This window comes from Lepus europaeus, chromosome 11 (genome assembly GCF_033115175.1).
Source record: "Lepus europaeus isolate LE1 chromosome 11, mLepTim1.pri, whole genome shotgun sequence".
Lineage (NCBI taxonomy): Eukaryota > Metazoa > Chordata > Mammalia > Lagomorpha > Leporidae > Lepus > Lepus europaeus.
This window is the reverse complement of record NC_084837.1, coordinates 110621296-110737936: the sequence shown is the minus strand read 5'-3', so window position 1 is coordinate 110737936 and position 116641 is coordinate 110621296. Positions and strand designations below refer to the sequence as shown.

At 52.1% G+C, this 116641-nt stretch overlaps 2 protein-coding genes and 1 long non-coding RNA gene across 3 annotated transcripts in view; all 3 read right to left on the bottom strand.

Moving 5' to 3' along the window:
* Positions 1 to 2203: 2203 nt before the first annotated feature.
* Positions 2204 to 62466, bottom strand: IREB2 (iron responsive element binding protein 2). Its single transcript, XM_062206371.1, has 22 exons — positions 62372 to 62466; positions 60827 to 60916; positions 41223 to 41388; positions 40036 to 40173; positions 38601 to 38819; positions 35523 to 35592; positions 34541 to 34724; positions 33597 to 33736; positions 29623 to 29794; positions 27330 to 27427; positions 24137 to 24253; positions 23398 to 23557; positions 21273 to 21408; positions 19461 to 19545; positions 18976 to 19132; positions 18555 to 18679; positions 14016 to 14120; positions 13754 to 13896; positions 10071 to 10218; positions 9873 to 9995; positions 6574 to 6759; positions 2204 to 5073 (listed from the first exon to the last, which is right to left on the bottom strand). Exons 1-22 carry the CDS (start codon positions 62388 to 62390, stop codon positions 4963 to 4965), a joined length of 2892 nt encoding a protein of 963 aa, XP_062062355.1. The 5' UTR covers positions 62391 to 62466; the 3' UTR covers positions 2204 to 4962.
* Positions 62467 to 76646: 14180 nt separating this feature from the next.
* On the bottom strand, positions 76647 to 101568 carry LOC133769664 (uncharacterized). Its single transcript, XR_009867220.1, has 3 exons — positions 101405 to 101568; positions 78875 to 79052; positions 76647 to 77372 (listed from the first exon to the last, which is right to left on the bottom strand). It is a non-coding gene; the product is annotated as an uncharacterized LOC133769664 (long non-coding RNA).
* A 10335-nt stretch (positions 101569 to 111903) lies between these two features.
* The window catches only part of CRABP1 (cellular retinoic acid binding protein 1), a 6439-nt gene continuing 1701 nt past the window's right edge, over positions 111904 to 116641 (bottom strand). The window contains exons 3-4 of the mRNA XM_062204857.1: positions 115429 to 115542; positions 111904 to 112199 (exon numbers count right to left, since the gene is read on the bottom strand). Of these exons, the coding sequence (XP_062060841.1) occupies positions 112149 to 112199; positions 115429 to 115542 (165 nt within the window). The 3' untranslated portion in view covers positions 111904 to 112148. The remainder of the gene's footprint in view (positions 112200 to 115428; positions 115543 to 116641) is intronic.

Here is a 116641-nt window from a genome sequence, read left to right as displayed (position 1 = left end):
AGGTCCTACAAGATGAACAATTTGCAGAACAAGGTTGTAGACAAGACTTTGTATCATGAAACAATGGCCTATACAACTTACTAGCCCCGGGCCAGAGCTGTGGTGTAGCGGATAAAGCTCTGCCCGCAATGCTGGCATCCCACATGGTCACTGGTTGGAAATCCTGGCTGCTCAGCTTCCAGTCCAGCTCCTTGCTAGTGGCCTGGGAAAAGCAGTGGAAGATGGTCCAGGTGCCTGGGCTCCTGCCACCCATGTGGGAGACCTTAAGGAAGCTCCTGGCTCCTGGCTTCCACAGTTGTGGCCATCTTGGGGGTGAACCTCTCTCTCTCTCTCTCTGAGACTCTGCCATTTAAACAAATACATCTTAAAGAAAAACCTAGCAGCCCACTAGTTATACCTTTTATATTGTGCAGGTTGTTTAAAATGCTCAAAAATTCAGCATCAACACCAGGCAAACAAAAATCCGGTGATAACACAATTGTCCTTACACAGCAAATCTTGTGTAAGGGACTACAGGCACATCTGCTTTTGCGGTAGATACTCCTTTTTTAAGTATACCAAACGCAGGTCTTAGTCACACATCCATCTACTCGGGAAAACTAATCATCAAAACGATTCACATCTAAGTACCACGACACAGTTGAAGGGAAACTAACAATTAAAAGGCAAAACATGCACCAAGTGAAAACCGTAAGCAGACTACATGCAAGTCAGAGGTGCCCTCCGGTTTCCTCCAAGCCTGGGTGTTCCCATCAGCACATCCTGTGTTATTGCCTTTGCAACGAACCGCTCAGAATACTGCACCAACATCCTTAGGAAGCCCTAATAAAATGCCAGTTTTGATTACGAACACGTTTTTGATAAACCGTACTCACTCACTTAATTTGCTATTAAAAGTGGGAGAAATGGCCCTTAGATCCGTGGACAAAAACATCGCGTAGGGGTACAGAGCCACAGTCTCAACTCCCAGCTGCAGGTGCTGCTTCCTGGGATCACTGACAGACAGGCAGCAAATGAGGTGGTGTCCAGCACTGGGGCCCAGAACACACAGCACTGCGCAGGGACTGCTCTGCGACGGAGCAGAGAACCTATGCCTGCGGCGCCGGCATCTCCTGGTGGAGTCCAAGTCCTGGCTGCTCTGCTTGCGAACCCAGCTCCCTGCTAATGCGCCTGGGAAGCAGATGGTCCACGTGTTGCCCCTGCCACCATGTGGAAGCCAAAGTGGTTTCCTGGCTCCAGGCTTCAATATGGCTGTGATGGCTTCTGCAGCTACGCGGGGAGTGACCCCGTGAAGATCTCTGCCTTTCAAGTCAATCTTAAAAAGAGATGCATAGTGCCCGGCGAGGGCTTTCAGCCTGGTGGTGAAGATGCCCCTGAGGATGCCCGAACTGAAGGGCTTGGTTTAATCCCCTGCTCCAGCTTCCTGCGAATGCAGACCCCGGGAGGCGGCAGATGGCTCGGGCAGTCAAGTCCCCGCCACCCACACAGGAGACCTGGCTTGCAATAACCTGACTCCCGGCTGTTTCAGGCATTTGGAGAGAACCAACAGGTAGGAGCTGTGTGCTTAAGTAAAACTTTTAGTCTTTAAAAAGAGCAGGCCAGCACTGTGGCATGGTGGGCTAAGGTGCTGGCATCTCATATGGGTGCTGGTTTGGTCCTGGCTGCTCCTCTTCTGATCCAGCTCTCTGCTGTGGCCTGGGAAAGCAGTGGAAGATGGCCCGAGTCCTTGGGCCCCTGTACACACGTGGAGACCTGGAAGAAGCTCCTGGCTGTAGATTGGCGAAGCTTCAGCTACTGCAGCCACTTGGGAGAGTGAACCAGCAGATGGAAGAGCTCTCTGTCTCTCCCTCTCTCTGTCTGCAACTCTACTTCTAAAATAATCTTTAAAACCGAAAAAATTTAAAAAGAATACATAGAACCTCCACTCTACTTTGCATGAGAGGTTTTCCCAACTCCAAAATGTGAATACTCATTGCCACCACCGTTGAATCATGTTCAGCTTTAGCCCAATTTCATTCTCATCAGCCCTGGAGCGGGAAGAGTGTGAGGATGAGACCTACAGTCACCACGTGGAATGACTGGTGTCGGAACACCCAGACGGCATGTCTGAAGACAGCAATTTCTGGATGGCGGCCCACTGCTTTGTAAGTCATGGTTTTTGATTTTCAATTGCCACAAAATATTTTATAACAAGAGTCAAGTGTAATACAATTCTCTTTATTAAAAATAATTTACAGCATCAGTAACATATACACAATTGTCATCAACTGGACTTTGCCTCCAATATATTTCTATACAATACTTAACATTATTGAACTTACAACTGTTACACTGTTTTGTTGGCTTTAAATAATAGACAATGATTTATAGTTACTTCAGTGAGATACATGGTCTCATCACCACATATTATGTGTAAAACTGATAGAAACATCGGCACTACTGTCCATCGGGGGAAAACCCATGGAAAATGCTGTCACGTCCATCCCCTTGCCCTTTCGTTACTCCAAATCAAACTGAGGGTCAACAGCCAGGATTTTAGTATCCTCTAAATCTAAAGGCAGAAGAGTCTTTTAATTCAACCCTAGAAAAATGTCAGTCAAGGAACTGTTCTCGTGTCACTCATCACAGAGAAAGTGGACACAACCACCTCGTTACGGTACGTGCCAACAGCCGCAACTCTGAGGTTTCAGCCGCACCTGCTTTGTTTTGGTACACCTGCTGTCCGATTACCAATGGGAAACACTGAGCGATCTGACAGGTTTCTGACAGCTCTCATTCAAATGTCAGCAGATGACAGAGCTGGACAGGGCCACTGCCATCGTGGGAACCTCTGAGGGATAACGGCAACTCAGGGGCAGGATGACACTGTCACTGATTTCATCTTTCAGGAGCAGCAAAACCAAACCCAAAGGTAAAAAAAAAAAAAAAAAGTGTGTAGCACAGTGCTGTTTACAAGGTAGAAACTGCTGCTGAAACTGAACTTCCAAGTTCACAACACGGACTTGCTTTTCCTTGCGCTTCTACACTCCCTTTTGTAACACAGAATTACCCAGATGCAGTCATAGAGGAGGTAAATAAAACAATAAAAACCAGCAGATGCCACATCTCTGTAAACACAGCATTTGGCTAGAGGCAGAATTACCAGGTACACACACTGGGACACACAGCTACGACTCTCCCCAACTTATAACCCTGCTATTTAAGCACTTGCTCCAACGTATACAAGCAGCTGATTAAGGGAACTTTGGTTTTGTTCCTGAAATACACAATTTGCTTGTATCACCACTGCACCAGCAGGCCTGGAGACGCCGACGTCTCCTTCACAGGCGGCCAGTGTCACCTGTGTCCCACGTCTCTCACCCCAGGCTCAGCCATGATGACCAGCCCGTGCCTCTGCCTACAGACTGTATGTCGAGTGTGCCTTCCACAGACCCCACCCACCCACCTAATGTGGAATGACCAGTTTTTCAAAGCATGTAACAGGTGTCCAACATTTAACTTGTAAATTCTCCACCCCAACTCATGTTTTCACGTGAGTCAAACATACATGCACTGAGAGACACACAGTATATATGAAGAACAAAGCATGGCTTCAAGTACCAAAGAAAACACAAACATTTACAGAAGGGAAATTGTCTGGATAAACTCATCCATCTTCCTGTTTAAGTACATATTTGCAAAATACTCTCAGATACCATGATTGACTTTGTGCGTGGCTCTCAGTGGTCGCTGCCCACTGGCTGTCGTCCCAGCATCTTTAGCTTGCAAGTCTTCACTCTGAGCAGCGTGAGCTGGCTGGGAACTGCACGGATGTAACTGCTTTATATGTAAATCTTCACGTGCAGGAAAAATCACCACGGCCCTGCACCTGCTAAGCATGACATCTTCTGGAGCTAACGCGGCCCGTCTGACGTGGGCAGACTCGTGTGTCGGGAATACACAGCACTCAGCCACAACTGAAGTATCTCGCCCTTACGGTCAGCTTGGATCACACAGTAACGTAACAGAATGAACAGAAACCATGTGACCCAGGCAAAACAATGATTTCAAACCAACTTAAATAATTAAGAAACAGCAATACTTAAAAATGCCTAGAGCTGAGCATCCATGTCCTTTAGGGTGGGTCATTTAAGAGTCTAGAGGGGGCCGGCACAGAGCTTAATGGTTCAAGTTCTCTTTAGCAACTAGAAAACAAGTATGGAATTTCAGTTAGCAGTACCTAACTAGGTCACAGGGAGTTATAGCATCACAGAAAGTGAGCAAGAGAATCAAATCAAGTGGCGCGGCTCGCCAGAGGGCTTGCCCTGGGGGAGGCTCACCCTCGTGGTCGCTGCCCAGGGCCGAGCGGTCAGCTGTGCTCCGCTGCAGTGCCTCTCCACGGAGGATCTGGCTGGGGTGGACAGAATGATTGCAACCTGGGGCAAGTTCATCCTTGAGTCTACGATAAACCTGGCTCGTTCACAAACTAAGAATGCCAACTGTGTCCAGCGCACTGCTAAAAGGGAATTAACAGACTTAAAAGTCCTTTATAGATCAGATTCCAACTTCCACAGTTTCAGAGTCTACCTCCTTCTAGTCCAATGTGCTGATCTTAAACCAACAAACAGTAGCAGAGTACAGGAGCAAAGCTGAGCAGACAACTCCAGGTTACCCATACAGGAATCTTCAACAAGTTCAAACTCTGCCTTTATTTACAAATGGTCTGATAAAATACACCCCTCCCCATACTTACAGGTCTCTTCAACAACACACTTCACACGCTGATTTTAGCAATGTTAATAGCACCATTCGGATATGATTTAAAATCAAGAAGACTTCATTTCAGTCCCTGCGATGATTCGTAATCACTACATCCGTGGACGATAACTGAGTGCACTGGGGCCGCCGGCACCTCCGCGGTGGCGCCAGCTCAGCGCAGGGCTCTGCGGCGCCACGCAGCAGTCTCTCCCCGATGGGCAGATACTAGGAGAATTTTCGTGCCACGAAGTTCAATAAGCCTCCATGCTTGTACAATGTTACCTCGACATCGTTTTCAAATGCAGCAATCACGTTGAATACTTTTCCAGAACTTGTCTTAAAAAAAAAAAAATGCGACGTGAGTGGTAAACCCTCAGTGCTACCTGTGCTCGGGGCTGTCTGTTCTCACGGTGACTACACCTGCCGCCTGTGCTGTCTACCTGTGCTCGGGGCCGTCTGTTCTCACGGGCAGTGACTACACCTGCCGCCTGTGCTGTCTACCTGTGCTCGGGGCCGACTGTTCTCACGGGCAGTGACTACACCTGCCGCCTGTGCTGTCTACCTGTGCTCAGGGCCGTCTGTTCTCACGGTCAGTGACTACACAGGCCGCCTGTGCTGTCTACCTGTGCTCAGGCCGTCTGTTCTCACGGGCAGTGACTACACCTGCCGCCTATGCTGTCTATTTTTCCTGGTTCTAATTTCAGACATTCTGACTCTAGAAACCCTTCTGCTATTTGGAAAACACTGAGATATACCTGACTCTGGGCTTTGTAGCTAAGTAGAAAAACAGAATCTTCATTTCTGATTCTAAATCACAAATGGTACACTGCGAGAACCATAAGTCAAGGGGTTTGGGCTGACTACTATTTGGGGACATTACTCTATGTCCCTGGTCTCACACCAACGCTGCCACTCTCCCTGAGTGGTAAAGCCACCCTGTCACCCCAAGCTCTCAGCTAGCTCTGCTTTCTACGGGAGTAGCGCACACTCCTGCGTTAAAGTTAGATCAGCACAGAGAGCCGAAAATCACAAAGTGGACGCTGACACAGGAGGTTAGGGTATTCCCCTCCACGTCTCCTTGCTGCAGTAAGCATTCCGTGTCCTCTGCTCCCACAGAACACGACCTGTATGAACACGGGTGCAGGGCACGGTGCTGCCTCACACCACGTGACATGAACACGGGTGCAGGGCACGGCACCGCCTCACACCGCGTGACATGAACACGGGTGCAGGGCACGGCGCCGCCTCACACCACGCGACATGAACATGGGTGCAGAGCACAGAGTCGCCTCACACCGCGTGACGTGAACACGGGAGCAGGGCACAGCGCCACCTCACACTGCGTGACACGAACATGGGTGCAGGACACAGCGCCGCCTCACACCGCATGACAGGAACACGGGTGCAGGGCACGGCGCCGCCTCACACCGCGTGACACGAACACGGGTGCAGAGCACAGCGCCGCCTCACACCGTGCGACATGAACACGGGTGCAGGACACAGCGCCGCCTCACACCACGTGACATGAACACGGGTGCAGGGCACAGTGCCGCCTTACACCACGTGACATGAACACGGGTGCACGGTGCAGGGACCGGTGCTGCCTTACACCGCGTGACATGAACACGGGTGCAGGGCACGGTGCCGCCTCACACCACGTGACATGAACACGGGTGCACGGTGCTGCCTTACAGCGTGTGACATGAACACGGGTGCAGGGCACGGTGCCGCCTCACACCGCGTGACTTATGCTGGTGTTGGCAGGCGACTCGCTGCGACGCTGCTTCCCGCTCCAGCTAGCGGAGTGCAATCCCAGATCTGAGAGTTGGGAGATACCTTTATAGTTAATGTAATCCCAGGAGAGAGTTCTTCAGGGAAGGTTAAAGAAAACGTTTCTCTGCCGGACAGGCCCAAGGACTCTGCATTTTCTCCTGGAAGAAACTGAAGTGGAACTATGCCAATTCCAATCAGATGATCTTTGTGTATTTTTTCATAACTTTCAGCCAAAACAGCTTTCACACCCTGTAATAAATGAGTATTTCATTTCCTTTACTCACGCTTGAAAGTTGACTTATTGAGCATTTACAAGGGGGAAAGATTTACTATGATCTTTCCTGAACACTTTACCCTCACACCCCACACTGGGACCGGTGTTCACAAAGGCTCTTGACAGATGACCCCTGCACCTGAAGGAGCTCCCGACGTTGTTCTAACGCCCTGTCAGCCACCTCTAGTGCCCACCTTGCCGTCAGGGCTCTGCAGATGGGGCGGCCTTCACAGCACAGCTGAGACAGGTCAACTCTCTCTTATCTAAAAGGCAGAGGAAGAGTCCCCATCTGCTGGTTCCTGACCCAAACGCTGGCCCAGAGCAGACGCTGGGAGCCGGGAACTCAATCTGTGTTTCCCTCTTGGGTGGCAGGGACCCAACCGCTTGCGCCTCGCTGCTGTCTCCCAGGAGGCTGCAGGAAGCAGAGCAAGCATCCAACCCAGGCCCTCGGAAATGGAACGTGGGTGCCTCACCTGCTGGGATGAATGAGTGCCCAACACGCTCTCTTGAAATGGAATACCAAAATAAGGCGTAACGAAGGTAGAAACCCGTGACAGGGAGGCAGCCGAGGAAATTCCCCAAACATTTACAAACCAAGGATAACTGATACAGCAGGCAAGGCTGAAATAACGGGATGAGGAGGCTGAAGCTAGGTCCGAGTCACTTTACAGTAGGAACCCAGGCTAACCTGAGAATCCAGAGTTCTTGGAAGACTGGCAGTACTGCAGAGTCTCAGAGCAGGGGTGGGGAACAAGAGGGCTGTGAAATCACTTGGTCTGGCCCTGCCAAGACAGCCACAGGCAGGACTCGAAATTCAATAAATCTGCCCACAGATGATGTCAGAAATATCTAGCCGGCGCCGTGGCTTAACAGGCTAATCCTCCACCTTGTGGCGCCGGCACACCGGGTTCTAGTCCCGGTTGGGGCGCCAGATTCTATCCCGGTTGCCCCTCTTCCAGGCCAGCTCTCTGCTATGGCCCGGGAAGGCAGTGGAGGATGGCCCAAGTGCTTGGGCCCTGCACCCGCATGGGAGACCAGGAGAAGCACCTGGCTCTTGGCTTCGGATCAGCGAGATGCGCTGGCCGCAGCAGCCATTGGAAGGTGAAACAATGGAAAAGGAAGACCTTTCTCTCTGTCTCTGTCTCTCACCGTCCACTCTGCCTGTTTAAAAAAAAAGAAATATCTAAAGCCCTCGGCAGAAAAACGGTTCCCCAGCCTGCCCATAGTAAGGTGGGTCCCATGCTGGGAGGGGAACTGTCTGTTCTCCACAGAGAACAAGCCAAAGAGGCTCTAATTTGGGTCTCGCTCAAGGGCCTTTTAGGCCAGTTTACCTTAGTCCTGTCTTCCTGCTCACCTCTTCTCTCCCTCCAAAAATGTAGCACCACAGACACACTGAGTGCGTGCTCACTGTACCTTACACATACGATGAATAAAGTCGTTGTTAACACCAAAGACCCAGCGTTCATGCCAATGGCTCTGCTGGGATCACCTCAGGACCGAGGCTCACTGGGTACAGGGACAGGCTGGCCTGAGAACGCCAGGCTGGAAAGAGGGGCGGCACAGGTGACTGTACCCTGAGTCTCTTTCCTTGAGGAAATTCAGCTGTCTTAGAAGACATCACAGGCACCCACAGCCAGGGCTTGGTCCCCAGCTTCCCGGGTGGACAAAAGCCAGCCACGGCTGGAGCTTGGGATCAGATTTTCATGTGTAACTGTGGGGCTGGCCAAAGACCACTCATGGTATGAGGAAAGCTTCCCACGGAAAAACATAAATGAGGGGTTGGTGCTGTGGCGCAGTGGGTTAAGGCGCCGCCTGCAACACTGGCATCCCATATGCTCATGGGTTCAAGTCCTGGCTGCTCCACTTTCAATCCAGCTCCCTGCTAATGTGCCTAGGAAAGTAGTGGATGATGGTCCAAGTGCTGGGCCCCTGCACGTGGGAGACGGATTGAGTTCTTGGCTCCTGGTTTCCACCTGGCTCAGCCCAGGCTACCGCAGCCATTTAGGGAGTAAAGCAGTGGATGGAACATCTCTCTCTGTAACTCTGCCTTTCAAATAAATAAATCTTTTTTTAAATAAGTTGAGAAATGTTTAGAATAAAAGGAATCTGTAACTATCATTAATATTTGTAATACTTCTAAATAGTATCTCAGAAATATTAGAGAATCTGGTTTACTGCTACAACTCCTTAGGGTGTTTATATCTGGAGGAAGAAACTAAATTAAGGAAGTTCAAGAAAGCAGGGGGTGGGTGAGATGGGCGCTGAGGGTGCGCTTGGCAGCCTTCCTCCAGCCCCCCTGTGAGAACAGCTGGAGAACAGGAAGGGGCAGGCGCACAGCCATGTGACTGCCCTCCCCACAGACCAGGGATACCGCACCAGAGGAACAGTCCTGAGAGAAAGGCTTCCCAGGCTCACAGGCACCACCACATCCTATTATTATACCGTAAGGTAGATACTTCTGCCACACTGATTTTGTCACCTAAGAAAATGCGTAATTAAGTTCAGATATTAAAATGCAGCCCAGCCAGATCAGCACAAAATATTCTCCAAAACGGCTAGCAGAAAAAAAAATACATAAATACAAGGGGCCTTCAAAAAATTCACAGAAAATGTGCATTATGAGAAAATTATGCATGGATTTCAAACATTCTGCACCAAAAATAAACACCTTTTAGTTCATTTACCACAAACATTTCAAAATACCCTAGCAATGAGGACTGAATAACCACTAAAAAAACCCAAGTAAGCAAAATGGGTTTCAACAGGCTGTTTCTGACAACAGGGAATATGAAAAATTCTTTCGGGGCTGGTGTTGCGGCACAGCAGATAAAGCCACCACTGTGAAGCTGGCTCCCCATGTGGCCACCAATTCGATCCCAGCTGCTCCACTTCTGATCCAGCTCCCTGCTAATGGCCTGGGAAAAGCAACGCAAGATGGCCTGCACCCATGTGAGAGAACAGAAGAAGCTCCTGGCTCTGGCCTGGCCCGTGCTGGCTCTGGCAGCCGAGTGGGGAGTAACCAGCAGGTGAAGTTCTTTTCTCTCTGTAACTCTGACTTTAGATGCTAAGAAGTTTGAAGAACCAATACCAGTAAGTAGGGTCCTTTGGCAGCCCAGTCTCTTGAATTTCCAGAGCCGTATTTCTTCCCTGCCAAGATTATCAGCGGGATACCTTCCTTCTGGTACAGCTCTGCAGCTTCAAACACATCCAGCTGTGGACCAAACACAAAGACTTAGTACACACTCCGCCCCAGGTCCGCAGCCTCACGCGCGGTGTGCGCCCTTACCGTCTGTCCTGATGGGAAATGGATGGTTTTGGGAGCTGGTTTTCCAATAAATTTATTGAAAAGCTTGATATTTGCAAATGTGCCTCTTGTCATCACAGCATCATTGCCTCTTCGGGCTCCATATGAGTTGAATTCACGGGGGGTAAGGCTACAATAAAATTCTCAGAGTCAGTTTTCACTCCAGATAGAAAATAATTACACAATAGTGAATTGTAAAATGTATCCAAAATTTATAAACTCCACTAGACTGTGTTAAAGCAAAACTCAGGTGTCTATCTTAACTGTTTCATTATGTTTCTCCAAAAGATATGGACTCTTAAAATACATATACCATTGGCCAGCGCCGTGGCTCACTAGGCTAATCCTCCACCTGTGACGCTGGTACCCTGGGTTCTAGTCCCGGTCGGGGCGCCGGATTCTGTCCTGGTTGCTCCTCTTCTAGTCCAGCTCTATGCTGTGGCTCAGGAAGGCAGTGGTGGATGGCCCAAGTGCTTGGGCCCTACACCCGCATGGGAGACCAGGAGGAAGCACCTGGCTCCTGCCTTCGGATCAGCACAGCACGCCAGCTGTAGCAGCCATTTGGGGGGTGAACCAACGGAAGGAAGACCTTTCTGTCTCTCTCTACCTCTGCCTGTCAAAAATAAAATAAAATAAAATACATATACCATCCTTATACACTTCCCACAACAGGAAAATCTAGTCATCTGTTACTACCAGATAGTCATTCAATATTCACATGGCCCTGGCTTTTCCCATACTACTTTTTGAAAGTTGGTCAGTTCAAATCAGCCTTCAAACTACAGTTCCTAAATGTATTCAGCTGGTCTCAAGTCCCTTTTATCTGTGCGTCCCCTGTACTTCATCTGAAGAGACCGGGTCACTTGTAGGATAGCTCTCTGTATCTGGACTACGTTTACTGTATTCCCATGAACATGCTTTCTGGTCCCCTGAATTTTTTGTAAATCAGATGTCAGATCCAATGACCTGGACTTCAAGCGTTTGGCAACCAAGCTTCACAGGTCCTGCGTGCCCCTCAGGAGGCACCTGACGCTGTCTCGGTCCCCACTGTCACAGCCATGAATCATAACTGTCTATGCTGGCTGTTTCATCAGACCCTAAGATGGCGCTACCATAATTCACACATTCATCGTCCTCCCCACTCCCACCCCCTTAAAAAACAAAAAGATTTATGAACTTTGAAAGTCAGAGTTATAGAGAGGGAGGGACAGAGAAAGATATAGTCCACCTGCTGGTTCACTTCCCAGATGGTCTCAACAGCCAACGCTGGGCCAGGCAGGAGCCAGGAGCTTCCTCCAGCTCTCCCACATGAGTGGCAGGGGCCCAAGGACTTGGGCCATCTTTTGCTGCATTTCCCAGGCCATAGCAGGGAGCTGGATCAGAAGTGGAGCAGCTGCGACAATAATCAGCAACCATATGGGATGCTGGTACAGCTTTATCAGATATACCACAATGCTGGGCCCTCCCCTTTTTCTTAAGGCTCCAAATCTTCAGGAAAGGTAAAATTTCCTTCAGTAATGATTTGGTTGTATTCATACATTTCATGCAAGAAACACTAAAGGCTTGACAGCCTATCAGTTTTCAAAATTATGAGCTGATTCCCTAACATCTTTCAAACATAAGAAATTTAACTTTTTTTCATTTAGAATCATCACCAACTGATAGATGAAAACATATTCCTCGCATTTCAAGTCGTTTCTAGTTACTGCTTTGTTGGTGCTCAGTGTGTCCCATCTTTGAACAGTGACAAATCCAAGCTGGTTCTAAAATCCCTGACAGAAGCCTGATGGTCTCTGACAGCTCCCTTGCTTCTGGTCGAAGACGTGCAAAATCATCTTGGACATTTTCCAGTCCCAGATATGGAATCAATCAATCTCCAAGAACAGTTCCTATTATTGGGAACGGTATTTAGAAATCATAATACAGGGGCTGGGGGTGCAGCGTGTGGTGCAATGGGTCACACTGGAGTGTCAGTTTGAGTCCCAGCTGCTCCCCTTCTGATCCAGCTCCCTGCTAATGCGCCTGGGAAAGCGGTGCAAGACAGCCCAAGTGCTTGGGCCCCTGCCCCCACGTCACAGACCTGGATGGCTGCAGAGGTCATCTGGAGAGCGAATCAGCAGAAGCAAGATCGCCCTCTCTCTCTCCCTTTCCTTGCCTTTCAAATAAGTAAATCAGTTAATTTAAAAAAAAAAAAAAAAAAAGGAAGAAGGGAGGGAGGGAGAGGGGGAGGAAAGGAGGAAGGGACTGACCAACTGACCCCAGTATGGGTGAGTACCCTTAGTGGGGTGTTCACAGCTACTGAATTAGTAACTACAGAAATGACTTTAGGAACAATCAACAACCAACTTTTAGAAAAAAAAATTTAAAGTCAGAGTGAGAGAGAGAGGAAGAGACAGAGATCTTCCATCTGTTGCCTCACTCCCCAAATGATGCAGCAGCCGAGGCTGGGCCAGGCTGAAGTCAGGAGACTGGGCCTCTGTCCAGGTCCCACATAGGTAGCCAGGACCCAAACACTCAGGTCATCTTCCACTACTTTCCCAGGTACATTAGCAGGGAGCACTTGGGACTCAAACCGGTGTTCATAGGGATGCCAGTGGCACAGGTGGCAGCTGAAACCATTGTGCTACATGCCAGACCCAACAACCCAACTTTATTTAGCCTCTAATTTGGTCTTTCACACAGAGGCAACAATACTCTAAATGTGTACATTTAAATTTCTTACTTCAGGTCCAGAGTGGTAGGGATTGGGTGTTTTATGTTTAGGAAATGCAAACCAACCAGAATTACTGGATTAAATGAGCTAAGAAATTTATATCAAACATATACTATATATGAAAAGTGTGTATCCGAGAGAAATGGTGACTAGTTTTCTTTTATGGAAACTGTCACAATTATCATCAAGATGGAAATCATAACCAAAAAGTGTGAGAAAGCAGACTTCCTTTAGTTCTTACTACTCTGTGATAAAAGCTCTCCAGTTTTATCACCAGTCAAACCAAGCTACACAGCACTGATAAGACTTCTCTGTGGAAAAATCTCACCATCTGAACGGCTCAAGCTTCGAATAAGCACTCAGCAGTTAATCAGGTCCAACGCTGCAGTTTCTGCTTTAGCAAAACTTTCGTCTCTGGTGTCAACACAACTCTTCAATAGCAGAGCGACTCTACATTATTAATCGTGTGGAAACAAAATCTTCCCAGTGTTGGGTTTCTAATCCCCTACATCAAAGTCCTTTACACATTCATGCTGATTGTTAAATGTATAATTTTAAGCACTAATTCATTGTCTTTTGATTGGTACACATCAATCCTAGCCTCCCAACACACACTTTTGGGCTACGTACCCCTTTACTGCACTCCAATAAAAGGAAGCTAACTAGAACCAAGTGACTGGGCCACATGGTAAGGAACAAAGCAGCTCTGAGAGAGTATCTCGTATCCAGTCAGGTGCTCGTTTATACTATAAGGGCTCCATTTAAACAAGCACTTTTGTCCAATTTTAGTATATGTGCTGCCAAAGCGAGCACTAAACCAATATGTTCAACTTCTAAAGTTACAAGCAAAGACCTTGCTTCAAACACAACAATCAGGATAGCATCAGAGGCCCGACCATGAGAAGCCTCTTCCCCAGAGAGAAAGAAAACAAAACAGAAACCCTCGACCCACCCTCTGTTTGTCAAGTACTTGGCAGCAGCACTGCTCCGGGCGATGCTCCCCGCGGGAGATATGTGATCCGTGGTGACAGAGTCCCCCAGGTGCAGTAAGACGTGGGCATTCTCAATAGCTTGCAGTGCAACTGGTTCTTTGGTCTACAAGATAAAGGTCCAAGGCGTTGAACTCCTCACAGGCACTTTCAGTTTATTACATTCTTTAAGGATCAAAGGGTAAAGCTTATCAAGGGTAAAGCTTATCAAAGGGTAAAGCTTACAAGCTTATCAAAGAAGGAAGGACATCGGATGTAAGTAGACTTTACGTCCCACGGAAACAAAACTGAATCAGGTGCTTCTAAGGAATGCCATCGCTTATTTCCAGTCTGTGGGGATGAACAAGGAGAAAGATAAACGCAGTCAGAAAGTTTCTGAAAATGTCAAAGGCAACAAAGCAGCACCCAGGTCACAAGGAAAACAAAAAAGGGTCAAAGAAAGCTGAGGGCGTCTTCCATTAAACCCTGATGTACTGGACAAAAACGAACAGATCTGCTCTTCAAACTCTAATACCTGAATCTTCGGGAACATTTAAAGTTACATTTTAACATAACTGAACATAAAGATTCTACAGAGTCCAAAAAAGGCAATGAACTTAGATCTATCTTCACACAAGAGAAGCTGGGTATGTGAGGCTTATGTGTTGTTAATCTTGAAGAACCTTAACGCTGAGAAAAACTGCCATCTTCCAATGTATCTGTCTTATGTCACTGCCTATTCCTTTTATTAAGATTTGTTTATCTGAAAGGTAGAGTAACAGGGGAAGAGACAGAGAGAGTAACAGGGGAAGAGACAGAGAAAACTTGCATCCACTGATTCACTCCCCAAATGCCTGCAGAAGTCAGCACTAGTCAGGCCAAAGCCTAGAGCCAGGAACGCCATCCAGGTCTCCCACGTGGATCCTCTGCTCCTTCCCAGGTGCATTCACAAGAAGCTAGATAAGAAGTGGAGCAGCTGGGACTTGAACCAGTGCTCTGATATAGGATGCCAGTGTCACAAGCAGTGGCTTAAGTCCCTGCACCACAACACCAGCCCCTATCACTGCTTGTTCTGTTTTAAACTCTATCTAAAACATCACAATTTCTCTCCACTCCATCAACACTGTTTAACCAGGACAAGAGTAATTTCTCTTCTTGATTCTACCCTCCTTACTCAATTTCACCCCAATACATTTTTTTTTTTAAGAATTTATTTATTTTGAAAGAGTTACAGAGGAGACACAGAGAAAGAGAGATCTTCAATTCAATGGTCCCTCCCCAGATGGTCACAATGGACAGCACTGGGTCAGTCCAAGACAGGAGCCAGGAGCTTCATCCGGGTCGCCCATGTGGATGGCAGGGGCCCAAACCCTTAGGCTAGCTTCCAGTTTTTTCCCAGGCCATTAGCAGGGAGCTGGATGGGAAGCAGAGCAGCCGGGACTCAAACAGGCACCCGCACGGGATGCCAGCATTGCAGCAGGTGGCTTAACCTGCCGCACCACAACACCGAGCCACCAGCACGCTTTCAGAGCAGAGCGATCCTTCTAAGCAGATTATGACACTCTTCTGTCCAGCCCTTCCAAAGGCCCTCCCCTCACTCACTCAGGGTAAAATGTATCTGACAGGTGCAGAGACAGGGAGGAAGGAAACAGGAGTGCGGGAGACAGAGCCAGAGAAGCTCTCACTCCCTGGTTCACTGCCCACGTCGGCAGGAGCCAGAAGCCAGGAACTCAGTCCAGGTCCCACATGTGGGCAGGAACCCCAACTACCTGAGACATCACAGCTGCCCGAGCCTCCACGCCAGCATCTGCACCAGCAGGAAGCGGCGTCAACAGTCAGCTGGGTATCTGATGTGGGACCTGGTGTCTTCACCAGCAGTTCACACAGCTGCCCGTTCCACAAACTTCAGGCTGCTACAACGGCTTAGGTTCCCAGGGTGATTCTGCTTCCACCAGGCTCTGTGACATTTCCTACCATGGTCCGCAGTCACTGTCTCCATACTGCTCTCATTAAAGTTCCCTCCTTAATGTCTCTTACACAAAACTTCCTTCAAATCTACTTCCTAACTTGCTTCAAAACTTTGCAAAGATATCCTTTCACTCTATATAAAACTGCAACACTGACAACACAGCTTGTATTAGTTATTTTTTGATTACATAAGATATGTAGAAGTTGTCTTTGTGTTTTGTAAACTGATGATTTCAAACACCTAAAAAGAGTACCACACACACACAAGGGGTTCAATAAGTACCTTTCTGTCTTCATATTTATATTCTATTCTTAAAAAAGGTCTGGGGGTGAACACTTGGCCAAGAGGTTAGGATGCCTGCCCACATCCCACATTGGAGCCCTGGCTCTAACCTAAATTTCAGTGTCATGCTGATGAGCACCCTGGGAGTCAGCAGGCTGGCACAGGTACTTGGGTCTCAGTCACCCATGTAGGACAATCAGATTGAGTTCCTGGCTCCTGGCTTCAGCCTGGCCCAGCCATGGCTGTTATGGGCACTTGGCGAGAGAACTAGCAGATTAAAACTCTGTGTGACTCTCAAGACCAAAAAAAATCTGTATATATGTGTGTGCGTTTGTATATACATAAAAACATTTCTGGGAGTCACCACTGCCTGTGACTCCAACATCCCATGCATTGTCAGTTTGTCCCAGCTGACTACTTCTGATCCAGCTCTCTGCTAATGGCCTGAGAAAAGCAGTAGAAGATGGGCAAGTGCTTGGGCCCTGCTACCCACACAGGAGACCTGGATGAAGCTCCTGGTTTCAGCTTGGCTCAGCCCTAGCTATTGTGGCCACTTGGGGAGTGAACCAACAGATGGGAGATCTTTCTCTCTCTCCCTCTCTCTGTGTAACTCTTTCAAATAACTAAACCAATCCTTAAAAAAATAAACAAAAAGGAGCTGGTGCTGTGGTACAGTAGGTTAACGCCCTGAAGCACCAGCATCCCATATGGACGCCGGTTCTAGTCCCGGCTGCTCCTCTTCCGATCCAGCTCTCTGCTACGGCCTGGGAAAGCAGTAGAAGTCCTTGGGTCCCTGCACCCGTGTGGGAGATCTGGAAGAAGCTCCCGGCTCCGGGCTTTGGATCAGTGCAGCTCTGTCCGTTGCAGCCAACTGGGGAGTGAACCATCAGATAGAAGACCTCTCTCTGCCTCTCCTCTCTATGTGTAACGCTTTCAAATAAATAAATCTTAAAAACAAACAAACAAAAACAAAACCATTTCTGGGGCCGGCGCCGCGGCTCACTAGGCTAATCCTCCGCCTGCGGCACCGGCACTCCAGGTTCTAGTCCCGGTTGCCCCTCTTCCAGGCCAGCTCTCTGCTGTGGCCCGGGAAGGCAGTGGAGGATGGCCCAAGTGCTTGGGCCCTGCACCCCATGGGAGACCAGGAGAAGCACCTGGCTCCTGCTATCGGATCAGTGCGGTGCGCTGGCCGCAGCAGCCATTGGAGGGTGAACCAACGGCAAAAAGGAAGACCTTTCTCTCTGTCTCTCTCTCTCACTGTCCACTCTGCCTGTCCAAAAAAAAAAAAAAAAAAAAAAAAAAAATTCTGGAGGGGCAGATGCTTAGCACAGTGGTTGAGAGGCCACTCGGGATGCCTGTATCCCATATGGAAGCTCCTGGGTTCTGGTCCAGGCTCCAATCCTCATTCCAATTCCTGCCAATGAGCATGCAGGGAGGCAGCAACTGACAGCTCAAGCAGCTGGATCCCTGCCACCAACATGGCAGACCTGGATCGAGTTCCAAGACCCAGATGCAGCCTGGCCCAGCCCCAGCTGCTGCAGGATTTGAGGAGTGAATCAATGGAAGGGAGAGCTCTGTTTCTGTCTTTCAAATAAATAAATAAAAATTTTGGGGCTGGCGCTGTGGCATAGTGGGTAAAGCTGCCGCCTGCAATGCTGGCATTCCATATAGGTGCCGGTTCAAGACCGGCTGCTCCAGTTCCAATCCAGCTCTCTGCTGTGGCCTGGGAAAGCAGTGGAAGATGGCCCAAGTCCTTGGGCCCCTGTACCCATGTGGGAGACCCAGAAGAAGCTCCTGGCTCCTGGCTCCGGATCGGCTCAGCTCTGGCCGTTGCAGCCATTTGGGGAGTGAACCAGCTGATGGAAGATTCTCTCTCCCTCTCTGTAACTCTTTCAAATAAATAATCTTTAATAAATAAATAAATAAATAAAAACTTTAAAAATCCTCCACATCACTGGTAAGGCAGGTAAAGTAAAAGGCTAGAGAACTGTAGAGAGAGATTTCACTGTTTGCTGTTACCAATTTTTACATTAAAAAAAGGTTCTTTGAGAGGCAGAGAGAGAGAGAGACAGAGCGCTCCCCTCTGCTGGAACACTCTCCAAATGCCCATGACAGCTGGGGTTAGGCCGGGGCTGGGGCCATCGCCACACTGACTCCAGGGTCTGCACTGGTGGGATGCTGGCGTCAGGAACCCAGGGACTCCCACAAGGGCCCAGGCATCTTTCTGAAGCCCCAGAGCGGGAAGGACCAGCAAGGGCAGTCTCTGTGAAGCGCGCCCACATTCAGGGAGCCAAGGACAAGGACTGAGCTTACACAGTACTAAGTATTAGATAAGCGCTACGCATTTTTAGTAAGTAAATAAATTCTAAAACTCTGTTCTTTTTAAAATTAGTGATTCCAGATATAAAATGAGTATCACTCACTAAAAACCAAGGATTAAAAACAGTGTAATTTTTATTCTATCCAGAAAGCAGGATGCATAAAAGAACACGTAACTCAGACTATTTCTGCAAACAAGTGAGTCCTTCTCTTACCTCTACCTTTTCCTTTAACGCTTTAAACATGGAGAATATAACATGTTCTTCCTCGACCCGGTGAACTTCTTCTCTATCAGGCCAAATATTGTGCAGGTAAATATTCTTGCCAGTAGGGTCGGTCCCTGATAAAAAGATTTTAGCATGGTATTTATGGCGAAAAAACAACCCCTCAAAATGTTCAAACCTTTTCAAAAACATATCACAGAAATCAAGTAAATCACTCAACAACAGGCTGCTCACTTAAGCAGCTGGAAGAATCACACACTTGGATTCTCACGAGCACAGGAATTACTGTGCATCATCAATTTTCCTGAAACACATCATAAAGTAGATGGTCCAAGAAGCATCTCAAAGATGGTACAATTTTTATGGAAAAAAGGTGTGTGCAGACATACATACATAATAATAGGAACGATACCTAAAGGCTCCGTCAGGAAATCTATATCCACTGTGCCGGCTATGGCATAAGCCACCACTAGGGGTGGAGAGGCAAGGTAATTGGCACGAACACAATCACAAAGACGACCTTCAAAATTTTTGTTTCCAGAAAAAACTCCACAGGTAACCAAATCACCCTGAAAAAAAACACACACATACAAATATATTCAAGAGATGCAACACACCTGGATCATCATATATAAGCAGTCTCCAACATTACAGTTCTGAGGGCAAGACAACCAAAAGCCCAGCAGTAACGTTTAGGCCCAGAATTATGAATCCGGCAAACAGAGTGAGCAACCCCTTACGTTATCAGGACGTTACGTCTAAGCCAGAAATGATCTGCTGACCCATCTTCACCTGGGATACAGAATTCTCAATGCAACAACTGTACTTCCTACAATCTAGTAAGAGAACGCAGTTAGCACAACCCACTGGGACATCTTGCAAATGCACACCTCTTACCTGCTTTACTGCATTTAAAACTGCTTCTGACAAGGGTGCTGTGTTCCCCACACAGGTTGAACATCCATAGCCAACTATTTCAAACCTGCATTTCAGAAAGTAAATGTGATTGGACAGCATCTCATGTTTGTAAAGAAAGGACGAGCCTTCTCTCATTTCCATCCCTACAATGAGAACGCTCAGCACACACAACCCACAGTTCACCTCCGTCGCTATGTTATCCCACATCTGACCCTTTGGCACGCGCGTGTTACCTGAACCCTACACAACCCTCAGGAGCCCCGGTACACACAACAATCCCTGCCAGGTCAACAGCACCGACCACACCACACAAAGGAATCCCTTAGATACTACTTGCTAGGAATAAAACATGACCTCTTAAAAAACTCATACTGTATCTCCATCCTCGGGGTTTCCTTAAGCTGTTAAGTGCCAAGAGGACCTTGCCCCATAACAATTGGAATGAAGACCTTAAAAAGGTGCTCTGGGCCGGCGCTGCCGTAGCTCAATAGGCTAATTCTCCGCCTGCGGCACCGGCACACCAAGTTCTAGTCCCGGTCAGGGCGCTGGATTCTGTTCTGGTTGCCCCTCTTCCAGGCCAGCTCTCTGCTATGGCCCGGGAAGGCAGTGGAGGATGGCCCAAGTGCTTGGGCCCTGCACCCGCATGGGAGACCAAGAGAAGCACCTGGCTCCTGGCTTCAGATCAGTGCGGTGCACTGCCCACAGCGGCCATTGGGGGGTGAACCAATGGAAAAGGAAGACCTTTCTCTCTGTCTCTCTCTCACTGTCCACTCTGCCTGTTAGGAAAAAAAAAAAGGTGCTCTGACCCAGCACTCACTATATACAAATCCATTCTCAGCCAATTAAAACTCTCTTGGAGCCTCTGAAAACAGTTCCAAGACAACATGGCTAGAAGATTAGAAATATAATCCTCTAAACCAGCTTCAACTACTGTTGGAAAAGCAGGAAACCTACACTTTATCACACTCACAAAGGAACTGATAATTTAGGTGAGAAGATACGTTCCAAAAGATACATCAAAAACACAATCAGCATGTAATAAAAAATGCAAAATTAATTTTCTCCAACGTTCAGGGACAACTTTATGGATTAGAGATCCAGTAACCTCACAAAACCTCAATTATGGCAATTTATTGAGTTAATAAACGCAATCTGTAAGATCCCAGTCTCAACAGATCTACACAACTCACAAAAATTGAGTACTGGGCCCGGCGTTGTGTATGGCACAGAGGATAAGCTGCCACCTGCAATGTAGGCATTCCATATACCTGTTCAAGTTCTGGCTGAGAAAGCAGCAGAAGATGGCCCAAGAGCTTGGGCCCCTGCACCCACGTGGGAGACCCTGAGGAAGCTCCTGGTGGCTGGCTTTGGCCTGATCCAGCCCTGGCCATTGCAGCCATTTGAGGAGTGAATTAGCAGATGGAAGCTCTCTCTCCTTCTCTCACTCTAACTCTGCCTTTTAAATAAATCTTAACTATCTTAAATTAAAAAATAAAGTAAAATTAAGTATGACTTGGTAGCATCACTTAGACCGTCCGTCACTGCCACCTGGTTTGGCTTGTGCTGTCTCGTCTTCCCTGCTCCGTATCCTGAAGGGAGAGGCCAGGTCTCCCTCCTCTCAGCAGCCAGCACAGTGTCTTGCTCACTGCACATGTCCAGTCAATGCTGGCTGAGCAACAACTAAAGCATGCGTGTCCCATCTTCTCTTCACAGGAAAGGCTGTAACAGGCGGCAGCTTCCGCACCTGCTGCCTGACATGCATCAGTGTCAACAGTGGCGACTGTCACTCACCCGAGCTTACTGAGATACGGTAACACTCCGCTTGAACTGAGGTAATGTGTAACCATGCCACTGCCTGGGGACAAGCTGGTTCTGATGTAAGGTTTAACTCGCAGTCCAGCTTCCACAGCCTTTTTAGCCAAAAGACCTGCAGGCAACAAACAAGGCTGGTTAGCACAGGCATCTTCCCCATCATTCACACCGCAGCAGGAAGCAAGATTCCGTGACCGACCAGTCTCCGATTCAGATTACAGTGAAAGTCCATACTCATCAACTTACTGCCATCATCGTGACCGCTTTATTCTACTGATTTGCATTACTAACAACAAATTAAAAACTGCAGTAGACATGTAAGCCCTTAGGTTGTAAATTATTAAGGTACACGTTGATACTGTGGCCTCAAGGAAACAATTAGAAAACTGTGCACACAGAAGGGACCGCAGAAGTTCGTGGAAAATGGAACTGAAAGGTGGTTACTCTGGTACAGAGAACATGCAAGTGTTACTTTTCCATAATACATGATTTCCAAAAACTTTCTGAAGATCTCTGGTATAACAGATATCATTAACTGAACCATTTTTAAAGCCACAATCATAATAAACTAAGAACAATCTAACACTTACCACGCACAGTCTTCTACTATTAACAAATTGCTCCATAGTTTATACAATCTGATTTCATTTACAACCCTTGTTAAAAATCTCTGCAATTAGTAATCATAACCTCTACTCTACCTCCAATGGCTCTACTCCCAACCTGTGTGTACTGATGGTCCTCTTCCCCACTTAATGCTGGTTAATGCCACTCTTAGGATCATTGGTTACTATCCTCACCCTGTCTTTTATGACCTTGTCTAAATATGATCAGAGTCGGCGAACTTGGAAGGTTTCCATAGCCTTGGCAACTCATGACAAGAGCCTAGGGTGGTTAGTGGTGCCATGAACTAGAGTGTCAATTTGTTGGGTCAACAACAGGAGTCACTGTGCACTTGCTCCTCATGTGGGATCTCTGTCCTTAATGTGCTGTACATTGTGATTTAATGCTATAACTAGTACTCAAACAGTATGTTTCACTTTGTGTTTCTATATGGGTGCAAACTGTTGAAATCTTTACTTTATACTAAATTGATCTTCTGTATATAAAGAGAATTGAAAATGGAAAAAAAAAAAAAAAAAAAAACACCTCTGCAATTGTCCAGCACCGCGGCTCACTAGGTTAATCTGCCTGTGGAGCTGGCACCCCAGGTTCTAGTCCTAGTCGGGGCGCCGGATTCTGTCCCGGTTGCTCCTCTTCCAGTCCAGCTCTCTGTTGTGGCCCGGGAAGGCAGTGGAAGATAGCCCAAGTCCTTGGGCCCTGCACCCGAGTGGGAGACCAGGAGGAAGCACCTGGCTCCTGGCTTCGATCAGCGCAGCACGCCGGCCGCAACACGCTGCCCGTAGCGGCCACTTGGGGGGGTGAACCAATGAAAAAAGGAAGACCTTTCTCTCTCTCTCTCTCTAACTCTGCCTGTCAAAAAATAAATAAGTAAATAATAAAAAATAAAAATTTCTGCAATTTGGGACCGGCGCTGTGGTGTACCGGGTAAAGACGCCGCCTGCAGTGCTGACATCCCATATGGGCGCCGGTTTGAGACCCAGCTTCTCCACTTCTAATCCAGCTCTCTGCTGTGGCCTGGGAAGGCAACAGAAGATGGCCCAAGTCCTTGGGCTCCTGCACCCACGTGGGAGACCTGGAAGAAGCTCCTGGCTTCGGACTGGCTCAGCTCCGGCCATTGCGGCCATCTGGGGAGTGAAGCAGTGGTTGGAAGACCTTTCTCCCTCTCTCTCTCTCTCTGCGTAACTGTGACTTTCAAGTAAAATAAATAAATCTTTAAAAAAAAAAATCTTTGCAATTTGGGTAATGAACTGTACTTCTAAATTAACACAAAAAAACCTGGCTATGACCTGAAACTAATAGGTAAGTCACAACACAAAAAAATTTTTTTACGTTTTAAAAAAGCAAAATTACTAAAAAAAAAAAAAAAAAAAAAAAAAAAAAAAAAGACAGAGAGAGAAAGAAAGAGAGAGAGAGAGAGAGAGAGAGAGAGAGAAGCAAAAAAATAAGGAAAAGAAAACCTACGGCAGTGAAGGACACCTACCTGCAGCGAGCATGACGGAAGGGTTGCAATTATTGGTGCAGCTGATAACGGCAGCGATGACCACGGACCCGTGAGACAGCTTATATTCACTTCCTTCATACTGAAGAGACACGATATCCTTTTGCTTTTCAGCTGCGATTTGGAAGCCTTTAAATCCAACCTACGCAAATTTGTACATAAAAAAAAAAAAAACAAGCATTATGGATATGTAGAGGAAAAAAAGACTGGTAGAAAACATAGCAGATCCTCACTGGCTGATGATTGAACATTCAAAGTTCTGACCGTGTGGGGCCAGTGCCGGCATCCCATATGGGTGCTGGATCGTGTCTCAGGTCTTCCAGTTCCGATTCAGCTCTCTGCTAATGGCCTGGGAAAGCAGTGTAGGATGGCCCAAGTACTTGGGCCCCTGTACCCATGTGGGAGACCCGGAGGAAGCTCCTGGCTTCAGATCGGCGCAGTTTCGGCCGTTGCAGCCATCTAGGGAGTGAACCAGTGGATGGAAGACCTTTCTCTCAGTCTCTCCCTCTCACTGTCTGTAACTCTACCTCTCAAATAAACAAAATCTTAAAAACAAAACAAAACAAAACTGACTTGCATGCTGGTCAGAAGCAATAAATGTGTGAATGCTGGTGTGACCGTATAGAAATATGGATGGGGACTGAGTGAACACGTCACTTTCTTGGATCTTGACTATTTAGCACAAAGGCATTTGACGAAGACAACAATAAAAGCAACCAACCTTTTCATTCAAGCAAGACTGGAAATCACTTTTCATGTCTGTCACAGCAACTCTATCCTGAGGTCTCTTTGGACCACTGACAGACGCAACTATTGAATTCAGGTGGATCTGGATGACCTGGGAGACGGGGAGAAGGGCAGAGACAGAATCAGAATTCCTAACAGAGATTCCCATTCAAGCATTACTTTCTAAAGGAGAATCATTACACTCCCATGTCTTTGAACACTGGTTTGTTTAAACGGTAAAATACACCCCCAAAAATCAAAATGTAAAATCAGCCCATTTAAATTTGTGAAGCATATGAACATTTGCTAAAGACAAGCTAGCAAATTAGTAGGCAAACTACCACACCACCAACTGAATTAGCTGTATAAAAAGCAGAGCTCCTCAAATGTTTTCTCCTGATAATGATAAACCTGTTGTAACAAGATGCCTCTGCCAGTCATCAATGTATTGTCTCTGAGGGCTGGCACTGCAGTATAGTGGGTAATGCCACCACCTGCCGTGCTGGCATCCCATATGGGCACCGGTTCTAGTCCAACACTCAGCTATGGCCAGGGAAAGCAGTGGAAGATGACCCAAGTCCTTGGGCCCTGCACCCACATGGGAGACCCAGAAGAAGCTCCTGGCTCCTGGCTCCGGATTGGCGCAGCTCCAGTGATTGTGGCCATTTGGGAAATGAACCAGTGGATGGAAGACCTCTCTCTCTGCCTCTCCTTCTCTATCTGTGTAACTCTTTCAAATAAATACACCTTTTTAAAAAAAATCAGTATCCTGACATTTTAGTTTCTTTATGTGATCAGGATTTTTTCCAGATAAATGTATTGTATTTTATTCTACCACACAAGTTTTTCCATTTTTTCCATTCAATATTTTTTATTATTTTTATTTGTTTCTGTTTCCCTTTTTTTTTTTTTTTTTAAGCATTAGCAGCAATAGTTGGCTCACTGATAATTCTGGTGTTTTTATTTTTCTTATTTATTTATTTATTTATTTGTAAGGTAGAGAAAGAACTCTTCCATCCACTGGTTCAGTTCCCAAATGCCCACAATGGCTGTAGCTGGGCCAATCCAAAGCCAGGAGCTTCTTCTGGGTCTCCCACACAGGCTTAGGGGCCCAAGGACTTGAGCCACCTTCCACTGCTTTCCCAGGCCACAGCAGAGAGCTGGATTGGAAGTGGAGCAGCTGGGACTTGAACCAGTGCCCATATGGGATACGGGCACTGCAGGCAGCGGATTTACCCACTCTGCCACAGTGCTGGCCTCTCTGTTTTCTTTTAATGTAGACAAAACACTAAGTCCAAGGGAAGCAAAAGGAATTAGAAAACTATCAGAGAAGGTGAAATATTTGCCCAAAGTGCCACACAAATTCAATCCCTGTGGTTCTATGCTGGTCTTCAGTATGTCTGCATTTATTCACTTACTAGCCTAACGTGCTTCCTGAACGTCTGCCAGGGACCCGAGACCCAGCCAAACCACGCTCCTGGCCCCAAAGCACACACTGGAATCCCAGTGGGGAAAAGACAAACAAGTGTACAGGTTGGCACATGCCATGAAGAAAAAGCAGGCTGGGGAAAAAAGAGATTTTCTTGTAAAAATTAGCTTAACAACTTACACCAAGTTGTTACAGGCCTGACACACTCCTAGAAAATGAATTTTATTTAAGTTAAGACTTCCCTGAATGTGAATTCAACTTATTTCAATATAATTTTATAACAGATAAACTATTTACTTAGATTATAAAATATCTTTAAAACAAACATTTAGGCCGGCACCGTGGCTCAACAGGCTAATCCTCCACCTAGCGGCACCGGTACACTGGGTTCTAGTCCCAGTCGGGGCGCCGGATTCTGTCCCGGTTGCCCCAGTTGAGGGTTAAGCGGCCACCCTCAATGACACCAGCATCCCAGATGCTACACTTCGAACGCAGCTCCTACTAATGTGCCGGGGAAAGCACCAGCAGATGGCCCAGGTGCTTGGGCCCCTGCACAGACATGGGAGACACCTAGATGGAGTTCAGACTGGCCCAGCTCCGCCCACTGCAGCCATCTGGGCAGTGAACCAGCAGGTGGAAGACTTTTCTCTGTCTCTTCATCTCTCTAAGTCTGCCTTTCAAATAAATAAACAAATCTCAAAAACAACAATAAAAACAAGGCACAATCATAAAGCAGAAGTAGAGACACCAAAATCGTTGCTTCGGAGGAACCGAATAGTAGTTGTCAAAAAAAAGTTACAGAATTGAGTCAATTTTAAATACTAAAAAAGGAGGCCAGCATTGTGAACAGCGGGTGGAGCTATTCTGCGATGCCAGAATCCCATGTGGGCACCAGTCCCAGCTGCTCCCTGCTCAGCTCTCTGCTGTGGTCTGGGAGAGCAGCAGAGGATGGCCCACGTGCTTGGGCCCCTGCACCCACAGGCGAGACAAGGAGGAGGCTCCTGGCTCCTGGCTCCGACTTGATCGAGACCCGGCCATTTGGGAGTGGACTGGCAGATGAGAGGTCTTGCTCTCTGTCTCTTCCTCTAACTCTTTCAAATAAATAAATCTTTATCAGTACTAATAACAGGACCAGAAAATGCTACAAAATTTACTATATAGGAATTAGATAAAATTAATAAAATCAGGTGCCAGTGCTATGGTGCAGCAGGTTAACATCCTGGCCTGAAGTGCCGGCATCCCATATGGTCGCTGGTTCTAGTCCCGGCTGTTCCTCTTCCAATCTAGTTCTCTGCTATGGCCTAGGAAAGCAGTGGAAGATGACCAAGTGCTTGGGCCCCTGCACCCACGTGGGAGACTTGGAAGAAGCTCCTGGTTCCTGGCTTCAGATTGGCGCAGCTCCAGCCGTTGCGGCCAATTGGGGAGTGAACAAGCAGATGGGAGACCTCTCTGCCTCTTCTCTCTCTGTGTTAACTCTGACTTTTATATAAATAAATAAAAGTTTTTTAAAAATTAATAAAATCAAAGGATTGGGTTACAAATAAAAGTTCTTAAAAAAAGCCACTATTGAGCACTTACTGTATGCATTTGTATTTAATCTAAGAATCTTATGTTGCGTTTGACCATATTTTAGAGAAGAGGTAACTGAGGCATAAAGATTGAACAATTACAGCAGGTTAGACAGCTATAAGGCTTAGAGCTGGGATTCAAACCAGAATGTACGCCCTTAACTACTAGTCTGTGGCTTATCTGTATGTACCTGGGAATACTCAGGTTCTCCAGGATTCTGGTCATTTCTAAACAATTTCACAGCTTTAAGGTATGTTTCCATGGACTTGAGTCTGGCTTTGTCAAAACCTGAAAAGATGAACAGGGACAAAATCTGTTAAGGAGTTCTGAAACCCAGAGCTGGGCGAAAAACCGCTGTCCACACCTATTCAGGCCCCTCTCCCGCCTTCCCCACGAGGCCATGCCGTGAGAAGGCCAGAGCTCCTGGGGAAAGCACACGTGGGAGTGTGGTCTGCTGTGGATCTCACTGAGCCCCAGCTGTCAGCCAGCATGGGAGTCTTCAGGATTCCAGGCTGTGTCAGACTCTGACGGCTCAGACCCGCGATGTCGTGAAGCAGGGCACCATGTCCCCACTGCGCCCTGTCTGAGCCACTGGCCCGCTGCACCCACAAGCCATGAAGGATTACTGCTGTTCAACGCCACTGAGTTTAGGATAATTTGTTACATAGCAGACCACAAATATCTTAACTCAGATTAGTGTGAAGTAGTAAGATTAATGTGAAATAATAGGGCACCTCTAATCATTTCTCTGGAATGCTCTGGCAACCCAAAACCAGATACAGGGAAGTTTCCCATTTTATAAGGAACATTCCACCCAGGTTCAACAGAGCCAGCCATCCATTTTGCATTTCAGTCACTGACTTATCTGTCTGCCCCAAGCTGAAGAATACAGAATACATCCCCCAAACTTTCTATGATTGGAGATGAGTAGCTTAGCAATGATCTCTTTACAAAGGGAAATGGATGGAATAAAAAAAAAAAAAAAAAAGAAACTGAAGAACAGTAGCCTTACCAAATACCAACACCTTCTGGTTTTACAGATACATTTTTTTTTCCTTAAGATTTATTTACTTATTTGAAAGGCAGAGTTACAGAGAGGCAGAGGCAGAGAGAGAAAGAGAGAGGTCGTCCATCTGCTAGTTCACTCCCTAAATGGCCACAATGGCCAGAGTTGGGCCAATCCAAAACCAGGAACTTCTTCCAAGTCTCCCACGCAGCTGCAGGAGCCCAAGCACTTGGGCCATCTTGCACTGCTTTCCCAGGCCATAGCAGGGAGCTGGATTGGAAATGGAGCAGCAGGGCCTCGAACCAGCATCCCTATGGGATGCCCACAATGCAGAAGGCAGCTTTACCCGCTATGCCACAGCGCTGGCCCCACAAATATTTTCTCTCATAAATGAAACAATCAACAGGGGTCAGCATTGTGGCACAGCAGGTTAAACCACGGCCTGTGACACTGATCCCATGTGGGCACTGGTTTGAGTCCCAGCTGTTCCACTTCCCATCCAGCTCCCTGCAAATGCATCTGGGAGAGAGGCAGAAAATGGCCCATACACTTGGGCCCCTGCTACCCATGTGGGAGACACAGATGTAATTCCGGGATCCTGGCTTTGGCCTGGCCCAGCCCTTACCATTGCAGCCATTCGGGGAGTGAACTAGTGTACAGAAGATCAATCAGTCAATCTCTCTCTCTCTCTCCCTAACTCTGTCTTTCAAATAAATAAAACGGCCGGCACTGTGGCTGCGGCCTGAGGTGCCGGATCCCATATCAGAGTGCCAGTTTCAGTCCCAGCTGCTCTGTTTCCAATCTAGCTCCCTGTTGATATGCCTGGGAAGGCAGCAGAAGATGGCCCAAGTCTTGGACCCCTGCACCCACGTGGGAGACACAGATGGAGCTCCTGGCTCCTGGCTTCAGCCAGTCCCAGTCCCAACTGCTGCAGCCAATTGGGAAGTGAACCAATGGAAAGATCTCTTTCTCTCTGTCTCTTCCTCTCCTACCACTCTGCCTTTCAAAAAAAAAAAAAAAAAAAACAATACAACAGTGGTCCATGTCCCTAATAAGATGATAAAACAAACAAACAAACAAACAGATGCTAAAAACACTCGGAACCTAGACTGGATTTCACAACATGACGCACTTGCTATTCTTCCACAAGAACCCTGATTCCCAACCTCTCCTGCCGGCTGCTCCTTTACTCCTGCGTGGAGACGGACAGGTGTGAATGTGCACAAGCCTGACTGCATCACATGCAGCCTCTGTGCCCCGAGTACGGGTGGGAAGGGAGGGACATGAGGGCCAGTGGTGTGAGTGACCCCTTTAAATTGCCATCAGGGGTGGAGGTCTCTGTAAAGTCACCACACGCAGTCTGAGAGTCGTTGGTTCAAAGTAAGAGAATGTGATGAACGTTCACTGACACAAGCGAGGCAGTAATGTGTCGCACAATACCGTCGGCAGACGTTCCATCTCAGGGTCACGATCTTACCTGTGTGTTCTAAGTGTTTCAGCGTCACATTGTCAACAGGGAAAAAGCTGAGGACAGCACCGTATTCTGGACACATGTTTGCTATTGTAGTCCGATCAACGACCGACAGCTGAGAAACGCCACTGCCAAAAAACTCGACAAACTTTCCAGCAACTCCTACTTGCCTAAGGTGCTGAACAAAAACACAGAAACACACAGAAAATCGCAAAGACAAGATTAGCATGGATTCCCTGAACACTATAAAACCCAATTTTTAAGCCAATTCTGGCAGTACTGAAGGAATGAGATCTTTCATTGTTAGGACATATCAACTCATTTTAGTTCCGCAAGTATCTTCACAGTCCACACAAGGCAGCCCAACGTCGCTGACAACCAGGGCAGAAAGGGGCTGACAGGTCAGGCTGCACAGCTCACACTCAGCGTCTCCGGGAACAGGCGCACTGGGGACAACCAGGGTAGAAAGGGGCTGACAGGTCAGGCTGCACAGCTCACACTCAGCGTCTCCGTGAACAGGTGCACTGGGGACAACCAGGGCAGAAAGGGGCTGACAGGTCAGGCTGCACAGCTCACACTCAGCGTCTCTGGGAACAGGCGCACTGGGGACAACCAGGGCAGAAAGGGGCTGACAGGTCAGGCTGCACAGCTCACACTCAGCGTCTCCGTGAACAGGCGCACTGGGACGCATGTTTTTTTAGCTGGCAGCCCCCCTCTTTTCCTAGCAGCACATAAGACAACGCGCTCCAACCACTGACGGCATCTCAGATTTAACAAACACTAAGTGGTGATGAGCTGTGCATTGAAACAAAACTCTCCAAATTATAGCTACCAGCCCAAATACTGGCAATATTACTAATTATAAATAAATTCAATTTTGGTAGGATTTAACATGTAGCTTCAAACTTCATTTCTTCTAAAATAGCTTTTTCTTGTTCAACTATCTTTTTTTAAAGATTTATTTATTTGAAAGAGTTAGAGAGAGAGAGAGAGAGAAAGAGAGAGAGAGAGAGGTCTTCCACTCAGTAGTTCACTCCCCAACTGGCCACAATGGCCAGAGCTGCGCCGGTCCAAAGCCAGGAGCCAGGAGATTTTTCCAGGTCTCCCACATGGGTGCAGGGGCCCAAGGACTTGGGCCATCTTCTGCTTTCCCAGGCCATGGCAGAGAGCTAGATCGGAAGTGGAGCAGCCGGTCTCGAACCGGTGCCCATATGGGACACCGGCACTTCAGGCCAGGCTGTTAACCTGCTGTGCCACAGCACCAGCCCCCTTTTTCAACTATTTTCAAAAGCTTGTACTTGTTTTACTTGAAAGGCAGAGATGGATGGCGGGGGTGGGGGGAGCGGGTGTTGTGGCAGGTACGTTGCTGCTTTGAACAACTGCATCCCATATCAGAGTGCTGGGGTTCAAGTCCCACCTCTGCTTCCAGTCTACCCTCCTGCTAATGAGCACCCTGGGAGGCAGATAACTGCTCAAGTTCTTGGGTCCCTGCTACCCTTATGGGAGACCTGGATAAATTCTGAGTTCCTGGCTCTGGCTTGACCTAGATCCAGTTGTTGCAGGCATTTGGAGAGTGGATGGATGTTCTCTCTCTGGCTTTCAAATAAACAAAAATAAACAAGTAAATTTTACAGGCGGGGAGGGTGCCCATCTGCTGGCTCACATCACAAATGCCACAAAGAGGCCGGCGCCGTGGCTTAACAGGCCAATCCTCCGCCTTGCGGCGCCGGCACACCGGGTTCTAGTCCCGGTCGGGGCGCCGGATTCTATCCCGGTTGCCCCTCTTCCAGGCCAGCTCTCTGGAAGGCAGTGGAGGATGGCCCAAGTGCTTGGGTCCTGCACCTGCATGGGAGACCAGGAGAAGCACCTGGCTCCTGGCTTCGGATCAGCAAGATGCGCCGGCCGCAGTGGCCATTGGAGGGTGAACCAACGGCAAAAAGGAAGACCTTTCTCTCTGTCTCTCTCTCTCTCACTATCCAGTCTGTCAAAAAAACAAAAAACAAAAAACAAAAAAAAAAAACAAATGCCACAACAGCTAGGGCTAAGACAGGCCAAAGTCAGGAGCCTGGAACTCAACCTGGGTCTCCCAGGTCCAGGTGAATGGCAGGGACCCGAGTACTTAAGCCATCACCAGCTGCCTCTCAGAGCACGCGTTAGCAGGACGCTACAATTGAGAACAGAGTCCGGCCTTGAACCCAGGCACTCTGATGGAAGAGATGGGTAGACGAAAAATAAATAAAAATTAAAAATTAAATAAAAAGAAGAGATGGGTGTCCCAAGCAGCACCGTAACTGCCAGGTCAAACTCCCACCCCGGAACGTTCTTCATGACTATGAAGGGTAGCCACACATCTTTCCTAGGCTGTAAAACTGTCTCTGATTGGCACAGGGAGAGCTGAAGTGATTAAGTACAAAGGAACCCTAGCATTTCAGAGGTGCTAGGGATCACTCAACCCGAATTCCTGCTTACAGGAACACGTCTTACACAAGGACATTTCCTTACATTTACGATTCTATTTCCGAGGGTGACAGAAAACACGTATTAGATACACTACACCAAATGCTACCTTCCTCAAATTAATGAGGCATCGCAGTGTATGTTTTAGACAATACAGGACTAACCTCTTAAAGATAACGAACAGAACAACAACAGGACCTCAAAACAATATATTCAACAAATGTGAACATACATACCACATCAGCATGCTAACATGTCAAGAACACAGCGTAACACTGTGCAGGGAAAAGCAGAGCCCGAGGGATCTGAAAAGCAGCGTGACTCAGGATGTCTGAAGAACGGACTTTTCTACATGAGCTGTTCCTTTTCCTCTGGGAACAAGCCTGCTTCCTCAATGTAACTTCTGATCTGGTGCATCCACTAATCAACCTTTTCCCTAAGATGGCACATTTCCTCCAAACAGGAAGAAGAACCAAAGGCTGCCAGGGAGGCATGAGTGTTTTCTCACCCTGTGGGGAACCTGGAAGCCTTCAGACTAAACCATCCTCCAAAATGCGGAGACACTGGGATCCACAATAGAACTACATAAGGGACACTTTTAAGTGCTTCTTAAAATGACACCTCAAAGATTAATTATTTTTGTTTTATTAAAAAGGCAGAGAGACAGAGGGAGACTGTCCATCTGCTGGTTCACTCCTCCAACACCCTCAAACTAGCAAGAAGCAAGACTGGAAGCAGGGCCAGGACTCAACCCTTGGCATTTTACACGGGGTGCAGGCATCCCAGCAGGATCTTAACCACTGAGCCAAATGCCTGCCCCAGGACTTAATCATTAAGACAAAGTGAGTGAAAACCAGAAATTTAGAATGGAGAATTAGCACTTCTTGTGGACAGCTGTTAAAGGTATGCAGTCAATATTTTCAAATCCATACAAAAAGTTTCTGCATCTTACTTCAAAAAAAAAAAAAAAATGTTAAAATAGCCCACAGAAACATTTGATACCATCATGTCTACTGTCTGTATTTTTTAAAGTATTATGTAGTAATGCTTCATTTAATGTAATGATTAAATAGTAAAGGAGAGGCAATCAAATTCTTGTTTAGTATGGCATTTCTAAATGTCATGTAGTCAGAAGAAAATGAGGCAATGATATAATGGTACCCTCATGGACTCAAGACCCTGACTGCTGGATTAGAATCCCTGTTTGATCACTTCCTGTTCAGCCCCATGCCCCTTTGTTCAATCCTTAAACATTCAGATTTCTCAGAATTAAAATGCTGATTGTAACAGTACCTATCTCACAGGCTTTTAATGAGGAGCAAATAAATTAACATGTTCAGTGAACAGTGACAACAATCATACAACGCAAACATTACATATCTCTATTACTGCTGTGATAATTATGATGATGTCATTAACGTGAGAGTCCAAAGGATAGAGGAATGACCCAAAAGTCCTGATCCCCAATACAGTCACCGTCCACTAAGTCAGAGAGCCACCACACCTTATCACCTTATGCTTACCTTCGTAATGCCAAGGACGACATCTATGGATGTAACAAAGGGGTTTGATGACCCCATCAACTCACATCCAACCACCTCTGGCAAAGTAAGAGAAACTGGCAGACCAAGCATCACAGCCTCTGTTTCAATGCCTCCAACCCCTAAGGAAAGAACAGGTGGATCAGGGAGCACATCTGAAGACACTTTATCTCTGGGTGTTTCACAACCTCGTCTTACACAGTACCTTACACAGATCTGCTAACTGCTCGTCCTGCAGAGACTGCAAACAACCCTTCTGGGAGGAATCACCCCACCCACATAAACAACCCAACAAGCATTCACTGAACGTTATGTTTGGCACTGCACGGTGCTAAGACACGAGTGTGAAAGACACAAGTGTGAATAAACCCAGCCTTATGCCCTCAAGAAGCTCAATCTAAAGAAAAAGGAAACACCCTAGCAATCTTGTGCCACCCTGTGAAGAGTTAAGTACAGAGCGAGGCACCCTTCATTCAGTGTGGCAAGTTCAGGCTTTCAGGAGGCCACAAGCTCGGCCTCGAAGCAGGTGGACTGTGACCATATTTCAACAATGAAAGCTGCAGTTGGCACAATTTCTTCTGCCAGGGGCAACGGTCTGTGCGAAGCCTGACAGAGAGCATGGCCCACTCAGGAAATGGGGGTCAGGTTTCTGAGGCCTGTGTGGCCAAGGGCCTCAGAGCACCAGCTTGGGAAGGGCTCTGCATACAACGCTAAGGAATCTGGATTCATAACCAAGGTCAGGAAAAGGTGCTGAAGGACTTGACCCTCACCCTCACCCTCACTTCACCGGCAGCAGAGCTGTGCTGGGCATGGACAAACCTCTTTTCATAAAACCTCTCTTACTATTCAGTTCACAAAGTCTTGAGCCTCAGAGAGGGTATGCACCCACCATCTACGTTCTGTTACAACGTTCTTGGCGCACTTACCCCAGCCTAGAATCCCCAAGCCATTCACCATGGTTATGTGAGAATCCGTGCCGACCACGCTGTCTGGGAAGAGGAGGTTCTCTTCCTCAGACACTACTCTTGACAAATACTCTAGGTTTACTTGATGAGCCGTTCCAGTTCCAGGAGGGATCACAGCCACATTCCGAAACACTCGGGAACTCCACTAGATTTTGTTCAAAGAAATACAAGTGTTAGTACTGGACTGTGATTGTATTCATAATCAAAATATATTGACACATAAAAATAATCAATGTCCAATATGGTCAGTTCAAAGTTTATAGTACATCCTTAAAAACAAATGTGCAGATATTCAACCTAACATATCTGCTTTACAGATATTTAAAACAAAACTAAGTTAGGTCAAAGAAATATGTTCAAATAGTTCCAGTAAATGATCTATTCGTGTTTCAAAGATTCTCAGAGATGAGCAGACAGGAAGACCCCAGACACAAACTCGCCAAATTCCCTTGAACCAGACACTTCTGCCACTGGGGTTTCCAGTAAGATTTTATTTGAACAAAGCTTTCAACTACCATAACAGCTTTAAAAAGCACCAAAGAGGGGCTGGCTTTGTGACACGGTAGGTAAAGCCACCACCTGCGACACTGGCATCCCATGGGGCGCTGGCTCGAGTCCCAGCCGCTCCACACTTCTGAGCCAGCCCCTTACTCATGCACCTGGGGAAGCTGTGGAAGATGGCCCAAGTGCCTGGGGACCCTGCACCCATGTGGGAGACCCGGAAGAAGGTCCTGGCTTCCATCTGGCCCCGCCCTGGTCACTGTGGCCAGCTGGAGAGTGAACCAGCGGCTGGAAGATCTCTCTTTCTCTGTCATTTCCTTTCTCTGTAACTCTGCCTTTCAAATAAATAAATTTTAAAAACACACTAAAGATACAAATAAAAAATTGCACCTATCAATATTTCACAAATTTCAGTACAAAAGCTTCCCCAAATCTTTTATACCTTGAAAAACTGAAGCCTCTCGCGATTTCTGCCAAATTCTACTTCTTGATTTTTTAACACTGTTTCAGGTCTGCAAAGAAGAGCTGTTGTTAAATTCACATCTTACAGAAAAGCCTTGCTTCTAAGTATTTCTCCTTCTGTGTATTATGCACTTTCTTAAAGCCTTTGAACAATTTACTAGACTTCTCAGAATAGTTCTGTTTTTTTTTTCCAACAAGGAAGTTGTGCTTTAAATAACTTCCCTGACAGGCATAGAAAGGAGTTACTATTTTACTAGGTACAACAAAGCAATGCCCACACCAGTGTCCAAAGCTATACTTAAAATGCACTATTATGAAAGACTTGGCTACAAGCTCAATACATGGTGTTTTGTTTTCCACTGCAATTAAAAAAAAGGAGGGGCCTGTACCTGCTTATTTAACAGTTAGCTCCTACACGGTTACACTGGGAAATGGGTGTTGATTATTGACATGTGGCAGTAACACCTGACCACACTTATGGTTTAAACAGCTTTTGGTGAAAATCTTTTATTCATTTCACCCAAAATGGAGGGCTCTTTTTTATCAATAGTGTTCTTTAAATGGATCATAAATGCATTTTATGTTAATTATTTCAACTAAGGACAACAATAACTCACCTCTAAGCAGTAAATATCATACCACTGTGGGGAAACTAATTTTACCTAATAGATATTTTTAAAAATTATTGCAAACAGCATCTATTTATTCCACCCGCCAGCTGGAGATTAGACACTGACTAAACGTCAATCTAACCTAGATTACACAGGTCCTCCAGGATCTGCAGTCATCTGATTGTCAGTATTTTTAAAGAACAGGGACAGGGGCTGGCACTGTGGCACAGCAGGTAAAGCTGCCGCCTGCAGTGCCAGCATCCCATACGGGCGCCAGTTCAAGACCTGGCTGCTCCACTTCTGATCCAGCTCTCTGCTATGGCCTGGAAAAGCAGCAGAAGATGGCTCAAAGCCTTGGGCCCCTGAACTTGTGTGGGAGACCCTGAAGAAGCTCCTGGCTCCTGGCTTCAGATCGGCACAGCTCCGGCCATTGTGGCCAGTTGGGAAGTGAAATCAGCAGATGAAAGATCTTTCTCTCTCTCTCTCTCTCTGCCTCTCCTTCTCTCTCTGTGTAACTCTTTCAGATAAATAAATAAATCTTTAAAAATAAATAAATAAATATGGCCGGCGCCGTGGCTCAACAGGCTAATCCTCCGCCTTGTGGCGCCAGCACACCGGGTTCTAGTCCCGGTCGGGGCACCGATCCTATCCCGGTTGCCCCTCTTCCAGGCCAGCTCTCTGCTGTGGCCAGCGAGTGCAGTGGAGGATGGCCCAAGTGCTTGGGCCCTGCACCCCATGGGAGACCAGGAGAAGCACCTGGCTCCTGCCACCGAATCAGCGCAGTGCGCCGGCCGCGGCGGCCATTGGAGGGCGAACCAACGGCAAAGGAAGACCTTTCTCTCTCTCTCTCTCTCTCACTGTCCACTCTGCCTGTCAAAAAAATAAATAAATAAATAAATAATTCATTGCGGGACCAGTGCTGTGGCATAGCGGGAAAAGCCACCGCCTACGGTGCTGGCATCCCATAAGGGTGTGGGTTCAAGTCCCAGCAGTTTCACTTCCGATCCAGCTCTCTGCTATGGCATGGGAAAGCTTTAGAAGATGGCCCAAGTCTTTGGGTCCCTGCACCTGCTAGGGAGACCTGGAAGAAGCTCCTGGCTGCTGGCTCCTGGCTTTGGGTCGGTGCAGCTCTGGCTGCTGCGGCCAGTTAGGGAGTGAACTCGAGAATGGAAGACTTCTCCCTCTCTCTCCTTCTCTCTGTGTAACTCTTTCAAATAAATAATAAAAATAAAACTTAAAAAAAATAATTCATTGCACATTGATGACTTGAAGCCACAGCACAGCGAGGTTCTTCTCAGGACCTCAGGGACACAGCTTTCTGGAGCCACTGGAGTGACTTCACCTTTCCACTGCACGACGCGACACAGGGCCACACAACACGCAGTGCTCAGAACCGGCCTGCAAATCAGGCACTGAGTTCAAGTGTCAGATATCATGCTCACAACGTTCTAGCCCTCAACTTCTTGCTTGAACCTACAATTAACATTTCACAGAACTAAGAAACACAAAAGAATTCTTTACTACATCACACAGCCAAGAATTATAATACAATACTTCTTAATTTAGAGGCAAAACTGAGGGGAAATTTGATTGAATTTTTAGAAATGAAAATATACAGTAACTCACTCATTCTCTGCAAGTTACAAAAAGGCAACTAAAGAATCAATTATTTTTAAATCAATAAATATTCCTTTCCAGGAATTATTTTCCATACAAAAGCCATTAACCTCAAAAGCAACAGGCTGCTAACTACCAGTACTAACAGGTAGCAGGGATAAGGAGTGACCACACGAGCCTGTCACGATTTGAGAGCCAAGCACACGGATTATATCGAATTGCTAGAAAGAGCAAGCATAGGAGCTCACTGTAGCCCGTGGCTTTATAAAATACTGGAGGAGAGGGCACTCGGAGCAGCAATGGAGACGCCGCTCAAGACGCCAGCATCCCACACGGAGTACCTGGGTTTCAGTCCAGTTCTGCTCCCTATTCACACCCTGGAAGGCACCAAAAAATAGCTCAAATACTTGGGTACCTGATACCCATGGGAAATCAAGATTGAGAACCAGCGTATGAATACACAAATTCACAAAAATATAAAACCCAATTGAAAATGGGATCCTGTTTTCTGCCTGCATCAGTCATAGATACAAAATCTATTCAGATACATCTGAAGAGAGGTTTGCTTCCTAAGGAGCAGAAATCGAGAATGATAGACTATCATTTTATTTAAGTTTGCTTCTTTCAGAAAAATAGGAAATACAATGAGAGTGCAATCTAGCACCTGAGTGTCAGGGCAACGCACCAGGCATCAGGCAGGAAGGGGCCGATCTCGTCAAGAGAAAACCACCTGGCACTAACACGTCAAAAGAGCAAGTCTCCCACTCAGGCACCCCTCCCGAAGTGCAAAGCCACCTGCACCAATGCTCATTAACAGAGCGCTCTCATACTCAGGCACTGGCTGCAGATGGAAAGGACACAGGATGGGCGTGTTCTCAATCTGCGAAGCGAAGGCTCCCGGGTGTCGGCCCAGGTCTGCAGAGTCGCAGGGCCCTCGGCAGGCAGTCTGGCCTCTGCAGGGTAGCTTCTTGGGCTGCGCTCTGAGTGGAGACAGCTTGCCTGCCTTCTGCAGCTCACCACCTCCAGGATTCGGCGCGTTCTGTATTGCACTGGCATGCCGAAAAGGAAACAAAATAAAACCATCTCAAATGACGGAAAAGTTAGGTCTTCAAATAACATACACAAGAGCAACACTCCCCGGAGGTAACTGGATGATGTTTGAAGGCTAATGTATCATTTAACAAAATCAAATCTCAGATTTAAAGAAAAAAAAAAAAAAAACAAGAACAGAAACAGGTTAGTTTAATTTATGAAGATAAAAACATAATGCTACACACTCAATTAAATCATTCTCATGTTCTTTCTATCAGCCTGAATAACTTTTATCAAGAATTCGGAAATAGGCCGGCGCCGCGGCTCAGTAGGCTAATCCTCCGCCTTGCAGCGCCGACACCCCAGGTTCTAGTCCCGGTCGGGGCACCGATCCTGTCCCGGTTGCCCCTCTTCCAGGCCAGCTCTCTGCTGTGGCCAGGGAGTACAGTGGAGGATGGCCCAAGTGCTTGGGCCCTGCACTGCATGGGAGACCAGAAGCACCTGGCTCCTGCCATCGGAACAGCGCAGTGCGCCGGCCGCAGCGCGCCTACCGCAGCAGCCATTGGAGGGTGAACCAACGGCAAAAAGGAAGACCTTTCTCTCTGTCTCCCTCTACTGTCCACTCTGCCTGTCAAAAAAAAAAAAAAAAAAAAGAATTCGGAAATAAATTTTTTTTCTTTCATCTAACAAACTAGGAGATGCTCAGAGCTATAGTCTAAAAATACAAGGCAAAGTCTCCCACAGGCTGCAACAAATTGGAGTCTAACTCAGTCACTCCAGGAAGTGTAAGAGAATGGTGATGCCCGGCAACAGAAATGCGTGTTCTCTAGTTTGGCCTTGGTCAAGGGGCTTCAGAAATAGAACAAACCTATCTCAGCGGAAGGAAAACAGAGCTGTATGTAGTGAGCTCAGTGTTTCCAATCGTCAATTAATTAAAGACATGCATGGCTCAAATCCTTATACTCTCTGAAAGGTAAGTAGGTCAAAAAACAAAAAGGAAACAAAGACTGAACTCAGATAATCACTCCAAAAAGCTTATACATTTCCATCCAATATGGCAACAAAAACACACAAGGTGAAAACAGCTGTAAACTCAGATTGTGTACAAGAAACCTGGCCAGTGCACTGACTTTTGTCCTCTTGTATGCTAGCACACTTTCCTCTGGCACAAACCACCTCTACCTTCCGTCCACACCACACACTCTGGTTAACTTGCATGGCGTCTTTAGGTACCATTTACTGAAGTCGATCTGTAAAGAATGGTCGACTGTGAGATCTGTCGGGCAGGCAGGATGCACTTTCTTAGGATCACCTCCAAGAGCCTTCACCGCCTCTCGCATAGCAGCAAAGTCCACCATAGCTGGGATTCCACTACAAAACAAAAAATGGTCAAATCATAATATGGTTTTAACTGCTTTTTATATTGTCTAATAAACAACTGACATGCACGTATTTTTGTAACAAGTATTTACCAAATGCCTTCAATGTGCTAGACACCAATGAAACAAGGACAAGTAACACATAGTTCTGGCTCTCACGGAATTTGTAGCGAAGGCATAGAAATGCTTACAGAGTAAGTACTGAGATAGTACTACACACCAGGTACCCAGAGCAGCGGCACACAAATCAGATTTGGTGGACACGAGAAGGGAATGTTCTAGCTAACTCTAAGGACCCTTTAAAACTTAGGCCAAGGCTAACTCCTCCGGTGATTAATTCCAGGCAGTCTTTCAGGCTATTGTAAAGACTTGGGATTTTCTTTTAAGTCTGATGGAAGCCAACTGGTGCATGGAGGAATGATGGGGCCTGATTAATATTTTTAACGAAGCCGCTCCATCTACTATGTAAAAGACAGACTGCAGATTGCAAGTGTGGAGGCAAGACTACCAGAGACTACAGCAGCCGTCGTCCATAGAAGGAAGGGGCTAGGACCAGGGTGACAGTGGTACAGATGGCAAGAAATATTTGAACACAGACACATTTCACAGGTAGCGCTGACGGAACTTGCTGACAGAATATGCAGTACTAAGCAAAGAAGAACCAAGGCTAACTCCTAGATTTTTGGCCTAAACCAATGGGAGGCAATGGTACCGGTCACTAGGACAGAGGACTTAGAAAGGAACAGGTGACGCGGGCCGGGCAGTCAAGAAATCAAGTACTGGGCGGGTTGTCTGAGAAACCTATCAGCTATGTGGAGATAACAGGCAGGCAATTAAGCAAAAATAAATAATAAATGGTTTAAGAATAAATGCTTTAAGAAATACATGTCTAGTTTCTATTGAATTGCTTCACTTTAGAAAGGGAAATTTTTAAAATCATTAACCAACCTTCAAAATTTAAAAAAAAGCCATCCACCAAGGAGACTGATTTTTAATAAGGGAACAATGAAAATTCGCTATGCAAAAAAACCTATCACTTACGTAAAATCTTGAAGGAGAACACGGGCTGGGAAAAAGGGCACTTCAACATTGCTTTGTTTGGTTTTCCAGTCTAAAATGTTCATAACATCTTCCTTTTTCATTAAAAAGCCATCACAATTTCGTACAGCAGCTTCCAACAGGACCCGTATTGAGTAAGGCAGAACATCTGATCCAAAAGAAAAGATCACTATTAGTAAGAGAACAGTCATACCTACAGAATCTAAAACTCACAATAACAAAAAGATGCATTTTTCTCTCAAAAACATTCACTGCTCAGGTGGAATACGACACCACCCACTGCTAACAGCAGGCTTTCTGTAACTGACTTCACTACTCTAAGCCCAAAGCCACACAAAAGGCAGAAGGAAACCTCCAAGGAAGAGACGCTCTGATCTGGGCCTATCAGCCTGTGATCGTGAAAAATGAACACCTGATGTTCAGGGAAGACACAAAAAAACTGAAAAGCACACAATGTCAACTCAACACAATAATGAAAAAACCTCTTATTGTGGCAAAAAAAAAAAAAAAAAATGGTTAGACTGCCTAACCTCCATTAGGACGCTTGGGTGATTAAAATTCATTTCAGGGAAACTCATTCACTCTTGATTACTAGTTTAAGGGTATCAAGGAGACAGATTTTGCTATTTTTAAACTTTTAGTCATATTTAATTCTCGCATCAGATTCTGTCACAGTGCTTCCTCAGTATTTACAGGGAAGACTGAGGGAATAAATCATGCTAATTCACATGATGGACTACCCTGCAGTTAAAGGAATGAAGGGTTCTACACACTGATCAGGAGGGATCGCCAGAATTCTGTCCTCAAGGGAAAAGCAGCATGATGGGGCCAGCGCTGTGGCATAGCAGGTAAAGCTGCCACCTGCAGTGCCGGCATCCCACATGGGCACTGGTTCGAGTCCTGGCTGCTCCACTTCCGATCCAGCCCTGCACCCATGTGGGAGACTCAGAGGAAGCTCCTGGCTCCTGGCTTCAGATCGGCTCAGCTTCGGCCACTGCAGCCATTTGGGGAGTGAACCAACGGATGGAAGACCTCTCTCTCCCTCCGTCTCTGTCTCTGCCTCTCTGTAACTCTGCCTTTCAAATAAATAAATAAATCTTTTTAAAAAATCCTGTAAAGGACTTCCTGTATACTTAAAAAAAATAAATTAAGCAGCATGAGCATGTTCACAGGAGACCACCTTTCCTCAAGAAAGGAGGTTAAACACACACATGCAAAATAATTAATGGGGCCAGCGCTGTGGCACAGCGGCTACACAAAGCCACCGCCAGCAGTGCCGGCATCCCATATGGGCGCCAGTTCAGGTTCTGGCTGCTCTACTTCTGATCCAGCTCCCTGCTATGACTCAAGTGCTTGGGCCTCTCCACCCACAAAGAAGACCCAGATGGAGGCTCCAGGCTCCTGGCTCCTAGCTCCGGATCGGCCCAGCTCCAGCCATTGCGGCAATCTGGGAAGTGAACCAGCAATCTGGGAAGTAACTCCGCCTTTCAAATAAATAAATAAATCTTTAAAAATAATAATAATAAAACATAATTTTAAAGTATACATTTACAGCATTTTTTCCCAAGAGAACAATGCAAGGCTGATCTGAAGAACCCAGCATGTATCGCACACAGCACTTCCGACTGGGCTCCTCAGTGAGATATACACTAAGGAAAAGAAGAATGACTGAGAAAACAAACCACATTAAGTCGTTAGCACTGTCATTGTCCTATGGTTGGAAACCAAGGGTTTCTTGAGGAATGATACACATGTACAAAATCAGAGTAGCTACATTTAAAAAATTTACAATTTCAGTTTTTTCAACTGAAAAAAAGGGTATGAACTCATGCTTTATTCTTCTCTTTCTAAAAACACACATATTTCCTAGTTCTATCCACTGAACACACCCAAAACAATGACAACCTAACAGTAACAAACTCCTAGGCGAATCAGTTTATTGTTTGTACATACTATTTCTCATCTAAAAAAATGAAAAAGCTCTCAGGAGAAATGGCCAATTTCTATGTCTGGAGAAGAATGATACACAAAATGAGCCCATGACATCCTCTATCAGTTACCAAAGACTAATGGGGACACCACTGGATTGAGGTGAGCATCCGCGATTGCTGACTGCAATTCACTGACACCTGTCAGACATATTAACAGCCCTGAGTTCACACTGACTCTTAAAAACCCCTGCAACCATCACCAGTGAAGTTGCTAGGGCAACTTCTGAAAGGTGACAAAGGGAAAAATCAATCATTACTGTCCTTTCCTGCTTTCAAATCACCAAGTAGTTAACTCAAAGTTCTTTATTAAAATTTTTATTAACTCATTTGTAACAAAGTTAGAATGATGTAATTAGAAAAACCACCAATGAGCAGCACCATGTGAATGGATCTAGACAATGATCATACAGAGCACTACCATCAGAAGGTTCTGTGTGTGTGGGGAACAGGTAGGGGTCATCAGGCTGCTAACAACTAGACTCACTGCCATCAGAGTGAGACATTATAGATACCATTCGTCTCCTCATACAACAGAAACAAGCAGCGACAAGGCCAGGGCCAGGGCCCCTTTGTTCCACCAAGGGCCCCTGGCTATTTTGGCTATTTGTGACATCATTCACAGGCCAGCCATCCAGCCTGCTATAGAGTTAGTGAATTCCAGGTCCCAGCTGCAGCTGCCTTGGGAGAACAGGCCTTCGCCATCCTGAATTAGGACATGTTCTTGCAAAAGTAAACAAACAGTGCACTTAAATACCCCGAGTCTCATCAAGACAGCAGCTTCAACTTTCAGTTAACAGGAGGTCTGAGGGAGCGTGGAAGGCAGTGAAACCAGAAAGCAGCAACCTGCGAGACGCAGAGGGCGGTGCGCTCCACAGGACAGAGCACTAGAGCAGCAGGGAGAGGAGGAGGACTGCTGGAGACTGAGAGACTTCAGACACAGCCAGACACTGGGTGTGCACCCCGTATCTGGATATCAGCTGAACCAACCAAATTAATAATTACTTTTGAGGCAGAGAAATTTAAACTGGACCAGGTTTTAGACTTTAGTAAGGAATGACTATTTTCTGAGTGTAAGAAGGACACTATGATTCTGTCAGTCCTTCTAGACACCAGCTATGCATATAGGACAATATTTTCAGTTAAGAAAATGCAGGAATATTTGAAAAACACTAATGAAATGATGATACCTGGCTGATAAAGACATAATGCATTATACTATTCTCTCCCTATATATATATATATTTTTTTTTTCATTAAGAAAGTATTTACTGGGGCAGACACTATGGTGTTGCAGGTAAAGCCACTGCCTGCAGTGGCGGCATCCCATATGGGTGCTGGTTTGAGTCCCAGCTGCTCCACTTCCAATCCAGCTCTCTGCTGTGGCCTGGAAAAGCAGTAGAGGATGGCCCAAGTCCTTGGGCCCCTGCACCTGCTAGGGAGACCTGGAAGAAGCTCCTGGCTCCTGGCTTCGGATCAGCGCAGCTCCAGCTGTTGCAGCCATTTGGTGAGTGAACCAGTGGATAGAAGACCTCTCTCTCTCTCTCTCTCTCTCTCTCTCTCTGCCTCTGCCTCTGTAACTCTCCCTTTCAAATAAATAAATCTTTAAAAAAAAAAAAAAAAAGTATTTGCTGACCCTTCGAGACTGTTCCAGCGCTGAGAGAACTAAGCAGACGTGGCATCTGTCCAGACGTCAGAGCCCACTGAGGTCCAGACCACAAAACACAGACAGAAGTGCACAGACAGCAGCAGGCACCGCAAGCAACGTGAGGAGGACTCAGCAGCAACGACGACGCGGACCTCCTTGGCTGCAGTAAGAGTGAGGCCATCTCAGAAAGTGGGATGGCCTTTTTTAAAACAAAACAAACCCCCCCCCTTTTTTTTTAAAGATTCAGAGCCCTTATGGGATACCTACACTGCAGGCAGTTGGCTTTACCCACTATGCTACAGCGTAGGCCCCAAGAAAACCAATCTTTTTAAATTAATTAATTTATTTATTTGGAAGTCAGAGTTATACAGAGAGAGAAGAATCTGGTCACTCCTCAACTGGCCACGATGGCCGGAGCTGCGCCAATCCGAAGCCATGAGCCAGGAGCTTCCTCCAGGTCTCCCACATGGGTGCAGGGGCCCAAGGACTTGGGCCATCTTCCACCACTTTTCCAGGCCACAGCAGAGAGCTGGATCACAAGTAGAGCAGCCGGGACTCGAACCAGTGCCCATATGGGATGCCGGCACTGCAGGCAGCAGCTTTACCCACTATGCCACAGTGCTGGCCCCAAGAATACCAATTTTCTATCTGCTGGTTCACTCACTCTTCAAATGTCCCCAATGGCTGGGATGGGCCAGACCAAAGTCAGGAGTCAGGAACTCCATCTGAGTCTCCCATTAGGAGGAAGGGGTCCAAGTACTCAGGCCATCTTCTACTGCTTTCCCAGGCACATTAGCAGGGAGCTGGGACTTGAACCAGAGTTTATATGGGATGACAATGTCACAGGCTGAGGCTCAACCTGTTGCACCATGATGTCAGCCCAGGGAAAAATATATACATATTTTTTAAAGATTTATTTAATTACTTGAAAGTCAGAGATACACAGAGAGAGAAGGAGAGGCAGAGAGAGAGAGAGAGAGATTGAGGTCTTCCATCTGCTGGTTCACTCCCCAGATTGCTGCAATGGCTGGAGCTGCAGCAATCCGAAGCCAGGAGCTTCTTCCAGATCTCCCTCGTGGATGCAGGGGCCCAAGGACTTGGGCTATCTTCTACTGCTTTCCCAGCCCATAGCAAAGAGCTGGATCGGAAGTGGAGCAGCCCGGTCGCTGGCACTGCTGGCTGCGGCTTTACCCACTACACTACAAGCGCTGGCCCCAAAAAAATTTTTAATAGACCATTTGGAAATAACAAGAAGGAAAATAGATCATCAAAGGTAATACACAAGATTAACCTTTTAATTTGGTTAATCAGTCTACAAAAACAATCTCAGAAATATTTTTTAAGAATTCCATTAGATAATTAAACATGGTAAACACAGCACTTACTTCTACTCCCTCCTGAATCCCACTAAGACAACAGATGAGAAATATCAACACTATAAACCCACAAGGAGAAACAAAACCAACAAAATCCAGGAAAACAAAAGTGCGCAGGTGAGTGCTAACCCGTAGCACTCTGAAGCTGAAGTGTCCAACACCAAGAGGAGGACCTGGGATCTCCTGGATTTCTCAGGAGCATCAGAAACTAGAGGACAGAGGCCAGCACTGTGGCACAGTGAGCTAAGCTGCTGCCTGCAGTGCAGGCATCCCATACTAGAGCGCCACTTCAAGTCTCAGCTGCTCTGCTTCCAATCCGGCTCCCTGCTAATGCACCTGGGAAGGCAGTGGAAGTTGGCCCAGGTGTTTGGGAGACTCAGATGGAGTGCTGGGTTCCTGGCTCTGGCCTGGAATAGCCTTGGTTGTGGCAGCCATTTGGGGAGTAAACCAGTGGACAGAAGATAGACAGATAATCTCTCTCTCTCTCTCTCTCTCTCTCACAAAAAGTAAAGGGAAACTAAAGGACAATGGAACAATGTGTTCCAAGTTCCAAGTGAAAATAATTTCCAGCCTAGAAATTTACACTTAGGCAAACTTTCACTTAATTATGCAAGGTATCAAAAATCTATTTCCCAAGCACCCTTTCTTAGGAAGCTACTGGAAGATATGCCATATAAAACAAGAGCAGAAAAATTAGAAAACCATGAAATCTAGAACAGAGTGTTCAGCACAGGAGCGAGAGCCAGGAGGCCTTCAAGGACAAAAGACTCAGAGCAATCGGCCTCAAATGGAGCAGCAGATGAAGTCCAGATGGGACACTGTCAGAGAGGGGAGAAGTTAGCTGGTAATTACCTGACTACACGGGGCAGAGGTCAGCTGTTGTGAAGAGTGTGGGGATGACTAAGGACACAGAAAACCACGCAAGACACAACAGGGTGGGCACAGTGCTGAAGTCATCGCTTTGGCCACCCACATCCCATATCAAATGCCTGGCTGCAAGTCCCAGCTACTCTGCTTCTGATGCAAACCCCTGACCATGTGTGCCCTGGGAGGCAGGTTGACGCTCAAGTGCTTTGGTCTCTGACACCGACATGGGAAATCCAGGCGGAGTGCAGGCTCCTGGCTTCAGCCTGGCCCGGCCCTGGCTGTTGTGGGCACATGAGGAGTGAACCAGCAGGTGGAAGAGCTCTGTCTTTCACATAAAATGGGAAAAATAAAAACAAACTTCATTTACATTTAAAAATAAAATCTAGTAAAAATACAAAATTTTAAGAGAAATGAGATGTCATCACCATTTGCTACCTGGACTGGTTGAGAACTATTAGTAGTCAGAACAACATTCAATATTTATCTTACCAAAAATCATGATGAGTCACATGGATAGGATACTGCAAAAAATCCATGGAAAATGGAATTAAAAGGTCAAGTTTATTTTGGTGCAAGAAATTTTGAAATCTGCATTTCTGGGGTCATCAAAAAGTTCATAGAAAAGATGTACTATGAAAAAAAACTGCATGGATTTCAAATTTTTTTGCACCAAAAGCAACTTACCTTTTCATCCCATTTTTCTACAAACTTTTTGATATACTCTCATATGTAGAAGTGTCAAATTGTCATTTTCTATCATGGAAAGTCTAAAACTGAAAGGCCTAAAATTGAAAAAAATCAAAAAACAAAGCTGTACATAAACAAAGTTATTTAGTACAGAAAAAGCCATCAATTGAATTGAAAATATTCTGTGGGGAGTAGAAACCGGGGGATTAAGGGACTACTACTTTGTGTGTTTATTACCTGGGTGGGGGCTTTAAAATCTATCATTTGAGGGGCCAGTGCTGTGGCACAGTGGGTTAAAACCCTGGCCTGAAGTGCAGGCATCCCATGTGGGCGCCAGTTTGAGTCCCGGCTGCTCCACTTCCAATTCCAGCTCTCTGCTGTGGCCTGGGAAAGCAGTAGACGATGGCCCAAGTCCTTGGGCCCCTGCACCCGTGTGGGAGACCCGGAAGAAGCTCCTGGCTCCTGGCTTCAGATCGGCGCAGCTCCAGCCATTGCAGCCATCTGGGGAGTGAACCAGCGGATGGAAGACCTCTCTCTCTCTCTCTCTCTGCCTCGCCTTCTCTTTGTGTAACTTTCAAATAAATAAATAAATCTTTAAAAATAAATAAAATCTATCATTTGAAAATTTAACAAGCAATTTTCAAAGAGTGTTAGGAGGGAAAGCTAATCACAGATGTTAACTGGGCATTTTGTTATTGAAATAACTGTCATTAAGAAGCACTATTACAATTCTGTCTAATTGCAAAGCTTTAATTAACTTGCCTACTGCAAGAAAAGATGGAAACGAACATCCCCTTCTCCCCCGCCGTGGTAGCTGTCTCCAGACAACTCCAAACCCTCCCCTCCCTGGTGTACTTCAGACTGCACTGAACCAGTTCTGCCTATGTGGCCAGCCAACACGGCTGTGTGGCTTCCAGGGCGCGCCGAGGGAAGCACGGCGGCCTCAGGCTTCCTCTCTGAATCACCTGGCCAGAAGCCGGAAGCCTGTACCGGGCCAAGCACGCAGCCCTGAGGGCAGGCGCCGGCCTCTGCGCCCGGGACACCTGCCCATTACCTCACGCTACCCAGCTAAGGCATCCACAACCCGACATACGGGAACTGTAAGAGATCAATGTGTACTGCCGCTCCACAGCCACAGTTTTTGGCTTAACTTGTTATGCACTAACAAATATAATTTTCCTCAACTTTTTAAACAATAACATAAGCAGTTATTTAGGACCCACTGAGGGGCAAATTCTGAGGTGCTTCACATACATTACCTCATTTAGACCTTAAAGGAGGCCCACAGGCATATTCCAGAAGCGCTATCGAAGTAGACAGCAAGCCAGCAACTGTGGAAAAACGGGCACAGATGCTCTGCCTGTCTCGCCCATTTGGGAACAGAACAGCGTTCAGGAAGGTCCTTTCTCCCAGCCCTGTCGCCGCATAGTCTCACGCTCCAACGCTGCCATCATAAAAACTCCCTGCACTTCCAAACTCGCTGACGACCCCCTCAGCACGCGTGTCCTCCTCCCTCACCTGGCGGCACCTGGCCCCCACACCTTCCCTCCTTATGCACTCGGGGTCTACTCGGTTTCATCTCTTCCCCCTTTTTTTTTTTTCAACTTGATCTGCCCAAGAAAACAATGACCCTATTTTGAAACTGGTGCACCCCATATCATTTCCTTGCTCATAAAAAAACAGTCCTTTTTCAGGGCCAGTGCTGTGGCACAGCAGATTAAAGCCTTGGCCTGCAGCGCCAGCATTCCACATGGGTGCCCGTTCGAGTCCTGGCTGCCCCATTTCAGCTCCCTGTAATGAGTCTCGGAAAGCAGCAGAGGACGAACCAAGTGTGGGCCCTGCACCTGCATGGGAGACGCTGAAGAAGCTCCTGGCTCCTGGCTCTGGATCAGCTCAGCTCCGGCCACTGCGGCCATTTGTGGAGTGAACCAGCGGATGAAGACCTCTCTCTCTGTGTCCTTACCTCTCTCTGTAAATCTTTCAAATAAATATTAAAAAAAAAAAAAAGTCCTTTCATTTTTAAAAAATAACTGTGAATTATATTTTGCCTATACTGTAAGTTGTTCTTTCCAAGTGTATAATTTAATGAATCTTTAGTAACTGCACCGAGTCATGCAAACAGCACCATCCATCAGTTTGAGAGCATTTCCATCATCCAAAAAGATCCCACATCCCGGGAAACCACACATCTACTCGTGCCATTTCTGGCGATTGGGTGACACCACACAAGGTCTCGCTGGCTAGCTTTTCTCACCGAGCACGCTCCTGTAGCATCTGCAGTCAGCATCTCTGCTGCGCAGTACGCCGTCACGTGCCACGTGTGGCCCATCCAATCACCCACTGAAGGGCGTCCGGGCTTCTTCCAGTTTCCAGCTATCACGAATGCTGCTGCGAAGATCTGTCTGCAAACCTCTGTGTGGACGAGTGTTTCCACGTGCTGGGCCATGTGGTAAATCTATGTTTAACAGGTTTTAAGAAACTGCCTGTCTTCCAAATTGGCAGCATTTTACATTCCTACCAGCAATGTTCAGGTTACGTTTCTCCATGCACACCCCAGCACTTGTTATTTCCCACCACACCCATTCTTGTGCTGTTCAGTGGGGTGAGGAGGAGGAAGAGAAACAAACTAGTCATCAGCCCATGGCAACCGGGGTCAGCACAGACAGACACACGCTGAAAACGTCTGCTGGGTCTCCACTGCTCACCAGATCTGTCCTTTGCTCCTCTTACCTGCTTATTTCTCCACACTCCCCAACAATTCATTCATGCCTTCCTCCACTCTCCCTAAAAGCTAACAGTTCCTGCCTACCTGGCCTTGCCCTCGACCCACAAGCCCCGGGACCCACCCTTCCCGGGCGGAGAAGGGAAGAACAGGACGCCTCCTACTGCTGCAGCCCACTCCCAGGCAGTCAGCACCCAGTCCCGTCCTCTCTCCTTTCTTATTTACTTTTTAAAACAACCCTTCAACTGGAAGCTTCCCAACAACATTTAAACAGCTTCTAGTCTTGGTTTAACAAAATTAAAGTTTCCAACAACTGCTTTCTTCGAATTCTCCACCAAGTTTTTCTTTAAAGAATTATCTTTGTTGCTGGTGCCTACTTTTCCACCTTCCATTCACTCCCTCAGCCCACACCCATCTCATGTCCAGCTGCAGCAGGGGTGGGAACCTTCTGCCTGCCAAGGGCCATGTGGATATTTATAGCATCATTCATGGGCCATAAAAAATTGTCAACTTAAAATTAGCCTGCTGTAGATTGACTGAATTCTGAGCCCTGCCTGCGGCAGCCTTGACCAGACACAATGATTTTGTGGGCTCTACATGGCCCGACGTTCTCCACCTGACAGTCCTGATCTCCCCTCAGCAACGCTGCACAGGATGAACAATGGCCTCCTGGGAACATTATCTACTGGCTTCCACAATGCCTGGAAGACAATGTCCCATGTCTCCCATCCCCCATTTCTGCATGACGCAAGAACAGACGTAACGCCTGCCTCTGTTCTAGCCTTTTCCTTAAAGGACGTCTAGGCACAGCCTTGGAGGGAAGACGTCTCCCTCTGGAGCAAAGGGCAGACATGCTCACTGCCCGTGACGGAATGTGTGTACCGGAGTTCCCCGGCCCTCTTCCATACCGCCCTGCAGAACCCGGAGCCTGGGAGAGCAACACAACTACTGATACTGAGGGCACTGCTGAGCTTTGGATAAACACTGTCCGTCATCTGACACGCGAGTGGCCAGACCCCCTGCCCACATCTGTGGAACTGTCAGGGTAACGTGCAGACCTGCGAGGACGGTGAGGGTTAAGACCCTTTACAGCTCTCACACCCGCTAGCCTCCACTCCTCCCCTGATCTTACATGCAGGAGTTGCTTAGGATTCCTACCCAGGCTCCCGCTTTTCTCATTCTATACTGTCTCCCATAGGGGCTTAGCTGCTCCCACATCTATCTCAATACCACAGTCCCCCTAGCCCCCGATGGAAAAAAAAAAAAAGCCTCTTGAACATATACTGACATGTCCCCAAATTCCTGAGTACCCTAAGGTGAATTCTGGATGTCCTCGCTGCCCTGTTCCTATCTCCACCTGCGCAGATGCTCACGCCAGCCGCTGGACACCACCCTCATCACCTCTCACAGCCCTGCCTGCCTACGTGTATCACCACCATCACACCTCCTCTCGTCCAGGTTCTCCAGGTCATCCTCCCACTCCCATGACTCGTCCTGAACCTGTGGTTTTCCAAGTGTGGCCCCAGGACTCCTGGAGGACCCTAAAACCCTTTCAGCGACCCTTCTGCGGTCAACTGAGATCATTTGTTCATTCCCACCATTCTGGTTCAGAACCAATGGTGTAAAACTGCTGGTGTCATAGCATCACTTACAGGATCACACTTCTGAAATGAGCTGGTACAGTAACTCGTGGAAGGGCCAGCAGACGGTTCAGGCTCTGCGACAGTCGCTGAGCTCTGCGTCTCGGGTGGAGGCAGCCAGGGAAAGGCCCCCCCGGTTTCCCGCTACTCCAGGCTGAACGGCTCCCTCTGCACCAGGCAGTACAGTGCACCTCTCAGTACACAGGTCACAAGCTGCAGGCCTACGCACGTTTTGTTTCTTCTGCAGACTTTTAACATTTTCAAGTTTGACTGCCAACATTTAAAACCCAGAAATTTTTCACATGAAAATACCAATCTCTGCAGGGCTGGTGCTGTGGCATAGTGGGTAAAGCTACCACCTGCAATGTGTCCCAGCTGCCTCACTCTCAATCCTGCCAGTGGCCTGGAAAAAGCAGCGAAAGATAAACCAAGTGTTCGCAGGTGGGAGACCCAGATGAAGCTCCTGGTTCCTGGTTTCAGTCTAGCCCAGCCCTGATCATTGTGGCCTTCTGGGGTAGTGAACCAGTGGGTGGAAGATCGATTTCTCTTTCTGTCTCCCCCACAGTCTCTATAACTTTTTCAAAATAAATAAATAAATTTAAAAGAAACCACAAAGCTCTGGCTTCAAGATAAAAACCTGGTGGGTAATTTTACCAGCACCTCACCCTTTATAAAGGGCACATGTTCCCTACCCAGGCCATCCACTTGTTCCAACTGCCTCTCTGGCTCTGGAAGCACCAGCTTGCAACCTGTGTTGTGACAAGCAGGAGATGTGGAATCAGATTTCTGCGATCTTGGTCAAGTGGATATTCTAAGTATTTAGAACTGGATACAGTAAACAATACATACAAGCAGTTTATTACTGCCATTATTAAGGTGGGAAACAGAGGAGTACATGCGGGTGCCGGTTTCTATTTTAAATCATAAGATAAGGATCTAAAACTGTTTCCTCCCATAAAAGATATGTCTTAACCCTAGGGAAATCACTTAAGACTCGTACCCTCACTGTGTCTGCATATAGTAAACTTAAAACTACCCTGCCTGTTCACCAAGAAGCAAGGAAAAAGAGTTCTGTCTTTGCAAAAATGGAAAATTCCAGGTTGAAACAGTAGATGAAGGAACCACCCCCGGGGAGTATCAACATTAACAGCTGGTAAGCTTTAGACAACACTGAGAGAGACCACCAGACCACAGGGAGGAACATTCAGGACTGGAGTCACAGTGTGCTGGGCCTGTGAAGTCCCACAGAGACGGTGGTCTTGGGAGTCCATTCTGGAAAGAGAGGGCTAGGACCAACAGTGAGCAGCAGTACCTGTAGGGGAAACATGAAAATCCTGCTCAAGACCAGGGCCCCAGGGAAAAGATTAGGAATCTGTTCTAGAAAGCCTTCTTGGAGCTGGCACTGTGGCGTAGCGGGTTAAGCTGCCAGCAGTATCCCATATGAGCCCTGGTTCAAGTCCCAGCTGCTCCACTTTCCATTCAGCTAATGGCCTGGAAAAAGCAGTGAGATAGCCCAACTACTTGGACCCCTGCCACCCATGGGGATGAAGCTCCTGGTTCCTGGTTTCAGCCTGGTTCAGCCCTGGCTGTTGCAGCCATCTGGGGAATGAAGCAGCAGATGGAAGATCACTCTCCCTGTCTGTAACTCTTACTTTCAAATAAATAAATAAATCTGGGGGAAAAAAAAAAAAAGAGGGAAGTGGGCGTCAGGCAGGTGGAATACAGCATGTAACTTTATTACAGGGCTAAGGAAACCCTTAAAAATAAAACTTTTTAAAAAGCCTGCAACCCCACCTGACTCGGCAACAGGATGAACTCATGCCCACACCTCACCATAGTCAGGTTACTATCTGGGGCCAGCGCTGCACTGGAGTTGGCTGATCCTCCACCTGCAGTGGCGGCATCCCATATGGGCGCCAGCTGGTGTCCCGGCTGTTCCTCTCCCCATCCAGCTCTCTGCTACGGCCTGGGAGAGCAGCAGAAGATGGCCCAAGTGCTTGGGCCTCTGTACCCACGTGGGAGACCCAGAAGAAGCTCCTGGCTTCCGACTGGCCCAGCTCCGGCCATTTGGGGAGTGAACCACGGATGGAAGATCCTTCCTTCTGACTCTCCCCCTCTCTGTCTGTAACTCTGCCTCTCAAATAATTAAATAAAATCTTAAAAAAAAAAAAAAATAAGATACTATCTCTTTCTTACCAGAACCAGGCTAGGAAGGGCTGATTTCCAACATGGAAACTGACCTTGTTTTTTTTTTTTTGCCTTTTAAAAAAACATTGCCATTCAGAGAGTCTAAATCAGAAAACGTAACAGAGATTTCTCTCTAAGGTTTTTTTTTTTTTCACTAAGTTTGAAAAAAAGAAAAACAATGTCTATTACTGAAGAAAGTGCAGAAGCACACACGCATGAACTCCAAAAAGTTCATGGAAAACGGCGCTAAGATGCCCATATCCCATGTCCGCGTGCCTGCTTCACGTCACTGCCGCTTTGCTTCCAATCCAGCTTCCTGCTAGTCTGCACCCAGAGGGACAGCAGTATGTGGGTCCCTGCCACTCACGTGAAACACCCAGACTGAATTCTGGGCTCCTGGCTTCAGCCCGGACCGACTGGCTGTCGTGCTGTCTCTAGCTCTCTGCCTTTCAAATAAGATGAAAATAAATAAAAATAAAAGGTGAAAAAAATCTTTACGCACAAAAAGCTAAGCTGATTTCAATACAAAATAGTTTTGAAGACCATGAACAATTTTTTCATAACATGCATTTTCAAGAGCTTTTTATTTTTTAAAGATTTTAGTTCTTTATCTGAGAAGTAGAGCCACAGACAGTGAGAGGGAAAGACGAGAGAAGTCTTCCATCTGCTGGCTCACTCCCCAAATGGCCATATGGCCACAATGGCCGGAGCTGGGCCGATCCAAAGCCAGGATTCTAGGTCTCCCACAGGGGTTCGGGGGCGCAAAGCCATCTTCCACTGCTTTCCCAGGCCATAGCAGAGAGCTGGATCGGAAGAGGAGCAGCCAGGACTAGAACCAGTGCCCATATGGGATGCCGGCATCGCAGGCGGAGGATTCACCTACTGCGTCCCCTTTCATGAACTTTTTAAGGACTCCTCATTACGTGTGTATTTCAAAATCCTTCTCACCAAAATTTTTAGTTCAGTTCTCAGGTCCAAGTCCTGACTCTCATCAGTCAATTCAGACCCAGGGAGGCAGGGGTGATGGCTCCAGTAACTGGGGTCCCTTGGACTGAGTTCCTGACTCCTGGTCCCAGCCCTAGCCATCACAAGCATTTGGAGAGGAAATCAGAGGTAAGTGAGCTTGCTGTGTTTCCCTAATAATAAATTAAAAAAAAAAAAAAAAAGTGTATGATGGAGGTGTAGGAAACAGCACATCTTCAACCCAACAATTCTGTACAAGATGAGCTTCCACAGAAAAATCAGCAAAGGGGCTGGTGCTATGGCGTAGCAGGTAAAGCCACCGCCTGCAGTGCCAGCATCCCATATGGGTGCCAGTCCCGCTGTTCCACCTCTGATCCAGCTCTGCTGTGGCCTGGGAAAGCAGTGGAAGATGGCCCAAGTCCTTGGGCCCCTGCACCCGCGTGGGAGACCTGGAAGAAGCTCCTGGCTCCTGGCTTTGGTTTGGCGCAGCTCTAGCTGTTGCAGTCATCTGGGGAGTGAACCACTGGATGGAAGACTTTTCTTTCTCTCTGCCTCTCCTTTTCTCTCCCTCTCTCTTTGCCTCTCTGTAATTCTACCTTTCAAATAAATAAATAAATAAATATTTTTTTTTAAGAATCAGCACTTATAGCTGCTTTATTTATAAATAAAATAAACACTCAAAGGTCTGTTAACTAAACCATGATGCATTCATACAACAGCACTGTGCAGCCGTGAGAAGGCCGCAGAGGCGCAGGTACCCCTTTCCACCTGAACTCACGCCCCTCACTCAGAAACCAAACAGATACCGATGGCAAGGGACACCTGTATTCAATGACACGGAAAGATGTGCATGATACAGCAGGTGGGAAGAAGAGGCTACGGAACAATGTACACTGTGTTTTTGCTGAAAGCAGCACATTTATATTTTTTGCATATACACATACAAATGGGGCTTCCTGTGGTGTCTGGTGTTCTTGACTTTTCATGATTGTCACAAACAAGAAGAACTCTAAAGAATGCACACACAGATCGCCTTTCAAAGACACGAAGCCCTGGCTCTACTGAAGACTGAGGGGCACTGCGGCTGCACAAGCCAGCAGGCAGGAACAAGGAAAGGGTGCGTGAGATGACCAAGAGCCCCAATGAAAGTCCCACTGCCAACAGCTACTCCCAGCCTGAAATAAATGCCCCCTCCAGCCAGGCCCCGCCTGCACCATCCTCCTCCTCACTCTCACCTTCACTCCCACTCCCCACACGGACTGGCTGCCTCATGCCCGCTGTCTGACACAATTCAAGGCTCCACTCCTCAGAAAGCAGCCTAACTACTCCAGCCAACAGGGATGTCTCCCCCTCCCTGCACACAGGCGTGCTTTCCCATTCAGAGACCTGCAACTGAGTCACTCCAAGTCTCTGTTGCTGGTCAACACCAGAGTGCCTGACCTCCCCGGAGTGAGACCACCGAAGATGGAAGCGTCACCAGTGTCTGCGTGCCCACGTGTATAAAGGCAACCGGGCCCAAACCTGGGACGCACAGAGAAAGCGGCAGTAAGCAGCAGCGCTCCCGTGCCCGTGCTGTACTCATGAGATAAGGGAAGTAGGGAAGCACATCAGTCAGCAAGGCAGATGGCCCAGGCCAGCTCACTCACCACCGTGCCGGCTCACTCACCACCGTGCCCCGCCTCCTCTCTTTCCCTCTCTCCTGTAAAAGCTGTAATGCTAAAACCCTTCCTATTCTAGGCTTCCTTAAGGTAAGAGTGGCCCCTGACATTTTGGCCCAAGAGCCAAAAGCCTGTGTGTAGGGATTTTCTTCTTTTGCTTTCCAGCTTCTTGGAACAAGAATACAACGCCTGGAGGTGCAACCAAAAGAATCAAAGCGGGGTCAGTGTTGTGCAGGGGGCAAAGCCTCCACCTGCAACGCCAGCATCCCACGCGGGGGCCAGTTCAAGTCCCAGCTGCTCCCCTTCGGATCCAGCTCCCTGCTCATGTGCCTAGGAGAGCAGCAGCAGATGGCTCGAGTGCTTGGGCCTCTGTCACCCACATGGGAGACACAGATGGAGTTCCAGGCTCCTGGCTTTGGCCTGGTCGAGCCCCAGCTATTGCGGTTATTTGGGGAGTGAACCAGCAGATGGAAGACCTGAATCCCCTCTCTCTGTAACTGTGCCTTTCCAGTGCTTTTAAGTCCTGGCACTGCAAGCGCTCTTGTTCTACAGTTAGCCCGGAGCTCACACAGTGGTTCTTAACTGTCTGTCCTCCCCGACATAAACAAGGGACGGCACGCACTCTTCATTCATCACTCCCTAATAAAGTGATGAGTAATTACTTGTCATGACTCTCGACCTGGCAGGCGTCAGGATGCGGCGGCCCTGAGTCCTGGTGACTGCCGAAGCAAGGGCCCCTCTGTGCACACTCCATCGGGTCTCCATGACCAACAAGGTTCTGTTCTGACACTGAACAAACAAAATACTCTGTACCCAAGGTGCTCCTTTCTTTTAAAAGTCCATTCTTCTTTGGAAATTTTTTTCCCTTTTAAGAAATGACTAAGGCAATTTTTCATAAACTCTCACAATACACACTCTATGAAGAAAACCATGGTATTGATCCCAATACAAATTTATTTTAAAGGCATTTATGCTTACAAGCATCCCACGATTCCATTCAGCATGGCTGTAAAGACTCGGGCAACTCTCGATTTTGGTTATCTACGCATGTACTCTCAAAGTCATATACAGGGCAGCTGTAGCACAGCAAGCCAGGCCTCTGCTCGGGACACACGATTCCACACGGGATGCCTGGTTCCAGTCCTGGCTCCTCCATGTCTCAGACACAGCCTGCTAATGTACCTCAGAGCCAGATGAGTCCTGCCACCCATGTGAGATACCCCAGACAGAGCTCCTGGCTCTGGCCTAGCCCAACTCCGGGTGTTGCAGACACCTTGGGGGGATGAACTAGTGGATGGAAATTATCTCTGTCACTCTCCCTTTCAAATAAGTAAATTTATCTTTAAAGGGGGAGGGGGGAGGCAGCGCTGTGGTGTAGCAGGTACAGCTGCCGCCTGCAGTGCTGGCATCCCATATGGGTGCCAGTTCAAGTCCTGGCTGTTCCACTTCAGATCCAGCTCTCTGGTATGGCCTGGGAAAGCAGTAGAAGATGGCCCAAGTCCTTGGGCCCCTGCACCCGCATGGGAGACCCAGAAGAAGCTCCTGGTTCCTGGCTTCAGATAGGCGCAGCTCTGACCTTTGCAGCCATCCGGGAAGTGAACCAGCAGACAGAAGACCTCTCTCTCTCTCTCTCTCTGCCTCTCTGTAACTCTGCCTTTTAAATAAATTAATTAATTTAAAAAAAAAAAAAAAAAAAGCAAAAAAGCCAGCACTGTGGTACAGCACAGTAAGCTGCCACTCACGATGCCTGCAGGCCATAGTGCAGTGCTGGTTCGAGTCCTGGCTACTCTGCTTCCAATCCAGCAGAAGATAGTGAGGTACCCCTGCCACCCACGTGGGAGACCAGAAGGGAGTTCCTGGCTGCTGGCTTCAGCTTGGCCCAGATGCTGGGTGCTGCAATCATTTGGGGAGTGAACCAGCAGATCAAAGATCTCCTTCTCCCTCTCACACTTTCAAATAAATAAACCTTAAAAAATGTTAAGTACAGATGCCCATGCCAGCTTATTTTCTTTAGAGATACTTAACTTTCACAGAATTAGTCCCTACCTTCCTATGCACCTCATAGTTGTTCTTCATCCCCTGCACTTGGCACATACAGGCCACTCATCAAGTAGGTGCACCGCCACAAGAGCTCCATAGAAATTATCTACTTACCCCCTCACACACTCTTCTCATATGGCGAAAGGAAATAAAAGGTCTTTCTTGTTTGCCATCAGTTTCATTGTTCCCTTTTCAGAATTAATGTAAACTCCTCACCACTGAAGGAATAAAATAAATGTAGAACTCACAAGGCGCCGAAGACCAAGCTCTCTTAACCGGCATGGCTGGCAAACCACCGCAACTACCATGCAAGGTACAGCAGACCGCTCGTGTTTTAAATGGCACCCTGACTCTACGACAGACGTCAGGTACGCCACGATACCGAAACCTCGCAAAACACCTGCACACGGCAGCTATTTATCCAAAATCTACAGGAAAATTACAAGAACGATCCTCTTATTTAATGCAAGAAGGAGAACAACCAAAACCTCGAGACTACAGGGAAGCTCCCTCCAGGGCCCTGCAGGAGATCTGGTGCCTGTCTTTCATGCAGTTCTCACAGGGAAGCTCGCAGAGAGTAACCTTCACTCTGACACAGTCTTCCCCTCACTGCCCCGAGTGAGACAGTTTCTCAACTATCACTAAACTCAACTCGCATCCAGCAGCCCGGAGGGCGGCCAAGTTCAGCTTCCTGAGGCCACGGAGCCAGGTGCATGTAGGTGTCTGCTGCACGAGGGGGGCGGGTCCTGGAGAGCCACACAGATCACCGGGCGCTGCTGTCGATTCCAAGCCAAAGAACAGCACGAGGAATACTTGGGGCACCGACCATGTGACAAAGCAAGACACATGAACTGCTGTGGAGTAACATCAGTCAGGCTTTCTAAGAACAAAACAAGGGCCAGCGCTGTGGCAGGGCGGGTAAAAATAAGCCAGCATCCCATATGGGCACCAGTTCGTGTCCCAGCTGCTCCACTTCCCATCCAGCTCTCTGCTATGGCCTGGGAAAGCAGAAGATGGCCCAGGTCCTTGGGCCCCTGCACCCACATGGGAGACCCAGAAGAAGCTCCTGGCTTCGGATTGGCCCAGTTCCGGCCATTGTGGCCAATTGGGGAGTGAACCAGTGGACGGAAGACCTTTCTCTCTCTCTCTGCCTCTCAAATAAATAAATAAATCATTAAAAAAAAAAAAAAAAAAAAAAGATCCAGAAGATCCAGCTACCATGCAAAGATAAACTGTAAATATTAAAAAACAAAGCCAAACAACACCAAACATACAGGACAGGTGACTGGCGCAGCAGGTGCGATTTTGCCTGGGTTTGAGTCCTGCTCTGCTCCTGACTCCAGCTCCCTGCCAATGCGCACCCCAGGAGGCAGCAGGTGCAGCTCAAGTAGCTGGGTCCCTGCCACCCACGTGGAAGGGCTGGACTGAGTTCCTAGCTCCTGGCCCAGCCCTGGCCGTTGCAGACCTGGGGAATGAACCAGCAGATGGGAGACCTCGCTGTCTCTCTTTTCATCTCTCTGCCTTTCGAATGAACAAAACTTTAAAAAGCAAAACAAAACCAAAAACTGCAACAGTAGTTTCTTCAGGGGAAAATACTTACTGCTTAATCAATGTAGATTTTTGAATAAGTCACAGGCTTTCTTCTTTCTCCAACAAAAACCACCCCAAGAGGAGCTTTTTAGCGATAAATGTGGGTGTACCTCTTACAACAGGGTGGACGGAAATTTAAAACCTTTTCAGCTCGGCTAGACAAATGCATTTTAGTTATCAAAAACTAAACAAATTTAAAAAAAATGTAAAGCGACATTACCATACTTGGTGCCTCCAAGCTTGGGTACATTGAAGAACTTCTTATGTGAACTACCACTTAACGTTTCAATAAGGTACTCAAAGGCAGATCCTGCAGGGGAGAAAAATCACGTGTTCATTAAACAGCTTCGCACTGAACACAGCTACGACTAGTTTATTCAAAGTAAAAACGGCGTGATCCGAGAGAATTCTCTGCAATGTCTCTGCTGGGTTTGCGCTGTCCAGTGAGGCAGCCACTGGCCACACGTGGCTACTGAGCGCTGGCCGTGTGGCGGCAGTGACTTAATCGTAATTAAGCCGACAGGTCGCCCCGGCCCACCCTATCGGACAGTCCCAGATCACTCACTTCTGCAATGTACTGCAAAGCCCTGGAAAAGGACACGGCTTACAAGACGCCTGAGCGAGCTGGGGAGAGGCGGGTCTAGCAAGTTCCCTAAGTACAGGCAGAATAACGAGAAAACTTCGCGATGACATTAGAAATTTAAAAAAAAAAAAATCCGAAAGTCAAAAGACAGTTACAGAGCATTCAAACACAGTAAAAACCGAAAACCCAGGCACAACAAAAACTAAGACCGCACTAGGTCCGAAGACAAAGGGCAACACAACACCCAGGCAAACGGCGCGGTCTCCGTGGGGCCGGGGGCCGGGCTGGGGGTGGGGGTGGGAGGCGGCCTCCCGCGCCCCAGCTTCTACACGCTCGTGGGGGGCCGTGGCCGGGAGCCCGAGGCTGCAAAGCGCCCCCAGGTCTCTTGTGCACGCTCCCGGCGGTGGGCGGGCGCGACCCCCGGGACGGCCGGGGCCGCCGTCCAAAACGAGAAGCGGCCGGCCCAGGCCACTTTCAGAATGAGCAGCGTCTTCTCGGTTTTTTTCGGCCTTTTTTTTTTTGCGGGGGGAGGGGGGTTGAGAGGGTGGGCGGGGGACGAGACCTCGGCCTTGACCGCCCCTCGCCGGGCTCCCAAGGCACACGGGGGAGGGAGCGGCTCAAGAGCGACCGCGGAACGAACGGGCGAGCCGCGGGAGACCCGGCCCCCGGCTCCGGCCCCGGTCCCCGCCCCGGACCCCGACCCCGGCCCCCGGCCCTCGAACCAGGCCCCCGGGACTCGAACCCGGCCCCCGGGGCCCCCGGCCCCGGCCCCCGCGGTTCTCCCGACCCCCGCCCCCGGCCCCCGCCCCCCCGGTTCTCCCGACCCCCGGCCCCGGCCCCCCGGTTCTCCCGATCCCCCGGTTCTCCCGATCCCCGGCCCCGGCCCCCGCCTCCCCGAAGCCCATGGCGGGAAGACGGCGGCTGCTCCCCGCTCCAGGGGTCACTGCCCAGCGCCGGGAGCTGCGAGTCCAGGCCGGCGGCCTCAAGGGCGGCCCTGCTTGGGAGCGGCAGGGCGTGAGGGGCGAGCAGGCCCGGGGCCGCGGCCTCGACACCCGAGGCCTCGAGGGGAGCCCAAGCCGAGCGCCAGCGCCTCGGACGCCGGCCGACAGCAGCCAGGGGGCCCGGCGGCCGGGCAGCGCGCGCCTGCAGCAGCCAGACCGCGTCCGGCGGCCCGCAACTGACCTGCGCGTGGGGCGTCCATCGCCGGAGACCATATTCTCCCCGCGGGGAGGGGGCCGGCGGGGGAAGGCTGGGGGGGGAAGGCCGGGCGGGGAAGAGGGGGAGGAAGACAGGCGGACTCGGTAAGGGAGGAAGGAAGGAAGCTGTGTCGCGCGCAAACACCGCGAGAGCCGCGGAGACAGCCCCGGGTCTGCGCTCGCGGGATTTGGCGCCGAACTCCCGCGAGATCTTCCGACGGGGAAACAAAGAAAGAGCAGGGGGCGGGGCTACGCGGAAGGCGATTCGGGGCGCAGCCGCGGCTGTTCTCGCGAGCGTGGGCGGGGCGCGGGGGAGAGGCTGTGGCGTTGGCGTCACTAGCGTGGCCCTCGTAGCGACCCGTTGCTGGGCCGTAGCTTGCAGTGTCCATGTTGGGGGGTTCCCGGGTGGGGCTGTGGGGGCGGGTTCCTGCTGGGGGTCTTCGGGAACGGGGCGGGAAGCAGAATTCGGGGAGCGGTCGCGGGAAACCGCTCAGGAAGCGGATCGTGCAGACGTTAGCCGCGGGCAGCCCCACGCGCGGCCTGGAGAGCGCGGGGCCGGGCCGCGGGCGGGTGGGTGCTTTGGCGGGAGATGTTCCGTGCGCAGCGTGCTGACGCGTCCTCTCCGCCGCGGGCCCCGCCGCGGGGCGCCTTATCTCCCACGCGGCTTCCGGGGCCCGCTGACGTCGTCGCGTTCACCGGGGAGAAAAGCCTGCCCCGGCGCCTGGGGTCCCAGAGCCTGCATTTGCCGTCCCTTCCTACCCCTGAGGTTGCGCTCCTCCCCCCGGGCAGCAAGTGCACCCCAAGTCTCCCCGAGTTCTCCCCGGCCCTCTCGGCCTCTCTCTTGGCTGGGATCCAGGCGCTGCTCCTAAGCCCGGAGGTGTGACCCTGGTACCTGCTGGACCAGCACCCCGAAACCCAACTCCTGGTCTCCCCCCCCCCTTTTTTTTTTTTGACAGGCAGAGTGGATAGTGAGAGAGACAGAGAGAAAGGTCTTCCTTTTTGCCGTTGGTGCACCCTCCAATGGCCGCTGCGGCCGGCGCATCACGCTGATCCGAAGGCAGGAGCCAGGTGCTTCTTCTGGTCTCCCATGGGGTGAAGGACCCAAGCACTTGGGCCATCCTCCACTGCCTTCCCGGGCCACAGCAGAGAGCTGGCCTGGAAGAGGGGCAACCGGGACAGAATCTGGCGCCCCCACCGGGACTAGAACCCGGGGTGCCGGTGCCGGTGCCGCAGGCGGAGGATTAGCCTAGTGAGCCGCCGCGCCGGCGGTTTTCCCCTTAAAGCCACGGCTGCGTCTGCACCTGGGCCATCAGTAGCGCGTGCACTTGCCCAAGCGGCAAACCGGCACATTCTGTCCATGGCGCCTTCAGCCGCTGACCCAAACCCTGTCCACGCAGGCCCCGATGTCCCGCCGTATCCGCCTTCCTAGCGATAGATTCCCTTCAAGGCTTGCAGGTCTAGATGGCTGTTTCTCAGGAAGACCCGAGCGCTGCGTAAGCTCCCTTTTCACAGTAAGGGATTAAGTAACTTACCCAGCGTTCCCCAGCTCCCACGGGCTGACTCGGGATTTGAACTCCCTGCAGGCGGATGCACACGCGCACGTGTCCGACTTGGGCCCTCACGCGTGCTGTTCTACCCTTTTGCTCAGACCTTTTAGGCGGAATCCCCTGTCCGTCACCGCTGGAGGATCGCGGTCGCTCTTCTTGGAGCGCTCTGTGTTTCCCCGTGGGGCTAGCACCTGCTCCTCCTTCTGTCCTCTGTCCATCTGTTGTCACTTCCTACAGGGAGTCTTCTCTGATTGCCTCCCTGTCTGGGTTGGGAGCATGAAGAAATGGCCTCCCTCACGTCCTGCATTTCAGTTAAAACACTTCTACACTTGAGTGTGATTGTCCACATGCTGTGTTTCTCGTGCTTTTAAATGCATGCAAGAGAACACCCAGCTAACCGCGGCTTAAACACCCCAGACCTGTAATTATCTCACCATGTCCGCAGTAGGCGGTCCCAGAGTTCGCACAACGAAGCCCCGGCGTCATCAAAGACCCAGGCCCGCTACTTTGGCGCTGCACCCCTCAGCACCGGGCTTTGCTCCAGGGGACGGCAGCATGACCTCATCGCAGCTACACCATAAGAGCGGGAGGGAAAGGGACCCAGAGCGCTTCTCCCTTTTTATCAGAAAAGAGAATATTTTCCCGAAGACCCTCAGTAGGCCTCTCATGGACCAGAAATTAAACCAGGAGTTCTACACCCTATCCAACCAACACCACTTTGTGTTTTTGTTTTTTTAAGATTTATGTATTTTACTTGAAAGGCAGAGTTGGAGAGAGATCTTCCACCTGCTGGCTCAGCCCCACCACCACCACCACCACCAATGGCCGCAGGACCAAAGCTAGGCCAGGCTGAACCCAGGAGCCTGGAACTCCATCCGGGTGTCCCACGCGGGTGCAGGGCCCAGGCACTTGGCCCATCCTCCAAGGCTCTCTCAGGCCGCAGGCAGAGAGCTGAATTGAAGAGGGCAGCCTGGGATCCAGGCAACACAGCGTGATATCAAAGTAAGGGAATTGGCCGGCACAGTGGATCACTAGGCTAATCCTCCGCCTGCGGCGCCGGCACCCTGGGTTCTAGCCCCGGTCAGGGTGCCAGTTCTGTCCCGGTTGCTCCTCTTCCAGGCCAGCTCTCTGCTGTGGCCCAGGAAGGCAATGGAAGATGGCCCAGGTCCTTGGGTCCTGCACTTGTATGGGAGATCAGGAGGAAGCACCTGGCTCCTGGCTTCGGATCAGCGCGGTGCACTGGCCGCAGCGGCCATTGTTGGGTGAACCAACAGGAAAAGGAAGACCTTTCTCTCTGTCTCTCTCTCTTACTCTCTGTCTCTCTCTCTCTCTCACTGTCTAACTCTGCCTGTCAAAAAAAAAAAAAAGACAAAGTAAGGGAACTGACGCTGATGCGGTCCTTCCGCCCCCCCCCCTCCCCCCGATTTCCGATTCGGGCGGTTTCACACACTTTCCTTTCTAGGGTGTGTGCTTACACGTAGATCTGTGTGACCACCCCCTCTACAGTCAGAATGCACATCCAGCGGTCCTCAGACTGCCCTCCTACAACCGCATGAGCTCTCCTGCTAAGGTGCCCCTTCCTCACCCCTGTCCCCGGAGCGACTAATCCATTCTCCGTTTACGGTACACATGAACCAAACCCCTGTTTCCACAGTACATTTTCAAGTAACATCTCCAGTGGTAATTTTAGTACCTATTTAGATCAGCATCCTGGACAGTGTCCAAGCTGGTTCATCTCTATTCTTTCTTCTAATTAAATTTTTTATTTTGGAAAAAAATATAGAAAAAGTACCAGATAATTACAATAATTTTCTTATGCACTATACCCAGATTTATTTACCATTAATATTTTGCTGTAATTGCTTTATCTTCTATATTACATATGGCACAATAAGATCCTAATTATTTCTTTTCCTAATTCCACTTCTGATCCAGCTCCCAGCTAATGCACCTGGGAAAGCAGTAGAAGATGGCCCAAGACCTTGGGCCCCTGCACCCACGTGGGAGACCTAGAAGAAGCTCCTGGCTTCTGGCTTCGGATTGGTGCAGCTCCGGCCGTTGCAGCCATCTGGGGAGTGAACCAGAGAATGGAAGACCTCTCTCTCTGTCTCTACCTCTCTCCTCTCTCCCTCTCTCTGTCTGTAGCTCTGCCTCTCCAAAAAATAAATAAATCTTTTTAGATTAAAAAAAAATCCATCTGATGGAAGCTTGGCTCTGGCTGGGTAATGACTTGAACAATTTGGTTCAGTGCTGCGTGAGCATTCGCTACTGGTGAGGAGGGTGGGGCCTGCCCTCGGGGAGCCCGTAAATAGAGAATGTGGTAATGAAAATGATGAGGCTAACACCTATTGGACCTTGTTGAGTGCTTCTTGTATTGTCTCCTTTCAATCTGCGAACGCTCCTGGAAGGCCTGGTTTCCGTGAGGATGCTTCAGCTACCAGCCAAGAAGCGTCCAACCCAAACCAGCTTGAATCTAAGCCACTGCTTGTTCCCACGGACACACTCACCTTATCCCAGGACCAGGCAGCCCGGTGCAGGGGCGTCCGCACCGCTCCCTTCCAGCGTCACAGACAGGTGCACTGAGCAAGCCCCGAGGGCACACCTGCCAGGAAAGGCAGCCCTGCCGACCAAGCTGAGAGCTGATCACAGCCAGGCCTTGCGACACACGCTGGGGACACAGCAGCCATCGGGATGGCTGTGGGCTCGCCCCTAAGTCCGGGGCAGGAACGCTGAGAAGTAAACAGACCACGATGATGTGTCTGAAGTGGGAGATGATGGGGGGCGGGGGCACAGGGTTTGAACTCGGAGCCTTTGTGCTCAGGATCTTTGTGGACGTTTGATATCCATTTCTTGCTCCTCCTGCAACTCTGAATATCCTTTGAAGTTCCCTCCTGCCATCCTGTCACTGGTCCACTGTTGGACCCACTTCTGAGCTCAGGAATTGGGGATATAATTATAGCAGAAGCAACAAATCACAAGACTTCCTGGGGCTTCTGAGAGAAGGAGGCTTTCTTTAAAAAAAAGATTATTTATTTACTTGAAAGTCAGAGTTAACTCAGAGAGAGGAGAGGCAGAGAGAGAAAGAGAGGTCTTCCATCTGCTGGTTCACTCCTCAGATGGCTGCAGTGGCTGGAGCTGCACTAATCCAAAGCCAGGAGTCAGGAGCTTCTTCCAGGTCTCTTATGCAGGTGCAGGGGCCCAAGGACTTGGCCCATCTTCTTCTGCTTTCCCAGGCCATAGAGGAGAGCTGGTTCCAATGTGGAGCAACTGGGACTCGAACTGGCGCCCATATAGGATGCCGGCACTGCAGGCAGCGGCTTGTTCCCGCTATACCACAGCGCCAACCCCTACGAGAACTTCTTCTAGAGTTCCTTTCAGTGTTGTGAGCCAACAATCCTGCCTTTTTGTGTCAAATAAAATTTATAGGTCAGTGGCTTGGAGCAGGCTCCTGCAACAGGCCCAACAGACCAAACCAAAATGCAGTTACTTATGCTGAAGTTCTAAGTGGTTTATCTGGCCTTCAAAACAAACAAACAAAAAGAGACAGCGAGGGATAACAGCCAGCTCTCCGGTCAGGCGTGTCTTAGCAGGCACGGCAAGGAAATCCTCTGTCCTTTATCTGAACAAGGAGAGCCGCTGGGAAAGGACCGAGCTCCTCTCTGCTCAGAATCTGCGTTCTCCCACCCTGCGTGTCTCTGAAGCCCACGCCCTCCGCTCAGCTCCTTCTGGGTTCAAGCGCAAGGTGCCACCCAACTCCAGAGTCGCAGATGAGAGTCGGGTGGGTCTCTGAACTGCCTCTGATAACCAGTTCGCCTTTGGCAGTAGTTTAAGTCGATTTGCGTTTTTTGATTTGGGGGACTTACATCGAACAACCTAACTGGCAGAGCCGTCTCGCAGCTGTGCGGTGCTGGGCACGATCCTTAGATTCTGTGTGCGGCAGCTTCTTCAACTGTAAAGCGAGCGTGAGAACACCGACTACTTGGATTGTTGTGCCACTCGAATGTCCGCGAGGGGTTGTGTTCATTGCCAGCTGTGGCTGTTAGCAAGTGATCACTTAAAACCACACGCGTTTCTTGTCTGTCCCAGGTCTGGGTCTGGGTCTGAAACGGGTCTCCATGGACTGAAGTCGAGGAGGCCATTGGGCCGCGCTCCTCTCCGGAAGACCCCTGGGAAACTCAGTGCCCCCAGCTCCTCCAGCTCCTGACCGCATCTCATTCCCCGGCGCCCTTCCATCTTGGAAGCCAGCAGGGCTCTCGCTCAGATCCTGGCCTCTGCCATTGTACCTTCCTCTCACTCTCCTCCTCCCTCTGCCACTGCCAAGGAGACACACGGGATGGCCCGAGCCTCCCTGCATGGATGCATGAGATGGCCCGAGCCCCCCTGCACAGTCTGGAGGAATCTCCAGTCAGAAGAATAGCAAACTGAACCCCACTGCAGCCTTGCTAGGGAACATGACAGTCACAGCTTCCGGGGGTCGGGCTGTGGGTGTCTTTGGAGGGCTGGGGGTGGGGGGGGGTGAGTCTGCCTACCCTGGGGTTCTATCCCAGTCTGGATACATATCCAGCCCTCGGTAAATCATTGCCCTAGCCTTTGAAGCACAGGTGAACAGCATGTAACCCCACTGGGTGGGAATCAAAGCAAAAATTCTTAGGAAAAAAAAAAAAAACAATGTCTGGGCTGAATCTATTTTAAAAGAATGTCTTCCATTTATGGATGTCTCCGACATTGTCCAGATGGCGTGCATAAGCTATGTGCTGTCTTCATCATAACCTTGAAGGTAAATATTCTTACTAGCCTCATTGGACAGAAGAAGAAAAAAAAAAAAAAGCTGAAGCTCGGGGACATTGAAAAATATAATCCTTCATGAGCGCACATCGGTCGGTCGATGGGACTGGGAGAGGGCAGTCCATGCTGATGGGAACACAGCAAGAGAAAAGGGCCGGCTCTGGGAGTACCTGCCTTGCCCTGCGGTTTCCTGGGTGGCCAGAGGACAGTGCTGGGTGCCAGGAGGGACACCTCGGGGGAGAGGAACCTGAGAAGAATTTGAGGTGAGGCGGACCCCGTGTCCAGTTTAATTTATGGATTTCATAAACACTGGAAATGTCGGAGCACCCAGAGAACACGAGAGCCCGCTGATGTAACAGCTCTGTACACAGCCTGGGTCCTGCTTGCAATGGGAAACCGGATTCCAGGCCAGGCGTGCGCACCCCTTCTGGGGCTCTGACCCTCTTAGATCCCGGTCCCTGCTCACTGCTCCCAGGGCTCTTTGGTGCAGAGTGGTTTGTGCCGGGAAAAGAACCAGGCAAGTGCCAGAGCTACTGCTCGGGCTGCTGTTAGGCAGAGTAGCCTCTGGGGGGCAGCAGCGGGAGGCTCTGTACAGGCAGAGCGTTAAACAGACCCTAAAGGAAATCCCTTAATGAAACGCAGAGGGAACAATAAGCGAATGATGCTCCCAGCTGCATCTTCCAGCCCAGCCACAACGATGAATTTTTAACACGACATTTGAGACCCCCCAAATGGCCCTTTCCAAGGAGCCAGCCCCCTAGGCTCGATTGCACGAGAAGGCTGCATGTACCGGAAGCACTGTGGGACTCTCAGAGCCTCCTGAGCTGGGCTGCCCTGGAAGAGAGACAGGCTGGCGGTGAGCACCTGCTTTCGAGAAGGCTCACCCCCTGCCCAGAAGGTTAAAGCCCTGGTGCCCTGGGCGTGTGCCCTGCAAACTCCCACTCTTCCCCACTGATAAAATACCTAATCCTGGTCTGAGCCCACATCCCCTAACTAGCCTCCTGGCTAGAGTCAACCCAGCCAGCACAGGGATTGCACTGCGATGGGAGCCAGCTTGGGTCAGTCTCTGCTGGACCTCTGCCGTGTCCTTGCCAGGGTCTGGGAGACCCCCGCCCAGCCTTGAGCACCATGCACAGTACCTTCTCTGGGTCTGGGGGCTGGCAGGTCTCAGCCTGGGACACTGCTCCCTGCGTCCACACGCCTGTCCCTTCCCAATCTTGGGCGCCCTGCTCTGCTTTTCCTTGTTTGGTGAGGGCATTCCTGAATGTCTACCTTCAAGGCAAGCCTCAGCGCTGGCTAGGTACACATTTATTATTCTTATTTCACGGCACATCCCAGCTTCTACCATGCAATACCTTTTTCTTTGGTTGGTTTTATTTCAGAGGGAGAGAGAGAGAGAGAGAGAGAGAGAGAGAGAGAGAGAGAGAGACACGGACAGAGCTCTTATCTACGGTTCACTCCCCAAATGCCCACAATGGACAACTAGGGCTAGAAGCCAGGAACTCCATCCAGGTCTCCCATGTGGGTGGCAGGGACCCAACTACTTGAGCCACCTCTGCTGCCTCCCAGGGTCTACACTGGCAGGAAGCTGGAACTGGGGACCGGAACCTGGAATGAAACCCCGGGCGCTCTGCAGTGGGATGTGGGTGTCTAAACTGACATCTAACTTCCAGGCCAAACAGCTGCCAAGAGCATGCTGGGCCTTCCGCTGCTTTGCTGTCTGTCTCCCGCCAGGCTCCCCGGGGCAAGGACTTAGCTGCTGTATCCCATGCAGAACTGGCCCATGGCAGCTGTGCAGGGTTCAGTACGTATTGGTTGAATAGATGCATAAATCAACTCACCCTGCAGCCCGTCCAAAGGGAGACTTGACACTGAACCCAGCGTGGAGACTCTCAGAAGCAAGATTTTTAAAGATTTATTTATTTATTTGAAAGGCAGAGTTACAGAGGGGCAGAGGCAGAGAAAGAGAGAGAGAGAAAGAGAGGTCTTCCATCCACTGGTTTACTCCCTGGATGGCTGCAATGACCAGAGCTGTGCTGATCCAAAGCCAGGAGCCAGGAGCTTCTTCAGGGTCCCCCACATGGGTGCAGGGGGCCCAAGGACTTGGGCCATCGTCCACTGCTTTCCCAGGCCACAGCAGAGAGCTGGATTGGAAGTGGAGCAGCCAGGACTCGAACCGGCGCCCATATGGGATGCAGGCACCACAGGTGGCAGCTTCACCAGCTATACCATAGCGCCGGCCCCCAGAAGTAAGGTATTTTTATTGATTCTGGTCACAGTGGCTTCTGTGACTTTAAGTTCTTGTTTTTGTTTTTGAATGACAAAGAGAGGGAAAAACACAAAGAGCTCTTTTTTTTCAATTACTGTTTCACTGCCCAAATGACTACAACAACCAGGGCTGGGTCAGACTGAAGCAGGAGCCTGGAGCTCCATCCGGGTCTCCCACATGGATGGCAGGGGCACAGGCACTTGGGCCATCTTCTGCTGCTTTCCCAGGCACATCAGTAGGCAGCTGGATCAGAAGTGGTACAGCCAAGACTCGAACCAGTGATCTGATAGAGGATGCCAACGTCACAAGTGGAGGCTTAACATGCTGTGCCACAACACCAGCCCCACCACTCAAGTGTTCAAGCTGGAAAGGTTTTTGCTGGGTGAGGCTGTGCCGACAGTGCTGGAAGCAGTCATGGTGGAAAACTGGTCAAACAGAAGCCAGCCAGGTTGACACTCCTCAGATACCTGCAGCCAGGAGCCCACAGCCCTAGAGGAGATACCCCATTCCTGGGTCCGATGTCCAGGGCGTGCTCCTACAATGGACCCCGCTGGGCCTTGTGAATGAATGTTCCCACTACACCTGCCCATTGCCAATGCAAGAGAGGGCCTGAGGCATTTGCAAGCTTCTGCAGCAACTCAAGGGTTAATGGAGCACCTGAAATCCTTACACTCTCTTACTCTTCCTGGAAACATTGCCTTTATGTTGTGCGGAAATATAACTGCCAGAGTTGGGGCGTAGCACGTTAAGCCACCACCTGCCATGCTGGCATCCCATATGGGCACCACTTTGTGTCCCAGCTGCTCCATTTCTGATCCAGCCTCCTGCCAATGCACCTGGGAAAAGCAGTGGAAGGCGGCACAGGTCTTGCACCTGCGTGGGAGACCTGGATGAAATTCATGGCTCCTGGCTTCGGCCTGGGCCAGCCCCAGCCATTGTGGCCGCGTGGGGAGTGAACCAGAGGACGGAGCAGTCTTCTTGCAGGATCTGCCCTGTTCTGTGCTAGCTGCAGTAAATAGCAGCTCCCTTGGTGACTGTTTTTCAAACTATTCCCGAAAGCTCAGCTCGACCGTGTCCCTGTGGTCCTTGGAACTATTTGTGTCAGCTCTCTTGATTGGCCAGGGACCTTTGACAGGGGAGAGGACCCGTTCCAGCTCATGTAAGCAAGAAAATGACCCACGACAGGAGTGCGCAAGGCCTTGCAGGGCGGATAGGAGACCTGCAAACCTGCAGGTTACACGAGCGAATCCTAGATGAACTCGCTACCTCGCTGTGATCGGACACCGCCGGCTCCAGAGCCACACTGGTGCTGCCACAAACCGGAAGTCCCTCTGGTCAACAGGACTCTGCCACCATCGCTGTTAGCTGCAGAGCTGCTGTGCACCTGCTCCAGTGACATCAGTGAATGCCTCGTGTCCACTTATTCAGACGCATAAAGGTAGAGAGAGGACGCTGACAGCGGACTTGTAGAGGGTGACCCTAGCGGGGGAGGGCGCGATTCTCTCTTGCGGTTGCTTGCACGCACATCTGAGGGTGTGCTCTCTGACTTTCAGTAAATCCTGCTCTGTGTTCACCTCCACCTGCTCCTCCTGGTTGTAGAACCACACCCAGGAAGACGAGAGGACCTGGACCAAATCCAGCTGGGGGTCTCTCCGCGCCAGGCCTGGGCTCTCAATCCCCCACAAGGTACGGGATCTCGCCTGTCTCAGCTTAGCTTCCTGGGCCCGAACAGAGCAAGCTGGCACCTGTTTCCATTTAACCGTGCTGCTGAGGTCTGAGGGTGATGCAGGTAAAGACGTCCCCCCAAACTGTGCGCTCCCCAAACCGTGCACCAGAGCCCTTGGCTTTCATACGCAAAGCTGGAGGAGAGCAGAGCGCGGTCATCTAGTGCGAGGGGCCTGGGATGTCAGAGGCAGCAGGAGCACTCCTCTCAGTCTCCCTCTGCGAGATACACTGTGTCTCAGGTCAATCTGCAACGCCCAGCTCCTGAGAGACCGCAGAAGCCAATTAATTGCAAACGTATTTGATACAGAGTGCTAAACTGGTCACCAGAGGGAGTCTGGCTATGACGGGGTCTTAGGTTGCAGGCATCATTATAACAGTTCGGATTTGGAGAGCTTTATACGGCCCCCGTCTGCTCCGCGGGCCTCCCAGCACCTTGTCACCACCTGTCTCATTAAGGAGCACGGGACCTCGGTGCGCTAGGCAGGTGGCCGGTCTCATTATCCCACTTTTTAAAGAAGGGCATGTGAAGGTCAAGTGACTTTTTTCCCAACATCATGTTAATTAAAACCTTCTGTAGCTGTTATTTGCAAGTTCATGGGCTCCTTAAAAGCTTTGTTAATGATTTCAAAAGCCCAATTCACTTACTGATTGCTCTGCCACTCCCATTAAGAGTCCGAGACAAAGAGGGGGAGGGGGAGGGGGTTAAGAAGGGCAGTGTTGCCCTCGTTTCGGTTCTGTTTGAACATCAAAGAATTTGGTAAAAATAAAAATGAGCCGCTCCAGAGGCAGGGTTGATGCAGTCACAATGCTTCTTGGTTTCCTAAATTTGAGTCAACGTCTTGGACCGCGCCAAGACCGGGAAGTGGACAGGAAATTTATAGTGCAGCCGGGGAGGGCCGGGCCAGGGGAATGACCTGGAAACACTAAGCACTAAGACGCCAAAAAGCAGAAAAAGGCAAACGCAGCCAGGCCGGGGGGTGGGGTGTGTGTGTGTGTGGGGGGGGGATAGAGGGGTGGGAGGTAGGGGTGGGGGGTGGGGGGGCGCTCGTGCTCTGCTGGGGCTTCTGGGGAGCACTGCGCGCCTTCGCCCTCCCCGCCCCCCCCCCCCCCCAACGTCCCTGCCTAGTATCTTCCCAGCCAGCCCTGTTTTGGCAGAAGCCGGCCTTGTCTCTGGGTGATCCCAAGTGCCATCTGTGCAGGAGCAACAAGAGAGCACGGGCCTGGGGGACGAAGGACTTGGGTGCAAGGGACCAGATGGAGTAGATCCGCGAGGGCAAGGGCTGAACATCCCAATCTTTTTATGGGAGATCCTTAGGCAGCGACAAGTTCCAAGCACTCATATAAAACACGTCTAGCCTCGGGGTGGGAATTTGATCTAGTGGTGCTCTCTGCACCCCACAGAGAGTACCTGGGTTCAAGTTCGGGCTCTGCTCCCGCTAATGCAGACTCTGGGAGGCAAAAGTGATGGCGCAGGAGACTGAGTGTCCCCCACGTGGGAAATCTGGATGAGATTCTCAGCTCCTAGCTTTGACCTGGCCCGGGTATTTGGGGAGAGAAGCAGTGGATGGGAGATCTTGCTGTCTGTCGCTCTGTCTCTTAAAAACCGTCAGAGGGCGCCGGCGCTGTGGAGTAGTAGGCTTGGCCTCCCATGTGGGTGCCGGTTCGAGTCCTGGCTGCTCCACTTCCGATCCAGCTCTCTGCTGTGGCCTGGGAAAGCAGTAGAAGATGGCCCAAGTCCTTGGGTCCCTGCACCCGCATGGGAGACCTGGAAGAAGCTCCTGGCTCCTAGCTTTGAATTGACTCAGCTCTGGTTGTTACAGCCATCTGGGGACTGAACCAGTGGTTGGAAGACCTCTGTCTCTCCCTCTCACTCTCTGTAGCTCTGCCTCTCAAACAAATAAATAAATGTTTTTTTTTTTTTATAAATCTTTTTTTATTTTTATTTTTATTTTTTTTATTTTTGACAGGCAGAGTGGACAGTGAGAGAGAGAGAGAGACAGAGAGAAAGGTCTTCCTTTTGCCGTTGGTTCACCCTCCAATGGCCGCCGCGGTTGGTGTGCTGCGGCCGGCGCACCGCGCTGATCCGATGGCAGGAGCCAGGTGCCTATCCTGGTCTCCCATGGGGTGCAGGGCCCAAGCACTTGGGCCATCCTCCACTGCACTCCCGGGCCACAGCAGAGAGCTGGCCTGGAAGAGGGGCAGCCGGGACAGAACCGGCGCCCTGACCGGGACTAGAACCCGGTGTGCTGGCGCCGCAAGGCGGAGGATTAGCCCAGTGAGCTAAATGTTTTTTAAAATTAGTCTATGTACTGCTCGTAGACTCCAAATATAAATAAGTGATAAGGAAATGGAAATGCTAACGATCCAAATTTGATCAAAACCTGCTGCATATCCTATATATGTGCTGCCCCCCATAAATGTGTTCAATTATTCTGTGTTGCTGCTGTCTCTCATGGTCTACATTGGAAGAGTTGGAGTCAGGAGCTGGAACCTGCCATGAACTCAGGTGCTCTGATATGGAACGGGGGCATTTTAATCAGTGTCTTAACATTTTATTTTTTAAAAGATTTACTTATTTGAATGGCAGAGTTACAGAGAGAGAGGGAGAGAGACAGAGATCTTCCATCCGCTGGGTCACTCCTCAAATGGGCTGGTCCAAAGCCAGGAGCCAGGAGCTTCTCCTGGGTCTCCCATGCAGATACAGGGGCCCAGGCACTTGGGCCATCTTCTACTGCTTTCCCAGGCCACAGCAGAGAGCTGGATCAGAAGTGGAGCAGCCAGGACTTGAACCGGTGCCCATATGGGATGCCGTTACTGCAGGCGGAGGCTTTATCCACTGTGCCACAGGACCACTCCCTCCACCTCCCCCCATGACTTTTGGATCTTTCCCAAGATCAGGGTAAAGTTTGAAAAAAATCAGCTTTGGCCGGCGCTGTAGCTTAACAGGCTAATCCTCCGCCTAGAGGCACCGGCACCCCGGGTTCTAGTCCCGATCGGGGCACCGATTCTGTCCCGGTTGCCCGCCTTCCAGTCCAGCTCTCTGCTGTGGCCCGGGAAGGCAGTGGAGGATGGCCCAAGTGCTTGGGCCCTGCACCCCATGGGAGACCAGGAGAAGCACCTGGCTCCTGGCTTCGGATCAGCACGATGTGCCGACCGCAGCGGCCATTGGAGGGTGAACCAATGGCAAAAAGGAAGACCTTTCTCTCTCTCTCTCTCTCTCTCTCTCTCTCTCTCTCTCTCTCACTGTCCACTCTGCCTGTCAAAAAGAAAAGAAAAAAAGAAAAGAAAAAAACCAGCTTTATTGAGGAACAGTTCACGGTGATGCCCAGGGCAGCTTTGATTCCTGTCTCTTCCTTTAACAAGTGAGGTTCCACTGTGGAGGAAACACAGCAGCAACCAGAGACAAAGAAGAGGAGGACTCCCCCCACCTCCACAAATCTCGAAAAGTGGCTGCTCGCAGTTGGGGGGGTTGTCTAGGGAGGGAAGAGGTCCTAAGCTCTGCTTCTGTAACTCCAGTCATAAATCTGCCCTAATAAACCTGCCCTTGGTATCTCTTTTACAAACACACCGGGCCCACCGGCCATTGGAAGTGTGGTCCTAGGTCACGTAGGCTGTAATGTAAACCCACCAATGCCGTGACGGCTAAGGTGTGACGCTGATGAACCTGTACATGTTGTAAGAAACTCGGGATGGTGGCTCGGGTCTCAGGAGCCGACTCCAGCCGAGCCCCTGGCGGTCCTAAACTGCTTGGCTCCTCCGCTGTCTCTGGTGCCTGTTTGAATGGAGTTTTCCCACCCCAGGTTTCTGTAACATCACATCTTTTCTTTCATTTTTTAAAAAGATTTATTTATTTACTTGAAAGGCAGAGTTACACAGAGAGAGGAGAGGCAGAAAGAGACAGAGAGAGAGGTCTTCCATCTACTGGTCCACTCCCCAGATGGCCACAACAGCTCAAGCTGCGCCAATCCAAAGCCAGGAGCCAGGAGATTCTTCCTGTTTTCCCACTTGGGTGCAGGGGCCCAAGCACTTGGGCCATCTTCCACTGCTTTCTCAGGCCATAGCAGAGAGCTGGATCACAAGTAGAGCAGCCAGGACTCGAACCAGTGCCCATAGGGGATGCTGGCACTGTAGGCGGTGGCTTTACCCACTACGCCACAGCGCGGGCCCCCCAAAAACATTATTTATTTGGAAGGCAGAGGTCCACAGAGAGAGAGAGAGAGAGATTTTCCATTTGTTGATTCACACCCCAGATGGCCACAACGGCCGTGGCTGAGCCAGGACATACCCAGGAGCAAAGAACTCTATCTGGGTCTTCCACGTACATAGCAGAAACCCAAATCCTCCGGCCATCTTCTGTTGCTTTCCCCTGCGCATTAGCAGGAACTGGGATTGGATAGGGGCCCCGAGTGGTGGCTTAACCCGGTGCGCCACAATGCCTGCCCCCTCCATGTCTTTTCACGTGCTCAAACGATGGGAGATTTTCCGTGTCCTGCTTGGTGTCTCAGCATAGAGTCCCCGTGTGTGCAGGTTGGCAGTATTCTCTCAGCATCGTCAATAAAGCCCTGGCCACTTGGCTCTTCTCTGGCTTTAAGCCGTAGACGGCACGGGCTTGATTCATCGCCCCGTGGGTGCTCACCCCCTTCCTCTTAGATGTTTCCATTCTAAGGAGGAGGAAGCAGAGGAGGCCCCGCTGAGCCAGAGGCAGGGCTGGGTTTCCATCCTAGCCGTACTCCCCAGGGCTGCCTCATTCCCAGGGCTGGGTGGGAGTCAGACCGGCGTGCTGGCTCTGCCCCCACGGGTTGCTGCACAACACTGAGCAAACCCTTCCCCTCTCTGAGTCTGTGCAGTGAACCGCTGGACTTGCCAACTCCATGGCTCCGGTCCCGCACAGGCAGGGAGTAATCCAAGACTCTGCAGCCCACCCTCTTCCGTGCTCAGAGAACAGCAAAGCTCCTGCTCCCGGAACACAGGCGCTGGGGCTTCTGGATGCGTCCATCTCGGCCTCGGTGCTCTGGCAGGGCAGGGGAGGGGGAGAGGTGGCTGCAGTGCTGGGGCAGGGCGGGGGAGGGGGAGAGGCGGTCCAAGCTTCTCCCACATATGCAGGGCAGGCCTGCCTCCTCAAGGGCTTTCCTTGTCCCGGGCAGGAATTACCACGGCAGGTGGAAGTAGTTATCCCCGCGCAGGGGAACGGGGCACCGGAACTTGCTCGGAGGCCCTGAAAGATGATGAGAATGGAAACCAGACCTCACGGGGCTTCTGGGGGAGAGGGAACGTGAGCCCCCGTTTAGTTTCAGAAACTGGCATGTCCATGTGAAGGGAGCGGGGACATGGGGCCTGCGCAGCCTGGGGACTTGCCCAAGGTCACACACGTTTTCAGAGTCCGACACAGGTCTTTGATTCCTACTGTGATGCCCCCCCACCTCCCTGCACCCCCGACCCCACCCTCACCCCATGTGGCAGGGAGGCCCCCCTCTGCTGCAGGGGAGGAAGTCTTGATGATGCTAATAGGATACATGTGCTAGGTTTCTATTATTTGCACATTAATGAAGGCCCTGCATGCATTCCCCCTGGCATTGGGCTGCAAGGACTCCATGCCGTTCCACAGTGTGGTGGAATCTACACGGCCAGGACCCTCCTAATAAAGGAAAATTGCAGAGGTGTGGGTTTGGCCTGGGACTACCTTTTTCACCCGGAGCCTAGCCAGCATCTCCGTCCTGTGAAGCCCCTCTCAGCTGCCACGGCACATGGATTTTATTTCCCATGGCAAGCTCGGAGGCCAGCAGTGGCTCCCATGTGACAATGTGCAGTGAGCCTGGTTCTGGCTGGGGTGCTGGGAACTGGGAGAGGCAGTGGGGTGAGGGGAAAACCGGCCCACAGGCAGCTGGACGTGGTCTCATTGTCTCTGCCACTCTGGCCATTGCTAGCCACGCCCTGGGGGACCACCTCTGGGGACAGGGTAGAGAAGCTGAGCACACCCAGGCAGTGGAGTCCAACTGGGATGGGTCCCAGCTCTGCGCGTCAGCTGCTGGCCTTGAACAAGTGACTTCCTGCTCTTGTTCCTTAGCAAAGCCCAGGGCCATGGAGTGGATTCGAGGAGATCATCCGTGTAGACTGGGTACTGTGCGTTTAAAGGCACTCTGTAAGGGCTAGTGGGGATGCTTACGAAGCGCGTTCCGTGGGATGCGGGGTCGCCGGCTCTAAGAGGCGCCACTGGAAACAGAGAAGGTGCATTGCCCGTGAAACCACGGCTCGGGCTTTCCTGTCCTGTAGAATTGTCCCATGTCCTCTGATGGAGCTGTCACATGTCTGCAGGCGTCAGAGTGTAGTAGGGTATCCCTTTTCTAGAAAAATGTAAGCAAGAATGAATTTGCTTCCGAAGGGCACAATCACCTTTGACTCAGAATCATGAAGAACCATGCTCTCCAGGTAACAACGCCCTCAGGCTGACGACAAGGCAGGCCGTAGGCCGCTTCTTCCTTTAATTAATGTTCACTTTACTTCACCAGCAGAGAGAGAGAGAGAGAGAGAGAGAGAACCTTCCACCTGCTGGCTCATTCCCCAGATGCCTGCAACTGTCCTGGGGCTAGGCCAGGCCAAAGCCAGGAACCTGGAACTCAGTCCAGGTCTCCCACGTGGGTGATACGGACCCAACTACCTGAGCCAACTCCTGTTGCCTCCCAGGTGCACATAGTGGGAAGCTGGGTTGGCAGCAGAGCCAAGACTCAAACATAACCACTCTGACATGTGATGCGGGTGTCCCAAGTGTGTCTCCTCCTCCTTTTCCTTTTCCTTCTCCTTCTCCTTCTCCTTCTCCTCCTCTTTCTTCTCCTCCTCCTCCTCCTTTTTTTTTTTTTTTTTTTTAAGATTTGAAAGGTAGGAGCCAGAGCTGTTGCACAGTAGGCTAAGCCTCCATGTGTGACGCCGGCATCCCATATGGGCACCAGTTCATGTCCTGGCCACTCCTGTTTCAATCCAGCTCTCTGCCGTGGCCTGGGAAAGCAGTGGAAGATGACCCAAGTCCTTGGGCCCCGGCACCCGCATGGGAAACCCGGAAGAAGCTCCTGGATCCTGGCTTCGGACTGGTCCAGCTCTGGCTGTTGGAGCCACTTGGGGAGTAAACCAGCAGATGGAGGATATTTCTCTCTGTATCTACTGCTCAAATAAATAAAATAAAATCTTTAAAAAAAAAAAAGATTTGAAAGGTAGAATTACAGAGAGAGGGAGAGGGAGGGAGACACATACACACACACACATACACAGAGCTTCTGTCTGCTGGTTCACTCCCCAAACGACCACAATGGCCGCCCACCCCCCAGCCCTGTTGGGCAGCCATCAGGCAAGCCAGATCCCACACCCACCGTTTCATTCTAGTCCCAGAGCCATGGAAGGACCCAGCTTCTGGTCACAGGGCTGGTCAGCCTCAGGTGGCACCGCAGAAACCCACAGAGCTCACGGCTGCAGTAGTGGCCAGGTCAGAGCAAGTGGCCAAGGGATCAGAAGACCTGCGAGTTGCGTCAGCTGGGTCTGATGGGAGGGAGGGACATGGACCTCGTCCTGCAGCCTCGCTCCTCTTTGGCGGCTTCTTGGGCACAGTCTCCACTGTGAGTATGGGATGTGGGCCCTCAGTCTCCCTGTACTTCCACCTGGATAGGTTCAATATGCCCTTGACAGAGACAGAGCCGATTCTTCCATTTGCACACTTACACGAGGAGTGTGTGGAAAATGGAATTAAAAGATGTGGGTTAGACTCTTTCAGGTCCTTGCATCTAAGCTAACACAGAAAAGAAGGAACAGTGGCTGTGTCTACGAGGGCAGCAGCCACGTGCAGCCCATACACTCCATGCGCACCAAGGACAAAGCTGTTAAATTGGTTTTTCTGTTTTAATGATTTATTTATTTATTTGACAGAGTTTAAAAAAGAGAGAGAGGAAGAGAGATAGAGACAGAAGAGAGATTTTCTATCTATTGGTTCACTCCCCAAATGGACACAACAGCTAGGGTTGGGCCGATCCAAAGCCAGGAGCCAGGAGCTTCATCTGAGTCTCCCACATGGGTGCAGGAACCCAAGGACTTAGACCATCCTCTACTGCTTTCCCAGGCCATTAGCAAAGAGCTGGATGGGAAGTGGAGCAGCTGGGACTTGAACCAGCACCCATATGGGATGCCAGCACTGCAGGTGGTGGCTTAGCCTGCTGTGCCACAGAGCTGGTCCCAAAGTTCATTGTCTGCAGCACGGTGGAGGCTCAGCTGTCAGGAGGTTTCCAAAGCAGGTGTCTTGGGTGCCCAAGTGTTTCCCCTGCTGTGTGTGTGGCTGCGTTGTTGTGTGTGAGTCGTGCCATTCAGGGGAGGTCAGGAGGAACTGATCTTGTGAGGTGGAGAAGCAGCCAGCACTGCCCCCCCACTTCCGGCAAAGCCTGGTCCCTAAGGAGGAGGAGCCTGGTCCCTAAGGACTGAAGGAAAACTATTCTGAGGCTGGTGCTGTGGCACAGGGCAGTTAAGCCACCACCCATAACACCCGCATCCCACAGGAGCACCAGCAGTTCCAGAACCGGCTGCTCCTCTTCTGATCCAGCTCCCTGCTAACGGCCCTGGGGAAAGCAAGGGAAGATGGCCCAAGTGCTTGGACCTCTGCCACCACATGGGAGACCCAGGTGGAGTTTCTTGGCTAAGATTTATTTATTTATTTATTTATTTATTTATTTATTTATTTATTTATTTAAAGTCAGGGTTGGAGAGAGAGAGAGAGAGAGAGAGATCTCATTTGCTGGTTCACTCCCCAAATGGCCTCAACAGCCAGGGCTGGGCTAGACTGAAGCCAGGAGCCAGCAGCTTCTTCACAGCCTCCCACGTGGTGGCAGGGGCCCAAGCACTTGGGTGAGTCGTGTGTGTGAGTCAACACCACCCGTCATGTGTGCGTCCCGGGGGGAAGGTGGGGAGCCCCTTGGTCTGTGAAAATGGTCACGTTCAACCGCAAGCCCCACCCTGAGGTTGACCACTTGATGAACTGCTTACCGCGACCTTAGCCAGCGAAACCCAAAGCACTCTTAAAACAAAGCCGCCCTCAGACTGCAATGAAAGGCCTTCCCTCGGGACTTCACAAATGAGGTCTGAAGCCCACCCGCTGGGTCCCCACAGCTGCTCTATGGCAATGCAATAACATGGAACCTGGGTTTCCACCTCCCTCCCACGGGGCTCTGCGTGTGGCAACTGAGCAATGGCGGGGAGGGCCTTGAGCTGTGGCTCTACCACTGCCCCCCCCCCCCCGTGCGTGACCCAGAACTGGCAGGGCTGAAGGGTGGGGGCCTGCCTTTCAACCCTGCCGGAGTAGAAGCCCACCATGGCCCAGCAAGGCTGCCTCAGGCCGTGAGCTCTGCTGGCTTTGGCCAATTCTCCGAGCAGGGACCACCTCGTGGCCCAGGGCTTTTGGGGCCTTCATGGCTCAGCAGCTCCCTCCAGGTCATGCATCTCCCCCCTGCAGGGTCACAGCCTGTCAGACGTGACGATAGCATGGCAGGAAGCCGAGGCGTCATGTCTGGGCCGGCTCCTCCCCACGTGGCTCAAAGGCTCGGCAGCTACCCCGTGCAGAGGGACAGCGCCCTGTCCTGGGGTCCCTGGGGCTTTGAGGGGGAAGGGCCCACATCCGCAGTGTGGATGCAGAAGGTGGATTGAAAACCGGCAGGTGCCCCAGGTGCTGGGGTGCGTGGGAGGCTCCAGTGTGCCGATCAGTGGCCGGGTCTCCAACACGTCACCAGCTGAGTCAGGGAGTCTCCCCCCACCCATGGAATCAGAGCCCTGGGCTAGATCAGCACTTCCAGAACAGTCTTCTATGGAGAGGGAGCCCCACCAGCGGCTGCCGAGCCTGGGGAGCCACCGAGGACAGTGCGTCGAGAGGCTTTGGGGCCTGGGGGTTTCCCACACATCCTTGACTTTGGGGCGCCTTTCCTGTCGACAAATGAAACCGTTTTCACATCTCTGAAGTCAGGGCCGTGTCTAACGACTGATGGATCCTAGCATCTTTGAACTGTGGGTTTTTTTTTTTTTTTTTTGGACAGGCAGAGTTAGACAGTGAGAGAGAGAGACAGAGAGAAAGACAGAATCCGGCGCCCCAACCGGGACTGGAACCCGGAGTGCCAGCGCCGCAGGCGGGGAATTAGCCTAGTGAGCCACGGCGCCGACCTTGAACTGTGTTTTAATAACCACATCAGACGTCAGCTAAATGCTGGACTGAGTAACTTATTATTGATTTGTGGGGCTGGTGCTGTGGCGTAGCAGGTAAAGCTGCTGCCTGCGGCACCAGCATCCCATATGGGCACTGGTTCAAGTCACGGCTGCCCTACTTCCAGTCCAGCTCTCTGCTGTGGCCTGGGAGAGCAGTGGAGGATGGCCCAAGTCCTTGCACCCCTGCACCCACATGGGAGACCCGGAAGAAGCTCCTGGCTCCTGGCTGTGGGTCAGCTCAGCTCCAGGCATTGCAGCCATTTAGGGAGTGAACCAGCGGATGGAAGACCTCTCTCCTCTCTCTCTCTGTAACTCTACCTCTGAAACAGATAAAATCTTAAAAAAAAAAAAAAAGAAAGAAAGAAAGAAAGAAAGCAGAGCCCTAAGTGGGTAGAAGTGGGCTCAGGTGACAAGGGGATGCATGGACATCCTGGGATGACTTGGGCAGCAGCGGGGAGGGCGTGGCAGGGGAGGGGTCGGGCAGGTGTGGAAGCAGAGGAGCCAGGCGTTCAGCGAGGGGTTTATAAAGCAGCTTCGAGGGCAGGGGGAGATGGAGCACATGACTTCTCCCAAGGAGTGGGCCGTTTCCCATTCTGGCAGTCTCTGAGCACCTTCATGTGGGAGAGACACTGCCTCCTCCCTCTGTCTGCACCCAGGGCTCCACAGGAAGCCGGGAGAACGCAGGCAGTGCGGCCTCACCTTGGGGCGGCTGTGTTCTGGGCTGACCTGTGTCTGATGGAGCTGAGGGGAGTAAGGGATAGGGGAGAGAGAGAGATGTTCCACCTGCTGGTTCACTCCCCAAATGGTGGCAATGGCTGATGCTGGTCCAAGGCCAAAGCCAGAAGCCAGGAACTCCATCCCGGGTCCCGCCCCAGGAGGTACTTGGACTATCCTCTCCCACTTTCCCCTTTCCTGGGTGCGTTAGCAGGGAGCTGGATCAGGATTTGAACCAGTGCTCCAGTATGTACGCTGTCATCGCAAGCAGCAGCTTAACCAGTGGCCCCGAAGCCGTGGTTTGTCTCGGTGACATTCTCCTGGGAGCAGGGCTGAGGCCCGTGCTTGCCTGTGTGGCCCACGTTGGCACTGCCATCTGTGTGTTTGTCCTTGGCTTTAGAACACGGGCCCATCGAGCCTCAGACCCGAGAACCCCAGGGCGCTGGAGCCTAGGTCGTCCTTGTGCAGCTGGACGGTACGTGGCAGCCCTGAGACAGCACGAAACTGCAGCTCCAGCAGGTCTGGGGGCTGCAGCCCTAACAAGCTGGCAGGTGATCTGATGGGGCAAGAGAGAGAACACTGGTGTACCTCTCCAGTACCCAGAACAGCTGTGACTGGGCCAGGCTGAAGCCAGGAGCCAGGAACTCCATCCAGGTCTCCCATGGGTGCCAGGGACCCCGGTCCTTGAGCCATCACTGCTGCCTCCCGGGGTGTGCATTAACAGGAAGCTGGGTTTGGAAGCAGAACCAGACTCGAACCCAGGCACTCGGACTAGGCCAAATGCCAGCCCCTAGCTCTGCGTTCCTAATAGCCTCTGCCTTGCCTCTCACTGTGCGAGTTGCTGGCCTCACAGCCCCACCTCTAGCCTCTATGGGTGCTTTGGCCCTGGGCCTAACACAGCATCGGCAGCCTTGGTGTTTGAATCACTGCTCAGCACCCCAGCCAGGCTGCCGTGGGCAGATGGCCCACCCTCATCTGCACCCCGACCCAGGCTGCAGCCGCCCCCTGCTTTTCTTACCTTCTCCAGGGGCATTAGGCAGACCCCCACCCCCCAACCCGCCCTGGGAAGCAGAAATCCTAGAGCTCATGAAACCCACATGCACACAAGCCCCCCACCCCCACCCCTCTGGCTAGGGCGGCCCAGAGCCTGGACCGAGCCACTCTGACCTTCTTGGTCAATGCCACTAAGGAGGATTGTGTAATGCTTTGTCTGCTAGGATTGGAATCTGGGCCTGGCCCCAGGCTGAGCAGGACTTGGACCTCCCCTCCCTGGCCCTGCTAGCTCCCTACAGCCTCGCCCTGGCCAGCACCCTCCTCCCACCCCCACTCCAACCCACTGCACGCCCAAGGCTGTGGCAGGGGTAGGGGCTGGTGTGCAGAGACCCTGCCTCCGATCTTTCTCCACAAGCCCCGGCTCTGTGAAACTTTGTCTTACACGCCTGGAAAAGCTGTTTAAGTGGCCACAGCAGAAGAGAACAGGCATTTCAGAGCCTGCCTGCCTGCCTGCGGGATGGAGTGACCGCCCAGGGCCTGGGAGCTGTTACCTCCATCTATGACTAAGACCCTTTGGCCTCAAAGGGACAGTTTTCTCTTCCTTTCCTTGGATGGCTCCAGGTGAAGTAGGCAGGCATACAGGTTAAAATTGATCAGATTTGTGAACTGGAAGACCACGCCTTCACCACGCCCCTGTGTGACCTCATGACCCTACCTGATGCCTTTGCCACACCCCTGTGTGGCCTCATTCCCCTACCTGGCCACGCCTGGGTGCCCACCAGCCAATCAGGTTAATTAACCACGCCCTTTTGGAAGTGGGTTAAAAGCCGGACACGGTGTGGCCGGGCTGCTCTTCTTCCCTGGCCTCTTGCTAGGAGGGGGCTTGCTGTAGCCCCTTGCCTCCAGGGCGCACAGCCTTCGGGCCATGTGCTCTAGGCTTCCTGGCCCAGATACAGGCCTAGATGCTCTTCCACGTGGCTGGTTCCTGGTGCTTGGTAAGAACCCCCATTCACCTCTCTCTCTTAACTAAAGCTCTCACTCTCCTATGCATCTTTTTCACTAAATAAAAGCTTAAAACGTACCATGCTGCCTCGTTTATCTGTGCCGGTATTTAGAATTCTCTAAATATTAGGCAAGAGCCCTCTCGGGCTTATTAATATGGGGGATTTAGTAATGAGCCCGTGGTGAAATCGTAAGGCACCCCAAATTCCGGTAGCACGTGTGGCACCCCGGATAGCATTTCTAGGGAACTTTAAGGGGCCACATTTCAGTGTAAATTTTAGGGGGTCATTTCCGATTTCACTGCCATCTTCCCCGAGTTGGGCACCCTGGAGGGGCACAGGCCCCGGGTTTGAATTTTGGCTCCACCTCTTTGTAGCTGTGTGACCTTCGGCAGACGCTATACCTCTCTGAGCCAGTTTAAGACGAGGAGCTAGGTCCCCACGCCCCCAAAAGAGCAGCCTAGGGAGGACACGCGAGGGTGTGGCAGTGCCCAGCACCCAGGGCTCTCGATGGCCACCCCACCCCAAACCTAGCACCCTTGAGGAGACAGCACTTTGAACAGTTCAGCCACTTAGACAAGAGGCCAGCGGCTGAGATTCTAGGCCGAGCTGCCTTTTCCTGGTTCTTACTGGGGTGAGAATGATCAGGTGGGTTAACAGCACCAGGGACAAGGAATCCGAGACCCAGGCCTCGCTGAGCCCCCTCTGGGCTGCGTGGCCCCAGGCACCCACACTGCCTCTCTCTCCGTTTTCAGTCCCATTTATAGGCGAGGCAGCCTAATTGTGAAGTGCTTTTACAAGACAGGTATGCCAATCAAATGGGTGGGCAGCACTTGTATGAGCAGGTGGCATTGTCAGCATAGCTCTGGCCCTTCCTGGTCCGCTTGGTGGTGGTTAAAAACCGAGACACGACTCCTCGGACCCCAGGGTCACTCCGGCGTGCTCCCGCCGCTGCCCCGGAATTCCTCGGCTCTGTCCTCTACGGTGCTTTGTTTTTCCTTTCTCATCCTAGTGCAGCTTCCTGGAGAGCCCGACATGTGGGAGAGCTGCGAACGGTTCCAGGACCTGTAGGTGGTCCCTCCCCAGCGGGCTTGTAATCACTTCCTGGATTCCAAAGGCTCATTATGTGAAATCTAAGCTGGAAGCCCCAGCCCGGTCCCCTCTCCTCTCTGGGCTGTCAGCGGGAGGTGGAATTGTTTGGCGAGGTTGGGGGTGGGGAGAAGGGTAGAGGAGCGAGGCTGGGAGGTCTGGCTGCACTGTCCCTACCACGCTTTCCTTGCAAACGCTGGCCCTTTGGAGTCTCTTGAGAGCCGTGGTCTTGACTGTGGGTGCACCTGCTGCCAGGCTGTCGGCCTCTGAGTTCCAAGGTTATTTGGGCTTAATGTTCCCCATTGCGGGGTGGGGGCTAAGGGACCACATGGGGTGGGGGGTTGCTCATCGGGGAAGAACTATTTTTCAACTTGCTCGCAGCTTCATGATTGAACTTGAAATTGGTCTAGACCTCTTGTTCTACCGTTCTGTATTCAGGGCTTCAGAGAATTCTTGATGGCAGATGCTGCCCTGGAGGCGTGGCTCAGGTAGACCGAGGCCGGAGCCACCACCTCTCCTCCTGTTCTTTTGAGTTTGGGGTCAGCAACACATCAGTGTGCTTCCCTTGGCTCTCTCGGCTCTCAGGAGTAAGGAGGGGGCCGGGAAGACTGACTGAGCTGGGAGAGATTCTAGCTCCGCGCTCCCACTCCCTTCCTGGGGGCTGGCGCAAGTGGGCATCCAGATGGGAAAAGGCAGCCCCTGCCTGGGGTTGCACCAGGCCTCGTGCACAACTTCCGGGTCTGGGCAGACTCTATGAGCCAGAACACAGGAGCTGGGAGTCAGGGGAAGGAAGGATCCCAGTAAGGCTTCCTGGAGGAGGCGGCGGGGCTGTGCCTGCACCAAGCAGAGGTTGTGCAGTGGGAGCAGGGGAGGAGGCAGAGCAGTGGATGCCGGCCACGTCTGAGCTAACCCGCGGAAACCTGGAATAAGCGAGATGTGTTCAGGGAACGACTCCCCCGCTCTGCGGAGTAACCGTGTGGTCTCAGCCAAGCCGCTGGAAGAAGCTCCTGGCTCCTGGTTTTGGATCAGCTCAGCTCCGGCCGTTGAAGCCGTTTGGGAAGTGAACCCGTGGATGGAAGACCTTTCTCTCTGCCTCTCCCTTTCTCTATCTGTAACTCTACCTCTCAAATAAATAAATACAATATTTTTCAAAAACCAAGGCAGTGAACAAGACAGAGTCCCAGCCCTCACGTGGTAGGGAGGACAGTGAGCAATTACTGGGACAGGCAGTGCTAAATACCTCAGGGGCGAGGTGGGGGATAAATTGGGGAAGGGAGGGGGGAATGAGGAGGGGTAGAAGAGCCATCTGTTTGAGAGGCAGAAACAGAGACAGACACTCCCCAGACATTCACAACAGCTGCAGCTGGGCCAGGCTGGAGCCAGGAGCCAAGAAATCCACCCAGGTCTCCCATACCAGCAGCAGGAACCCAAGCTCTGGAGCCGACCCTGCCGCCTCCCAGGGTCTGCATTAACAGGAATCTGGAGTCAGGAGCCAGGGCAGGGAATTCAACCCAGATGCTCCGATACAGGACAGGCATCTTAATCACTAGACTGAACGCCCACCCCGAAGAGAGCAGTTTGAAATAAAACGGTCTGGCCGGCGTCGCGGCTCACTAGGCTAATCCTCCACCTTGCAGCGCCGGCACACCAGGTTCTAGTCCCGGTCGGGGCACCGATCCTGTCCCGGTTGCCCCTCTTCCAGGCCAGCTCTCTGCTGTGGCCAGGGAGTGCAGTGGAGGATGGCCCAAGTGCTTGGGCCCTGCACCCCATGGGAGACCAGGAGAAGCACCTGGCTCCTGCCATCGGATCAGCACGGTGCGCCGGCCGCAGCGCGCCTACCGCGGCGGCGGCCATTGGAGGGTGAACCAACGGCAAAAGGAAGACCTTTCTCTCTGTCTCTCTCTGTCCACTCTGCCTGTCAAAAATTTAAAAAAAAAAAAAAAAGAAATAGAACGGTCAGGGAAGATCTCATTGACACCATGGCCACCTGCAGAAGGTGACACAGGGAGCCATGTGGCTGTCGGGGGCAGAGCTATCTCTGGACTGAAGGAACAGCAAGTGTCAAGGCCCTGGGGTGACCGCAAGCTCGGAGAGCCCAAGGCCCAGCAAAGAGGACAGTACGGCTGGAATGCAGAGGCGCAGGTCTCCATGGAAATGGGTTTTCGAAGGACATAGAAAACCAGTCCTCTTTCTGCCCCGGGGAGTCCCATGGTGTAATCAGCACAGCTTGATTGAGCAGGATAGCAGGAAGCACTCCTGGGCTGGCACGAGCCGCTGGCAGGGTGCCCGGGGCGTCCTGTGCACCTGCGGGCAGTGGCTGGCCGCGCCAGTCGGCTGCGGCAAGGACACGCTTCCCGCTGCCCTCGCTACAGAGTTCCCAGGAGCACCCCCTCCCACCCAGAGGGCTTTGCAGCTCTCTTTGGGGTGGGTCAGCCTTCAGTCCAGCAGCAGTGTCCAGTGTCCAGTACTGACACTGGGCTGAGTCCTTGCCATCTGCGGGGAAAACACTGGCCATCTCAGCTGGCCCCTCTCACCCCGGCCCTCACACACACGGCCTCTGCCCCTAGCCTGGGAGCTGGTCCCTTCCTGCATATGGTCCAGCCGGAGGCTCGCTCGTCGGCTGCTTGAGGGGAGGATGACACAGTGGAGCCTGCGAGTGGGAGTCGTTTTGGCTTGGAAGTCACAGATGCCCAAGCCCGGGGTGAGGGCATATTTAGGGGACAGAGTTCTTGGTAGGAAAGTAGGAGAGGAGGCAGAGGGAGATAAAGGCTATGGATGCCAGACCAGGCAGAGGGACTCTGAGCTGTGAGCCCTGCTAGGTCAGGGGTCCGGCGGGTGTAAGCAGGTGCGGAAGGAACAACTGTGTGGTGTCCAGGCCGACCGGGGCCCCAGAGAGCCCTCACCAAGCTCCCTGGGTCCCGCTTGATGCTGGTGCCGCCTTGTGGTCCCGTGTGCACAAGAACGGCCTGGATACGGCCCCAGGGTCCCGGGGACCCAGAGAGGCTGGGCCACTGGAGTGGGGGAGGGGAACAAGGGCAGGCACCTGGATTTAAGAGGAGACAACGCAGGTGGCACTGGACCCAAGGTGGTTCACGGCATGAGCTCGGTCCTCACCGTGACCCTGGAAGGCAGATAAGGACGTGGAGGCTGTGATGAGGTTACGTCACTGATCCCAGGTCCCAGGGCTGGAGGAAGCACTGCTGGGACTTGAACCCAGGCCGTCTGGCTCTGTGCACAACCTGTTCTCCTCACAGCTTCTTCACTCTTAGCATCTCCCTGGCACTGCCCTGGTCCTCCACAAACCTCCCCGGAGTTTACACGCAGCCTGACATACAACCGGGAGGGGAAACCCCCGATCGACTGCGATTAAATGTCTATCACCTTCCAGAATGAGGCTCGCCAGCTGAAATTCCATTCAGTTACAGCTTTGTGCGGAGTGTGGACTTGGGGGCCAGCGACGCAGTGCGTGGGTTAAGCCTCTGCTGGCCGTGTTGCCGGCATGGCATCCTGTTTCAGGGTGTATGGTTCCAGTCCCAGCTACTCCACCTCCGATCCAGCTCCCTGCTGATGTGCCTGGGAAGCAGCAGACGATGGCTCAAGTGCTGGGGCCCCTGTCACTCACATGGGAGACCCAGATGGAGCTCCTGGCTCCTGGCTTCAGCCCGGCCCAGCCCTGGCTGTTGCAGCCATTTGAAGGAACGAAGCAGGTGACAGAAGATCTCGCTCTCTCTCTGTCTCCCTGCTCCTGTTCCCTCCCTCCCTCTGTTGCTCTGCTTTGCAAACAAATAAATAAATATTTTTTAAATAAATATTTTTTTGAAAGACAGAAGGAGAGAGAGGTCTTGCATTCATTGGTTCACTCCCCAAATGGCCACAATGGCCAGGCTGGGCCAGGACGAAGCCCGGGGCCTTCATCTGAGATGGCAACACGGCTCCCTGTCCCCCGGCCAGGGGCTTCTGGTTCTGGGGTGGACTTTTCCATGCGGACCCGGCGGAAGCCTCCGTCAGATCGGCCGGGGGCCTCTGTCGCCCCACTCATTCATCCGCCGCCTGCCTTCTAGCCTCATCAGGAAAGAATGAAGGCAGAGGGAACGGAGCAGGGTGCTCTAATGCAAACCATCCGTGTGGCTGGGAGGCCGAGAGGATGTGATTCACTGGGACATTCCAGCTCTCTGTAGAGAGGCCAGTGCGCAGTGCGGGCAAGGCAGGGCGCCGTGCACAACAGCGGCTTTCCTGGCCAGGCTAGATTCGCTCTCCCAGAACCGTTCCGGGGCCTCCGGGGGCACCGGCACTGCTCTGCTCTCTGGTCCCATGGATGGGCTTGGTGCGTGTGTTAGGAGGTCGGTGGTTTTAGTGCCAGCTTAATTCCTCACACTCGTGGCCCACGATGCCACAGTAGATGGTGCACCGACGAACACTGCAGGGGACCTATCGTCTTCCTCCTGGGCGGGTGGACTGGGAGCTGTCTGCGGACAGAGGCATTGTCCACGGCCTCACACCGCGCCCGGGCTGGCAGAGGCAAGGTGGACAGATCTGTCTCAAGTCCCTTTCTGGTCTCTCTTCCTTCCACGGGACCCTGATTCAGCCATGCAGCCACACCAATCCTCTTGAAAAGGAAAAAACAAAAAACAAAAACAAGGATTTGTTTATTATCTATTTGAAAGGCAGAGAGAGAGAGAGAGAGAGAATCTTCCATCTGCTGTTCACTCCCCAAATGGTCCCAAACGGATGGAGCCTGGAACGCCATCCGGGTATCCCACGTAGAGGCAGGAGCCCAAGGACTTGGCCATCATCTGCTACCTTCCTAGGTGCGAGGTCAGAAGTGGAGCAGCCGGGACTTGAACCAGGCACTCTGACATGGGATGCCAGTGTGGCGAGCGAGGCTTCACCCGTTGTGCCTCAGTGCTGCGTCCACACCCATCCTCTTTTGGTCCCTCATGGGCTCCCAAGCACTGTCCTATGCAGGACCCTTGCACATGCTGTCCCTCAAGCCTGGGCTGTCCTCCCCTCCCTTATTCGCCTAGAAAACCTCGATCCCTCTCAGCTCAGCTCAGCCAGCACAGGCTGAGAACAGACCCTCATCACCTTCTCCTGCTCCCGTTGTCGCATCCGTCACAGGCACCATCTCACACTGCAGCACATGGATCCCCCGTGTGCACATCCACCTCCCTCACCACACAGCTCCCTCCGCGAGGACAAGGGCCGGGTCCCCTCTCCCCCACGGCCCTGCCCAGCACCCAGCACCTGGCCATCAGCCCTCACCTAGCACCTGAGGCTGTCAGCCACACGCTGAGCAGCCCTGAGAAATCACGTTATCCCCTATTTACAGATAAGTAAACTGAGGCCCATGGAGGAAACGCTCCAAGTCCACGGCGGTAAGGGCCGGATTGCAGCTCTTGCCCCCCGTGTGGCCAGCCGGGTGGACGGCTCACCTGCTGGGAATGTGTGTAAGTGCTCAAATGGGCAGAGCCCAGGCCGGAGAGAGGAGGCCTCCTGGGGCCAGGGCCAGGCCTGCCCCTCGCTGCTTTAGCTGGGGCCAGCAGTTCTCCCCCCCAGCGGCATCCCCCTGCAGCCCTGTGGGGCCGTGAACTCCGGGGGGCTGCCCCACCCCCGCCCCGGGAGGGTACATGCGTCTCAGTCAAGCGAACACTGGAGCTGGCCACATGCACACCAACTGCACATTGGGAAACCGCCCCAGGCCCTGGTTGACAACACTGCCAGGAAAATGACAGCTCCGGGCCCACATGAAAGGCATTCTTGGAAAATCTCTCCCGCCCTCCCGCCCTCCCCAGCTAGGAACTGCTGCAGCCATTGCCGGCCCCAATCAGAGTGAGAGGAGGCAGCCGAGTCTCTCCCTTCTTTATTGCTCCAATGTGTGCAGAATCAACTCAATACCCTGGCAGTTTCCCTTGGCCCCACCTCCCTCCAGAATGAAATGTTCAGAGGACTGGAAGCAGCAGACCTAGGGCCCTCACATTCCCTGGGTTTTGCTCTGCCACATTCCAGAGGGGGAGGGGGGGGAGGGGGCCTGGGCTGGAAGCCCTCCTCGCCAGGAGTCTACTCCCCGGAATAGGTAGCAGAGAAGTGGCTGCTCCAAGTTTCCTGCACATCCCAGATACAATGGCTATCTGGGTTATTACGGGCCTGCGGTGTTGAGCCGGGGCCGGAGGAAGAGGCCCAACCCCATGTACACAGGTGCACCTCACCTGGGATGCACTGTACCTGCGTTTGCTCTCACGTGGCTCTGTGCCTGCCCTTGGCCACTCCCGGGGCGGGGGGGGGGTACAGTGCCCTGTGACATTTCTGGGGTTTCGTTTCCTGCAGCTGTGGCTTTGGGAGCTGTCGCACGATCTGTGACAATGGGCCTGTGGCTGGTGCGGCCGAGGAGCTACCCTGCAACATTCCAGCACGAACAGAACCACGTGTAGTTAGTGGGACCCTGCCGGTCCAGAGTCGTTTGCCTCCTGACGTGGGGACCGACACCGGTGACACTGGCATCGCAGTGAGTGCGTTAGAACGAAGCTGCACTGACTCAGACTCTGTTTTAAAAAGATCCCGGGTCGTGAACATTTGAGAAGCGGCTCTGCGGAGCCCTGCGGAGAACAAAGGAGCAGGAGGTAAGACATGACAAAGAGTGAAAGGCTGGCGACAGGGGACAGCTGTCACAGAGGAGCCCCTCGGCTCTCCTCTCCGACATCCCAACGCTTGCTCTGGACCCAGTGCTGGGAGCTGCGGTCCCATCGTCATCCCGAAGGCGATGCGGTGAATGTCAAGGTGATGGCCGCAGGCGGGCAAGGTCGGGAGCGAGCGTCTCTCCAGTGGCCCCAGTGTGAGAATTCCCACAGGCCAGGGTAACGTTCCAGCATTTCATTTTTAAGTACATGTTCCTGTCTGGTATAATGAAACACAGGCTACACGCCGATAAAATTTAATGTTCAAGCTAAATAATAAAACGTCTTCTTTACGGCCCAATTCTATGTCTCCCTGAGGGGAGATAAGTTAGCACACAAGCACGCCCCTCTCCTCCCAGGGTCTGACGGGAAGCCAGCTTGTCTCCCCCTCCATGCCACAGGGGAGATGGGGGAGGTGGAGGTGGAGTTACTCACATTAGCCCTGGCTCAGGGCAGCTGACAACCGTTCTGGATGTCTAGGTGTGAGTTCACTCCCCAAATGGCCACTACAGCCAGGTCTGGACCAGGCGAAATCCAAGAATTCCATCCATGTCTCCCATGAGGGTGGCAGGGCCAAAGCACTTGGGCCATCTTCTGTTTTCCCAGGTGCATTAGCAGGGAGCTGGATCAGAAGTGGAACGGCCACAAAGAGAGGGAGAGACAGAGAGAGAGAGATCTATCTACTGGTTCACTCCCCAAATGGCCACAACGGCCAGCACTGGGCCAGGCCAAAGCCAGGAGCCAGGAGCTTCTTCCGGGTCTCCCATGTGGGTAAAGGGGCCCAACACTTGGGTCTTCTTCCCCTGCTTTTCCAAAGCCATCAGCAGGGATATGGATCGAAAGTGGAGCAGCCAGGACTCGAACTGGTGTCTATATGGGATGCCAGGGTCACAGGCAGAGGCTTAACCTGCTTCACCACAGCGCTGGTACTAGGTTTTAATTTTTTTAAATATTTCATTTATTTATTTGGCGGGGGGGGGGGGGGAGGAAGAGGGAGAGAGAGAGAGAGAGAGAGAGAGAGAGAGAAAGCTCTCATCTGCTAGTTCATTCCACAAATGCCCACGATGGCGGGGGCTGGGAACTGAATCCACCTGGGTGGCAGCCCCCCCACCCCCACCCCGCCCCGCCATGTACTTGAGCCACCACAGCTGCCTCCCAGAGTGTGCTTTAACTGGAAGCTGGAGTCAGGAGACAGAGGCAGGACTTGAACCCAGGCCCTCCCACATGGAATGCAGGTGTCTTAATCACTGGGCCAAACATCCACTCCAGAAAATGGGGCACCATGTCCCAGACACACCCATGGCCCCATGCCACGCCCCCACCTGCACCTCCTACCTCCTGCTGCTCCGGCTGGGACGTCAGAAGCCTCTAGGATGTCCCCCCTCGGCTCTGCTCCCCCCACCTCTCCCTGATCTCCCGCCTCCCTCCAGGCCTCCCCACCCAGCCTCACTGCCACTCCCTGGTCTGGGGCGCCCACCGATCACTGCTTTTCCTCTGTGGGTGCTTCTGACTCCTCCACACTCGTCCCACAGTCAGCCCCTGTGCCCCAGCACGAGGATGGTCACCTCGCCCCCCATCCTCGGAACCTCGGGGACTAACCTCGTTCTCCGTGTAGGCGTCAGAGCGAGCAAGTGGGAGTTTGGCAAACCTCCAGAACTAGAGTTCTGGCAGGATTCAAGGAGTCATGACGGGGCCCGGCGTTGTGGTGCCTGCAGTGCCGGCATCCCACATGGGCGCTGGTTCGAGTCCCAGCTGCTCCACTTCCGATCCAGCTCTCTGCTAATGTGCTTGCAAAGGCAGCAGAAGATGGCCCAGGTGCTTGGGCCCCTGCACCCACATGGGAGACCCGGATGGAGCTCCAGGCTCCTGACTTCAGCCTGGCCAAGCCCCAGTTGTTGCTACCATTTGGGGAGTGAACCAGCAGATGGAAGATCTCTCTCCCTCCCTCTCTCTCTGTTATTCTTTTAAATAAATAAAATAATTCTTTAAAAAAAGGAGACCGAGGGAAAACAAATAAAAGCTCTGGATGACCTCGCTGCCTTGGGCGGCCCACAAAGCAGGTGGGGTGGTGCTCCTGCACACAGCACGGTCACCACGACCCCTGCTCACAGCACGGTCACTGTGACCCCTGCTCACAGCACGGTCACCACAACCCCTACACACAGCACGGTCACCACGACCCCTACACAGCACGGTCACCGTGACCCCTGCTCACAGCATGGTCACCGTGACCCCTGCTCACAGCACGGTCACCGTGACCCCTACACACAGCACGGTCACTGTGACCCCTACACAGCACGGTCACCGTGACCCCTGCTCACAGCACGGTCACTGTGACCCCTGCTCACAGCACGGTCACTGTGACCCCTGCTCACAGCACGGTCACCGTGACCCCTGCTCACAGCACGGTCACCACAACCCCTACACACAGCACGGTCACCACAACCCCTACACAGCACGGTCACCGTGACCCCTGCTCACAGCACGGTCACCGTGACCCCTGCTCACAGCACGGTCACCACGACCCCTGCTCACAGCACGGTCACCACGACCCCTACACACAGCAAGGTCACCGTGACCCCTACACACAGCACGGTCACCACGACCCCTACACAGCACGGTCACCACGACCCCTACACACAGCATGGTCACCACGACCCCTACACAGCACGGTCACCACGACCCCTGCTCACAGCACGGTCACCGTGACCCCTGCTCACAGCATGGTCACCGTGACCTCAGCACACAGCACGGTCACCGTGACCCCTGCTCACAGCACGGTCACCGTGACCTCAGCACACAGCACGGTCACCGTGACCTCAGCACACAGCAAGGTCGCCGTGACCCCTGCAGTAGCATCTGTGTGTGGGCTGTGGCTGCTGTCTTACTGTTGTGTTAAGAAGGAAGAAACAATCCTGTCTATGGCTTATTATCCCCTGGATAACAGAAACCAGCTCGGAGCTCTTCCGTTCTATCTTCACGAAGAAGTCGGCGTGGAAGAGCTCCACCCAAGCCACCACCGGAGAACAGGCAGGAGGGCCGTCTTGCTCCCCCCTTCCCAGTGCGGCCAAGCAGGGACACTGGGCACAAAGGAGCCGTGCTTTCCACAGCCCTGTGCCAGGGCAAATGGCTTGGCAAGTAGGGAAGGGGCTGGCTATGGATATCTGGCAAGCAAAGTAGGAATGCCAAACTCTTTTGAACAGCGCACAACCTGCACATCTGTACCCAGCAACCCTACGTGTCCCGACGACAGCCACACCCTGCCCTCTGCATGTGAACTCGTTTCACAAGAGCTCAGTGTTTACAGATCCTCAAAGCTCCCCCCCCCCTCCCCGCCCCGTGTGTTTTCATCAAGGCTCACAACAACCCCGCGAGGCCGGCCGGGTTGGTGTCCTCGTCTCACTGGAAGATGAGAACGATGTGGCTTAGAGCCTCGTAGGAATGATTGCCGGCATCACCTGGCTTGTAGGGGGCGGGGCTGGACACAGGTGTGCTCTCCCCCGTTGGTACCGTTGGGCCCTGGGATGCTGAATGAGGTTTTCCCCTTGTCACCTGCTGTCACCAGCCCTCAGGGCACTTCTCTTTAAGAAACTTCTCAGGGTGGGTGGCGTTGGGCGCAGTGGCTAAGGCACCCCTAGGGACTCCTGCCTCCTGTATCAGAGCACCGATTCAAGTCCCAGCTACACTTCTGATCCAGCTCCCTGCTAACGCCCGCCCTGGGAGGCAGCAGGTGATGGCTCAAGTGCTCAGGCCCCTGCCACCCACAAGGGGCACCTGGATGGAGTTCCTGGTTCCTGGCTTCCGCCTGGTGCAGCCCTGGCTGTTGTGGGCGTTTGGGGAGTGAACCAAAGGTGAAAGGTATCTCTTTGTCTCTCTCTGTCTCTGTGTATTTCAAATACAATGAAAATAAATTAAAAATTAGGAAGAGAGAGAAGGGAGTTTTCCTTGCCCCCCACCACAATTCCCACTTTCTTCTCTTCTGGTCCTGCCTCTAATTGTCTCCAGCAAATGGTCCCCAGCCCTTAGTGTAACCACAACTGGGCCCATGTCACAGGTTTCAAGTCACAAAGACTTCTCCAAAGGACCGTAGAAGGATGGGTTCTGCCTCTCACGTCCCACGGGGGCAGGTGCCAGGCCGCCCTTAGAGCAAACATTAGGGTCAAAGGCACAGGAAGCAGCAGCCCGGTGTGGGCATTGGAGCGACACCTTACCCGGTGTCACCGGAACCTGCTTAACTGGGAGGCTCAGGTTGGGTGCACAGGGCACGGAGCCCCCCTGTGCTGCTCAGCCACGCCCTCAGCCACCCCGGCAGGGGCAAGGATTAGAGAGGACCCCCACACCCCAGCTTCCTTTGTTTGAAACCCTCCTGCCCCCAGCCCCCAGATGCAGAGAGAGGACCAAGGAGCCCACCCACGCAGTGCTCGGGCTGGGGTCTGGGGTGGGACACGGCAGCACAGGGGATGTTTATCTTCCACCCCCTCCACCTGAAATGCAACTTTTCCTCTGGCTTTGAACCCAGGAGAGACCCCCGCGGTGCTGCAGCACCTGGGATTGGTGCCACGACAGTCACCGCGGTATTCACATGACGTCACACTGTGACGCGTTCTCGATAGATGGTTTACGCGCCTTGCCACGACAAAGTCACGCCTAGCCACGACAAAGTCCTCCCTGGACACGGCTCCCACTCGATGGGTTCACACAGCAGCACACAAGGGGACCACAACGAGTTCCGGCAACAATGGCATGAAAAGACCACTTTGATGTAAAATGTTTTTGAGAACCATGCGTAGGTTTTTCATGATAGGCACTTTTCTTTCTTTCCTTTAAACGATTTATTTATTAATTTGAAAGTCAGAGTTTCAGAGAAGCAGAGGGAGAGAGAAAGAGAGATCTTCCACCCACTGCTATACTCCCTAGATGGCTGCACGGCCAGGACGGAGCCCAGCCGAAGCCAGGAGCCAGGGGTTTCTTCCAGAACAGAGGCCTAAGCACTTGGGCCATCTTCTGCTGCTTTCCTAGGCCATTAGCAGGGAGCTGGATCGGAAGTGGAGCAACCAGGACTCGAACTGGCACCTACATGGGATGTAGGCATCACAGGTGGTGGCTTTATGCCCTATGTGACAATGCTGGCCCCTCTTTTTAATATTAAGATTTATTCATTTATTTGAAAGGCAGAGTTACAGAGAAAGAATAAGACAGAGGGAGACACACACACACACACACAGAGAGAGAGAGAGAGAGAGAGAGAGAGAGAGAATGTTCCATCTGCTGATTCACTCCCCAAATAGTTACAATGGCTGGGGCTGGGCCAGGTCAAAGCCAGGAGCCTGGCACTCCATCTAGGTTGCCTACATCAGTGCAGGGGCCCAAGCTCCTGGGCCATCTTCCATTGCTTTCCCGGGCACATTGGCATGGAGCTGGATCAGAAGCAGAGCAGCCGGGATCCAAACCTGCACTCATATGTGCCGCAATGAGTCTCATCCACTGGCTCGGCTGGGGACCCAGTTCCATTATGAGCTATGAGCTGACGGCCCTGCTCAGGACCTTGGCGAGGGCACCTCTGCTGTCCTCCTCCATTGGAAAGCGACAGGAAAACCTCCCCGGCGTCTCCAGTGGCTGCAGCTCCCACCTGGATGCCACAGCGCATTTTCCACGCGTGTGTTGCACAAGTGTCCTCTCCAAACCGTGTCTTCTCCAGAGCCTGGCTCTGGAGGGCAGGGCACGCGGCCCCCAGAGAGGGCACGGAGTGCAGGGCCAGGGGCGGGGAGCAATGCCCTGCTCTGTGCACCAGAGCTGGCCTGCGAGAGATGATCGCGCATCTGCAGCCACTTAGGCAACTGCCCCCCACCCCGGGGCTTCCGCTGGCAGCCTGGAGCTGGGCCCGGTGCCAGAGAACCTGGCCTGGTGCCTGCCTGCAGGGACCACCGCTCCCGCTCCCGGGGCGGGGGGGCAGCACGAAGCCCCAGGTGCACACATGGGAGGAAGACGTGGCTCCCTGGGGCCGGGCAAGTCATGTGGCCCCATCAAGAGGACAGGCAGGGAGCAGTCGAGGGTCGCCCAGCTGAGGGAGAGGACCCAGCTTGCCGCCCCCGCATCAGCCCAGCTCCCAGCGGGGTCGTGGGTCCAGCCCTCTGCCCTGTGCACACAGGGGGGCCGTTGAGGGTCCACAGAACCACTGTCGCCAAGAGGCCGTGCCCTCTCACCTCGCCTCAAGCGGGGCTTGTCTGCAGGTCACCTGGCGGGGCTGGGCCGCCACTCCACCTCCATGCACGCTCACGCCCAGGCCCACGTGTGCGAGCCCGCCTCCCTGCTAGCTCACAGCCACAAATGCAAGCTGCCTGCTGCGAACATTGCCGTGAGCTCTGACCCCTCTCCCGAGGCCAGAGGGAAGGGGCACGCCCGTGCAGCCCCGCTCGCGTCACCCCAAAGGCGCTCGTGCGTGGGGGCTGCTGGGGGCTGAACTTTCACCCACGCCTCCGGCTCTGTGCGGCCCCCTCCCCTGCCTCCTGGATCCCAAGGAGGAAGACTAAGCCAGAAGGGCCACAGCGCAGGTCGCACCTTTGCTTCTGAGATGGTCCCCACCCGGGGCCCCAGAGCTCTCTCTCCTGCAGGGTGAAGGCCATTTGACCCAAGCCTGGGCCAGTTCCCTCTTCAGTGGCTGGCGCTGTCCACAGCTGGGGCTGATGGAAGGGGCCTGATACTGTCGTGAACCCCAGGGGCTGCATTTCAGGGCCTCCTCGCTGGGGGCCTCTCCGACCAGTATCCCTGGTGCCCTCACATCCCGGCTTCCAAAGGAGCTGTGGCTGCTCACCCCGCTGGGCTTCTCTTTGAAAGATTTCTTAGGGGCCAGCGTTGTGGCACAACAGGCTAAGTCGCAGGCTGCAACACTGGCATCCCATATGGACGCCGATTTGAGTCCTGGCTGCTCCACTTCTGATCCAGCTCCCTGCTGATGGCCTGGGAAAGCAGTGGAAGATGGCCCAAGTGTTTGGGCTCCTGCACCCACGTGGGAGACCGGGAGGAAGCTCCTGGCTCCTAGTTTCAGCTTGGCCTAGCCTGGGCCGTGGCAAGCCATTTGAGGAGTGAACCAGCGGATGGAGAAGCGGGCATGGAGGGAGGGAGACCATTGCAGCCTGGTGTGGCCAGGGCTCTGCTGGCACCAGACAGGAGGAACTCATAGAAAACAGGTGGAGGAGGCAGCAGTGCGGTCTCCCCAGGGAGAGGTGCTCTGCCCAGGACACAAGTCCAGCGTCTCTAGAGTGTGCCCAGTGGACAGGACAGATGCCGCCTGGCCTTCCCTGGCTTAGCCCCAGAGGACACAGGCGCCGCTGCCGACACCCTCAGCTGTCCCAGATGTCTAGGATACAGCAGAGCCGAGGGTGGGATGCAGATTTTGTCTCTGGCTGGGAGGAGAGGCAGAGGGCGTGCAAGCCATGCTCGAAAGTGGCCACGGACGGTTCTCCAGAAGCAGCAACCCTGGGGCTGGGTTCTGCCGGCCGGGTGGGCGTTTGCTACAGAGACAGAGCGGGGAGGGTGTCCCAGCTGGCCGCCAGCATCCGCAACGGTCCCGGGGCACAAGAGGGGACTGTGACGTGTGAGAGGAGTCCCACCAGGCTCCCAAGGAGCCCAGCAAAGACGTCCTTCCTGCGGGCGCGCCCCAGAGCTCAGACACCGCCCCCGGCTGAGGGCTCCTGGCCTTGCCGCAGGCTCCTGAGGGTGGGGCGAGTACCCGATGCCCCCTGAGAACACTCTGCGTGGGTCTAGCCAGACTCCAGGCCCGGGCCTCCTCCCCCACCTAGCCAGAGCTCGCTGGGTCTGGGTTTTCAGTGCTCTGCAGGCTGCGTGCCTGTTGGCTTGAATCCTGGCCGCTCTTTCCATAACACCGAGCCCTGAAGACAGGCATAAAAATCCAGACTACAGTGGGCCAAACAGGGAAGCTATTGGCTCTTCTACTGGAATGTTCCAGAAGCCCTGTCAGAGTGCAATCCACTTCCCCCCGCTTCTCACCTGGGCGTGTTTCTGCTGTTGACTTCGTTCTCAGGCAAAGTCTGAGTATCAGACGTGGCCACCGTGATGGGTTCTGAGAAGGGCACGGAACGGCCTTTGGGACGGCAGCCAGAAGACACACCCTGCTGTAGCCGTACTAGCTGGCTGTGGGGTTGAGATAAGCCCGGGGCTGTGAGGCCAGCACGGTGCCTCTGGGAGACTTCGACTGAGTCAGCCCTGACCGCTAGGAGGCGCCGTGGCTTAGGCCTAAGTAACCACCCAGACTCACCCCACGATGAGAAACCGGGGGTGGGGATCTGTAACCAGGAGGGGAAAGACACGTGAAGGGCGAGCGAAATCTGGCTGCCCGTGGTTCCAGAGCCGCTAGTACAGTTGCATAGTTTGGGCACTGTGCAAGGAGAGAACGAGGTGGCTTCCATGGCTGCCTGGACGGGGTCCCATTACCTCATTCACACGGAGGCAACTGTGCAGACCAACCTTGCAGGCTGCCTGGAACTCCCCTCACCCCCCATCTCTGGGTTCCCGTTCAGATGTTCGCTCCTCCCGGACTGGCCCGGATGACCTGGGAGCTCCCTGGGGCCCGCATCGAGCCGTGGCTCTTGGCTGTCCAGTTGTCTGGTGGCAGCCCCTGGTCCATGTGCTTAGAGGTAGCAGGTGCAAGGGGCCCTCCCGGGCTGGGCGGAGCTGCCCAGGTGGGCTCTGTTCTGGAGCTGGGAAGAGAACAGGTTTGTTCCCCTGCCGCCCCAGCCTCACTCCCCACAGTGCCGGCAGAAGACAGCCACAGAGAGGGGTGAGCCCCGCACCTCAGCCCCCGAGGCTGTCGGTCTGACCTCATTCGGCCTCCGGAGACAAACAAGGGGCCTTGAGCGGCACACCCGTGGGCCGCCAGCCAGGCGGGCCTCCGGAGGACAGGGGCCCTGCTCCAGGCGGTCTGGAGGGACGAGAAGGTGGCTGGGTTCCTGGTGGGCCTCCCGGAGGCTGCGGGGCAGCGGCTCTAGGGCTCAGCTCCGGCTCCTGATTGAAACCAGAGGTGGGAGCACGCATTCTCTGTGAAACTGGATACCTGTCAGCGGCGACAGGGGACCTGCACTGCAGGAGGGGGCTGGGCAGGGCAGGGGGCCTCCAGGAGCACTGGCCATGTGGGGTAATGACAGCCCTAAGAAACAGGAGCCCCGCGGAGATCCGAGGAGCACGCCCACCTCTCTGCCACCTCCTCCCCCGTCCTGTCTCTTTCTCTGTTTCTTCTCTTCTGCTGGAAGACCTGGGTTCAATCCCAATACCAACTTGTAAGTATCTAGCCTCTCTGAGCCTCAGTCTTAGCACCTGTAGAATGGGTAAACAAAGGACCCACTTAGTTGGCTTACTGTGGGTTAAAAGTGCTCATCTCTGGGGGCAGGCGTTGGGCTCAGTGGTTACGAAGCTGGCTGGGATGCCCACACCCTGTATCGGAGTGCCTAGGTTCGGAGTCCCAGCTCTGCTCTGACTCCAGCTTCCTGCCAAAGCCCACCCTGGGAGGCAGCCGGTGGTGGCTCAAGTAGTTGGGTCCCCGACATCCACGTGGGAGACCCGGATGGAATTCTCAGCTCCTAGTTTTGGCCCGGCCCAGTCTGGGCTATTGTAGGCATTTGGGAATTAAACCAGCTGATGGGACGTCACACTCTCTTTTCTCTCTCTGTGTCGTTCCAGTAAAACAAATTGGTATAAAAATATTTAAGCAATAATGCGTGCAAAGCGCACAGCATGGAGCAGTGTGGAGCATAGGCGGCCCCAACCGGATGTCCGGTGTTGTTTTGCCCCTCCCCCCTCTCCCATGCAACACCTTGAGACCAGACACATGCTCCTCCCTGTCCCTAATGGCTGAGAGGGGCGGCGAGAGCATTGGCTGGGGTTTAATCCCAGCTCTGCCATTCACAACCAGTGAATGGCACGCAAACACTGGGAACCTCAGTGTTTCTGTCTCTAAAATGGGGAGATTGATCATACAGATCCCCGCCTGGGCCCCAGAGTTTGCTGTGCATGTCCCGGGGGACACAGGTGGGATGGACCCTGGAAAGTGCCGAGCCCGTGCCTGGGCCCTCGCTCGTTCTGTTTCCAGCGCTCTGCTGTCCTCCTTGCTGTCTCCTTGTCTCTCGTGGGGCTCTGGTCTTCTTTTTTCCCAAAGTCTTGACTCAGCAAAACCTCCTGGGGCCATCAAGTGAGAGAGCCGAGAGAGACCGCTGCCGCTGGCCCGTGGCGCCATCAGAAATCACCTGGGATTACGGGAACATTCAGACTCCAGGCTCAGAGGCCAACACTAGACAGCTAGAGATCGTGCTTCGGGGCCAGCGTTGGGGCACGGAGCTTGCAGCCTGTACGAGCGAGAACCGGCTGCTCCACTTCCCAACCAGCTCCCTGCTAACGCGCCTGGGAAAGGAGCAGAGGATGGGCCAGGTGCTTGGGCCTCCGCACCCACGTGGGAGACCCGGATGGAGCTCCTGGCTCCTGGTTTTAGCCCGGCCGTTTCGGCCATTTGGGCAGTGAACCAGCAAAGGCACGATCTCTCTCTCTCTCTCTCTGTAATTCTGCCTTTTAAAATAAATATATAAATGTTTAAAAAATCTTACTTTACAAATGGAAATGTTTTAAGTTACAGAATTAATCACGCTGGGTCAGCTGGATTCCAGGAAAACAGAAACAATGGCAGCCAGGCGGGGGGCCTCCTCTAGGTCACCTCTGCACAGCTGGTGAGAGAGAGTGTGTGTGTGTGCATGTGTGTGTGCGTGTGTGCGTATCCTCTGGGCTTTGGGCTTTTTTATTTCTCCGGCATAAAAAGCTAAGCATATAGCTTCACTATTTTCCACTAAAAGAGACATGACACTCTTCCCTGGGGAACCTAAGGTACCCAGGACCGCGGCCCGCGGCGCAGCCTCACCATTGTCCTGTTGGTGGACACTGGGGCTGTCCTTGGGGAGCCGTAGGCAGCAGCCCGGCCCTTGTCCCTGGTCCGGCAGCTTCTGCCTCACACGGATGAGCAGGGAGGCCCCCGAGAGCCAGCACCGAGCCCTGGGAGCTCCTGGAGTGGAGCCAGCCCACCCTGGTCATCACACAGAACAAGTAAAGCAAGGGGAGAAACGGAGTCTCACATTTTTCTGAACCTGTTCCCCACTGGAGGGAAAAGCAAGGCAAAACTTCCGTTGTATTTCACGTATGTCTGAGAATGAGATTTTTTTTTCCCCCAGACTTTCTCAGAGTTTTCATTTTTTATTGTGCTCACTGCAAGTGTTTATGTTGCCATAAATTTTTCCTACATGTTGTTTTTGAATCCACTGGGTTTTTTTCTGTTTTTATACCAGAGTCTCGAACTCCTGCCTCCCCTGGGTACAACAATTCCAAGAGAATTTGGCCAAGTTCCATTTTATGAACTCCAGGCCCCTCTTCATCCGCCATAATTGATGAGTTCTCCTCTCTGGTGGAAACAAATGGAATTATAAAATGGTGACTATCATTTATTTTTTTTTACTAAGTTAATTGCTCCAAGTCCTGTAGGTAACTTTCCAAGGAAGATACATTACCCAAGTGTAACACATATAGCATGGAATGTTTGCAGAGCCCTTGTGAGAATTTGCTTTCTGTCCAGAAACTGTGCTTAATCTTCCTACCAAAGAATGGAATGTTAACCCCACCTCCAGGGAGGTTTGATTGGAAGTGACCGCTGCCTGTCAAATCCCCATCCCCTTGGAGGTGGTTGGCTTCAGAGCGTGATGCTAAATTGCAGACAAATGCCCCCAAGTCTTCTACTGCCCCTTCCATCCCCTACCACAGAGACACTGGCCCCAGACCACTCAGTGACAAGGAGGAGGTGCCATCCTCAAAGAGCAGAACATGGCATTGGTGACAGTAGAGTATTTCTTGACCTGTCTTGGGCAGCAGACAAAGGCGACTGTATTTGACTGTGTGCCCACACTCCCGGCGTTGCAGGCTTGGTCCTCACTAGTGGCTGGTAGTGGAATCAGTAAGAGATGGGATCCAACGGGAGGTCTTAGGTCATTGGGGGCACGCCCCCAGAAGGCTGTTCTCATGTGACCCCTTGAATTCTTGCAAGGAAAGCAGTAGAAGGTGGCCCAAGTGCTTGGGCCCCTGCATTGGCATGGGAAACCAGGAAGAAGCTCCTGGCTCCTGGCTCCTGGCCCCTGGTTCTTGGCTCTGGATCAGCCCAGCTTGGGCAGAAGCAGCTATTTGGGGAGGGAACCAGCGAATGGAAGACTTTCTCTCTCTCTCTCTTTCTAATTCTGACTTTCAAATAAATAAATCTTCCAAAAAAGAATTAGAATATCCCCATGTTACCACTTCCAATGAAGCCGTGAGTCTCATCAGTGATCACCAAGGGCTGCTAATGTCACAGAAAGCGAGGGAACCAGACACCAGGAGGCACTGTAGGGAAGCACGGTGCACCCCCTAGAGGTACTGCTACCCCAAAATCAACTTTGAGGGGCCCGCATGGGGTTAAGCTGCCACCTGGGGCGCTAGCATCCCATATCAGAGCACGGGCTCAAGTCCTGGCTGCCTGGGAAAGCGGCAGAGGATGGCCCACGTGCTTGGGCCCCTGCACCCACCTGGGAGACCCAGAGGGAGTTTCAAGCTTCTGGTTTCGGCCCAGCCCAGCCCTGGCTGTTGCAGCCAATTGGGGAGTGAACCAGCAGATGGAAGACCTCTCTCCCTCTGTTTCTCTCTCTCTCTCTCTGTGTGTCACTCTGCCTTTCAAATAAAAATAAATAAATAAATCTTGCATCTTAGCTGAACGTCTAGATCTCATGACCACTTTGCAAGAAAATACAGGGGAAAGAGACAAGGCTAAGCAACAACACAGAAGTGTAGTGGTGCAAACCCAGTCTGCAGGAAGCTCCACAGGCTACATAACCAGTCTCTCCAGCAAATACTCTGGAAGAGGGGGTTTACGGATTAGGAAAGGTGTGTGAGACATAGCACTCCTTTAAGAAGGATGATTCATGTGGATTTGCGCAAACAGGACAAGAACGAGCCGTGAGGCAATCAGCAGAGCTGGACACTAGCGGGATATTTGACCGATTGTTAATTTTCAAGTTGTCATAGTGGAGTCATAGTTATGTCCAGTGGAATTATTAACTTCTAGAGACGCCGACTGAAAGGTTATAGGTGACATTTGGGGAGGGGAAGGTGGAGGAGACGAGACTGGCCGGGTGGTGGCTGAAGCTGGGTGGTGAGGGCAAGGGGTCACCTGATGATCCTCACACTTGAAGTTCTCTACAATAAAGAGTTTTATAAAAAGGCAGCTAAACCGGGAGCAAGCCATCTCCTGGATCACTTTAAAATTTTGTCATTGATTTGTTTGAAAGGCAAAGCAACAGAGAAAGTTGGAGAGACAGAGAGAGATCCTCTATCAGCTGCTTCACCAGTGTCCACAACAGTCAGGGCTGGGCCAGGCCAAAGCCAGGAGCCAGGAGCTCTATCTGGGTCTCCCACGAGGGTGGCAGGAACCCAAGTCCTTGGGCCATCGTCTTGGCAGACTTCACATCTGCCGTAGCAGGGAGCTGGGTGGGTGTGGAGCAGCCAGGACTTGAACCGTCGCTCTGATAGGGGCTGTGAGTGTTGCAAGCGGCGGCCTAGCCTGCTGCCCTGCAGTACCAGCTCCTGTCCCCTTGATCTTGACCAGCACCTAAAATGATGACCTTGGGCAGATCATTTCTGCCCTCTGGTTTCTGTCCACTCTTGGTTGAGGGCGGGCTCCGATGGGTTGGGATAAGTCCAAATCCACTGCGACCTGCATTTCTCTACCCCTTCGGAGACCCTGTGAAGATCACATCCTGCGTTTCTTTATTCACAGCACCATTGCTGTAACTGGGGAGGGAAGATACAGGTGTAAGCCAGGCTTTTCACAAGGCCCAAGGACTTTCCGGACCCTAACGGGGGCATTGAGTCTAGTGCCCGGAAGGAGGGGAGATTCCCGAGGGCACCCCCCAGAAGACAGGTGCCTTGGAAAGCAGTGAGCGTGCGGCCAGGTCGGGCTGGGAGGGCTGCATTTGCAGGCCGCTCCCGTCCACGCTGAGCGCTGTGAAGTGGGGGCTGCCACGTGATGAGAGAGGACAGAAGACAGGGGACTGGGAACAGTGTCCCCGTAAGGAATGGCGTCCCGACTTCCACAGGACGTTAGTTTCTACCGGTGTTCTTGCTCTGAGCAAGGGGGTGCATCTCCAGTTCTGTGGCACCACGAGTCATTATGTGGGACAAGGTGTCCTGGAAACCCAAAAGCCGGGCTGGCGTCTGTCCTTCACGTCACCTCAGCACATCCCTTGGGAGTGCTTTTGGCTGCAAGTATGGAAGCCACAGCGTAAACAGGGGTTTTCTGCTTCTTTTTGAAATCGCATGGCAACACACCCAAGACAGGCGGGGGCTGCGTCTCTTAGAGTCTCATGGCCTTTTGGTCATGGTCACAGACGGCTGCACCAGCTCCGGGTATCACAACCTCACACCATTTTCAGAGGCAAAAGGCAGAAGTTAGCCTGCCTGCCTGCCTTCCTTCCTTCCTCTCTCTCTCTCTCTCTCTCTCTCTCTCTTTCTCAGATTTATTAATTTATTTGAACTACAGAGTTGCAGAGAGGGAGAGGCAGAAGGAGACAGAGAGAGGTCTGCCATCCAGTCCCCAAATGGCCTTAACAGGGCTGGGCCAGGCCGAACCCAGGAGCCAGGAGCTTCTTCTGAGTCTCCTACATGGGTGCAGGGGCCCAAGGTCTCGGGCCATCTTCTGCTGCTTTCCCAGGTGCGTTAGCAGGGAGCTGGATTGGAAGTGGAGCTTCAGGGACTCGAACCAGCACCCATATGGGATGCCAGCGCCACAGGCAGTAGCTTCACCTGCTGCGCCACAGCGCGGGTCCAGAAGTTAGCTGTTCAAGCTCTCCTCCCTTGTCAGGGAGAAAAGGTCGTTCCCAGAAGCCCCTTAGCTGACTTCCTTTTGTATCTCATTGGGCAGAACTGGGTCACATGATCAATCTAGTTCCAATAAGCCCTCGATCTCCCTGATTCTGAGGGGAGGGCTGGGTGTGGAGAAGGTGGTTCAGAGTGATGCTGGGTCAATAAATTAACAATAATTAAAATAAATAGGGCTGGCACTGCGACACAACAGGTTAGGCCGCTGCTTGCCAGGCCAGCCTTCCAGAATGGAGAGCTGGTTCACGTCCTGGCTACTCTGCTTCCGACCCAGCTTCCTGCTAATGTGCTGGAAGGCAGGGTGTGATGGCTCAAGTGCACTTGGGGAGTGAACCAGTGGGTAGATCTCTCTCTCTGTCACTCTGCCTTTCAAATAAATAAATATATTTTAAAAAATCAATAATTAAACTCAATCTTTCTATTCAACAGCAGTGAGCCTTGTACAAGTCACGTTATTCTTGCAGTGGGGCCTTGACCTCTGCCCGGTGTAATTGGTGTGCACCTGCTACATCCCCCTGGGTGCTCCTCCCACTGTTGGGCACCGCTGTTTGCTGCCCCACAGCTGGAGGACTTTCCTCAGGGTGGCTCAGGTCTGCTGGAAAATGCTGGCTGTCCATCAGTCAGCTCAGCAGTGCCTGGTGAGAGCAACCCTGCAGGACCAGTCTGCTGGGCGGGTATGACAGGGACCCGGAGATGTGGGATGACAGCTCGGGACCACAACAGGAGGCCACGTGCACGAGGGAGGCTGTGGTCGTGGCCCTGGTACTGTGAGCAGACATCAAAAGGCTCCCACCTCGGGAGGCGCGGACAGGCAGGGAAGGGCCCCTGGAGGAGGTGGGCGCTGGCCTTGCACATGCAAAGCATCAGAGGCCCAGAGGAGTGGGCCTGGGGTCTGGACCCTCGTGGCTGGAGGGCCTGGTTTGTGTAGAAATCTAGAGAGCTCCCAGCATTTTACCTACTTTAACTCATTTAAGCCCCCAACCCCCACCCAACCAGGCCAGGTATTATCATCTTTATCCACAGCAAGCGATCAAAGCTCAGATGGCAGTAACTGCATTCACACCTACTGGGTTATTCACACCTACTGGGTTATTCACACCTAGTGGTCATTGGAGGTGTCACTGGCCCCTCCCTGGTCGCTCTGGCCTCCCGTCTCACCTCGTGGCCTCTTCCTTCCACACACGTTGCAGCCACTATGCCAGGAGCCATGTTGGCATGTAGCCACAGGATTCTCAGCAGAGGCCAAACACATCTTGGACTTTCAGCCTCCCAAACTCTGAGCTAGGGGCTGGCACTGTGGTGTGGTGGGTAAAGCCACTGCCTGCAGTGCCAGCATCCCACAGGGGCGCTGGTTCGAGTCCTGGCTGCTCCACTTCTGATCCAGCTCTCTGCTATGGCCTGGGAAAGCAGATGACCCAAGGCCTTGGGCCCCTGCACCCGCGTGGGAGACCTGGAAGAAGCTCCTGGCTCCTGGCTTCGGTTAGACACAGCTCCGGCCATTGCAGCCACCGGGAAGTGAACCAGAGGATGGAGAACCTCTTCTCTCTGCCTCTCCCTCTCTTTCTCTCTGTGTAACTCTGACTTTCACATAAATAAATAAAATCTTAAAACAAACATGATGTATTAATCTGAAAGCTCGTGTTGAAGGAGAGAGAGAGAGTGAGTGGAAGAAACAGAGAGGGAGACCTTCCATCCACTGGTTCACTCCCCATATGACCACACAAGCCAGGGCTGGGCCAGACTGAAGCCAGGAGTCAGGAGCTTCATCCAGTCTCCCCTGTGAATGGGAGTAGGAGCCACGTGTCCCAAGGAGCAGGTCACGGATGGAAACATGATGGGCACCGCTGGTCCTCAGAGTCGGCAGAGGGGAGGAGCCTCCTGCCCCCGCCCCCCTCTGCCATCCCAATATGGCGGGACAGGGCCCCCGAGCAGCAAATCCACCCATGGAGAAGACGGTGCAGCAGCAGGAGCTCGGCGTATCGACTACCACGTCAAGGCCTTGCAACCTCGATGTGAACTCCCATGAGTACCTTGTCCACCTGTGCCCGAGTGGCCAGCTCAGAACCCTCCCTCCTGAGTCAGGTGGGCCCTGCGTTGTCTCCCCGCCCTCCGCATGACCCAGACCCTCCCTGAGAGGCCCTGCTCCAGCCCCTCCTGCAAGACGCTAGGAGCGACCCGTCCAGCACTCTGCTCGCTGCCATGTGTGACTGTGTTGTAGGACGCTGGCAGTGCGCTTGGCCCAGCCCCCGGGGAGAAAACCCCAGTAGCATGGAGATGGCAGGGAGCCTGCACCCACTGGTCCCAGGGGCACAGGGGCATGGAGTAGAGCAGGAACTTAAAGGTGGTTCGCACAAAGGGCCACCTATGAGAGGTCCTGGGCATGAGCAGATGTTCTCAGGGCCCCCCGTCAGGCTTTCTCCTATACGGATCCGAGCCCAGCTCACCCCAGATGTCTCAGGGCCCGGTGGCTTTGAGGCTGTGGGAAATGGAGCCACTGGTGCTTTTGTGGGGATGCAGAGCGGAAGTGACCCACAGAGCCCCATCAAGCAGGCCCGGGTGCGAGATGCACCCCAGGGGCCCCCTCCTGAGAGAGTTCCGGGGCAGGCGTTGGGGTGCGGTCTGGGGAGGTGGGAGGCGTGAGGATCTGGGAGGAGCATGACCTCATTCACACCTGCACCTGGGCCTTCGAGGGCCTCCTCCGGGTTTGTCCCTAGCCACGCCCTGCTGGCAGCCGAGTCTGACCTGGCTCTGCCTGGAGCCCTTGTGTCTGCGAGGGGAGAAACCAGGCAGGGGTGCAAACGAGGGCTGGGGCCCGTGGGGAGGCAGAGGGCGCGTGCGTTCCCTCTCCAATGCGGGAGCTGCCGAGCCAGCGGCTGAGTGCAGGCACGCCTGATTTCCCCAGTTTGTCTCGGAAGGAAACAGCAATGCTGATGGACTCGCCTGGTTTTCACATCTAAAAGCTGGCCAGGCTGTGGGTTAATGTCCACTGACACATTCAGCCCCTCCCCCACCCTGGCCTCCCTGCTACTCCCCAGCGTCTGGGCCCCAGATCCAGCTGGTGTGACAGCTAGGTGGATCAGAGAGTGAAAGGTGGGAGGGCCGAGCGCCTGTCCCCCTGTTCCAGGCCACGCCCCCTCTCACCCCACACGTGGGCCACGTGGGTCCCAGCAGCAGCCCTCTCTGTCCTCCAGGGCGGCCCCTCTCCCAGGCAATGGCACTGGTGGTCTGTCTGGCCAGTCTCTGGGGGCCTCCCCAGCCCTGGCTGGTTCTTTTTGCCTTGTAATTGCCCTGGCAAACGGTCCCTTGCTCAATCGTGCCTTTGGAAGGTGCCTTCTCTCCCCCACTGGCAGCCACCCATGCCAACTCATGCCACCCAAAAGCCAGCGCCGTGAGGTCCCACCCCAGCTGGACCTGCCGGCCGCCTCCAGCCAGCCTGGGGGTGCCCCGCTTACACAGCCAATACAGGCAGAAGCACCACACCACCGAACCGAACCAGGAGGCGTGGAACACCCCCCATCCCCGCGTGGGAACCGAGGGCCGATCCAGAGCAGGAAGGAGCCTTGAGAGACATCAAAGCAGTTTAATGGCCCAGGAAACCATGCAAATGCGAAACTACAGAGCACCAGGGAGACAGGAGACTTGGAGGGGGCCGGGAGGGGGCAAGGGGGCACTACAACACTGTCGGGGGCAAAGGGGGTCATCTATCGTTCACAGGGTCGGGACGGGCAGCTGGAGCCCACACCTATGACCTCTTCCTCGGGGAGGGCTGCGTCCTGTCTCACGCGCAGGCCCAAACAGGCCACCTTCACTCCCGGACGTAAATCCTCGTGCAGACCACGTCGTCGGCGCCAAAGGTCTGCGGGGGAGGAGAAAGGGAGAAGCAGTGAGGGCAGAGGGCCGCCCAGAGCGCTGAAGGCATCGGCAGAGCCGGTAGCCGGCTGCCCCGTGGACAGCCCCGAGACAGGCTCTCCATTTCCGGTGCGCCCGGGGTTTTCAGGGGCTTTGTCCCCACGGCCCTGTGCCCTGCACAGACGTCCTTTGCTTCTGGAACCTGGGTGTGCCGCAGAGGGATGCCACCTCCCCGGCTTGGGCTTTGGAGTTAGGCTGAAAGCAGGGGGACGGTTCTGGATTTTTCTGTGGCTTTAGGAGAGCGAGGAGTTGGGGCACTTGGAGCCAGGAGGTCTGGCACGGAGCAACCAGATGGGACTGCTTTGGGATCAGCATCAACACTGCTTTCCAGGAAGCAGCTATCGGCCCGGGATGCTGACTAAGTACCCCTGGCTCTCCTTATCCGTGGGTTCCAGACCCATAAATTCCACCAAGCACTGACCAAAAATATTTGTGGGGGGGAAAAAAAAGGCCTGACTGTACACAACAGATAGTTCTAGCTACACGGCGTTCCCTTATGTCAGGTGCTAGCACACCAGGAGGATGTGCGTGCGTGGGCTACATACACATTCTGTCCCTCCAGCCACCGACAGCTGCGTAAGCTGGGGCAACTCTGTGCCTCCCCCAGCCCGTCCAGGGCAGGCAGGGCGGGGAGCCGGGGGATGGAACAAGATGATTGCCAAGGCCCCTTGCAGTTAACATTCTTTGTTGGCGTGCTGGACCCGAGTCATCCCACAGAGGTAGGAGGACATTTTTCTTCTGGCCCCCTGAAACAAGACCTCTTCTAAGTAAGCCGTCGTCTCGGCTTTTCCAAAACCCGGCGATGACTCCCAGGCCTGCTCTCCTGGGACTCTCCCAGGCGGAGTGTGGAAAGCAATGTGCACGTTAGAAAAAAAAACAGAAACCAACAACTCTGCGGAGTCTGCCGCCTGCCACGGGGCGGTTTTTGTCTGCACAGAACCAGGGACATTTCTCGGCTGGGAGGTTCTGCCCGTCCAGGTTCTCAGAGCAGCCAGGGTGCAGGACAGGGCACCGCACTGAGGGCTGAGCGTGGTCAGCCTGGGGGCTGCAGACTCTCAGCCCCGGAGCCCTCGGGGGTCGTGGATGCGCTCAGGGACATTGGCGAGGACATCGTCCCAGCACGTGTGTTCCGGGAAAACCCGTCTCGTCCTCCGTGAGCGCTAAGGCGGCAAGTGCCATCTCGAGCGTGTTTGCACACTGGGGATCCCCCCGAGTGGGCCGGCACAGCTGTAATTGCTTCCGGGGTAGAGATCACAGATGATTCTGTGTGCAGGGGGATTGTGCATGGGGCTGGGCCAGAGGGCAAGAGCCCCCGCCATCAATCCCCATCTCAAATGCCTGCACCTCTCCGAGCCAGGCCGGCTCTCCAGAACTCTCCAAAGTGTGTGGGGCTAACAAAAGGCTTCGCCCAAGAGAAGAATCAGCGTACTTCCAGCCACATTGAAAATGGCTTTCTCTGCCTGTAAACTATGCTAGCATGGTTCCCGAAAGAAACTCTCTGTAGAATATTCCAGAGTGCTTTGAGGGGGTAGACTCAGTTTTCAAAGGAAGGCAACTTAGGGCCCAGGGGTAATTTATGGCTGGCTCGGGAAGAGCTTATTTCAACTTAACTAGAATAATTCACCTCTCATTACATGGAGATTGCATCGCCCTGCGTTTTAGATTTATTAATGATAATAATCTTTGAAACAAAAGCCCACGTTCTGGATCCCAAATGCCAAGAGTTAATGCTTCCTTTGAGACTTGTATATATGTTGGCTGAGCCTGAGCCGGGGGAGGATGCCTGTGTACAATTGTGGGGAGACAGTGTGTGTGTGTGAGAGAGAGAGAGAGAGAGAGAGAGAGAGAAGAGAGAGAGGAGAGAGGAGGGCGGTGGGAGGAGGGGAGAGAGGAGGGGGGTGGGAGGAGGGGAGAGAGGAGGGGGGAGAGAGAGAGAAGGGGGAGAGAGAGAGGAGAGAGAGAGAGGAGAGAAAGAGAGAGAGAGAGAGAGGAGGGGGGAGAGAGAGAGGAGGGGGAGGGGGGAGGGGAGAGAGAGGAAAGAGAGAGAGAGGGGAGAGAGAGAGAGAAGGGGGAGAGAGAGAGGAGAGAGAGAGAGACAGAGAGGAGGGGGGAGAGAGAGAGGAGGGGGGAGGGGGGGAAAGAAAGGGGGAGGATTTGGAACCAGTGGGCTGTTTCTGGCAGAATTTGGCCTGTGACGCCGGCTGCTCAGGTACTACTCAGCTTAAAAAAAAAATCGCACCTGCTCAGAGCAAACGGGTCCTTCTTAACCCTCAGCTCCACTCAGGAACTTTCTCATCGGCCCCCGCTCTGCTGTCTCTGGCTGGTCCCAGGAAAGAGTCTCAGCCTCAAACCACCCCCCAAACCCCATGTTTCTCTGCAAACAACATCATCCAGGTTGCAAAACGAAGCCAGGGCATTCGTGATGAAAGGAGAAAGCGTTTTAAATCATCCCGGGGAAGGAGGAGAGCGAGCGCGAGCGAGCAGCTACCGTAACACAGACGCAGCTCCACGGAGGGCTCCTTGCATGCAAACATGTAATTTCAGGGCTCCAAGGGACCTCGGGGCTCAGACTCCAGCTCAACCCCTAATTTTCCAGCACGAGGATGGCGCCCGGGAAGTGAGGTCCCTGCGCAGGTCCCAGCAGGGGAGCCCTCCCTGGCACACCTCGCTGGCTCCCACACCCGACATTTTGGGGGTGACGCTCGCTAAGTCGGGCCGGGCAGGCGGAACTAGAGGGGACGGGGAAGGAGGATGGGATTTCCCGGCTGCCCACAAGAGCCCTCCCCGTCTCTAGTGGGGGTGGGGGCGGGGAAAGCTCAGTGAGCTCAGAGACACAAAAGGAGCAGGACCGGGTTGGTCTGTCTTTCCACCCAGCCTCTGCAGGAGGACATGTGTAACCAAACTACGGGGGTCTGCATCCTGGCCTCCCCACCGCCGGTCTTTTGTTTGGCTGGGGATATGTCAGCCCCTCTGCTGTCAACCCTCTAACAATAACTTCCTCCAGCCCAAGCCACCGTCATCTTGCTCAATTTTAACCCAGGGCAAACCATGTGTTTCTCTGAACAGGTGGCCCAAGCCCAGCATGGCTCTGTGGCCCACCCCAGGGGACAAACCACCCCCCCCCGCCCCACGCGCCCCCGAGCACGAGGACTGCTTCCAGGTCAAAGGGCCCTCACCAGGATGAGCTCGTCGTTGGCCAGCTCGCGGGTCCAGTAGGTCTTGGGGCCATCGCCCTCCAGGAGGGTCTGCGTGCAGTGGATCTTGTTTTCATTCTCCCAGGTGGGTAAACTCTGCCGGCAAGAAACCCGTTAGTGACGGGAATGAGGGTCCCGGCAGCCAGCGGGAGCGGCGGCAACAATGAACACGGGAGAATTATGGCAGCGTGGGAAGCAACACAGGCTCCCCGTCCCCGGGCACAGGAGCGTCTCGGCTGAGCCTTCCGGGGCCCACGTTCAGGGGGCTACTTGTGGATTGTATGGGGTGGGAATGCACCTTGTGGCTCACACACACGCGCGCACACACATGTACACACGCACATGTATGCATGAATGCACACACGCAGAGCCACTGGAGCAGCAAAGCCTTGAGGACGCAAGCCAGGACTCATTTATGTCAAAACCGACACTGCCGCGAAGCGAGCTGAATGCTGACGACAGGAACTGTCACATCAGAACCGCCACGTTTTACATCGCGGTCAAGGCTCCGTGTCTATCACCACGCAGGCTCCCTGCACAGATTTGGGGGCCACGTTTTGTGCCCCGTCAGGTGGAGCGTGCAGCCTGCCAGGGTCAGCCCGTGTCTCAGGCTCCCAGGATAGGAGCCCTTGCACCTCCCGGGGAGCATCCTTCTAGAAAAATGTTACTGTGGTCCGACTCCCGGGGAGCATCCTTCTAGAAAAATGTTACTGTGGTCCGACTCCCGGGGAGCATCCTTCTAGAAAAATGTTACTGTGGTCCGACTCCCGGGGAGCATCCTTCTAGAAAAATGTTACTGTGGTCCGACTCCCGGGGTGCATCCTTCTAGAAAAATGTTACTGTGGTCCGACTCCCAGGGTGCACCCTTCTAGAAAAATGTTACTGTGGTCTGAGGTGGATTCCTGGAGGGGGGGGGGTACAGCTGGACAGGGCGGGGGTGGGGCATTGCTGAATGTGCACAAAACCACTTTTTAACTAACACTCAGGATTCAGTGGGGGAGGGGAGGGGCAGGGTAACAGCCTCACTGTGCAGACTCCGTGTGACCCTTCGGGTTTGGTGATTGTTTTTAAACCGGGGTCACCCTCCCTGGCAGTGGCCACATTGAACGTCCCCCAAATCCAGCCCTGTCCCTGCCCAGCCCTCTCCCCAGCCCCTCTCTCTAACAATGCCCAGCTGCTCTTTTGTTGCTTGCCA

What these genes read in the sequence shown, in the direction of transcription:
- IREB2 (XM_062206371.1), bottom strand. An exon ending in GAGAACCTGAGTATTCCCAG is followed by an intron (nt 24,254 to 27,329) that starts GTACATACAGAT and finishes CCCGTCTCCCAG; the next exon opens with GTCATCCAGATCCACCTGAA. An exon ending in CCAAAGGACCCTACTTACTG is followed by an intron (nt 6,760 to 9,872) that starts GTATTGGTTCTT and finishes CATTTATTACAG; the next exon opens with GGTGTGAAAGCTGTTTTGGC.